General features: G+C 38.1%; 1 protein-coding gene across 5 annotated transcripts; it reads right to left on the reverse strand.

Annotated features, from left to right (window-relative positions):
* Positions 1 to 8,107: 8,107 nt before the first annotated feature.
* On the reverse strand, positions 8,108 to 106,689 carry scn8a (sodium channel, voltage gated, type VIII alpha subunit). 5 transcript variants are annotated; one of them, XM_031895985.1, is made up of 27 exons: positions 106,430 to 106,689; positions 82,712 to 83,041; positions 68,203 to 68,321; positions 66,502 to 66,591; positions 65,706 to 65,834; positions 61,228 to 61,319; positions 50,370 to 50,591; positions 49,619 to 49,682; positions 48,364 to 48,505; positions 47,285 to 47,491; positions 46,493 to 46,783; positions 45,480 to 45,866; positions 43,801 to 43,933; positions 42,772 to 43,010; positions 40,596 to 40,769; positions 39,732 to 40,088; positions 38,368 to 38,838; positions 37,687 to 37,804; positions 37,025 to 37,179; positions 36,009 to 36,182; positions 28,610 to 28,732; positions 20,194 to 20,478; positions 18,665 to 18,718; positions 17,695 to 17,832; positions 16,992 to 17,096; positions 15,010 to 15,280; positions 8,108 to 12,968 (listed from the first exon to the last, which is right to left on the reverse strand). In XM_031895985.1, exons 2-27 carry the CDS (start codon positions 82,985 to 82,987, stop codon positions 11,821 to 11,823), a joined length of 5,964 nt encoding a protein of 1,987 aa, XP_031751845.1. In that variant the 5' UTR covers positions 82,988 to 83,041; positions 106,430 to 106,689; the 3' UTR covers positions 8,108 to 11,820.
* Positions 106,690 to 144,179: the final 37,490 nt, after the last annotated feature.

The following is a 144,179-nucleotide window of genomic DNA, read 5'->3' on the forward strand; positions in this document are numbered from 1 at the left end:
AAAATGTAAACATTGTTAGTTTGTTAAAGGTGGCACAGAACAAGCCTCCATTTCAGATATATCAGTAAATACATAAAAAGCATAATTTGTATTATATTTATAGTAAGCTCTCAAATGTTGCAGTATAGGGGAAACCAAACAGCAGACTCCCTAGAAAGTAGCCACAGTCTAATGACTCATTTTGTCAGAGCCACTAATGTAGAACTTCATTTACTGCATGTATCTGTCCAACCCCAGCAATATGCAACCCTAGGGCCCCCGCCGCTCACACTTCCCACTCCGCTCACACATCTCACCAACCCACTGATCCAGCACAATCACTATCACCGGGGAATGGGTGGGCAGGTGATTAAACAGCTCTCAAAATCTCCCTCCCAGTCCCCAGTGGAGATGTGGCCAGCGAGTGGCCTGCCGTCCCCAGATCTTTGCCATTGTGGTCTGCCCTCAAATCCAGGTCTGCAAATGGGGATCATTTGTCTACAATGCTAAACATATACCTGACCCTTCATAAGCTACAAAATAATATCTTTCAATAAAATAGTATGGGTCATCTAGAGCCTGTATTCAAAAGGACCAGGCAAGGCACAATAATGATCTTTTTCTGTTCTGAGACTTTCTCCCAATCTCTCTGCCTTCAAGAGATCTCTAAAAACACATTTATTATTATTATTATTATTATTATTATTTAGAGAAGCTTACCCTAATCTAGTTTAGCAATACCCTGTGCCACACCTCTCCCAACTCTGGTCTTGCCCATTCCCACACCTTGCGGCCCATTTACTTACTCACGAACCGGCCGAATGCGTCCGGTTGCGTTTTTTTCGTAATGATCGGTATTTGGCGATTTTTTCGGAAAATTATCGTGACTTTTTCGTTGCCATTCCGAATGTTGCGCAAAATCTGGCAATTTTTTCGTAGCGTTAAAACTTGTGCGAAAAGTCGCGCCTTTTTCGTAGCCATTCCGAAAGTTGCGCAAAATGTTGCGATTTTTTCGTAGCGTTCGGATTCATTCAAGCTTCAGTATGGTGACTTTCCTTGGCCCAGGTTGGAGCTGCAGGGTGCCATTGAGTCCTATGGGAGGCTTCCAAAATCATGCTAAGTCTGAAAGTTTCGCCCGCCGCTTACGAGCGCTCAATACGGAAAAGTCGCGACAAGATACGAGCGAATCGTAATGGCTACGAAAAACTCGCGTTTTTTCGCGAAAATCGTATTGGTAACGAAAAAGTCGCGACAATTTCCGAAAAGTCGTAAAGGCGCCGAAAAAAATCGCAAAAAATACAAAAAAGTCACAAAATGTTTGTTTTCCAATCGGAATTTTTCCAATTCGGATTCGAATTTGTGTCTTAGTAAATCAGCCCCCTTGTGTCTCAACCCTTTCTCCTTGTAGATTGTAAGCTCATTTGGGCAGGGCCCTCTTCACCTCTTGTATCGGTTATTGATGGCTTTCTATACTTGTATTTCCACTGCATGGGAACCCAAGAGTTAACTGACCCCAGTCTTGTCCATGGAGACTATATCCACTGGAGTGAACTGAAACACTGATTGCAGATAGAACAGGCCATTCACAGTATTTGTGTTTAGCATTTCAGTGCAGAATTGCTTTATACTTTTATTAGGTTGAAATGTTTCAGACTACTCAAACCCTTCTTTATGCTTAGATAATGAGATTGTTTAGCCCAAAACATGTCAGCCTAATGTTTACAGTACCGATTGTCTGGGGTGTGCTTCTCCCAATAAATATATATGCCCCTACCCCATTGCCTTTGTTTTCCCAAGGAATTGCCACATTTTTGTCCATTTTCCTTTATGATTTATGATTGTAACTTACCTATATTACAGCAGGCTGATATAGACTTGAACTAATCAGGTTTGATCCAGTAGACATTAGCTAAAATGTCATTAAAGCCCCTCCTATAGTCCTGATATATATATATATATATATATATATATATACATATATATATATATAAAGAAAGGAGCACATTAAAAAAAAAAAAAAAAAAAAAGCTAGCCCGTAGAAAATATCTTGTAGTCTATACAAGTATTCAGATAAATTAGTAATCGTTTTTTGAAAATAGCCATGCTGAAGCTTCTTACTGGATGTAGTTAAACTATAAAACCGAGTACTTAGGTAGCCTTCTCTTTTTTTTCTTAAATTGTAAATATTGCTTGACCACAGGCACCAGAGCTGTCTTTAGGAGTTAAAATAGGAGTGAATAAATACTCTTGCAATTCAGAGCAGCCATTGGAGGCAGGAAGAGTTAAAGGTAGAGTAGATGGTGACAGTAATATGAACCAACAGTGTTGCCCAACTTGCAGCCCTTCGATTTTTACTGAGATGCAATTACTAGAATCCTATGGCAGGCAGCAGCTAGACTGTAACATAGGGTGCGAGTATTGTTCTTCAACAACGCCTAAAGGGTCATGGATTGCAAACTACAAGATATAGAGAATGACCTTGGTCGTACCTGAACCCATCTAAACCCGTTTTGAAAAACAATTTACAAGAAATATTCCTTTGGCCAAGGCATATGCAATACCCAAAGGAGATATATTATATAATGACCTTTTATTGAATATTAGCTCCTCAACAGTAAACAAAATGCCCCTCTATCCATGGAATGATATTGGTATATTCCACCCAGTTTATACAAAGTGGAAGAGATGTTGCAAAAGATGTTGGACTATGGTATTATGAAGAAAAGCAGTAGTCTGTTGGTCAAGAAGAATGGAAGCCTGAGATTTTGTGTGGATTATAAGAAACTTAATGCAAGTAGTTTAAAAGATACATATCTTCTGCCTCGGATGAACTGTTGGCCACTATGGGCAAAGCTAAATCATTTTTTCTTCTTTATGTAGGCAGTGGATATCAGATAAATGCCTATACATTCACCTGATAATCAAAAGAGTGTTTTTTTTCGCCAGGTAGGACTGTATGAATTTACCAGAAGGCCTTTGGGCTCACCAATGCCCTGAAAACATTTCAGAGACTGATGGAGCACTGTCTGGGGGGTCTTAACCTCAAGCTAACACTCATTTACCTGGACAACATCATAGTGTTCACACCATAGTGTCACAAGGGGGCCCAGGGGCTTAGAGAAGCAGACCCCATGGTTCAGTCCGAAGGGGAACTGGACTGTGGGGTCTGCTTCTCTAAAGCTACACTGAAAATGTGTGCACTCACGTGTCAGCATGGGCAGTCACTCACATGCACATAGGAAACCAGACAGGGGGGTGGGAAGCCAGAAAAGTGCTGAACATTCTTTAAGGGTGGGCCCGGTGCCACTGTTTACACCAAGCATCAAATCTCAACTACAGCAACTGGACACTGTTGGTATAATGTTCAAGCCATACTTGAAGATTAAAAAAATAAATGCAACAACGCAATTACAATCTCCAAAAAATGAGATGCAGTTTGCTCTTTTTCAGCACTTGTAGGCTACTATAGAAGATATGTAAAGAACTTTGCTCATATTGCCAAAGCGCTGCACAAAGTGTTGAGAGGACAAACAGTTCAGAGAAAGAATGAGATTGTAAGATTCTTTTGTGGTGAAAAGTTAAACATTTTTTTTTTTTTAGGAACTGATGGTGCAGTTGGTAAAGCCTCCATGTCCAAGGCCTATAGTAGAATTCTCGAACTCCACTCTCAGTCTTACCAATCATACTTCAGTTAATCTAAAAGCTTGAGGCAAGTAGCAACAGAAGCAACTTGATGATGCCAACATCCAACAGAGCCTAGATTTGATTTGGAACAATAGATACCCAATTACATTTGTTTGTGACCAAACTGACTTATTGGGGGAAAAGTTATATTTACGCTAGAAGAGACTTTGTCAGAGCAGCAAGCAATGTCATTAGGCCAAAGGGGAAGAACAACAGTCCCAGTTGCTGGCTATTACGACTAACTGATGGTGGATACAAATATGTGTAAGCCATAACTGATCATTTTGCTAAGTTTGCAGTTACTGTACCCAGCCAACAACCTAAGCTGTATGGAAATAGTCCATCCTTTAGTATGTATTCTCCTAGGCCAACCATATTGGTCAGGCTGCAGTCTAAGTCATAGACAAATCTATTAGATCCATAAATCCAGAACCCCACCATATCACCCACAAGGAAATGGGACCTGCAAAAGTTTTAATTAAACTTTACTTCATATGTTAAAGAATGAAAAAGAGGACTGGCCAATTTAGCTGTCTGCACGTGTTTGGCTATATAGTAATACCAAACACTCCAGTACAGGTTATTCACCATATTTTCTGATACTGAGACACAATGGAAGGTATCCTGTGAAGATGGTATTGCCTGATTCCCCTAGTGTGCCCTCCTAGTGCCCACACATTTGGACTAAAGGGCACCAAAGAAGACTCACAGAAGCTCACAAAGTATTGCAGCCAAAATGCAGCAGCACCCACACCCTGCAAAAACTGGTAAGCGGCCATCTCCCATTGTGGTGGGTGACAATGTGTGGGTCAAAAGAGAACCGATACACAGTTTGGTTGTAGGTGTATTGCCATGGTTGTATGTATGTACATGTTATGTTAACCATGCACCCAGGCAGTACCTGGAGTTTTCTGTGTGCACCATTCCTGGACTTTTGAGATATATATATATATATATATATATATATATATATATATATAAAATGTATTTTTATGTACAATAAATGTCTTATTAAAACTTCTTATTGTGAAAAACCAATAAAGGTTGTAGATAACACTCTTTTTGCTGAGCTTGTGGTTCATGGAGAATCTGAATTAGAAACGTTCTATTCAGTCAAAGAGGTTTGCTTTCTTCATCAGATGCAGAGATTATTATAGAGAGTATTTACTCTCAATTCAGAGGTATTTCCACAATATATTTCTCATGTTGCCAGCAGAAGGAGAGCCATGTTCCAAGACACAAAGAGACAAGGACCGAACATCCAGCAACCTGACTGGATCTTCAGTTTTAACTTAAAAAAAGTGTTTTGCAGAAGAGAATGCTCCGTGTAACGCTACACAAAAAAGTCCTGAAAAAATGAAACTTATAAAAGGTCTTACCAGATAAAATAATAGGCTCAGAAATAATTCTGAGGATAATGCATCTTCTTCCAACATGGTCGCTCAAAAGTAAGTAGTTCCAAGTTACAGTAAATGTCTGACTGAGGATTTATTGGAGATAAGTATCATAGGTGATGTTACCCATAGCAATCAGATTTTTGCTTTTGATTTTTAACTTGTAGGTGACTGTTCTAATCTAATTACTGATTGGTTGCTATAGGCAACATCACTAGTCATATTTATCTCCAAATTTAATAAACATGTATTTTTATATAACATTAGCAGGATCCAATCTGATACCCTAGAAAGAGACAATGTAATCCAGAGATTTTCATCAACATTGAAATTTAAACTTGATAAAAGCTCAGTTTTGACATACCCTGATTTTAAGTTTTCCCTCATTTGACACTGTTTTAGTGGTCCCAAATATATATAATGGATTTCCCTGATTTTACAGTCTCATGGATTTACACCATTTGTTTGGTCTCCTGAAAAATGTAAAATGGGGTTCTACTATACAGGTATCGGACCCCTTATCCAGAAACCCGTTATCCAGAAAGCTCCAAATTACGGAAAGCCAATCTCCCATAGACTCCATTTTAATCAAATAATTCAGAATTTTAAAACTGATTTCCTTTTTCTCTGTAGTAATAAAACAGTACCTTGTAATTGCTCCCAACTAAGATATAATTAATCCTTATTGGATGCAAAACAATCTTATTGGGGTTAATTTATGTTTTGTAGATTTTTTAGCAGACTTAAGGTATGGAGATCCAAATTACGGAAAGACCCCTTATCCGGAATACCCTTGGTCCCGAGCATTCTGGATAACGGGTCCTATACCTGTATAAGCTTTCAGCCAGACTTTCTCAGTTTTAATGTCAGTAGTAAATGAAATGGTTCTAGTTCTCAAGTGCAATCTAGAGTTTTAATCTGATAAACAAGGCAAACCTAGAAAGACAGGAAACTATTGAGAAGAGATAAGAAAAATATTGAAAGATTTCCTCATTATCAGATTCACTGGAAATCCACAAAGAAAGCTTGTCATAAGTCAGAGGTCCAAAAAGAAATACGACATTTGTCAACACAATAATCAGTGCACGTGGCACTAGAGAGAGAAAGAGAACATATTTGACATATTAAAAGTAACAGATTTCCTCTGGCTCCAAAATCAGTCATAGCCTGGCAAGAAATAGCTTAACAGTCAAAATCAGAGATCACCAAATAAGTAGGTTCAAAAGTAATGGCTGTTTTTTTCTTTTATTTTGTTTTTGACAGTGTTCATTTTATTCTTGAGAGAGAGCATGGCAATAAGAAAGTCAAACTGGAAGTAGAAGTCGGAGGCAGAGGGTTGCATTCTGGTTCTCTAGACCCTTCATGCCCTGACTTGGTAAAGTCTACTAAATCCTTGATGATCTCGACTTAAGCCTGTCGATCTTTGACTCTCTGCAAGTCCCTAGCACAAATGGACGCCCTGAGCAGACTGATTCCAATCAATTCCATTTACCCACTTTCAGAAATCAGCTGGGAACTGTCTCCTTGCCCTGCTTGAGATGATGGACTGTTTCAGCTGTGGCGCTCTAACTAGGTTGATTAAATAATAGTCCCACAGCATCTAACCTTTCCTGGAGGTTTTAAAGCATAGGGCTAATCTGCTCTAAATAAGGAGAGATTCAATGAAATTATTCCTCATGTAATAATTTAAATATAAATGCAACCTGTAAACTGTACATTTCTAGGAGTAAACTTGAAAATCTCTAAAAAAATAAATGTAGTTTTGCAACTTGTTGGGTAAAGCACAATTACCTTCCATAACAGGGCTTGATTATTATCTGAGAGAACTTCCCAAGTAACAGAGGCTCAAGGGAACTTGATTTTAATACTAAGTCAGTCGCTCTGCTTCTCTGTTGACAGGTGAAAAGATGAAGTGGGCAATAAAGGGAGAGTCTGACAGCTCAGTGGGGTACAGTATGACCAAAAGGAAAATAAAGAAGTTGTCCAGGTTGAGTCAAAATTGAAGTTTGTCTTCTACTGGGCTATCAGCAACCAGACGCTGGGTCAGGAAAGACTAAGGGGCACATTTACTAAACCATGAACGTCCGAATGCGTTTTTTTGTAATGATCGGTATTTTGCGATTTTTTCGAGTGCTCGATACGAAAAAGTCGCTACAATTCACGAAAGTCGTAATGGCTATAAAAAAGTTGCGACAATTCACGAAAGTCATAATGGATATGAAAAAGTCGTGACTATTCACGAAAGTCATAATGGCTATGAAAAAGTTGCGACAATTCACGAAATATGGAATGGCTATGAAAAAGTCGCGACAATTTGCGCAAGTCATAACGTTTACGAAAAAGTCGCGACGGCAACGAAAAAAATCGCAAAAAATACGAAAAAGTCGCAAAATGTTCGTTTTCCAATCTGAATTTTTCTCATTTGGATTCGTGGATTAGTAAATCAGCCCCTAAATCAGGAACCGCACATAGAAGTGTTAGCAGGCAGTAAGAAGAGACACAAACGGGGTAAAAAATAATTGTACAAAGTAATGTTACATTTGAGCTACATCCTATGTTTTGGCACAATAACTGAGGATGGACTACAGTATTACGGCTTACTGAGAATAACAAAACCTGTGCTAGGACCTAAAAGAACATTCAGCCGAATACAATTTTTAGTATCCAAAAAAGATAAGTTTTGTGCACCCAGCCTACTGGAACACTACTTACCAGCGCATATGCATACAAATTATACAAATTAACATTACAATATACTTTGGTAATAGCAATCAAAACATGAGAAAATGGCACAATATAAACCCTCTGATTCCTTCTATCCTTGAAGTGAACAGGAAGATAGAAAAATATTAACAATACAAAAAAAATAACATCCTTGAATGATAAACTTCAAAAGACTGATGTAGAAATATGTAAGTTTAACATTCTCAGGATATCTTGCCAGATAATATTATGCAGCTCTATTGTTGCCGGCAAACACCTGTGTTAAACAGAACTGTGTTATAGGAAAGAGACAAAGAACAGTGCACACAAACGACAACCTTTTCTCGTACAGTAAAAAGGCTAACTTTTATTTTCATTTTGGCCTATAGTAGTAGTAATGTCAGGTTTTTTTCCAGTTTGGGTACGATCAGCATGAATCACCATGCATTATTTTAACACATTATTCATTACTAGAGTTCCGTTACATAATTTAACACGGACACAAAAATTTGAAAATAAAGGAGAAAGTATAAAAATGCATGATAAAGAAAGGGAAAAAGATGTCACAAACGTAAAATACAAATGTGAGAATGAAAAAAGTTGGACACAAGAGTTGTCCCTTGAAATGAGAAAGTGTAAGAGAGAGAAAGACAGTTGTGAGAGGACGAAAGAAAAAGAACTAAGAAAAACTCAGAGTGTGGCCTTTATACATAGTCTTTCTTCCCGTTAGCGCAAAAGACAAATCTCTCGCATACATGCCTCAAAAAGCAAAAACGACTTCCAATCTTGTGCACAATCTCATCATTTCATTCACTGATTGGCTCCTCTGGGAGTAACAGTAACAATCAACCTACCAAAAATGTGGTCTTTTCATTTCCCTAACTAGTGGACTTTATAGAAACATTGCATCAAAGACTACAAAATGCATTGGTACTTTTTATTTAGTGAAGCTCAGTTTTTCCATCATCCCTCCCCTTGCCCGAATGAAGGTAATACAAAAACATGTAGACATTGATTTCTCAGTACCTGTTACCTGCCATTGTACTGCTGGTGATGAGGTCACTCTGCTACCTATACTTCAAAAAGAATCACGCTAGCAAACATTTAAACATTATGCGGCTGAATGTAAACAAATAAAACAAACGTGGGATTCCTAAAAGGTTTGAGATAAAACATCATACAGTAAAAAAATAAACTGAAAAATCAAAATCAGTTCAGACAGGTTGTAAAAAGTAGCATTGTGATATCACCAGCCTCAGCAATAAACTGTACCTAGCAGTGATTATGAATTAACTATTTGTTCCCCACCACCTAAAAATATGTATATGAAGGTCAGCCAAATTTTGCATAGAAGTGGTCAGATTTTATTGCACATTGGAACAATAGACCATTGGTGATAAGGTTCGCGTTTATCTCTAGGGATATACATTTGTTCTAAAATCTTACAAAATAAAAGATAAAAGAGGACGATGCCACGCGCCAGAAGCCATTCTATTTAATTTGTCTTCGTTTTCTTTGTATTTACAAAAAAAAGTCAATAAAATAAAATGGTTATATTACAGCATTTATAATATCCTCTTAAAAAGTAGAACCACACTTTCTCAGCTTTTTTTTTTGTTTTGTTTTGTGCTGTTTACAACATAGTCTGTACATACGTATGGAAGTTAATATAATACATTCTGTCGTAGCAGCAAATGGAAAAAAAAAACTATTCTACGGAGTTAGAAATCGCTTCTCGGCCGCAAATCAGTTTCCAATTTTATCAGCTTCACTGATGCCACTGCAATTGTCTAGTAATTGAGCTAAGAAGTCCCACTTGGCACAGAGATATGGTTCTAAGTGATGTACAGTAAAACTGAAAAACTTGGACCTGAAGGTCTGCTAATGACAATGTACAGTACAATGCCTCTTAATGCATCTTGTATTGATTTAATATGAAACAACGGTTTGGTCCACACACTCGGCATGTTGAATCCTCTTACACCACATACTCATTTAGCAAACGTTTCATCACTTGGAACACAGAAGAAGGCATGCTTTTTTTTTTTGCATAAAATTTCCGCAGCACCAGCAAGGTGTTCTCTTCAGACCTTGTGAAATGAGGATGTTTCCAGATGTAAAAGTTGCAAAAGATTGGACAGTAGTTTAAAGCTTTCTTAATTTCCAGGGTCTTAAACGCTACAGGCTAAATTACTACAAATGTGTTTCATCCAAAACATGATAATGATGCAAGATACAGGGAGTGCTATGCTGTTTATTTAAAAATGTAAATAAGCACATGTAAAGTAATGCATATTCCATGTTGGATAATGTCTAGCACAAGTAGACAGAGCTGGTTTTAGGGTAGGGCAGAGAGGGTATTAGCCCTGGGCCTCCAGCATCACAGGGGACCCTTTAGAGGGAGGGTGGGTCGTGGAGTTGGTAAAAGTAGAAAGGATATATTATATTTTATAACTAATGTTATTCAGCTCTTCATGATATAAATAAGGCAGGTCCAACCTACGCTGGAGGGCCACAACAACTACTGGAGGGCTGCAGGTTGTACATCCCTGATTTATGTTTTCCCCACATTCATATGAAGACCCCGGCATTTCCAGAGCCCCCCCCCCCCCCCCCATTTCTTTAACTTCATCCCTGTCACTAGAGAACAACTGGTGCCAGGCAACATGGTTGAAGATGATTGGATGAAGTATATTGATATTTTTGCTTTGCACCATGTTGTCCTTTGTTTTTTAAGTGGATGTGTGAAAATAACTTTTAAATATGGCTAGAAAAAGAGAAAACATGCAGTATTAAAGTGCCAAGATACAAATTACCCCAGTAGGGGGACAGAATGAACATAGTTTTTTTTTTCTTATCCAAACATTGTTTATACAAAGAACAGTGATTTGCATAAACATTTGCAACAAAACATAATGGCATTTCCCAATATCCACCACAGAAAAAAAAAAGTCTTTTTTCCAAATATCGTGGTTCTTCTGCCCTCTGTGTAATGGAGACTAAAAAGATTGCAAATACAAAAGCAGAATTCAATAAGCCCTAAGTTTTGGTTTACAGTGACATAGTAGTAGAAGCTAGTCTTATTTTTAGTATCCCATAACAACGAAAAAAAAAAAAATCTTGAGCAGCAACTAGTTATCTCATTTGTTGGTATTGTGTGCAGCGGTGATGGTATTTAAAGAACCTTTTAATAAACATACACAAATCTTTCGGTCTGCTTTAATTGCTAATCATGATGTGTAAAAGGTTTTGGTAAATATTGGTGAAGGGTATATATTAATTACCTCCAAATACAGTGTTCAGTATTCAGTGGAGTGCCTCAGACTTACAGCCTTCCCACTGCAGTGGACAGAGTACTGGTGTCCTGTGTTTTATGAGTCTTCATGCATGATTCCTGATCACAGCATGCCATCATGCAAGTCATTTCTATGCATTGAACGAGCACAAAATTTATTTATTTGGAATCGGCCTGAGCAAAATGCCCCTCAGCCCGAAGTTTAACCTGATTTCCCATCTCCCGAACCACATGAAGCCCATGTAGAAAAAATATGCAGATATATCAAATAAACTGTGACATTTATATGGCATGGGCTTAATGTTTTTTGATTTTTTTGTTGTTTTTTTTTTTTGCCAGATTTTTGTTTCCTTTTTTTTTTTTATTATGCTGCTTAACTAATGTAACATTGCAAATACAGTTTTGCATGGACAAACCCCCAAGTGGTGCTTTTTTTCATTTTCACAATAATATGAGAAAATAAACTCCATTTGGCCGCTCTGGGATTATACTGATCCCTGCAGCTCTGATTTCCCCTAAGTTGCATTGACTGATGTGGAACATGCAGTATTCACCTGTCCAAAAATATAAAATCCATATTGAAGGCTCTTGTTACAGTCTTTTAAACAGGTGTGCCACTGCTGTTGATGCAACAAAGTCACAATAAGCAGACTGTTTGGTATTGATCTTTAGGTAAGTGTCTAAATAGCTGATCTGCATTGATAAATTTATTAAATTTGTAAACAATCTTTTGCTTGCAAATATGAAATGTTTACATTTTTTTTTTCAACACTTTGATTCCCTGACAGATTTTTGTTTTTTAGCTCTCTCTCTAATTGCATCTTCTATTCTTTCTTGTTTTGCTTTGTCAGGTTTAGTTACACTGTCATATGATGGGAGTGATGCAGTAGATGGCGTTCCCTCTTTTTTATCCATGTTGGTTCCCCCATTCTCCATTTTGCCAGTTGAACGCTTTCTAGAAATAAACCCTCGTTTGACTAAATGGCGCCTGTAAGCTTGCTGGATAACAACCGCAGATACATCCTCTTGCTTTCGCCTGAGTGTGGTGGTAATGGGCTCATAAGACACTTTTGAAGGGTTTGAAGCCACAAATCTCTCTTCCATCTGCTGGCGCAATATATCCAGCTCTCCGCTCTCTCCAAGTACCCGTTTGGTGAAGGCAAATAGGATATCCAGACAATGAATTCTGTCACCACTCACCATCGGCAAATCCATTGCAATTAGTTCAATGGTGTTTGGCTTGGGGATTCGCAGTGGATGCTCCAAGGCATCTGCGAAATCTGGCAGTTTGCTGAACTGGATAAACTGTGTTGCATCTGGATCAAATTTCTCCCAAATTTCATAAAAGGTTTCAAAGTCATCCTCACTTAAAGGATCAGCACTCTCTTCAGTTGCCACGCTGAAATTTTCCAGAATGATAGCAATGTACATGTTCACTACAATCAGGAAAGAGATTATAATGTAGCTGACAAAGAAAAAGATGCCAACAGAAGGATTTCCGCAGTCACCTTTCACTTGACTACCTGGATTCTCTTTGTGCGCATCACAATCTGGCGGACGATTTAGGATAGGCAGCAACAAGCCATCCCAGCCAGCAGATGTAGTGATCTGAAATAAGCAGATCATACTATTGCCAAAGGTTTCAAAGTTGAACATGTCATCTATCCCTGCTTCCTTCTTCACATAAGCGAAGTTCGACATACCAAATATTGAAAATATAAACATCACTAGAAACAGAAGAAGGCCGATGTTGAACAAAGCCGGCAATGACATCATTAAGGCAAAAAGCAGGGTCCGTATCCCTTTGGCTCCCTTGATTAAGCGAAGTATGCGGCCAATACGAGCCAGACGAATGACTCTGAACAAAGTGGGTGACACAAAGTATTTTGTGATCAAATCAGCCAGGAACATTCCTAGAGAAAATAAGTAATAGTATTAAATTACAGAACATCCAGTAACATTCAAAAGTGCATAAAGTTCACTTCTTTTTTTTTTTTTCTTTTACACAAGTTCCTATATTTTCTCCTCCGATTATTTTTATGTGTGATGCCAGCAGAACATTGCTGCTGTAATGGTGGCATTATTATTCTAGACACACAATGTGAATTTAATGAAATAAGGCTCTGAGATAGGTTCTAATGGTGCTTCATATAGCCATTACTTCCATTCCTATCTTTTTGGTGCCGGGTAAAACAAACATTAATCAGTTCAGGACCACACTGGACTGTGATTGGAATCCACAGTCAACTGCTCTTACTGGCCCTTAACTGGGGTGGTGAAAAAACTTTTGAGAAGTAGAACATTAAGAAGTAGATGAGAATCCTGACTTGAGCCCAAAATCCCTACCCACCTAAGGGGACATTACAAGCATTTATAGGGAAACTGTCATTATTTTTATGGTGTACTTTTTATTTCTAAATTACACTGTTTACATAGCAAATAATTCAATCTACAATTTAAAATGTTATTCTTGAACTAACAAATGTATTTTTTTAGTTGTAATATTGTTGTGTAGGCGCCATCTCAGTGCATTGTGCCTGAGTCTGAGCTTTCAGAAAGAGCCAGCACTACACATTAGAACTGCTTTCAAGTAACCTATTGTTTCTCCTACTCCCATGTAACTGGAGGAGTCCCAAGCCGGACTTGGGTTTTCACTATTCTGATATCTACTGGGAGCTGCCATCTTGCTCCCTTCCCATTTTTCTGCTGATCGGCTGCTGGGAGTGGGGGGATATCACCCCAACTTGCAGCTCAGCAGTAAAGTGTGACTGAAGTTTATCAGAGCACAGGTCACATGGCTGTGGCACCATGGGAAATGAAGAATATGTCTATGCAAGATTCTGCTGGAGACATTCTATTAACTGATGTGTTTTGAAAAAAAACATATATTCCTTTAAGTTGTAGAACAATGAGTAAACGTATGGTCAAGGCCATCAAACTGACATTAATACAAAACAACTAAAAAACCTATGCATAATAAAAGACAGGTTATTACATTTGCTTACCACCTCAGTGTTTTCATGCAGAATAAAATATACAAACTAAAGTCTTGACATTATTCTTCGCATATTATTGGGATTTTTTTTTTGCATTGTGTAAGTCCCCCTTGAGAAAGATTATAGCCAGCGACTAGTTTGGTGTGTTGAAAAGACCTGTTGAGTGCTGTACTTTGTGGGACTATTGATTACATATATTACTGGCACCCAAGCATTAACAATATCTTAACGATATCTGAGTATATGTATGGATACTAGAGTATATGTATGGATACTAGAGTATTTGTATGGATAACAGAGTATATGGATGGATACTAGAGTATATGGATGGATACTAGAGTATATGTATGGATACTAGAGTATTTGTATGGATAACAGAGTATTTGTATGGATACTAGAGTATTTGTATGGATAACAGAGTATATGTATGGATACTAGAGTATATGTATGGATACTAGAGTATATGTATGGATACTAGAGTATATGTATGGATACTAGAGTATTTGTATGGATACTAGAGTATATGTATGGATACTAGAGTATTTGTATGGATACTAGAGTATTTGTATGGATACTAGAGTATTTGTATGGATACTAGAGTATTTGTATGGATAACAGAGTATATGTATGGATACTAGAGTATATGTATGGATACTAGAGTATTTATATGGATAACAGAGTATATGTATGGATACTAGAGTATATGTATGGATACTAGAGTATTTGTATGGATACCAGAGTATTTGTATGGATACTAGAGTATTTGTATGGATAACAGAGTACATGTATGGATACTAGAGTACATGTATGGATACTAGAGTACATGTATGGATACTTGTCTATCATGGTCTGTATCTAGTCCACAAGAAGCAATAATAATTGTGTGACTATGTGATGTGAGTGTGGCACCTTACACATGTACATATAAAACCAACACATCAGTTGGCATTTCACTTACCAACAATTGAAAGGATTACAACAACAAAGTCGAAAATATTCCATCCGATGGTAAAGTAATAATGCCGCAGTGCACACAGCTTTAGCACACACTCAGTGGTAAAAAATACAATGAAAACAACATTGATCCAGTAGAGAACATTATCTGTGTAATCACTCTGGTCATCGGTTTCTACCATCATTGTCACCATGTTAAGACAAATCAGAATCATAATCACAATATCAAATGCTTGTTGTGTGATTATATCAAAAATGGCTCCTTGGAATTTATTCTGTTAAAAAGCAGAGATCGCATTAGAAAATTACATTTTGTATTTCACCTTTTTTTTTTTTTTTTAACATTTTCTATAATTGACTAAAGACAGGTCAGCAAAAAGACATATATATATATGGGGTTGAGAGATCGGAACCTCAGCTCTATCCAGAACTCGGGTTGGATTTCCTTTTTTTTTGAATTTCTGATTCATCTGTTCTACCTGCTCTTAATTGAGAGTTTCTGTGGGTAACAGTGTTAACGTTTTTTTGCAATGTATTACTATTGTATGTGTGTATTATTAGCAGGGATGAAACCCTGTAGCAAGCTTATATGATAAATGATGTTGTCATTTGCCCTCCTTGGACTATAAATAGTTTCTGTTTGTTTTTATGTACATGGAGTCACTGCTCACATGCCTTGATGAAGAGCCCAGCCGGGCTCGAAACGTTGCTTTTTATGTGTACAGTAAGACTATGATGTAACTTTTTCATACAATATATTTTTGCACTTCAAACTCGTGTGCTGTCAGTTTTTGAAATATATGTTGTAAAGGAGAGTCTGAACTTGCTGGAGATGTTTACAACATACTACTCTTTAGCAGGGTGCTATACTGCTATATATATATATATATATATATATATATATATATATATATATATATATATATATAGCATCACCTCCAAATTTCAGGGCCAAAAGTTAAACCATAGAAACCTAAAAAGCAGGAGCAAATGTTAAATACCAATAACATTGGAGTGTACAAACCAGAGTACAAACCAGAGTACTAAAAATACTGCAGTGCAAGGGGTAAGAGTAACTCCATAGAAGTAGTATAGAGCATAAATAAAGGGGAGAAAGAAGAGACAAGAATATTTTTGTAAATAGTAGAAACTCATGACGTACTGAAGGGGACCATTCTCACTCACATACAACAACATTAGCTTATATTTGTGAAAAGTGCAACGCTAGGTCTAAAAGATCTGTTACTGTACTGTCTGTACTGTCTATTTTATAACTACGTATAGTCTCCAACGTAGAGATATAATTATCCTTAACAATTCTGCTGATAGATTCTAAAACTTATACAGCATCCTCCTAATTTAGTTTCTGCAATATTTATAGGAAGGAGGACAACAAAACCTACTTTGTTATCATATAAAGACATGAGGGGTAATTCTTGGTCACCCTTGGGGGCAAGCGCAGGAGCACTAAGGGGAGCAAGAGCGCTCATTCTGGAAGCATGCATCCTCCTTCTTACTGCACTCTGCACTGAGCGCCAGATAAACAAATCCAGGTGCTCAGTGACAAGCGCAACAGCAGGAGGCACAGGCTGCCTTTTTTGCACTTTGTACACTGTGCTTGGTTTCACAAATGAACCCTATGTTCTGTTGTGGAGGCACAAGAAGATATTGGTTAATATTTGACAATCTCTGCAGCCACTCAATGTCAAGTATGTTAGCAGAGCCTACATTTAAGGGGAACTCCACCCAAACACAAGCTTTTTGAAAAGTAAACATTTTTTTTTAAGCAGCTTATTTTTTTAAGCAGAAAATAAATCATTGGTTATGTTTCATAGGCAGATTCCTTCATTATGTCTAATATATATTCATCATTAAGTTTAATATAACTTTCCTGATTAATGGAAATGTACAGTACTACAATAAACTGCAATAAAACAAAGTGGCCTAAAATAATGGTATTATAAAAAAGTAATTGTTATCACTTACTAGTGGCCTGGGTATGGGTTTTTGTGGTTTCTTAGAGCCCAGTTTCTTCATAGCATTATAATACTTTTTTTGTTCTTCTGTCATGAAGATGTCTTGACCTCCAAAGTAAATAGAAGAAGACAAAACTGATTACAATACATCTTCGATGTATGTTCATCCCAATATATTGTACATGTTTTTCAAGAACTTCTTGAAATGTGCAAGAGATAGGTAATCCCTCCTTCTATACTAAATCATGGGGGAAAGACTTAACTGTACTGTATTTGTGGACCCGATACAGATCGAGAAACCTTGACTGTAATGCCAGCTTAGGCTAGCTATCTAAAATAACCTGAGGAATGGTGTCCACCCAAACCCTTCTGAAATGCTGTGTGTTCTACTCTTCTTCACAGATCTTGAGTCTGTGGGCAGTATATTCATTCCATAAAATAAGACTGGAGGTGATCAATGCTAACATCACATACATGCTCACAGAATCAGAAAATATTTGGAGTTAATGAGCTTGCATCCTTCCTAATAGCTGTCTAGAAGGCAGATTCTGCAGCTTCTACAATGTACAGCACCAAAGTACCCCTTTTCCACTCATGCAGTGGCAAAACTATTGCTGCTTCTCACCAAACTGTACTTGGGGCCATATGGAGGCAACAAAAGTTGCCAATTTACACTAAATATTTAGTATAACAGATATAGATATAAAACTTATCTTTTTCTTTTGTTGATTGAAGTTATCAATGATGACACCAATAAACAGATTTAGAGTGAAGAAAGAGCCAAAAATAATGAAGATTACAAAATAAATGTACATATAAATGTTGTCCTCATATTTTGGTTGCTGGTGAACCTATAATTTAAATACATCAGTAAATTAAAAAAACAAAGAGACAGGTACATACATTATAGATTGACTAGCTAAAAACTTTCATGCCTGCAGTGGTAAGTGCTACACACTACACAAGAGTCAATTTTCACTCTACATGAATGCACATAAAAAGGGGATGGCAATGTGGCAATTTATAAAGCCATTAGAAGAAAAAAAACATAGGGATAGATGGAATATATGACTGCAATGCCCTTTGGGGTTGAAAATTATGATCAATTTTTTTGCAATGTTGATATGGTTGGTTTCCAAGTAGACTTACAAGATATGTAATGGATCATTTTTAACCTCAACTGGTAGAGGAGCATATTTAATAAAAGAGCTGTTGTTGATCACATGGGCCAGTTTTGACCATTTAGCTATAGCTCCACCCAAGATTCTCTCCATTGTATCTAGCATCAACATGTACTGGCATAACGTGTTAACATTTATCCCAAATCAGTCATTCCCACAAGCATCTTGTTGGGATTAGTTCAAATTGTTTCTCATAACACATGACGCAAATGGATCTGCATTGCAATTTGCATGTCTCATCATTGCATAAACTCTTTACTAAAGGGAGCAGCTATTACAGGCACCCTTCTAAAACAACAGGGTGGATCCCCCAGAGACCAGTACGTGACCTGTTTGTTTGGCAGACCCCAAGAACTAATGTAACTTGTTTGACTTGGAACATTCTCTAAACTGGTAAATTTCTCTTGTATTTGTAGTTACAAAATCACGCAATAAAACACATAGTAATTTTGCAGAGCATAAGGATTAGTATAAGCTGCAAACTATAAATCATAATGCTCACCTTCCTGGAGTCTACTGCTGCATACATAATATCCATCCAGCCTTTAAAAGTAGCCTGAAATAAAAAAAAAACGGGCAGATGTAGAAATGTACCCTTTGTTTAATAAAATAAATAGCTCAAATAAATTGCATTCTTTATCAACAGTATTAGGCTAACACAGAGTGGCAGGTTTGGGTGTAATTCTCTTGAGGGGGCTAATATGGCAGTCTGCAGATCTGAAAAGTCATCTTAGTGGGGTGGGTTATAAATAGACAACAGACAGCAGTGTTGTAATAAAGACCTTATAATGTGAGGTTTTATACATATTTATGTATGTGTGTAAAGAATATGTGTACAAATTTCACTTTGAGCTCTGTACATTTATAGTTACAAAGAGAGTAAAACCAAGCTCTCAGGCAGTAATTAATTATTATGTTAGCAAGACGGTTTGGGCACCATTTATCAAGTTTACTTTGCTAAAATATATTGTAGGCAGTTTCTCACAAGCAGCTAAAAGCTATAAAAGTGTCTCTATAGATAGTACGGAAGTTATTTTGTGCTAAAACTTACAAACTCCAATTAAGGTTTTTGAAATTTGAATGTCCGAGATTTATTTAGAGCAAAAAACTTGAAAAACTCAAATGTAAAAATCTGCCATATTAAAGCGAGTTCATGTACAAGTCATTTACGATTGTCCTAGGCAAAATATAAGCTACTCAATGAAAATGATGAGTAGAATGCAAAATCGCTGTGTTTTTTTTCCCACATTTTCAATTGAGTTTTTGAGAATCAAGTTTTTTTAATAAATAAGTATACATTCAAGTTCGGCAAGTTTTGAGTTTTTTCAAATTATAAAATTCAAAAACTAAATTTTGATAAATATGCTTTTCCTTGTAAGGCAATATATTTGTATATTACACAACTAGATAACACCTATCTTTACAGGATTCCAAAATAAACCTGTTTAGGATGAGGTTTCACATCCATAAGAATATTATTACTATTATTTTCAAATTCATCCTTACTTCAGAGTTTGCAAAAAGATTTTTATGTAACAGAAATAAACACTTTGGCTAAAGGACATTGTTAAAGATAATACAGGTATGGGACCTGTTATCCAGAATGCTCGGGCAGGGGGTTTCCAGATAAGGAATCTATCTTATTTGTAACTTCTGTCTACAAAATAATATAATTTAAACGTTAAATAAACCCAATAGGATGGTTTTGCCTCCTTTAAGGATTCATTTTTATTTTAGTTGGGATCAAGTACAAGGTACTGTTTTATTATTACAGATAAAAGGGAATCATTTTTAAAATGTATATTTGATTAAAATGAAGTCTATGGGAGATGGTCTCCCCATAATTTGGAACTTTCTGGATAACAGGTTTCTAGATAATGGATTCTATACCTATAATAGGGTCCCTTAATTAGTGATTTCCTCCAAGGAACTTTAACCCCTTTAGCCTGCTTAAACGCACTACAGTTGTATCGACATGGTAAGTAACCATTATAGATGCCATATTAAACACAAATAAAAGAGCAAACTTACTACTTGAAGCAATGCAAGATATCCAGCTCCAACATTGTCAAAGTTGATTTTCACATTTTTCCATCTAACTTCGGTATAATTATTTCCAATAAGGTCAAAACATTGTGTTTCATTTTCCACGTCTTCAATTTCAAACATGCCTTCTGCCGTTTCGTTATAGCAGTAGTAGTACTTGCCCGCAAACAGGTTAACACCCATGATACTAAAAATCAGCCAAAATATAAGGCAGACCAGCAACACATTCATAATTGAAGGGATGGCACCAACCAAGGCATTAACTACCACCTGTATTGGAAGCAGAACAAATGCAGTGAATTCATGAGAGAAGAATCTAAAATAAGAGCTGGTTCTGACAAAGAAATGGTTAAGGCTAAAGGCCACTAACAGGTATGTACTGTGTGGAAAATAAAATCAGTAGAGTGAATCAGGGGTTTCCAAACTATGGCACATGTATAGTGTATGGTGCCCATGCTACAATGATATGGTACAATGCAAGTATATTCAATCAATTGTTTTTGTATATCATTGGGGGCAGAACTGCTTTAGTTTTACCTGGCTTTTGCTATGCCTATGTTGTCATTGTATGACTATATAAATAAAGGTTGGAAACAACCAACATCAATGATAAAAATGTCTTTCTATGCAAAAATGTCCACTTATGATATATTTTCAAAAGTTTTTTCTTTATAAATACTATTATATTATATTGATAAAGAAATTGTATCTTCATAAAAAATTTGTGTGGAAAAATAATGAAATCGGTCATAAAAGAGGCTTCTCCCATATTAAATAATAAACTAACCACAATATATTATAACAGTAAATATTTTTTAATCATGCTTTAGTGCCTTGTGTGGCAGAAAGCAGTAGTCATATCGGCAAGTGGCCTTTAAGTCAACATTCCCAACAATATTTGGTAAAATGTTGAAGATTACTTAACATAGACTGCATTGTGACTATGTATAACATATGCCTCGGGCAGGGCGCTGAGCATGCATGGTTTGCAAGCTCAAGTTGAAAAAAAAGCCATATTCCCTCCTCTGAGCCACAACAGGAAGATGAAAACTGCAGCCTGGCTCACAGTTTTAGAAAAGCATATAACTAGATATTATGAGGCTTTTAAGAATCTTTCTCCTTATATTATTTAATTTGCTTTGATGAGTTCACTAATAAAGATATATTCAATGTAAATCCTTGTATCGATATTATATTGTTTAATAAGTAATACTTAAAAGCAGAGTGGAATAAATGTTATACATTTTACATTTGCTTGCAATATCCTGATTTTTAAAGCTGTGATGGCCGGCATGTCGAGAGATGTGTGAAAAGTTGAAAAATCCATTTGAAAAATATGGGCCATAAACCCTATGCTTTAAACTAAAAAAAAATAAAATGTAAAGGAAATATAAGGCAGGAGTTAAGATCATTAGAAATGACCAAGGGATGGCTGCGGGGGGGGGCACAAGACCAAAATGGTAGGAGAGAAAAAGATTGAAAAATGATTGACTTATTAAGGGATGATTCCACCAACAAGATATTAGCAGGGCCACCTTTTAAAGTTGATTAAATTAATCTGTTGCTTTTCATGGGACTACAAGCTCTTATCACAGATTACTGTTGGTTAATATACTTACAGCAAGTAGACCTTAGTCAGGATATTTCTTTATATATATCATATACTATTAGTATCTTATCTCTAAAAAGGATAATCTTTTACAGCAAGTAAGGCTCTTCCACTAAAGATCATTTCTTGACAAAATGTATTGCGTGCCTGATAGGGAACTATTAAGAATGGTTACTTCAGCAAGATAACTAGCACTACTCCAAGATTTCTAGGTGCTCTGAGCTCTTATACATACTGCTTCCTTGTTGCTGTACCTTTACTATGAATCTACTACCTTGCAATTCTGTTGACATTTCTGCTTTGTCATCATGTAATCAAAGCACAACCTTGGCATTCAATTTATGGAAACAGGGCCAATAGTAAGGACCTGTCTTCAATGTGTGCCTTTTAAGTCTGTTGTTAACAGACAAATAACAGAAGAAGTGTGGCATAGTTTCTGGGAAAACAAAACACGAAAGGTACATATCTCCCTGAATGCTCTATGAGACCCAATATATAAGAATCATAGAGACTGTGTGTGTACAACTACTGTACGGGATGACTAACCACCCGGGGGAGAGGAGCTCTCTGCCTGGGGAAACAGGAAATAGAAAGCCTGTGGGATACTGGCTAAAGGTGTTTTGGTGTAGAAAAAAATCTCTGAGAAAACCAAGGCTGGTGAAAAAAATGGATATACAAGATTTAAAAACTGCCATAAGTGGAACTAGGACTTTGCTAATAGAAGCAAGACTTGTGTAGACAGTCTGCCAGTGAACCAAGCTGTTTTGGATAATGGACAAAAACTGTAAATTGCTGTTATGCTTTGTTACCACTCACTTCTCCATTGAAAACCTTTGTGAAAAAACAGATGGATTTATGTTTAAAGTTACCCTGGATATTGTTGTTTTTTACTTTGAGAAGTTATTGGCAAGGCTACCATTTGAGATAAATTTCCACACAAGGGATATGGTATAAAGTTAATCTACTGAATTATCCGCTTACTGTGATTCCTCTTCATTTTACAGCTGTTGAATGATGTGCACACTACAAAGGTTAGTATTATATACAGTAGCTTGTAAAATATCATTCATCGAGTTCCCTATATAGAGACAAAAAATGTTGGCTGCATAGTGATATGCAATAAAAGCACAAGAGTCAAGTTCCATAGGAGTGCTGGGCCTTTATCTTCAATTAATTTGAATTGATTGTGCACAGAGATCAAACCAGAAAGAGTGCATTGTTTATTAAATTGGGGATAGTGTCCCTACACTTACCGCCTGGTCACTTACAGGATTTGACCACTTTCTTTTTTATTCCACATCTATATGGATAACCTTTCAAAAGGCATACAATGCGGTCTAATTTTTGTAAAACAATTGATAAAAAGTATAGAATACAGTCCACAAATAGATGGAGCGACTGAATATTTATCAATTATTTAAGGTAATTCCTTAAGTAATAGAATTCCAAAATTTGTAACATTTGCCTATAAAAATGACAAATTTATAAACAGAAACCAAGGTTTAAAGCTACTTTACAGTTTGACCGTCAGTCAAGTAAATGATAACAGGTCACTCCTACTTCAAGTAAATGTTCTGTTTTTAAAAATGACTGATAAAAATTTTGCACTGTCAAATTAGTCTTACATTTTTGTAATTTTCTAAGATCATTAATCCTATCACAATCTATGCTGAGCTTCCATAAAAACATAATTGTGTCTAATCCTTTTCCCATGTGTCTATGTGTCTGCTGAAACTTCCCATGTGTCTGCTAACTGGAGACCATGATCAATAACATCGGATGTTAAGAGGACAGATTCATCTACTTGACAGTCAAGGGTTGGACCACTTAAGCATTCTACTGTAAAAAATTGCCTTACATAAACTGCAAGCTTAAGAGGCCCTAACTGAAAGGTAGGGGGGCAAGTTGTGGCTGCCACATAATAACTCACTTTTGCAGAATACTAGCATATAAAGGGAGGAGGGGTCCTGCTCATAAAGTGATGCAGACTGCTCCTAGTGAAAATGTTTTTATGAATAAGATGTCAAACCTGGGAACAACTGAGTTACGCATGGGTCACCTAGAGACCCACAGGGGTTTATTTGCGTGTCAGGTGGATACAAGCCAGCAAACCATCAGTAGCAGCAAGTCATGGCTGCTAATGTAATTAAGTCCTTCAATATACTGTAGTACTGTAGTGGTTAAAATCTGAAGTCTTAGAGCTGCAGGGGGGATTTTAAAAGTTAAAAAAAAAAATAATTTGAAAAAATAAAAAGCAAGACTAATTGCAAGTTGCCTTACAATTCTGCTGTCTACACTAGACCATAGCTAAAAGGTGAACTAGCCCAACACAAAGGGACCTCCAGCTGTTTTTTACTGCTTTAAATAAAGTAACCCCTGTTTTTGCCCAGTCATTTAGTTTATTTACTAGACTGAAAGAAACAGAACATTATTAGTATGCACACAGAATTCTGTGCCCTGTGCTAAATGTCATCTTATTCCACTCAGCATTTAAATGTTAACAAAGGCCTGCTCATTTTTGTATACAATGTAAACTTTAAATATCTAGACAGATGAAAGCAATGAGAACTGCTTCTGATAAAGGAAGACCCAGAAAAATAAACTACCGCCACAGTCCTTAGATGTTCGGCTACTCGTTTACTGAACATTTCATAGGTTTTGCTTTTCTAACTAGATCCACAATATGGAATAAACTTTTTTACTTTTAAAACATGATTCCCCCAAACTAACTGAGGGAACATGGCTTTTATGTGATTTGTGCAGTTATTATGTTGCATGCATGTTCAACAGCGGTACTGTCAGTTCCCATATTGATTGGAAACGGTATTTCTATTGTATTTGTGTCTGCGTAAATATGATGCGTCGATAACTAAAAAACTGAATTTAACTGTTTCCATACAATATACTTTCCATGGCCTATAGAAAGGCATAGATTCAAGTGCTTTTGTAGATAGACCCATTTTAAATAAGTATTTTGTTTACTTACTATTAGTCATAAAGGGAAATACGTATTTGGAGATATGTTTCTGAAAACATGTCCCTGAAAATTACAGTTTGACCACTTTCTTCTTCTTTCTTTATGGGTTCTGAATTGACTTTAAATAAAGCTGTCTACATCATAAAGTTACTTTTAAGGTAAATTACCCCTTTAGGTTTTCTTCCTATCTCTCACAAAGCAGCAGTCATTGAAACTGTTTACATTTTGAGCCTTTCGTGGGATTTATTAGAAGGGTAAATAACATGATCAAAAATATTAGGGATGCAAAGCAACCAGTTCGAGTTTTATATTTTTTTTACCAAAAAACTGACCTGCAATAATTAGAAGTACATCAAAACAAAACAGATATATCTAAAAAGTGGAATAACTTCCACTTTACTGCTTTTAAAGAGATAACATACCATCGACTGAAAATGAAAACCCAAACTGATGGTCATTCTATTTATAGTTATGTAACATTTAAGTTCCTTCCTCAACTATAGCATTTAAGTGTCCCTCTATTTCAACAGTAAAGGGTATATTGACAATACAGGTATGGGATCTGCTATCCAGAAAGCTCCAAATTATGGGAAGGCCATCTCCTATAAACTCCCTTTTAATCAAATAGATCACATTTTAAAATATATTTCTTATATCTATGTAATGATAAAAAAGGATCTTGTATTTGATAGTAACTAAGCTGCATTAATCTATGTTGGTGGCAAAACAATCCTGTTTGGGGTTATTTAATGTTTACTTTATAGATTTAAAGAATGGAATTCCAAATTACGGAATGACCCCTTATCTGGAAAACCGCAGGTCCCAAGCTTTCTAGATAACAGGTCTCATACCTGTATACTGAAATATAGCGAGAACATTGTATGAAATCAGCAATATTTAATAAATAATTAACTTTTATCAGTATTCGAGGTGGTCTAATAAGTCATTATCAGCACTACATGTAAATTCATGGTGTGATTTTCTGTTTATAAATTAGATATTGGACAATTACTACTATTACAAGTTTTAAGTGTAAGTTGTATAGCAGTATGGTTTTCTATTTGTTATTAAATTAAAACTGTTGTGTCTGAAAGTTAATACCCTTAGACTAGGGTCTGGTTTTATAATTATATTTTAAATAAGGGGAGAAGACCATGCAATGGTGTAAATTGTGTGGATAACAATATTATGCCAATGAATTTAACTTATCTAAATATTGAAGGAATGTGCTTTAAAAAGTAGTGCTTTGGGCTGATTTATTAAAAATTTCTCCAAAAACCCTACTAACCCTGCCCATATGTTCCACTTCCTGTGATTGGCTATCCCCTTACTACTGTGCTTCTGACAAGACCTGTTAGGACACGTCCACCACTCTTTTGAAAAACTGACAGGGACCATAGAAGATCTATAGGAAGCCCCAATAAAGGGGCCGTTTTAACAGATAGCATTAATCTTTTAGCCAAAAGTGAAACCAGCACCATATTATTATAGAGGTTTTTTTTAATTATCCTATACATCTCCTTTAAATATGCCAAAAAAAAGTTCTCTTATTTTGTGACTGTCAATATGAAGATAATTCAGCAATGCCACACCTTATGCTATTTAGGCTGCCACAATAGTTACCCATATAAGCATGGTCATACAGGTGAGACTTATGACTGTAGGTCAAAATCAGATAACAATGTAAATACTATGAATGTGGGAATGTGAATTTGGATTTTTTTTTCTCTATACAAGGAATTGAAAGGGTCTTCTGATTTGTTTAAAAAAACTCCAAACTTTTATGTCTCATGTAATTTTTAGATTAATTAAGGGTTTTAGATTAATTAAGGGGTTTGTTTGAAAAGTTAATATTGTTGGTTTTAACTGTGTCTGTTTTGTATATCAGTAAAGTTATCTGTGTTCTGAATAGACTTCACTGGGAGTACAAACATAGTGGGTGGGCTGCAAAAGAGGCTGCATTTTAATTCACTCTTATCTGATTGGCGTATTTTGTACCACATGTGTTTAATTGTGCTAATGAGGGATGTGATTAGTGGAGACCCCTTTAAATTACATCTTAGGGAAGATCACATTTAGTCTATGACTAAGGGGTATATTTATCATGCTGTGTAAAAAGTGGAGTGAAGCATTACCGGTGATGTTGCCCAGGGCAACCAATCAGCAATTAGATTTCAACAGTTAGAAAACCAAAACAAAGCAACTGATTGGCTGCTATGAGCAACATCACTGTTAATGTTTTACTCCACTTTTGCATGATAAATATACCTCTTAGTTTTGAAGAACAGAAAATATTAAGGTTGTCTCTGTTGTTGGTACCAATAAACCTGTTCTGGTTTTACTTTCTGCCTTTGATGGGTTGCATACGGTTTGAGTCTTACGACTCCCCGGATATTGAATATGCAAAAACATTAAAACTAGTTTTTTTAACAGCACAAAAATATGTTCTCAACTCAAGCTTTTATGACTTTGCCCACTGGTTTCTCGATCAAAATCTGGGCAGTTTAGAAACATTGAGAATCATTTAAACTAAAGGGCAACGGTCTTGCAATTTTGAATTAAATTCTAATAGTGGACCCACCAAAAAGACGTGACCATTTTTGAGTTGAATGTGATAAATGCTTCCAATAGGAGCCTATGGAAAACTCGAGCAAAGTCAAGAACAAACCTTCTTAGACAACATGAAGAAAAAGAGTACCTGACTATTCAAAGTTGTCATTTTAAAGTGTTACTTAAACCTCCATCATAACTAAATTTATCCCTCAAACACAAATACAGTAGAACAAGCGACATAGCTAAAGCAAATGTAATATTTATGCAGTGTTTCTTCTCAACTCATTGTACAATGGAGCTTTCAGTTGTTTAAAAATGTGTTTATAAATGAAACCTAGAGAGAAATATATTCTCAAATGCCATGCAAAAATTTTGGAATCATATATTTAAAAAAAATGCATACTGCAAAGGACAAAACTTTTTGCTCAATCATTTTTTTCTAAGGCAGGTAACATTTGAAAATACTGCTAACTATTTAAGGGTTAATTGAAAAAAATAAATGTCATTCATTCTCATGCAAAGCTGTGTGCTTCCATCATTTTGTCTTCAATTTCTATGAACATGAGCTAGGACAAAACAAAAATTGTACCATGTGTTTACTACAGGCTACTTGGAAGCATCAGACAGTATCATTTGATGGTTTGTGTTCCTTTAGCTGCAGTGATAGGGGCAGGGTACCGTAAAGCAAACAAATAAATAGGAGAAAGTGAAGCTGAATTGCTGTCAGACAAGCCTTCCAGTCTACAGAGGACTGGACTGAGAACAACAAGGTGCAACAAGATGAATTAAACCAAAGTGTAAAAAGAGTAATTTACTGTTTAGACTAATTCGTTCTCTCACCTACATTATTAAGATCAAACACTATGATTTCATTGCTGCTTTACATTCCCACCACCCATTTATATACAAAATTCCATTGTTGAATACAAAAGAAAAAAAGGGGGTTCAAATTCCTCTTCTTTGCACCTGGTGATTCTCCCTACAGAGATACAGCAGGGGTGCCCTCTGGGTGCTGGGGACAAGCCAGGCCAGATGAGAACAGCCAATGTTACGATGTACTACGAACGGTATGTAGTTTTGGGCCAGTATTAATGTGATGAGGCAGCTGAATGCATCTCCCTTGTTTGGAGGAGAGGGTGCAGGGATAAGGAAGTCAGCAGCTGCATCATGAATTTTGAATTTCAATCCAGTTTGATCAGTTCTAGCATGCTTTAAACTGCTCCGTATGCATGCAGAAGGATCAGCTGCTTTCAGCATCTTACCCTCATCCCTTCAAATCGTGACAAGGCTCTTAGGGGTCTCAATGCTCTTAAGGTCCTAAGGGACTTAATGGCACCTAGTTCCGAGTAGCCCAGGGCATTAGCTATAAGGCTTACTAAAGAGACCTACACAGAAACAGAAAAGCAAAGAGAGGTTCCAGACTGTTAGAATCAAAGCCTAACACTGATTGTACAGACTGGATTCAAGCTGGGACCCCAGCTGACTAAGTCATTCGATAGTATTGACCTGGAAGGAAACCTGGTTGAGAAAGGGATTAGAAAAAGAAGGGAAAAATATATGAGAGCAAAGCAGGACCACATACACAGATAGTGGGGTCTGTTCAAGGCAGATCTGACAAAGTTCTTACCCTGGCCCTTCACCGTCTCTCGGTTACAGCTGCTCCCATTAAATTAAGCCAGACAAAATAAACGTACCTGTGAGAAAGAATACAGATAAACATATACAGGACATGCCTGCTGTCACCAAGTTAACTGGAATTTAAATATTATACTGGGTTTCTAAACTGGTGCTATACTTTGCTTTTTCCTATGAGGTTCCACTAGGTTTAGAGTCTATTTCCCAAGTGCTTGCCCTCAGAAAGGAAGATAAATACTATTTGCAAATAAATGCCTTTTCCAGAAAATTATGCTGCAAGTGGTTGCCTCTTACTGTAAATGTTTAGTGTTGATTATATTATGAAACCTTAAAAGAGTACACCATTTATTAGCAATTTAAAAAAAGTATATATATATTTGTTTGTGTGTTAGAAACAGAGTATGTGGTACCTAGACCCTATTGCATTTACAGACATGCTTATCTACAGTAAGATATAACCAGGAGAGTCATTTGTCACTTCTATCACAGTCTCTATGGGACTTAGCAATAACGACTCCTTAGTCGAGGATATTAGAAAACAGCGAAAACCAGCTGGTTGCTGTAGAGAGCAACAAAGGACCCACATTTAGCACCTAGAACTTCTAGACTAAAAGCAATACTACTCTTCCTGTCTATATAAAAAAAAAACAAAACAGGAATTCCACTTCTGTACATGTAAAACAATACACGTCATAAAAGTAAGTATTGCTACATGATATAGATTTTAATGTTGGAATGTTATTTTTTACATGTCATGAATGCAGGGGGTGTCACAGTTTCATGTTCTTGTAAGCATGAGTTATTTAGGACAACCTTTATGTTAATTCTACGGATAAGGTTAAATCTTCCTTCATAACTATAGCAATTGCAGGTCTGTATAAAAACATATCACATAATATACTGATTCATATAAATAAAGCCTTTTCATGAAAAATACATTTTTCTAATAATACATGCCATTAGATAACCCCAAACGGAAACACTGACATGTTTAAGTAGTAAAGCCTATCCGTCTGGCTCGCATGAGGCATGCATGTGCTCACACACAAACCAAGGGCACACATACACGTTAGGGCACATCAGCCAGTAAATGTACAGAGTGGATTTTGCTTCCACACTACTTCCTGTTACAGTTAGAGCTGCATTGTTTCCTGTCAGGTGATCTCTGAGGGAGCACACAGACCCTCACAAAATGGTGATATTTCCAAGTCAATTTTATAAGATTCTTTATACAGTATACAGTAGAACTCTCATTTTCCAGTTTTTATGGGACCAGAAAATTTTTTGTAAAATCCAGAAAAATTAGGGAAATTAAAACAACTGATTCTTCAAGTAATCAAAGGATATGAGCACAAGAGTCAGTTTTGCTTTGAAATACACAATAACAAGAGTTAAGGGAAAACTTAATCAACAGATTCTACTATGTTAAGTGACCTATTAGAGAATCTCGCCAAACTGGAATATATATCAGTAAATATTGCCCTTTTACATCCTTTCCCTTGAGCCACCATTTAGTGATGGGCTGGGTGCTCCCTCAGAGATCAGCTGACAGGAAATAATGCAGCTCTAACTGTAACAGGAAGTAGTGTGGGAGTAAAAGACAGAACTCTGTCCATTCATTGGCTGATGGGGCCTAGCATGTATGTGTGCCTTGGCTTGTTTGTGTGCACTGTAAATCTGATGCTATGCACAACAATCTAGGTTGCGCAGGTAGGAAACTTGCAAAACTTTGCATGTAACTAAACAGACTAAGCAAGTAGCATATTTACATACTAAAGCATCTAGCGTAATCTCTGCTAATATTCCTATTCACAAAACAAAATCTAATTTAAAATGTTCGCACAATAGGTAAGAACCACATACAATGATTTTAACAGACAGGATTGATTAAAAAAAAATGTGTTATTGAAAACACACCAACAAGCAAGGTACAAACCTTTTATAAGATTTTAAAAGAGTGCTAAACCCCCCACGCAATTAAAAGCCCCCACCCACTGCCCTTAATTGGCCTCCCTACCAGCTCCCTCCCAGCAGAGTCTTTTACATGGAAAATCATCCCAATTTGTGAACCTGACATACAGAAGCAGAGTAGTGCAGCGGAGTTCACAGGCACCATCTTATTTATCTTTAGATCCTCTTCTTTTACTCTAGCTCCAATTGCAAATATGCCAGATAGCTCGGTGTCAGCGAATTAATAAAAGAAAATGCCAAGATACAGAAGATGGCTCTGTGAACTCCCCTGCACTACTTTGCATCTTTATGTCAGGTTTAAAAACAGGGATACTTTTCCATGTACAAAAGTCTGTGGGGAGGAAGTGGGGGACAATGGCAGGCAGTGGATGGGGGCTTTTGTCTGTGGGGGGGTTTAGTTCTCCTTTAAATTTTTATGTTTGCTAATAAATATTATACAGATGTAAAATCCCCAAAGAAAGGGGAGATTACTTTTTAGGTCACTCTTTTTCCCATTTATAGGTGCCATTATTAATAAAGACTCATTAATTGACTGTACAATAAGCTCAGTAACTGTTGAATACATGGTATACTATTCTGTGCATATTAACTTCCTGGGGCAAGATTGTGTCTTATAGGCATATCAGAACTAAGTTGGAGCGACCATACTACATTCCATTTACATATATGAACTTTTGTAAACACATTATTTAACATTTATGATGGAAACCCTAACTACTCCTTTCATATAATATATGTTCTGTGCCCATTTTACCACAGTGACAAATCAGTGTATTCCACACAAGTGAATTCAGTTATGTCACCTTTACATTCATATGAACTCGACACGGTTAGCACATTCCCTGAGGAATAAGACCTGGAGAAGAGTAATAAATAACATTTGTAGTCCTCTGAAACTGAAAGGTTAGTTGTTATCGCATTAGTTTGTACAGTGTTAGGATGTTGTAATATAAATGCATGCCAGATCAAATATGCAGCTTTACTTAATAATTGTTTTTAAATCACAGGAGAATAAGTGCTACCTATTCATTTTCTGACAACTCCAATGGGTGAATTTTATAAAAAAAATCTCTGCACCATCTCAGCAGTTATTTTTGCAGGAAAAGATGCCGCTTTCAGGTATTTCTTTAAAAATATTACAAATTGTATTGACAATACTAAAGAAATTATATCACAAAAGAGAATTTTTTTTTTATCCATGGGAATTTTTTCTGTTTGTGACTTATGATTGCATTTCTCCACATCAGACAAATGAGCTGCAATCCAACCCTTATCTCTTAAAGGACAAATTGTCAGAAAACTGGCTGCAATCTACAATTTCATACAGAATTTATATGACTGTGCAGCTGAGCTGGCATGCAACTTACTCTAAAATAACAAAAGGTGACTTTACCAAGGAAAACATTTACATAAAAAGGACATTTTCAAAATAATAATTTGCTTAATCATCTTATAATTTGTTATCAGTGAACCTTTAAAATGGCTTTTTAGAAATAACTATTTTCCATATTTTGAATTAATGTCACTCTGTAAAATTTGTTATTAGACTTTGAGGGGCAGATTTATTAAAGTTTGATATTACAGCTCACCCCAAATGCACCCATCATTCCTATAGGATTTTTAGAAACGCATTCATGGTGTACTCTAACTTTCACCCATTGGTAAATATACTTCTAAAAATCCCATAGGAATAAATAAAAAGTATGTGATGAGCTGTAATCTCATATTTTGATAAATCTGCCCCTAGGTAAACAGCACCACAAAATACAACATGCAGCATCTCAGGTATTGTACATTGTCATTGGTTAATTGTTAGGTTCACTTAAAAGAACTGCTCTTATTTCTGACAATATACATTTGCTTGATATAGTAGCTTTTATTTAAGTAAAGACAAATGTTCTCCATTATTATTTGTGTTATTTGTAGTCAATAGCATGATTCAACAGGAAAAAAATGACTATGATTATTTCATATCTGCTTAGATTCATGTAGAATGGGTTAGAGCAGGGTCATTTTTAACTGCATTTGCACTAGGATGCTGCCAAGTAGTGATGGGCAAAATGTTTCGCAAGGCATGGATTCGCGGCGAATTTCTGCGTTTCGCCATTGGCGGATTGTTTTGCGAAATGGATGAAAAAATTTGCCACGGAAAAATTCGCCGCACGTCCAAAAATTGTCGCCGGCGTCAAAAAAGAATAGTCGCGGGCATCAAAAGAATAGCCGCGCAACGAAATAATAGCCGGGCGACAAATTTTTTTGCCGCGCGACATTTTGCCCATTTCGCAGATCTTTTGAAAGATTCGAGAATTTTTCAGCGAAACGGAACAGATTCGCTCATCACTACTGCCAAGCAGTTGTACAGTGTGCAGATATCAAAAGCCGAACTTTCTTTTAAACACAGGTGAACCGCAGTCAGTACCGGAGCTGGTAAAAATTGAAATAAAATAGAATGTGGAGTCTGGGATGACGGTGTGAATCATCATTTGAAAAGGGGGTAGAATTACACATTTGTTTTGTATTGCACATTAGGGATAATGAAAAGTACCGTATTTTTCGGACCATAAGACGCACCGGACCATAAGACGCACCAATTTTTTGGGAAGGGAAATGAAGAAAAAAAGATTCTGAAACAAAGTGTCCTAAAATATTTTATGTGCATTAAAACCCAACCTGTACCAGCAGCACCCAACATATTGCCCCCCACCTGTACCAGCAGCACCCAACATATTTCACCCAACATATTGCCCCCATCTGTACCAGCATATAGCCTACCGATATACTTTAAAAAAATGTTTTTACTTGCCCATGTGGTCTCCGCAGGGCCCTCCTCTATTTACCGGCGCTTAGCTCTGGCGCATGCACAATGACGCGCATGCGTATGGGCATGCGCGTCATTGTGCATGCGCACAGCGCCATAGCTAAGCGCCGGCAAATAGAGGAGGGCCCTGCGGAGACCACATGGGCAAGTAAAAACATTTTTTTAAAGTATATCGGTAGGCTATATTCGGACCATAAGACGCAGGGACTTTTTCCCCCCACTTCTGGGGGAAAAAAAGTGCGTCTTATGGTCCGAAAAATACGGTAACTTTCTCTTAATTAATTTGAAAGAAAATTATAAAACCCAAGAAACCTTTGCTTCTTCAGCTGCCAGAGAAATTACTAAGCTAAACTAATATTGACTATAAAGCTTGCAAAACATACAACTGACAACACTGACAGAGAACACTAAAACCATCTAGACTTTTTCTGAAGAACAGGTATGGGATGTGTTATCCGGAAACTAGTTATCCAGAAAGCTCAGAATTATGCGAAGGCCATCTCCCATGGACTCCATTTTAAATAAATAATTTAAATTAAAAAAGAAATGATTCCCTTTTTCTCTGTAATGATAAAACTGAACCTTGTACTTGATTATACCAACTATAATATAATTAATCCTTTTTGGAAGTAGAACAATCATATTGGGTTTAATGAATGCTTAAATTATCTTATAGTAGACTTAAGGTATGGAGATCTAACAGAAAGACCACTTATCCAGAAAACCCCAAGGTCCTGAGCATTCTGGATAACAGGTCTCATATCTGTATTTTGAAGTAATGTGAATCTCTCCCAAGAGGACAAAAATAATTCATGTTTCATTAAATTATGCCCATATTAGGAACACATTGATATGTTACACTATGAAAATAAGTTATTTCCTGCCTCTACATTACGTCACCCATGTCTGGAAAGGGTTAAAAAAAAATGGGAAATTCAGTTAATTTTCTAGAGGTGATTTCTTTGCCACTCCTATTGAAATACAACCTGGTTCGTTTGAAGAAGGCTATTACCTGTCCTAAAAGAGCAGGCAAAACAATCCTCCCTAGGAGCTTCTTGACTTCTACATCTGACTCATACTGGTGTCTTATTCCATAGGCTTTATTGTGTAACTGCTCACATATTAGGACAATAATGCAATCATAATGACAGCAGGTGGCAGAATTAAAATGGTCAAACTAATTCATTTAACTTTATACACCTATAAACCAACATTAAGGGGCAGCGTTAGCTCACTTTCTCCTCATTTTATGGGATTTTTAGAAGTATATTTATCAAATGGTGAACTCTAACTTTCTCACATTGATAAATACTCTTCTTAAAATCCAATAGGTGAAGTGGGTGAATTTTTCTGTGGCAAGCTCTAATTTCACACTTTGATTAATCTGCCCCTTAATGTGTGTATTCTAGACACAATATAAATTGCTTTTGTTCAGTAGTTTGGAAGGCTTACACATATTTAATATAATTTTTGCATCACTGTAAATACTGCAGCAACAAAGGGTAAGCATTTTTTTTTCTACAAAAATGTTTGCAGCAATTTTCTTTCTGTTGAATCATATATGTTTAAAGAGATAACAAAGACCCTCTATAGTACTAGTCAAAAGCACAGAAGTATGTAATGTAGAAGAAATGAGTCTCAGATGCATTTTATTTCCACTATATATTACATCACACACTAGCACCATTCCAGCAGAAGGATAATACTGTGCCAGACATGGAGAAATTGTGTGATAGACTGACATTGTACGACCCCCAAGCGTAAGGTTCAGGAGCACTGCTACTTTGGCCATTGCGGGATTAAATCATTGCATTATATAAAAACATTTTAATCTACTGTATACTGTTATTCAACATATATATATATATATATATATATATATATATATATATATATATATATATATATATATATAAAACAGGAAAAAATTGTAAAACCAAGCACACATGCATAATCTTACTCAGCGAATTAAGATCTGCGGTAAGAGAACTACCACTTTTCATTTTGGAAGGAAAAAACAGATAACTACCCAATAAAGAGTTATTCTTCCACAATAGAAAAGTCATAGTTGATGACAAAAACCTAGACTAACTGTAACTGACATTAAAGTCTTACTTTACTAAGTGCTTCCTATTAGTTATCATGTCTGAAAAAGAATTCGATTTGCAGGGAAAACTTGTTTTGGTTACCAAATACCAAAATTGACAATTGAAAAAAAAAAATAAGCAGATACATACATCAACAATGAGGAAGTCTAGCCAACACCAGGCATTAGTGAAGAACTTCACAAATCCATATGCCAACCATTTCAGCAACATTTCCAATATGAAAATGTAAGTGAAAACTTTATCTGCATATTCAAGGATCGTTCGAATGGTTTTCCGCTGTTCTATGTAAACATCCTCAAAGGCCTGTCAAAAACACAAGGGAAATTACTTTTTAAAATGTATGAACAATTAATAATAGACCCATAAGCAGATTCACTTAGAGATATCCCTAAAAGAAAATCCCAGAGCTATGAAAGTTAAGGTGAAATAACTTGTTTACCAAAGAGCCCAAATCACTGCCAATATTTTCACTGTTTATGCAAGTTATGATCAGTGGGGGTGGAGTTTCAGATTATACAAGGGGCAGTCCTAATTATCTTATTCTTTTACACTAGGGAAACACTAACTGTATAAAATATCCTATCAATATTCTATATAAAGAAATAAAAATGGGGGTCTTCACTTTGTAAAGAAGGCAAGTTCATATCTTTCACATGGACAGAGACATTATTAACAATGGACATTTACAGCAACACCCCTTTACTCCAACAAAACACTCTTCTCACTCACTCACTCTCATCTGCCTTACATATTAATACATTATTGACTAGGTGACACAGAAGAAAGAGGTCAGTTTATTTAATTCAATAAACTGGTCCAAAAAAAGTATCACAAAAAAAATTATGAAAAAATAATCTTGGTGGTGCAGTTTTGCTCCATTGACATGTTGGTTTGTTAGTCTAAATAGAAGACCTGTAATGCCAGAAAGTGAAACATGTAGAACTGTAGATTATATGTATCTGTCACTACATCAGACAGGATAAAAGGATATTTGACCACTGTTTATGTAATTTTATTATTTCTATTACTAATCATTTAAAAAAAAAAAAAAATGTATGTGCACCAATATTGAGGCTATGCTAACTGAAAAGCTTTCTGCATATAAACAGAGACATATACAAACATATTTTGATAGCAAAACTTACCAGCGCTCCACTGCTTAACAATATCATGAAAATGATGAAGGTTTCAAACCAGTTGTGCTCCACTATGAGGAAACAGGTTTTCCGCAGTGTCCACCAACTTTTACCCAAACCTTCTTCCACACTGACTTGGCAACACTTAAAACGAGCCACACAGCCTTAAGGAAAACAGACAATGTGGCTACTAACACAACCAAAGGCTGTTGAACATAATACAGAATGAAACATCCTACTAAGAACCTACTTCACTAACTGAATGTGAGTGGAAACATTTACCTGACAAAGCTAAAAGTTTTCCAGTTGCAGATTCGGGTCTCAATTAACATGCTCCTCCCTATATCCCAGCTCTGGTCTCAAAATACACTCCTTCACATGAAGGAGTGCATTCTTCTCATCATTGTATCCCATTTCCAACTGCAAGACTTCTCTTGGGCTTCAGCTATTCTCTGGAACTCCCTGCCTTCATACTCTCCCCCCTTCCTTCCAAACCATCCCTATAGACTTGCCTGTTTAGACAAGCATATTCCATGCATCTTGATTGATCAGACATAAAATAACCCTTTGTTTTTAGAATTGTTAAGGTTCTTAACAGCCATGATTATTTGGATTTTTTATTATTTGAAAAGAGAATGGATGATTGACTTATGAGGAGTATGTTTACTTACCTTCAGTAAAGCAGTTATCCGGATCTAAATACTCTTCTGGTTGCTCTACAGGAACTTCCTCAGCTTCTGGTTTTATATCAATTGTACTTCCTTCTGAAGAACTGGTGTCATCCAGTTTCTGCAACCACATGAATAAAAATGCAGTTATAAAATGCATTTATTGTGACTATATAACTGTACAATTCTAGAAAGTTGATGTCTCTTCACTTTGGTTCTGCCAGGATTACAGAAACTGTACAGAGCTATTGCAACATACTTTTTTTGTAACTTTATTTTACCCTGGTTTAATACATTAATTGCCTAAGGGCAATGGAGCACTGAGCGAGTTCAGGCATTTTCCCAACTTTGCTCTTTACCATCAAGAGTTAACTCCACTGCCCTCAATGGCAATAACCTTTCAAAAACATGGTAGGTAGTTGTTTTTTGTTTGTTTTTTTTTTGAGTGAAAGAGAACAGCTCTGTTTGAAAAAGAACAACTCTCTATGGTTACTAAATAAAACATTTAGACCAGTACTGTCCAATCATTATAGTAAATGTGGTTCACTATAAATAAATATTCCTTGGAGGATAATATGTATTCCATGGCCCCCTGGAACATCCCTGTTTAAACGTACACACAATCCCCCTTTCTTTTAAACATCTAAACTGAAAGTGAGCATTGTCTTATACATAAATTCTCACATCTTTGCTGCCTTCTTCATCAGACGCACTGCTGAAATCCTCCGTGTTAAGATTTTCAAAATCTGACTCTCCAACTGCAATGGGCACTTTAACGGTGAGGTTAGGGTTATGTATGAAAGACATGTGATCCTCATCTATCATGTATTTTTCCACACTACTCCCAATGCCACTGGTAGTTCCATTTCCATTCTTTGGGTAATCCATATCTCTGTGGATATCAGCACCTGTATTGTTTGCCAAACAGTTCATCTTCTTCTCATACATTTCATCCAGAGGTTTAACTTCATCGGCGTCTTTCTTTTTAAAATGCTTTTGCATAAAATCATGCGCTTTGAGCTTAATCCAAGCAATCCCTTTTTTGATTCGAATGACAGATATCTGCAGGTTGTTCATCTCCCCATCATCATCTGTAGCTGCCAGGTTGTCTGCGCTAAATGAGCTCAGCAGTAAAGCCAGAAAAAGGTTCAGCACCTAAGGAGTGGTAAGTGAGAAATCAAGAAAAATATTAAATGATTTTATGAAAACTGCTATGAGCAGCCATTTTATGTAAATGTTATATGGATTCAATGGATGAGAACACTTCTGAAATATATCACGAATCGGAAATATGTGGTGATAAATTCTACGTAAACCTTGTTTAAATTCTAAAAGCTATAATTATAATAGCACTGTAAGACTTTTTGTTCAGTTAAATATGACACTGACTTTAAAAAAGAAAAAAGCCTTCTTAGATATAATTGTTTAGGCAGCCTGCACTCAATAGTAAGGTTAACATTGGCCCCTGTTTCAGGGGGACTGAATCCATTTTAGATTCCGTGTCCTGTGGGAAAATTGACCCCAGCAAGTGTCCTTGCTTCTGATTTGTATACCTGCACCCAACCCATCCATCTCTGATTTCATTGTGTATATTATTAAAAGTATTGAGGAGTTTTGGCATCAGAGAAGTGGGTTTGCACTTCATGCCACCTAAAATCTGGTGACTGTTTATTTATTTTAAATGGATCATGGATTATTATTCTCGTACTTGCATTTTTTACTTCAAATTGTCTGAACCTGAGACACAATCATTCATAAATCAGCCCCAATGTGCTGTAGAAAATGTAATCACACAAACTGAATCTTGTGCATTCTCATAGACAATACTTGGTGCACATGTTGCAAATGAGCAAAATATTTTACATCTGCTGCAGCACTTTATTCATAGTCTATAGCACAGTAGCTCATGGCAACCAATCAGTAATGAGTTTAGATTAGGCTAGTGCAAGTTGCCCAATAAAAGCTAACTGTTGATTGGTCTCAGTGTGTTACTGCACTGGTGCAAGTTCATACTGTTTTCAGAACAAAAGGAACAAATATATACTGACCACCAGATTACCAATGACCATCACCATCATGAAGACAATAATACACATGGCTTGTCCAGCAACCTCCATGCAGTCCCACATGGTTTCAATCCACTCTCCACATAATACCCGGAAAACAATAAGGAAGGAATGAAAAAAATCATTCATGTGCCAGCGTGGCAATACACATTCTGGGTTTATCTTGCAGACACAGTCCTTATAGCTTTTGCCAAACAGCTGCATGCCCACTACAGCAAAAATGAAAACGATAATGGCAAGCACCAAGGTCAAGTTCCCCAAGGCACCAACAGAATTCCCAATGATTTTTATCAGCATGTTTAATGTCGGCCATGATTTAGCTAGTTTGAAGACTCTCAGCTGTGGACGGAAAAAAAAAAAAAAGATATATTATTTGCACTGCTTTAAAAAAGCTAAACAAAAACATATAAAAGATCATATACAGGTATAGGATCTACGATCCAGGAACACATTATGTGGAAAATATAGGAATGGAAAAAAATAGGAATATAGGAATAAAACAGTACCTCGTTCTTGGTGGTAACCAAGCTGCATGTATCCTTATTGGAGGAAAAACAATCCTATTGGGTTTAGTTAATGGTTAAAAGTTTACTTAAGGTATGGTGAATTACCAAAAGATCCTTTACCCATAAATCCACAGGTCCCAAGCATTCCCGGTAACAGCTTCTTTACATTAAAGTAGTTATTAAATTACTATATTATTCAGTGTTTAATTGTTATACGTCTCATTTAAAACAGGTCATTTAACTTAATTGTCTAATTCTAAATATTCTGTGACATTACTCATAACATATTAACATAATTCCTTTTAAACATTCCCAAAAAGTGAATGGAACTTTGTCATACCAAGCGGAAGGAGCGCAGCACAGAAAGCCCCTCAACGTCCTGAAGTCCTAATTCCATTAAACTGAGCGAAACAATAAAACCATCAAATATGTTCCAGCCCTCCTGAAAATAGTAATATGGATCCATCGCTATCAACTTCAAGAACATTTCTGCTGTAAAAATGCCAGTGAAAACCTGGGGGGAAAAAAGAAATAACCATGTATTAATCATAGTATCACTTTTAGTTGACACACAGCAAATTGTATTGTAACCAAAGACATCATCAGCAGAATTCCAAGTAAACATAACTCAAGTGCAACAGAAGAACATGCATGCAATACACTATGTACATATTCATTGTAACTTCTATTAGAAATGACAAATACAAAGTATAAAGATATATTTTACAGGTATTTCATGCCACTTGAGGATTATAGTAACAAATTTACATGAATCTTTTTATAAAAGGCAGAAGTGAAGATATGCACTATTGTTAAGTACACTAGTCCTTGCACACTGCCAGAAACACTAAAGGGCCGACTAAAAGAACAATATCAGCTTTAACATGGGGCATGTTCCATTTACATATCTACAAAGCTGGTTTTGTGTTGTCCACACAAAGACAAAATCCATTAAATTCTATATACAGTAGGGGATGCAGCTATTGCATGGTTATGTGCTCAGCTTGCTAGCCACAGTTATTACCATTCCAAACAGGGAACAAGCTTTATAACTGGAATGCCAAAAATAAATGAGGTACAGCCATGCAGCAGCAATCATACTGCATTCTTTGAAAACGGTGTTAAAATGAAGGGTTTGGGGATTCTGTGGTTGGAGAAGACATTATCAGGTCTTTGTGATATAAATAAGACAGCAGTGTAAAATGCTGCTTAAAAGCAACCGTGACTTTAAAAATCACCTGTTTGAACTGACTACTGTATTGTCCACAACCAGCCCTAAACACTGTCTTCTTCTCGACTGCAATTGTGAATAAATGGCTCCTTGTCCTTGGAATAATGAGTAGTGATGAGCGAATCTGTCCTGTTTCGCTTCACTGGAAAATCTGCGAACCTTGCGAAAGATTTGCGAAGTGGCGAAAAATTTGCGAAATGGTGGAAATGTTGTGCATAAAAAACATTTAAAAATTTGCTACACAACTATTTATTTTGATGTAAGCGACAATTTTTAGTCTGCAAATTTTGTCGCCTTTTTCGCCAAAAAATCTGTCAATGGCGAAATGCGGAAATTTGGTGTGAGTCCATGCCTGGAAAATTGTTTCGCCCATCACTAATAATGAGTCCATTGTCAGAACAGCAACATAATGCTAGTTGCTTGGGTGTCAGCAATTCTGCCAGCTATTGTTTTAAGATCTGAAAGGATATCTTAGGTTTTTAGTGTAAAACCAAAGGACTGTGCTCTTCTCGGTGGAAGAAGCAATTGTGAAAACCTGATTTTGTTAAGCTTAAAAAGCACAAAGGTGCAATATGTCTATGAAGATTTTCATTCATCCAGGTCATGGTATATCTAGTATAAATAAATTTAAAGCAACTGGACTTGTTTGGTAATCATTGAAGACGTTTCACTACTCATCCGAGCAGCTTCTTCAGTTCAACTGACTGGTATGGGAAGTCCTCAGCATATATACTCTTCCACTAATCCAATCACAATGAGCAACATCTGTACCCAGGCAGTTTCAGAACTCTTCACACATCCATTCATGCAACTCTAACAAGTAACACCTGTTTTGAAGAGTTGCATGATACTTTCAAAGTAATCCTTTCAAAGTAGCTCCACAGCATTTACACCTCTGTGAGTTTCAGATGTCACCTTTCTGAAGAGTTACAAAGTGCCATTGTGATTGGATTAGTGGAAGAGTATATATGCTGAGGACTTCCCATACCAGTCAGTTGAACTGAAGAAGCTGCTCGGATGAGTAGTGAAACATCTTCAATGATTACCAAACAAGTCCAGTTGCTTTAAATTTATTTATACAAGAAAGGTGCAATATGTTTGGTCATGACCTTATATACCCACCTAGAAGCATTGGTTAAAAAATAAATAAATATCTCAAATTAGAATATGTCAATGCATGTATATGTCAACGCGAGCTTGTCAAACACTTTTTATTTTATTTAGAGTTGCAATTCTTATGCTACAAAAAACTGAGCACAGTAATATAAGTTAAAACAGTTCTTACCAGATTTCCCACAACCAAAACATTTTCAAAATGTGGTGTCATTGGATAGTGTTCCATAGCCATAAATAAAGTGTTAAGAACAATACAAATGGTGATGGTCAAGTCCACAAAGGGATCCATTACAATCATGTTCACAATGGTTTTAATGCGAATCCACAAAGGACAGCAAGTCCATATTAGATAGGTGTCTGCGAATTTGTACCAACAAGGGGGACACTTTCTTTGTGATTCCTCCAGCTCTTTGGATAGAAAAAAAGGAAAAACATTAGAAACATCTGTACTGATGAATATCTAAAGAAACTTGACATTCCTGCATTTATATAAGACATACATTAACACACACATATTCAGTCACACTCAGTCTAATTTTTTTTTCTTTCTGCAAATAATAAGCTTGCCAGGCTTATTTACTAAAATTCATTTTTGTAGAATTGTTGTATTTTTTTCCAACTTTAAATAACTTTGAATTAAGAAAAAATGAAAAAAATGTAAATGTAAATTCTTTATTACAAAATCCAAATAACAAAACGTGTACAAAAAAACCCCATAACAAAAATAACTCAAATTTGTAATTTTTGCATCATTTTTAATGGGTAACAAAGCTCAAAAAAATCTGACTAAACAATTTAACAAGAACAGTGCCCATGAACTTCTACATGGCTTTGCAAGTTTTTAGATGCAAGTTTTACATTCACTTTTTTTTTTTTGCTTAATATATTTTTTTTTTTAAACCATTATTCAAATGAATGATTTTTAACATAAAAAACTAGAATTGCTACATATAAATAATATATAGATATATATATAAATTTGCCCATATTCATTTTTTAAAAAAAGGTTCGGAAAAAATAAAGCCACTTGCTTGCCGAAAAGGCGAGTAACCACAGGAAGTCACATGCCTTTTCTACAACCACTATGCCTGACCAGGGACATTGATCAATGATCAGCCCCTCAATGTTAAAACATACAGGAGTTGCATACACTAAAACTGTGGCACAGGTATGATTAATAGTAGTATTAATATGTTACCTTCCACTAAAGTCTGAGTTACAACACTCAGAATACTATTGGCTCTCTTCCTTCCAAAAGATGCAGTCAACTGGTCCATGGACACACGAAGAGATCCTGAAGGCTTCCTTTTCACTTCTACTTCTGTTGTAGGCTGCAGAACACATACATTCATTTATACAGAGAACACACAAGTCTCTGCATTCTTAGGATCCGAATGCTGAGAAACCAAGTTGCTTTGTACATTTAAAGAGTGTATCTGCAAGAAACAGCTGGAGCATGGAGCCATACAACCATTCCCTAGTGATTTGATCAGCATGCTTTCATACCTTTCAGAATTTCTGTTCTTTCACTAAAATAAACTAAAGAATAACTTTACAATGTATTATCATACTGTACTGTACTGTATTACAATCTTCAGAAGATTATTAATGGAATTCCACAGTACAGAATTCTAAACAAACAGGCCTAATAGTTTCTACTATGTCTAGCTCAGGGCAATATTGTAAATGCCTAGTTACATTATACAAAATACTATTACTTGTAAATACTATATTCTTGTATCTAAAAAATATATTTTCTAGATACAGTAAAAGTGGTCTATGATTTTCCATTGATTTGCCACACTTTCTTTTAAAACTGAGCATTGCTCATTGGCATTAGAGTTCAGCCTGAAATTTTGGTTCTAGATGATTCTAAGGCCAGAGTCTAAAATTATTTGTAGTTCTACTGCAAACTGTTCTAAAATTGCCTACCCCTAGCTGGATTCTTAAGCCTACAAGAAACCAGGATGCATGTTTGGACACTCTTGGCATAATACAAAGAAGAAGCAACATTTTGTTATCATGTTTGGTGTATTTGATCTTAGGGCAGTTTATCCTTTTAGTGTAGTTACAAATGGTATAGTTAGGCAACCTGTGGTCCTCCAGCTGTGCTAAAACTAAAGTTCCAATGAACTGCAGCTGATGGGTTTTACTTCACAAAAGCTGGAGAGACCCAGGTCGTTCTGCTTTGATATAGGTGTAGTCAGATAGTAGCACAATAAAATATCAATCATCTTTAATCAGTGGGTATCTGAACATGCATCATGCTAAATGTATAATCTCCCATGCTAGGTTAGAAAGGTAAAAAATGATTAATAGAGAAAACTAACATGCTATCTAAACCAGGAAAGAACATTTAACTTAACTAACACAAAGAAGAAAAGATAAGAAAAGAGAAAGTTAAATTTGTCCATGAGCCAAAAGCGACCTGGAATTTATAGTTTCGATGTGTTAAGGCTGTTTATGGCTGTTTTATGGAAAACTATTTAGTAGCCTGGCATCTCGATTCATCTTTCCAAAAATGCTTACTTAGTGCAATTTTGGAATATTCAATAAATGTGAAAAAAGCCGTTTGCTCAATGAGCAACTGTATACTTAAATCAGTTCATGTACACAACCTTATAGCAAATATAAACAAACTGTGTACCAAATATACCATTTCAGACTGCTTTTGGCTACAGGTTAATTAAAATTTAGGAAAATAAAAAGAATAATCAGTCTCTTTACAAGTCTCCAGACAGGTTAGCATCTGAGGTTAGGATAAACCAATACTCATTCCATCAGGGAGGGATCCATTTCAGACTTTGTGGGTGGCATACAGGAAAGCAGAAGGGTAGACCACGATGCCTATACTAAACTACTTATTGACTTCCTTACGCTGTCATCAGTAGCTGCCTTATCTATTTTCACCTCAGGCAGAAGACGTCCACCAGGGATATTGGAGCCTGGACCACCAATCAGAGAGACCACGCCGTTACAATCCACCGTGCTATTCCTTTTCGGATTTCTCCGCAGGTTCTGGAGGATGCGAGACGATCGACTGCCCTGACTGTAACCACTATTGTAGCTGTTCCTTCTGTCATGTCCACGGACTGGGATGAAAAGGGAATCGCGTCGGCCTTCGCTCTCTTCTACTGTGCTGTGTTCGTCATCTGCAAACTCATTTTCAGAGACTGGATCCCTGAAACGTCCTCTAAAACTGAATATACTGCTCTTGCTGTTGTGTCTTGATAGGTATGGAGACCCTGGTATGCTCAGAAGAGACTGCAACAAACAATAAGGATAATCCTTTTTAAATGGAAAAAAACATAAGATAGTCACCAGTAATTGCACCAATTTTTAGTTATAATCTTCATTTCTTGCCCTCTCTTGGGGGTTGTGTTTGTCTTTACACGTCCTTCCCCATTCTATCCTGTTGTGACAGGATTAGCACACAAAATAAATTAACGGTACATCTTTTGGAAAAGGTATAGGCTATTATGTGACCTAAACACTCAATATACCTTAAGGTCAATGCAGAATCTACAAACAAAATAAAACATTTTTATAAATGTGGGGAACTTTTCAACAGGAATATCATAATAGTAATTTCATGTAATATTTTACACGTACATAAAACAGGTTTTTCCTCCTCAAAAAAATGGTTTGTACAGTTAAAAAAAATGAGACATTCACTAAGAGAGAGACCTGGACCTGGTAAATGATTACATGAAAAAAACCATCAGCCACTCATTAAGATCTGAATAATGGAGCTAATCTCCTAACACAACACTGGTTATTTAAAGTCTATTAAAATGAAATAAAACAACTTAAATGAATAAGCACATAAAAAGTTTGTTGTATATATTAACAGACCAAAAAAGCCTTCATTGCCTGAATATGGGCAATACCTGGTTCATGATTGAAAACCTTCTTCCCAGTCTATTATCAGGGTACCAGAAGCCTCTTCTTTTTACCCCATCTTCAGACTCAGACTTGTACACCTTTTCACTATCTCCTTTCTCTTCCCCTTCAGACAATTCTTTCTGTTTCCGCTTCTTTCTACGATTTCTCCTTTCCTTGGCACTCTTTGAACTTGGTTTGGAGAACTCAGAAGATGTGTGAGACATCCGGGCCTCTCCATCTTCATCTTCCACAGCATCCTCAGTCACTGTGCCAGCAGATGTAGCATTTGCTGCAGCCTAATACAAACACAAAGCACATAGACAAGTCCTGCACTCTAAAACAAATTTGTATTTTCTTGAAAGCATCCATATTAAAATAAAATAAAGACATCCAATACACTGCTTAGGATACAGTCTAAACTGTGGGAACATATTAAGCCACAGTGTGTACTTTTCTGAAATGCAGTCACTGATGTATCCACTTCCCATGTTAGGCAACAATTATTTAACTATATAATGTACATATACATTATAAATGTACATTCTATATAATATTAAAACATAAAATTAAAATATACAATTATTTTGCGACAAAGATTTAAACTTTGAATTAACTTTTCAACGGAGGGATTAAAAACAAAAAAGCTGGGTTATCTATGGCCTCCATTAAGAATGATATAAAGTAAGTAAGCTTGTTCACTTAATTATAGGTTAAATTTCTATTTTTTGCTGGTTTAAAATATTAGCAGTTTTATAGTGCAAGTCTCATTTTACTTAGTGCTTGGAACAACATCAGACCTGAGCTTCTTCCTGCATCCTTTTCATCTGTTCCAGCATTGCCTTAAATTCATTCTCCTTCCGCTCTGCTTCCTCCAAGGTGGCTTGGTTTTGTTCTTCATAAGCCATGGCCACTACAGCCAGAATTAAATTCACCAGGTAAAATGACCCCACAAAGATAACCAAGACAAAGAAGATCATATATGTTTTTCCAGAAGCACGCAATGTCTAAAATAAGAATAAATATATATCAAATGCAAGTAATCATTTGACCACATGACCATTTGACTGAAATATTCTATAAAAGAAAATGTGGTTAACAAACTCATATTTTTAGATTTTATTACTTAAATACATATTTTATAGCAGAAGTGTTATTAAGCAAAAAAAGAATGCATTTAGCTTTGATGAGCATGCTTATGCAAGACGACTATCAGTTTACAATATATATATAGCCACATGGTGGCTACCTTACCCGGCACCCAGGCATCTTTTGTTTTGGTGGTGAGTGCCCTCTCCTGATTATGTTAGCACAAAGGGTCTTATAGTTAAAATAATCTCAAGTGTATCACATGTATAACCATGTATATACATGCAAAACACTTGATATTGTTTGAGCTATAAGGCCCTATAAGTCCCTTGGTGCTGGTTGTGTGACTTTTTCGAAAAGTCCCAGCGACTAATCGCCCTGTGTGTCTTCGCCCTAAGAGAGGAGCTGTCTGTAGAGGTAAAAGGGCTGTGTTCTCACATCTATGGGCTCTTCCTTGAATGTCTGGAGGAGACGGGCCTCTCCTTTGTGTCTGAAGGAGAGACAGGGTCCTGGTTGTTCCTAGTGTGTGAGAGAAAGGCCTAATCCTGAGACACAGGGAGTGTCTGACAAAGGCAGGGGTGTATTTATAATAAGGCCTGTGCCTAATGCAGCAAATTTTTGGGGAGTGGCCCTCGGTTTCCTGTATTTTTTATTTTTTTAATTAAAAAAACACAAAAAATGCCCTCAGCCTCCACCGCGGATTTCCATAAGAAGTGATGCAATACCTGGTTGCTACAAAGGTATAAAGACAGGCATGCATGTATACCTCCAGGAAAGCATGCATACTTACTAACTGGTACAAGTTTTCCCAAAAATCCTGAGTCATAAGGCGAAATAAAGCCAAGAAGGCCCAGCTAAATGTATCAAAGCTAGTATAGCCATAATTTGGGTTCCTCCCTGCTTTCATACATGTGTATCCCTCTGGGCATTGCCTGAAATACAAAAATCAAATTTCATTCCCCATTAGACCATTGTACTCCTTATACAGATGACCCATACAAATGCAGATGGCATGGTACCCTGACCAAGAAAAATGCATTATTTGTATGACTACATGTATCACTGTATTTCAATGGGATCTGCCTCAGGTAGCAAGGTATACACATCATAAAATGTAAAGTATAATTAATAGCAGAACTTAAATAATTTCATATTTTAAACCTCCACAGCAAGAATCAAAGACTCATCTGAAGTGTATGGGGTGCATGAAACCCCATTATTTCATATAAATATGGTTTTGTTGAAAACTGCTCTTTTAGATGCGTATGCAGAATTATTCAGGCTTTTTCAGATCTAACTGGGGGGCTGACATTGCTTGCTCATTAGACCAATTACTGACCACTAGCGCCTTGCGCTCTATCATCCATTCGCAATGGTTGAGAAATATTTCATTATGATAAAAGTAACCACCTTTGAATGTATTTTATCCTTGACCTTCAGGCAAGACATGGCCTTGAAAAGTAATATGCCAGGTACTTGTTCCATATTTTACACTAATGACATCAGTTAAATATGGAACATGTCTGGGTATATTGTTCAGTATTTTCATATCGATAAACTCTCCTCAAACCCTGTCACCCACTGGTCCTAAAAGAGACCTGACTCCTGTGACATTGTTTTAAAGGGGCCTGTCATTCAGACATAAAAACCCGGTAGGGCAGGCAATTACTTTCACTTTCCATTCAGCACTTCCTAGATGTGATTGCACTCCTCTCATTCCCCCTACCTGCCTGCTGTGATTGTGAATTCCAAGACTGAAGGACACAAGATTTAAATAGTTTATATGGTGTAAGTAAAGTATATTTTGCTTGACTAACCTTTAAGAGTCACACCCACAGAACAAAAAGGGATGAACCAATACTGCCTTCTACATGTAACTTGTAAAATGTAACCATTGGAATCCTTTAATGAATGTATACTAGAAGGTTTACTTTTTTCCTTTCATTGTGAGGACTAATTAAATATGGCAAAAGAAATGGTTCAACAGCAACACACTGGTGTGTTGTTAATAGAAAAATGACAAAAACAAAAACTTGATATCTTACCCAGCGTCTGAGCCATTACCGCAGAGTAACGGATCGATTGCTCCATGGACTTTAAAAAAGTTTGCTGAAAGGGTTTTGAGAGAATAAAACAGCATTGTAATAACTTAAATTTAAAGCATGTAACACAATATTATAAAGCTCGGACATATTGTTTATGCCTAATTAATATAGAAAAATGGAGGCCAAACTCATGAAGATTTTGTCTGGGAAACTTACCCACTTATTCTGCCAGTGTACCACACAAACTCAACATTTCGGTGGGGGGGGCACTCCATCCCTTTTTTATGGGTGCCCCTCCCCAAACATTGAGTCTGTGTGGTACACTGGCAGAATAAGTAAGAATAAAGTAAGTTTTTCAACCTCCATTTTTCTATCTTACAGACATTTTAGGACGTCGCCATACACCTGGGCATCAGGCACCACCACAATTTGTATGCAGTGCTATGACTCATTAAGCTAAAGCACTTTTTATATTTAAAAAGCATCCTGTGTATCTGCCAAAAACAAAATGGCTTTGGATTTTCTAAATAAATCTACAGGGAATCAGTTTGTCAGCTTGTCTGCAGATGCTACACCATTTTTACTTTTTCCAGACAAAAACCCTCCACTGAAAAGTTCTTTGCTTATATATGGCTGATTAAATACAATATGCATTCATAACTATAATTTCTGTAATCTTTAAAGTGGCAATATAATTGGCTGCAACTAAAACAAGTACAGATATAAGTTCATGGGATGCTGTGTAACATACTGTCATTCATGATGTATTCGTCAAAATCGAATCCTTTGCTGCCATTGGCCAAGTACATCTGGTCCATGTCCACAGGCCAAGCAACACATTTGCGCCTTAGATGGCCCATGAAAAGCTGTAGACCGATTAAAGCAAAGACACTGAGGCAAAACACTGTCAAAATCATTACATCTGACAGCTTCTTCACAGACTGAATTAGGGCACCTACAATGGTCTTCAGGCCTGTGGTGCAAAAAGAGCAGGAAATTATTAATAAACTCCTTAATAAGTGATAGATCTGCCAATGGGATAACCATAAGCACTGTATGTATAAAACTCCCTTTACTATTATAGTACATGGAATATGTTTTACCAGTATTCCTAATTGTAAGCATCCTATTAAGTTCTCAGAGCTCACAGTGAAAGAAAAAATGAGACAGGCATCAAATTATTTTGCTTCTACATCAATGCAAGTGTATAATTAAGTTTTATTATCATATGTCTTAAAATTAAAAGCTACACTGACTACATAATTAAAAAAACACATAATATATAAAGAAGTGTCTTGGAGTTATCTCCTTGGTAAAACAGAATTACTGATACATTGTACTGAACGTCTCCTGTTCTTCTCCAGTTAGAGGCTCACAGGGAGAAGAAAGCTCAATGGCCCCAGCAAAAGGGTTAGGGAATGTGGGCCTGACTGCTTTTTATTCTAACTGTCTCTTCAGATCTATTTGTTTTGCTAAATAAAGTAATTTTCATTAAAGATACAAAAATAAGTGGAAAGTCTCACCTCATATTCCTGTCAAAGTATATAAAGAGTCTGCTGGGCAAATTTCAACCAGTAAAAATATACACAAGGAAAATGACCTAACAGTAAACAGTTGTTCTCTTTTGCCTTTTAAACTGTGTGACGTGTGTGGATAAACCAAAATAAAGTTTTGTTTGAAACCAAGGAAGCCTATGGTTTGAACCTCAATAAGTTTCTGACTGCACAGCGAGTTTGGGAGCTGCTAGCGAGTTTTGCATGTAATCTAAAGTGTTGCATGTAAATTTAAGTGTATAGCAGGCGTTTAAAACAAAAAAGGCGTTTGGGGTTTACTGTGCATGCTGGGAGTGCTGGTTGAAAGGAGAAAGTAAGTGCAATTAACTAACTGCTGTGTGACTTGTAAGTGCTACCTGGCTGATTGAGCATACTAATTAAGGGGGTGGAGTAAATCTGGTAAATTCTCAACAGACATTTGGCTGTTTGGTTTGAACCTCAATAAGTTTCTGACTGCACAGCGAGTTGGGAGCTGCTAGCGAGTTTTGCATGTAATCTAAAGTGTTGCATGTAAATTTAAGTGTATAGCAGGCGTTTAAAACAAAAAAGGCGTTTGGGGTTTACTGTGCATGCTGGGAGTGCTGGTTGAAAGGAGAAAGTAAGTGCAATTAACTAACTGCTGTGTGACTTGTAAGTGCTACCTGGCTGATTGAGCATACTAATTAAGGGGGTGGAGTAAATCTGGTAAATTCTCAACAGACATTTGGCTGTTTGGTTTGAACCTCAATAAGTTTCTGACTGCACAGCGAGTTTGGGAGCTGCTAGCGAGTTTTGCATGTAATCTAAAGTGTTGCATGTAAATTTAAGTGTATAGCAGGCGTTTAAAACAAAAAAGGCGTTTGGGGTTTACTGTGCATGCTGGGAGTGCTGGTTGAAAGGAGAAAGTAAGTGCAATTAACTAACTGCTGTGTGACTTGTAAGTGCTACCTGGCTGATTGAGCATACTAATTAAGGGGGTGGAGTAAATCTGGTAAATTCTCAACAGACATTTGGCTGTTTGGTTTGAACCTCAATAAGTTTCTGACTGCACAGCGAGTTTGGGAGCTGCTAGCGAGTTTTGCATGTAATCTAAAGTGTTGCATGTAAATTTAAGTGTATAGCAGGCGTTTAAAACAAAAAAGGCGTTTGAAACTTAAAAGGCACTATACAAGGGATTGCACTCGGGAGACTGTAAGTACCCAGTTGCAATATGAGTTGCAGTATGATTGCTGGTGTTACTCAGTGTGCATCTTGTCGCATGTATGTGGTCCTGGAGCAGCAGTTCCATGCAGCATTTACTTGTGAGAGATGCAGGTGGGTTTTCCTCTTGGAATCTGAGGTGCAGAATCTAAGGGGGGAACTGGCAGCACTGAGGGCAGCTGCAAACATGGGGGAGAACAGGAGGCTCACTGAGCAACCACTGGCAGGGGCCGGTGTAGTGGGGGGGGGAGAAGGGACAGTGGAGGTTAATGAGGGAGACAAATTTGTAACAGTTAAGAGGGGCAGTAGGGGACACAAGGGTAGGGGGGCTGGTTCAAAGCTTGTACAAACCAACAGATTTGCCGCGTTAGGTGAAGATGCTGGGGAAGGCAGCTCTGAGCTGGCGTGTATGGAGCAGGCTGACTCTCAGAGCACCCTGGGAGCCGGCACCTCTAATACAGGTGGGGGAGTAGTGCTAGGAAGGGAAGGCAGGTTATAGTTGTAGGGGATTCAATCATTAGAAAGGTGGATAGGGTAATTTGTCGCAAAGACCCTACATGCCGAACTGTGTGTTGCTTGCCTGGTGCTAGGGTTCGGCATGTGGTGGAACGAGTGGACAGATTGTTGGGAGGGGCTGGGGAAGACCCGGCGGTCTTGGTACACATAGGTACCAATGACAAAGTTAGAGGAGGGGGGGAAGTCCTCAAGAACGATTTTAAAAAGCTAGGTGCGAAGTTGAGGGCGAGGACTTCCAAGGTAATTTTCTCAGAGATATTACCTGTGCCACGAGCAACATTAAGAAGGCAGCGGGAGCTCAGGGAGATTAATGCGTGGCTGAGAGATTGGTGCAGGGAGGAGGGCTTTGGGTTTCTCCAGAACTGGGCTGATTTCTCAATCGGCTACAGGCTCTTTGCCAGGGATGGGCTGCACCTCAATGATGATGGGGCAGCTGCTTTGGGGGAAAAGATGGCTAGAGGGTTGGAGGAGATTTTAAACTAGGAGTGGGGGGGGAGGGTGCAGCGGGAAATTCTGTGGTAGACAGGATAGATGAGGTAGTGGGCATAGTAAGGAAAATTGGGGGAGGAGACTTGCTTCGGGATACTGATAATGGCAGGGAGGCCCATAAGTTGTTTACACGTCATTCTCACGCCGGAACCAGTATTAAATGTATGTTTACCAATGCAAGGAGTCTGACTGGTAAAATGGGAGAGCTGGAGGTACTGGCGTTGGAGCGGAAATATGATGTGATTGGTGTTGCTGAAACTTGGTTGAATGAGTCTCATGACTGGGCTGTTAATATTGGGGGGTATACATTGTTTCGGAGGGACAGGGGCAATAGGAAAGGAGGAGGAGTGTGTCTGTTCATTAAGCACGACTTAAAAGCAAATATTAAGGAGGAAGTGATGGGGGTAACAGAGGGAGCTGAATCCTTATGGGTTGAGCTTCTCACAGATAGTAAAGAATCTACCAAGCTAATTGTAGGGGTATGCTATAGACCCCCTAATGTAAGCGAAGAGGAGGAGGCCCAGCTCCTGTTGCAAATAGAAAAGGCTGCTAGTTTGGGGCAAGTGATAATAATGGGGGATTTTAATTACCCTGATATTGACTGGGGCAATAGTACTGCCAGGACAGTAAATGGGAACAAGTTTATAAACTTGCTGCACGACAACTTTATGTCACAGGTTGTTGAGGAGCCAACCAGGAACAATGCTATACTAGATCTAGTGATCTCTAATGACCCAGAACGTATAGCAAATGTGCAAGTGGTTGAACCCCTGGGTAATAGTGACCATAATGTTATTTCATTTGATGTTTGGTGCAGGAAACAAATTTACACGGGGGCAACAAAGACACTGAATTTTAGGAAGGCAAATTTTAGCTCCTTAAGGGCAGCGCTTCAGGGCATAGATTGGGGCATTATGTTTTCTGATAAAAACACAGAGCAGAAATGGTTGTCATTTAAAATGATATTAAATCATTACTGTTCTCAATTCATTCCATTAATAAGAAAAAGTAGAAGTGTTAAGAATCACCCTATGTGGCTTAACTCTGAGGTAAAGAAGTTAATAGGGAAAAAAAGGAAAGCTTTTAAGAAATATAAGTCAGAGGGGACAGTAGCTGCGTTTAATGAATATAAACACTATAACAAGTGTTGTAAAACAGCAATCCGGAAGGCAAAGATAGAAAATGAGGAGCGCATCGCGGCCGAGGCCAAGACTAACCCCAAAAAGTTTTTTAAGTATATTAATAGTAAAAAGATGCAGGTTGAGGGTGTGGCCCCATTGAGTTATAATAACAATATGGTTACAGCGGATACAGAAAAGGCAGATGTGCTTAACCAGTTCTTTTCTTCTGTGTATACAGTAGAGGAGCCAGTGGGCCAAGTCTCACCCAATAGCTTCACTGTTGCCTCAGCTCCAACTACACAGTGGTTGGCACAGGATATGGTGCTTAAAGGGTTACACACGATAAATGTAAACAAGGCACCTGGGCCAGATGGAATACACCCTCGGGTACTGAGAGAGCTAGGGGCAGAATTGCAGTGGCCCTTGTTTCTGATATTCTCAGACTCTCTTTCATCAGGTATGGTACCTAGTGATTGGAAGAAGGCGAATGTCACTCCCATATTTAAAAAGGGAATAAGATCTCAGCCTGGCAATTATAGGCCTGTAAGTTTGACATCCGTGGTGGGCAAGTTATTTGAAGGCTTGTTAAGGGATCACATTCAAAATTATGTAGTGGAGAATGCCATTATGAGCAGTAATCAGCATGGCTTTATGAAGGACAGGTCATGTCAGACCAATTTAATTGCTTTTTATGATGAGGTAAGTAAGAAGCTGGACAGTGGGGATGCAGTAGATATAATCTATTTGGATTTTGCCAAAGCATTTGATACCGTTCCCCACAAACGACTGCTTTCTAAGCTAAGGTCTATTGGTCTTAGTGAAGTCGTTTGCACATGGATAGAAAACTGGCTACAGGATCGGGTACAGAGGGTGGTTGTTAATGGCACATTCTCTACTTGGAGTAAGGTTCTCAGTGGGGTCCCTCAGGGTTCTGTACTGGGTCCACTTTTGTTTAATTTGTTCATAAATGACTTAGGGGAGGGTATTATGAGTAATGTATCAGTGTTTGCAGATGACACAAAACTCTGCAGACCAGTCAATTCTATCCAGGATGTGACATCCCTGCAGCAGGATCTTGACCAACTGGCAATCTGGGCAGCTAAGTGGCAGATGAGATTTAATGTGGATAAATGTAAGGTCATGCACCTGGGATGTAAAAATATGCAAGCCCCGTATAACCTTAATGGGACTGCACTAGGCAAATCCATAATGGAGAAGGATCTTGGAGTCCTTGTAGATAATAAACTTGGCTGTAGCAAGCAATGCCAGGCAGCAGCTGCAAGGGCAAACAAGGTTCTGAGCTGTATTAAAAGGGGTATAGATTCACGGGAGGAGGGGGTTATTCTTCCCCTTTACAGAGCACTGGTAAGGCCCCATCTAGAATATGCTGTTCAGTTTTGGTCTCCAGTGCTCAAACGGGACATTATTGAGCTAGAGAGGGTCCAGAGAAGGGCAACTAAGCTGGTAAAGGGTATGGAAAGTCTCGGTTATGAAGAAAGACTGGCCAAGTTGGGTCTGTTTACACTGGAGAAGAGGCGCTTAAGAGGTGACATGATAACTATGTATAAATATATAAGGGGATCATATAATAACCTCTCTAATGTTTTATTTACCAGTAGGTCCTTCCAACGGACACGAGGGCACCCACTCCGTTTAGAAGAAGGGAGGTTCCATTTAAATATTCGGAAAGGATTTTTTACAGTGAGAGCTGTGAAGTTGTGGAATTCCCTCCCCGAATCAGTCGTACTGGCTGATACATTATATAGCTTTAAGAAGGGGCTGGATGGATTCTTAGCAAGTGAGGGAATACACGGTTATGGGAGATAGCTCTTAGTACAAGTTGATACAGGGACTGGTCCGATTGCCATCTTGGAGTCAGGAAGGAATTTTTTCCCCTCTGAGGCAAATTAGAGAGGCTTCAGATGGGGTTTTTTGCCTTCCTCTGGATCAACTTGTAGTTAGGCAGGTTAGGTATAGGCATTAGGGTTGAACTTGATGGACGTATGTCTTTTTTCAACCCAACTTACTATGTTACTATGTTACATTACAGTTTGGGGAGTTGTTGTAGCAAAATTCAAGCAATTTTTTTCAATTTGCGTTCTTTGAGTTTTCAGTGTTTTTTAGAAAGTGACGTGTAGAATGCAACTCCATAGTGTTCAAGTTTCTTTTCACGTTTCTAAACGTCAAATTAAAAAAGAACTTGCAAATTCACAAATTTGAATTTTGATATTGTATACAGTGTTATACATCATGTGACTGATATAGTCATGTTAAAGGTAGAAGTATCAAGAATGATTAACAATATGTAAGGTGATGCACAGAGAGGACTATGCTAAGATAGATTTATGGTCTCTGTAGGGAGTATTTGTAAACTTGTACTAGCAGAACAATGTTAAACTATGAGAATTCCAGGTTAATCAATAGGGATGCCCCAAACCCACTTTTTTGGGTTCAGCTAAACCCCTGAACCCACCCAGACGGATTCTGCCGAATCCCGAACCGAATCCTAATTAGCATATGCTGCCTGTGTTCTCAAGGGAAGGAGTCTCTGAGCCTGGAGGCAAAGGAACTAGGCCCCCAGTAAAGCCATGTGACCCAGAGTGTCAGTCACTCTGGTGAAGTCGGGGACAGGGACCCCGTGAATGAGGACCAGTTAGATAGCAAGTTTTGTGGAGCACTTTCTAGGAAAGTGAGATAGTGAGGGAAGAGAGCACGAGCAGTTTGGCTCAGAGGAAAGTAGCTGTGGGAGTACCCTTCCAGACAGGCATTGTTGCCTTAGTGTAGGGCCAAGTTGCTTGTTGCTGAAAAATAAACCAGTTCTACTGTTCAACTGTTCAACTACAAGAACCTTCTGGCGCCCATTTGTTATTCTGCACTGCACACAGCTACAGTGGGTTGTAGTTGCACTACACCATAGCTCCGTTTGGTTACTTCCACATAGCGAAGGCCCATCCTGAAGGACTGAGTCACGTGTACCCCATGCTCTAGGTCTATCTAGCCGTGCTGTTGGCTTAGTTACAGCAAAGAAAGGGTTACAATTACTTAGGTTAGAAAGGCTAATAAAATACCACAACTTCTAGCAATTATAGGAAATGTGCGGACTAAGGTCCGACTCCTGAGAGGGTTACCTGCACAAGTGATTGGTGGGGAGGAGCAACTGCAGTCACGTGCATTCAAGCTGGGGGTTAGGGCAGCAGAGGGGCGATGTAAGGCCAAGATGCACACAAGATATAAATCAGTGGCTGATTTTGCATAGGGAATTACCAATTTCTAGCAAATTGGTGAATGTTTGTTAAACACTTAGCCAACGGTTAGGAAATGATTTAGTTAATGAGCCAAAATTCAAACAGAATCCCTAAGGAACCCCCATTTTAGTAAATATTCACCCAATGTCAATAATGTGTAAATGCATATGTCATTTTAATTTTCCAGTCAATAATAATGTCAATAATAATCAAAATAAGCAACATTTGAGATTTATTATTGCTGTTCTTTATGAGAACTGTATTTACTATGTAATGCTATTATAAGTAAAAAAAAACCTTCTATGGACAGAAATACAATAAAAATAATAAAGAAAATACAAAGATGCAGTATTACATATTCTGTAGAAAAATCACACAAAACAGTGGAACAAAATATAGAAGCAAAATAATTTGGTGGTCTATATATTTGTTGGGGAATGTAATAAAAAATTTGAATGAAAAAACATGGCAACGTAAACAATTATTTCATTGTGGAAACAATTTTTTAATTGCACCCAATGGTTTTGTAAACATGCAAACCTATTCAGCCGTCCGTACTTTTTTAAATGGATTTTTTTGAGGTTTGTGCCTATGTAACTTATTATATTAGTGGTATTAAAAATTATTGAGAAGATCTTTAAAAACACACTATACAATGTTTGTTTATGCAATTTTTATCAGTTTGCAACTTATTACATTCCCCTATAAACGCTTTTAAAAAATGTTGATTTTTTTTTTATTGGAATATACTGAGAATAACATAATTATGCTCATTCTTCCTCAGTGCACCTCAATACACATAAGTTAACTGCAAGAAATATACTAATCTTATTTTAAGCTAAAAATGCTGATTTCCTTTTAAAAAGTGATGTAAGTTTACTTGTCTCCATTAAGGATATTGTTATCAGACAACAACAGAACATTTTTGTTGAAAAAGGGACATTACAGCCAATTTCATGCATAGAATCCATTAACACAAAGTAAACAAACCCATTCATGGATGGAATTCAGGCAGGGTTTGGATCATTTCCATGCAAATCATTTAAACGCCAAGGCTGAGCAGTTTTTCAAATTTGAGATTTTGTGCAATCCAAAAAAATACGATATTTTATTGCTTCAGACAGAGACATGAAGATGCTTTATTGATTGGTTAAAAGAGGGGGTGGAAATGCTTTCAGGTGCTGATTCTGCCATGCAACAGAACATCTGGAAATAAAATAGTAATGCTAACATATTAATAACATGAGTAATAAAAGTTTGCATTTTACAATTCTCTTTTGTTCCAGCACACACTACTTGCCATGAAGCTGATTTAGGGTTACAACTATCCCATTTAAAGCTGAATATAAGTTGTCTTTTTTAAAGAAAAAAAAACATATATACATATATTTTATATATGCTTTGATTGGCTGCACAGTATACTGCAACTTTTAGGGGCTATAGGTAATTATTCTTTGCTGACTAAAAAGCGTAGAGTTCTAAAACAGCAGAGAGTATGAAGTACCAATATGGTGGCTCTGAATCAATGAATGCCCAAACAATAAGAAATGCTAATCATGCAGTCAAATCAAATTAGACAACAATTCACTCCTTGTAATAGACTAGTGCACCTAAATATAGTTTCTAAAACTGACTTTCACATCAATCTATCATTTAAACATCCAACATAATTGAATATAACCTACAGCCCTGCTAGCAAGGCATTGATCCAAACATTACACACAACATGACCTTTGCACTGCTGGAGTACAACAAACCTCATAAACTATATATATATTATATTCATGTTAGTTGTACCCTTGCATTGTAAAAGTAGATGGTATTGTGGTTGCCAAAACCCAGCCTTGAAGTTGACACCCTACACCATATATCCCACTAGTATCTCAGACATGTAGTGGGTATAAAGGGTTTGCTCATAGAAATGCCAGAATAATGGTGCCATGATATCAACCATAATTATGCAGTAGTGTGGTGATCAACTAGTATACTAAAAATCATTTATAATCTATTATTAAACAAATAAATGCAAAAGCAGAAAAATAATGTAATTGCTCAACATGTAGCTTTTATGGAAACAAGCTGTCCTGCGGAGTATTAAACGTGACAGACTTCCATCTCCTGGAATTAACATCTCTTGATCGCAAATTGAAGTAGTTACTTTTATTGTTCACTATAAAACAGACACAAATGGGGTAGCCATGTAGCCATTCTTGTAGAAGGATTCATGTTATCTTCAGCCATATTAGTTTCACGCATTGGAATAAACCTCTAAATAAATATATTGTATAGTTGAAAATGTCCGTTTGATACAACTCTTGCTCTATCTGTAAATTCTTTTAAGCTGGAAATATTTTAGAGTGGCGGGTGTGCTGGAAACTAGAGTTCTTGCAAGCAATGCAAGGTTTTTCTATGCATCATCAGCATTCTGCAGCTCTTCTAGGTCTTAGAACAGGGATTTGAAACACGTGGCTCTACTGCTGTTGCTAAACTATAACAACCAGTTAGAGAGGCTACATGTCAGACGTCTCTGTTTTAAGTAGAAGACAGTATTTATTTCAGAAGGTTTTCTTTAGTCGTCATATTGTAAATGCACTGAGCATCATGCAAAAAATTAGGCTTGGCAGTCTTGGCATGGAAACAGAGCTTTAAAGGGCATTCTGGAAATGTTTTTTTTCACGTTTAAGGGGGAGAAGTATGTTTGTATACACCTTTTTATCATTAGCAAATTAAATAGTCCTTGTGTTCAAAATGTGTTCTGCCTATTCCGTTAATCCATATTTTCCTTTTTTTCTGTTATAAAGCACTAACAGATGTTTTATTTTTACCCTTAGTCCCACCCCCTGTAATCAGAAACCTTGTGAGTGCTGTATAAATAAGCCCCTCCCTTCCCCCAGCTGCAGCCTGTGTCTTAGGCTTAGAGATAAGGAGGAGTTCATTATACAGAGGGCTCATGTGTGGGATGACAATTTGGTAAACTGCCTTCTCCCTCTGCCACAATGTATTTCAAGTCTTTCTATTGTCAGTGCACAAAACAACAAAAAATAGTTATTTCTTAATTAAAACAATAGGCAAAATGTATTTTCAGCACAAGCCTTATTCATTGAACTAATGTTGACCAAGGAGGAACACTGTCCCTTTAATATTTTGCAGACTTTACAAGCTATTTCAATATTTCTGAAGATATGTCATAAAGTGCCCTTAACAATGAAAACAGTGCTCTAATCAAATCTTGGAAAGGAATTACGGAATATGAACCAATGGGATCTGTGAAGAATTTAGTTTAGAGTTTAGGGTGCGATAGCAAGACCCACATCATGAAAAATTAACACAATAGTCCATTGCTGAGCATTAAGTCTACACATTTAAGTAGCACCTTTGACTTAGCCTCATCCCATCGTTAAGCAGACCGCAAAGCCTGTCAAAAATGTATTTTTTACCATTTTTGAAAGAATCAAATAAGTAGATTGAGGGGTGCATTCAGCCTTAGTGTTTAAACTGTTTCTCACCTGGAATGACAGAGATAGTTTTCAAAGCTCGGAGAACTCTGAATGTTCTCAGCGCTGAGACATTCCCAAGGTCCACAAACTCTGTCACATATCTGTAATAAGGGAGGTCACACACAAACACAATGACAAAACACAAAACAGCTACAACAGGAAGTACGTCACAGGGCCTACCCAACACCTAACATCAACTGCATACCACCTTACCTGGAATTACAGAAATAGTTTTCAAAGCTCTCAGAACTCTGAAAGTGCGCAGAGCTGAAACATTGCCTAGGTTTACAAACTCTGTTATATACCTGCAGAATCAAATCAGAGTTACTTGTAATGGTGCGGATGGTTTCAGAGGTGAAAGCAGCCCAACATTAACTACTTTTGTTATTGCAGGACTCTGGAAGTTAGTAGGGGATAGAGTATCTGTGAACAAAACTCCATGAAAAAGAAGGACAGGAGACGGGTATCTGGATTTCAGAATATGTTTTGCAAAAGCCTGTGGCTTTTTGGTCCTACTCTGTGCTTGAGATTCCATAAGGAAAACCTGCTAGAATCTATTACAAGCCCTCTATAAGTTTCCTTAGCACATTGTCTCTCAAACTGTGACATGAGCTTCACTGGTAAAGCTCACTTGAAATGGAGAAACAGATGTCTTCCTCACACATGAGGATAAAAAATTCAAACTTAAGATTTTGTCTCAGCATTTCTAAAATTGCTAGTTATGCTAATCTGGCAGATAAGCATTTGTCACTATTAGCTATTAAAATTTGTCACTATTAGCTATTAAAATCTACCCCTGATCATGCACTGTTACCTGTGCTATGAGTTTTAATTGAACACACCCTAAAAAAATTAAATTTTGTGTCACCCATAAGCGTAATGTTAATTTCAGCACTTATATTTCAAATCGGTGAGAACACAGTACAAACTATGGATAGTATATTTCTAATTAGGAGAACACAGTGACCCAAGCCTTACTTGTGGGAAAATAGAAGGATAAAAAAATTAAATCTCTTGGCTACTTAGATACCATAGAGCTCATTTACTAAAGATAGCCAAAGGGTATATGTATAACTAAAACAAATCTAAGTGGAAAGTATAACACTGTTATGTGTAATTTAAGAACTGATGGAATGGGAATCTATACGTGGTATATAATTCACAAGGCTCATAGGGAAATCCACTTTATGGATATATATTTAATATCTATATGTATGTAAGTATGTAGGGGACGGATAGTTTAGCCACCCTTTTATGTTAAAGGTAGTCCCCAGTTGTAGACAGCTGGGGACTGGGGTCTAGTTTGCAGTTGGGAGGGGAAACTGTTTCCTGATCCTGTGCAAAAGAGTTTCTGGTAGTTCCATAACCGACCAGGAGGGGTCATTGTTCTATTATATAAAAGGCAGAAGATGCCAGGGCTCCATATTTTTGTCTAGGATTCCACTTGGGCAGAAGAATGGAGCCTGTGCAGAGGTAGACCCAGTAGGAGAAGTTTTTCTTTTCTTTCATTTTTTTTTTTTTAGCTCACTCTGGGAGTGAGAGTTAGGTTCAGGGTATTTAGTGAGCAGCCTGGTGCTCCTATAAGGAAGGCAGAAGGATTAGAGTCCTGGGTATAATATCCTCAGGATAGGGACTTAAGTGTACAAAAACTTAGGGGTAGATTCCTGTCAATAAAAAAGTTATTGTTTTTAAGAACCACAGGTGTCCATTTTATTGTGTTCACCTGAGAAGTAAGTTCTGGAACAATAAATTTGCCCTCAGCTGTAGGAGAAGTGACAAGTGATTTAAAAACCATGAATTGGTTAGTTGGTTTTATTATTATTTTGTAATGCTCTCTGCCTTATATTTTTATGTGATACCCTTGTCCATTTCCAATTGCAATTATTTTTGTTTCCCATATCCTCCTCTTTTTTTACATTCTTTGTGCCTCTTTCTCACCTGATTTTTATCTTCCTTCTTTTTAACTGTGCTTTTCCTATTCCACCAGCCATTGTGTACTCTCTATTGTGTTTTTATTCTCTATTGGTATGTCTTTCCCTTTTCTTCATCTCTTTCCTTACCCTTTCCTTTGTTCTCTTCATTTTGGCTTCTTTATGTTCTTTGTAACTATCTATCTGTTTCCCTTTCACTATTACTGAGGGTCTTGTTTTTTCACACCTAGTTTTATAAATGGCCTTTTCACTATGTTCTAATTATTTTATATTGTGTCCTGGTTTTTCAGGAAAGGAGATTTTCATATAAATATTTCATTTGGCTTGTTTGTGTGCTCTGTGGATGAGAAGAGAATACTCCCATAGATTAAGTTTTGGAGAAGAAAGGTGTCCATGGCCACGTAATAAATCCATCAAAAAGCCACAGAATTACACTTTATCACAGATTATATAAATGATATATTTTTTTAAATGTCCATGTGGGCAAAACTCAAACCACATACTTAAGGTTAAATGAGCATCACAGTTGCATAAAGAACTGCAACATTTGGTAAATCAGGCATATCAGCTACCCAAAATTCATTCATTACTTTACAATATCATCAATATATATCATATTGCTATAACAAGGAACAAGGAAGAGATCAGTAGACTTTCCAGGTCTAAGATTCATTCAGTTTTTGTTATGAGGAGTCCATGACTCATAATTTGCTTTTGAAATTTGATTGAAAGTCCTACTCATATGAGAGTACAGTTTTAAAGGGCTTGTTTAGCTTAGAATTAACTTTTAAGTTGTTATAATATTAATTAATATTCCAACACAATTTCTTCATTTTTCACTTTGTGTATTTTGAATTATTTCGCTTTTTATTCAGCAGCTCTCCAGTTTGCAATTTCAGCAGTAGCAACCAGGCAGAGGTTTGAATGAGCGGTTGGAGGATGAATAGGAGAGGGGATTACCAGAAATAAAATTGTAGCCTCACAGAACAATAGTTTTTGGCTTTTGGGGTCAGTGACCCATATTTCAAAGCTAAAAAAAAAGACAAATAATTCAAAACAATAAGACATAAAAAATGACTAATTAAAAATGGGACCTTAAATAATCCAAAGTTGAGATTTGTTAACACTGGGAAAATTTGCCCATGGGCAGTAACCTATGGCAACTAATCAAATTGCTGCATTCAACTAATACTGCATGAGAACAAAGCTGTATCACTTATTTCCAAGTGATATAAATGGCACCACATGCAAAAAAGAATGGCTTGTCGTATATTATGTTTTAAGCTTCTATACCAGCCCAAGGCACCCCCAGCCCTTTAGCAGGGAAGATCTGTGCCCCCAAAAATACTCCAGTAGCCCCCCATATGCTTTCCTGCTGATTCCCTGCACATGCTCTGTGCTGCTGTCACTTACTGAGCTTAGGGACCCACTCACAATATACTAAATATATTGATTTTAAGTGTTACAATCTAAGACTGATTAGTAAATAATACAGATCATTAGTACCTGGTAGCTCAAAAAATAGTGCAATTAGCATCAGAATTTAAAAATCAGCTTCTGTGATAGAGGAATCTCATTTTCTGCTTCATGATTTGTGCTGACCCCCAAGCTTAGCTTCTCTACAGCTGCCCAGAGCCCACTGAGCATGTGCAGTGTCACTGACACTTCTAACAAAATCCAAGATGGGGAGCTTCTGTGACAACTTTAAAGGCCTGGATCATTACTATTATAGATATGCTCAACCTTTAGGCTGGTGCGATAAGTTCAGTATAAAAAAAATATGGTGTTTCTAGTCATATTCATTTTTAGGGTTTAGTTCTACTTTAAGTAACAGTGCATTAGAAACACCCAAGATGGAAGAGACGCATCCTGCAGTGCTCCTTCTCATTTGCAATGCTGTACAAGTAACAATATGTAATCTAATAGCATAATTCTTTATAAAAGGGTAACTATACAGACGATACATTAAGTCAGTCACTGATTTAACACTTCTCCGTTCTAATAAAATTCAAAAATTGCTTTCAGGAACAAATACAAAGATTATAACCTTCCTGTATTTTTCTGCAGCCTCTTTTATTGTGCAGTATGCAAATCCAGGTATCACAGAATTGGATACATAAACCTTACAAACATTTCTAAGCATTATATCTTTCTGTGTACCCCACTGACCACTCTGTAAAAAAATGTTGTGTCTAATAGTGGCCTATCCAGACAATAGTCATGTATCTCCTTGTAGTGTTTAAAATAATACCCAAACCCACCGGCCCAAGGATACCTAGTGCCGGTCCTTTAGCATTCATACTGTACAGATGCCAGAATAGTACATCCTTCATTCCCACTGTCAAAGGGGGTAGGACTATTTTTGGATAGGATGCCGTGTAACTGTAAGCAGTATTTCAGCAGCATGGCACTGCCCTTAAGGCTGGTATAGCAGATGGATGTGCAACGCTGGCACCAGGGTAACATGAGTTACCCCCCCCCCCATAGTACACAGAAAAAGACAAAATCCCAGTCCCCAATGAGCACCAATAAGTAATGTAAACTTTGACAACTTACGCCATCATTATCACGCTGAAATCTAGCCAGTTCCATGGGTCCCGCAAAAATGTAAAGCCGTCTATGCAAAAACCTCTCGCAATGATTTTCACAAGTGATTCAAATGTATAAATGCCAGTGAACGTATATCTGTGGGACAATGAATATTGAAGAATAACATTAAAGGTCTCTGGAATATTTAAGCCACTTAAACTTTAGCATGTTTGACTCTATAGGGCTGATTCTGGATTACGCTATTTATTAATAATCCTTATTTCACTATAAATGTTGGAGATATTTATACACACATACATTTACTTTACATAACACCTCACGCTAGCATCAACAAACTTATTCCAGGTTAAACTGCACCAAGACATTGTCCAGTAAGATAAAAACCTAAAATTCCAGATTCAAAAAACCTTCACATTCTAGTCTGTAAACCTCATCAACCCAAAGCATATTCAGAATCTGTATAGCCCCTATCCTTTAAAGTCCAAAATTGGTCACTGTCCTGTGTAAATATGGATAATAAGTGGTATGATATAAGGATTACCAGCAGGACCAATAACAGGATTGCTAAATAACACACCAATATTCAACTGCTCCAAATGATAAATTTATATACCAAAAGCAATGTGCTTCAGTTAAACTTTAATGTGACTTAGTTACTCCGATATCATGCAATTCATTTTAAATGAACAAGGTCTAAATAGTGGTGAAGAGGCAGTTAAGGCAAACAATGCTAATGGTTATTTTTTTATCTGTAACTTTAATTTCCTTTCTTTAATATAGCAGAAAAATGATATGTACTTACTCCACTTGTTTGGACCATTCAGGAGGATTACTAAAAGTCATGAATACGCAGTTGGTCAAAATAGTGCACATAATGATCATGCTAAATAATGTACAGTGAGGTTAAGGAGAAATGCAGTCATTGGTATACAGTGTGTGTCTATAAATGTCAAATAAAAGATGAATTATAAAGCCTGAATCTAGCATAACAGCTGCCGTAGGCTATAAACTGCTGAACAATCCTTGGCTATGACTTGACCTATAACTCCTCCATACAGAAGATACAGTTATGTATCACTACAGTTTATTTACAGATAAAGTTTACATACACCTATGCTACAGTTGTCCAAATCTTTACCATGTTACCATGAACCAGACCCCATCCTAGTTTTTTTACACCCTAGGGTTTTGTATTTAAAGGTTACATCTTTGCTTTCCTAATGAGCTTGGTTTCATTTTTATTTACTACAATATTTCTTCCAATTAACAATAACCATTTGCCTATTTCAGTCTTGTCATTTCTTACCAAAGTCACGTTGCTGCTTCTTACTTTAAATTCATATTTGTATAAGCAAAGGACCCAAAAGTGACTATTGCTGTGAATGGAGGTTATCGGTCTCTAACTGATCCTTTGTAGTGTACAATTTATCATAAGAAATACCTTTCTAAATATGCCCCTTTATGTAAGATACTATCAGTATAGGTTTGGGTTCTATTATCTGAAATCCTATTTTCAAAAAAGCTCAGAAATAGCATTTTCTATGGGGGTCCCATAGAGTTTATATAAACAATTCTTTTTACTTGATCCTTTTCTCTGTAATCCATCTCTAAATCTGTCTTGATGACTAAAAAATCCTATTGGGTTTTTAATATTCAAAAGGTTTTTAGGAGCCTTTACGCAATGGGATATGGGATCTGTTATTCAGAATGATCGGGACCTTTCTAGATAAGGGCCCTTTCTGTAATACAGATCTCTATACCTTAAAGGGATGGTTCACCTTTAAGTTAACTTTAGTATGTTATAGTATTACCTATTCTAAGCAGCTTTTCATTTGGTCTTCATTATTTATCTCTTATAGTTTTTGATCTATTTGCCTTTTTCTTGTAACTCTTTGTAGCTTTCAAATGGGGGTCACTGACCCCGGCAGCCAAAAAACTACTGCTCTGTGAGGCTACAGTTTTATTGTTATTGTTCCTTTTTATAACTTGTTTTTCTATTCAGGCCCTCTTCTAATCAATTATCATCCTCTCATTCAAACTGCTCCCTGTTTGATAAGGTAAGTTGGACCCTAGCAACCAGATAGCAGCTGAAACTCCAAACTGTGGAGCTGCTGAACCATAAGTGAAATAACTAAAAAAACTACAAATAATAAACAATGAAGACCAACTGCAAATTGTCGCAGAATATTACTCTGTACATCATACTAAAAATTAAATCAAACCCCTTTAAGCCTGTTAAAAAAAAAAATTAAACATTAAATAAACCCAATGGGATTGTTTTGCCACCAATACAGATTCATGCAGATTAGTTACCATCAGATACAAGGTTATTACAGAGAAAACTCATTTTCAAAAATTTAAATTATTTGATTCAAATGGAGCCTATGTGAGAGAGCTTTTTGGATAATGGGTTTCTGTACAATGGACCCTATACCTGTATTTGAAACTCAGCGGTTTCATCCCTCTAAATTAACACACAATTCTTCTATACAAAAAAGGATATGAATGTATCAAAATTTTAATAGCAAATTTTCTTAGTGGATTAAAAGGACTTAAAATATACAAGGCAGGCGCGGCACTAAATCTGAAGATTGTTTTTCCTCTGTTTAGTACTATAAAGGTCTGTGGAAAAAAGGAGAAATAAATTAGAAATGAAGGAATACAGTTAAAATGAGGAATCAAACAATTATAGTAATTATATAAGTTATACATTATACACTGTTATAAAACCTAGATACGTAGGGAAATACACAAAGAAAGGAAAAATTGCTTTGTGCCAGATAATTCGGTCAAAATAGAGTGTACTCCTTGTGTATGAGTTCTCTCATATGTGACTTAAGGCTTGAGTAGCAAATAATATACCTGAGGTTGCATTTTATGAAAAAAAGTCAGACAAAGTCTGAAAGTAAAAGTGTCTGGCATGAACAATAAACCAATACATTATTTATAGGCAAACCAGAAAGGAATACTGTCATCAGAAAACAATAATATTGCCTTAAAACAATGTCTAATATTAAGTAAATGAGTGTAATTATGTCGGTCGGGGGAGGATATTTCACTGCTGGAAAAGATATTGGCACTTTTTTGCATGAAAAAAAAAATCCATTCCCTGGTATTTATGTAACATTGCTATTTCCTTTCTGGCAAACAACAGAAGAAACTCTAGATACACTCTCAGGATCAGAGCCAGTGTCCCACAAGATAAAGAAGGATGAAGAATCCCTTTATGAGAATGGTCAGTGTCGGACTGAGATACCAGGGGCCCACCAAAAAACCCTGGACCATGGGCCCACTCTTTAAAACTTCCTCTCCTTCCTCAAACTCTCTGTAATCCTAGTCTCTTTTCTTTACGTACTATACTCTATTCTTCTATTTATCAAGCTTCCCTGTTCCCGTACAGAAATAGGGAATGACCATAAAATAGGCTAAATAGATAGAAGCAGGAGGGCCCACTGACACCTGGGCCCACCGGGAGTTTTCCTGGTATCCTGGTGGGCCAGTCCGACACTGAGAAGCATACACACAGCTATACACACACTCACTATATAATGCAACTGTGAATAACACATTTATTTTCCAGCCACAGAATATAACAAAACAAAATAACGGTAAGTGGCCTCCCTATGTCTGATGAACAGGGGCCAGCTCCCTGAAACGTTATATTGTTTGGTCACAAGGGTTTCCCCGTGTTGCATCCATGTTGGTTGGTCTTGTACCATTATCAGGATGGTGCATAAACATTTAAAGGACATGTAAACCCCACAAACAAAAATGTAATCAGTGAACAGCCTCTTTGAAATCTTTCATTACCTGTCACACTGGTTGCCCAGAGGTTAATAGTAAGGCTGCAACATCTCCTTAATCATTTAGATTTCCCTCTCCTCCTGTAACCCACTCGCCCCCCTCCCTCAGGAATTTGCTTTGGCTGTTGGCTTGTGGGCATGCTCAGTTGTTCTAAGCGCAGATTACTAAACACGCCCCCCCAGTCTGGCAGCCAGTAAAGAGATGGCATTGCTGGTTCCCATAGAAACTCAGCTCTAGCTGTCTGCTTCAGTTTTTTTCTCCTGAGTTCAGCTTTACCATTACAGTGCTCAAACAAAGCAGAACTTTTATCAGAGACAGTTGTGCCTGTGTCAGCCTGTATTCTTGATGAAATGTATGCTGAATAAGGGTCTGTGTGTGTATATACTGTTTGCAGATTTAAATGCATCTGATTATGTATTAGAGGAAAAATGGCCACCGGGTGAAAGCTGCTATTTACTTTAGGAACATGTGATGGTGCTGGCAAGTGGAGGGGATATATGCAGTACAAATGGTGCCATTTGGGTGGGGGAGACGTGCCCAACTGATATACATTGTAGGCAAATGTAAGCTTTACATGTCCTTTAAGTATAAGAGACAGGGGAAGGTAAGATGTTATAGAAGTTCATAACAGAAAAAAAAAAGTTTGCATTTTGCATACAGTTTTACCCATGAATATAGTTTTTGTAAACCTGGAATACATTTAGCAACTTCATCCACCAGTAGAAGAACGATTGAAAATGCTATCATTTGTACCAGTGCGCAGTGTTTGCATAGAATTTCTTAGTGAAAAAGTTATTTTTGTGTCAAAAGAGTGCGCTTTTTTTTTTTTTTTTAAATAAAAAAAAAACATTTTTTTCAATGTGCTATGCACAATTAAAATTTACATGTAATATTACCCTCTAATGTGAGATAAAATAACAGAGCACCACTGACAGGTAATATTAAATATAGGGTAGTTATGTGATGATGGCATCCTTTTCAGTTCTGGAACATTTAACAGAAGGTTCATGGGTAGGATACTGCTCTCCAGGGATGTTTACAGCCCTCCCAGTTTTTGCAAAGAGGCCTTTGTGTGACATCGGAACTTCAATTTTATCAGCAACATGTCGCTCACCACCACTTTAATGTTGCTCCCAGTGGCCTCAAAGAAGGTGCCCATTTTAAAATCTCTGGCTTAGAGGCAAGTTTTGGAAGCACAGAGACATAGTTTTACTCCAAGCAGAGCCTCCTGCAGGCCAGCAGTCCACATGGGGCTACCAAACAGTCACCGCATCTCCAAAGAACTTTTTTCATTCCTGTGTGCATCACCAGCTCTTTTTACATCTGAGTGTGGCTCACAAGTAAAAAAGGTTAGGGATGAACCTCATTAGCAGTGGGGATAAAATGTGCCCCCAATAAGGCAAAGATGATTCCTGTGATATCTGAAAAGGGGTAAAACATTTTGCAAACTATATTGAAAAAGGAAAAGCTTCTTCTAAGAACAAATGAAAACCTCCCAACCTTGTCATGTAATTACTGGGGACCATGTAAGGTTGCTGTTAATACAGTTCCTCTGAAATTGGAAAAAATGTGCATTTGTTAAAATTACATTTTTGTACTTGTACAAGGGAAACTTTTAACCAAATAATAACAAGCACTCCCTTAATTTAAGTGATTTCCACACTTCTGGGTGACATTGCCCCACTGCCTTATACATATCTTGTTCCATGCCAAAGGCTAGCAAATGTGAGTGGCACACAAAAAGCCTTTCACTTCACTGATAAACCACAGGTCATGAAACCTGCACAGCATTGCCCATCTTGTAACTCAACTTAAGAAGGCTGAAGTGGGACCAAACAGAGATGCTGGATTCATCTAAACCAAGGGTCCCCAAACTTTTTTTTACCCATGAGCCACTCAGATGTTATTGGCATTTTACTGCCAATAGATTCGCCACATCAGTGCCACCTAGAACAATATATTTATTCTGCAGAAAACTTTACCATACCAGAGTAAAGAGCCCTAGAAACTTTCTCTGTTGTTTAAGATTGCAGCTGCCATTTTAGCTTGGTCTTCACAGCTTCCTGCTTGCAGCTTAGCTGTTATAGCACAGATTGCACATTTCTAAGGGTGGGGGGAGTGAGTTTTATGAATTCTTATGGGATGGGGGAGCAGGAGAGGGGAGAGAGGAGAGAGATGTGCAGCCTCTAGCCTCTGGAATGAAGAGAGAGGAAGTCAGATACCCAAACATATTTACAACAAAGGAGACAAAAAAAACCCTGTGTCTCTTTTGATAGAGGACTAAGTGCAGCTTTTCTGTGAGTGCTTATGGCTGTATTTACATAGACCTTTCTGATAAAGCTTACTTAGTTTTTACCTTTCCTTCTCATTTTAAAGTGTTGGGGGGCAACACAAGCATGAGAAAGTTCCTGGGTGTTGCCAAATAAGAGCTGTGATTTGATGTTTGGTATCCACATGTAGACTGCTAGCCTGCAGGAAGCTCTGTTTAGAGTAAACTAGTGTCTTTATGCCTCTAAAATTTTCTCCAAACCTGGAATTTTAAAATTAGCACCTACTTTGAGGCCATGGAGACCAACATCAAAAGGGGTGGTGAGCAACATGTTGCTCCTGAGTCACAGGTTGGGGATCATTGATCTAAACCAAGGGATATATTTTTTTTGGCAATTCAGAAGACATGGGTGTAAAGTTTTGATAGACAGAAGATGGCTGGAAAACTTAACTTCTCCCTTGACTCTTTTTTTCTCCCTTGACTACTATTTGTATTTATATGACTGAACCATGGAAGAAAAAATTGTGGTTTAAAGATTAAATGTATAAAAATATTGCATGTACCTAAAACGTTTCGGAAAAGTGAATATACCTATGCCACTTTAAAATGTTATGTAGCAATGTAATAAAACAGTAATTCTTAACATTTGGGGTATACCCAAACACGGGTCCCCATGCTGCCTAGGGAGGGCCCCTCTTGTAAGACAATATTATCACTCCCTAAAAAAACTGTTAAAATAAGATACCTATTTGTTTCAAAACCAATTTTTGGTTCCCAGGCTGATTCACAAACTTAACCTTTTCTTTTTGGGGACCCAGATTAAGAGAACCAAACACCCCAAAGCAAAATAATATTAATTGGCCAAGGGGATTTTGTGAACAGTTTCCAATTTAAGGTTTTTTTTAATGATGAATTTGAACCAGCAGTACCCCCCACTGTCCTGTCCAGCCAACAGAAAAATAAGTTACTTAGCAGGGAGTTTCTGCTCAGTTCTAACGCTCAGCTCAATATACTGACAATGAGCAATAAAACCAGCAGTGTGGCACCAGGAAACACCTCTCTGCTCAGTAATGTCATTTTCCGATGGCTGGCCAACCAGTCCAACAGACCCACGGGGTGGTGGGGGCTTTTGTTTCAAGCTTATTATATTAGATGTGTCTGGGAGGGGGGGGGAACAATGTCAATTGTAAACGTGATCAGATGAGCACTCTGAGCAATGTAATTATTGATTTGTTTTGGGGTGTTAAGATTCTCTTTTAAACTAACCCTGTGATATAAGATGTGTTTGCTCTGAGGTCTAGTAATCCCCAGAAACTGGTTTAAAAAGTGCCATTACGGCACATTGACATCAGTTATGAAATAAGAATTTTAAAATATTTGTCAGTGTGTATTCTGCCTCTTTTTATTTAGCGATTTCAAGGTTATCTTATTGCCCATTAAATGGGTTAATCCAGAGCCTAAACTGTCTCTGGTTAATAACATTTTTTTGCTAATTTATCTGCCTATTCAGGCTGTCAGCAATGTATATTTTAGTCCATTCAAACCACTACCTGGTCCTACTTACCCTAGCAACCAGACACACTCTAAAACACAAATAAAGCCAAAATAAAACAAGAATAAAGACCAGTTGCAAATCTTAAAATTAAACGCTGTACCATATACTAAAGGATTTTTTCTAGGTGAACTGCCCCTTTAAAGGAACAAGCCAGCAAAGCAGGAACTAAAAATCAATAACGTTTTTGCTGACAGAATATCCCGTAAAGAAGCCTCTGTAATTCCCAAGGGCATAAATTTGCCAAAAGCTTGGCTTTAATACTACGCTGGGCAGCATACATATCTTATAAACAATGCAAACTCTAAAACATTTAAATCAAGCTACATGCACAGACTATTCTAGGCAACATTTGTTTTCTAGTCAGTTGCCTGATAGCACTTAACAATGACTCTTCTACCTGGGGAACAACAACTGAGGCAAGAATGTATATGTGCACCAGCAGCAGTATGATTTCTTTTAGGGAGACGAGTTTGGTTAGGGTAACGAAAATACACAATAACAACACAGGATGCAGTGAAACAAGCTGACTAATGGGACCATACCATATGGCTGACTAATGGGACCATATCAAAGTTTTAACCAGGGGATGCCACAACTAATTTACTAAACTCAAACATGAATTGTAAGATCTGCTTCTAGGACCACACAATGCTCCAAAAATTTTTTGACTTCTTAAAGGGCACCTATCACCCAAAAATTGTTTCCCCCATCAAAGGGGTGGGCTAAGACCTTATAGAACCACGTCTATAAGGGTTCAGGTTCAGTCCAGCTAAACACTTAGGATTTGGCCAAAATTTGAATACTTCTAGGATTTAACCCCAAAGAAATTCCTTGATTCTGTGCCTGCCCAATAAATATATAAGTGCTAGTAAAGAAAAAAAAAAACTATTTTTATGCACATTGAAAATAAAGATTAAGCGCTGTACCTTTATCACAATGACTCTGTTTGGGGCAGTGGGCAGGGAGGAGCTGCTTATTATACTGGACAGTATGAGGCATCCCAGAATCAAACGTGTAATTTTTCAACCACTTTAATTACTAGGGAATTCTCACGAGCTACTTTAAAACTCCAATTGCTTTACCATTAAAATCTAAATCTAAAAGTTCTTGGGCCTTTTAATGTTCAATAAAATTAAAGAGACATATATAAATACCAGAAAAATAAAAAGCTGAGAAATACTGCAACTTTTCCTCACACAGGGGATTCTGGGATCAAGAACTGTGACTTTTTCCCAGGTTGGAGCTGTAGAGTGCCATTGAGTCCTATGGAAGGCTTCCAAAATCATACATTGAAGTTTTCGCCAGAAAGGTTTTCGTGCCGTTTACGATCGTTCGAATCTGAAAATTTTGTGACTTTCGGATCGCAACTACGATATTTTCATACGACCAAGAAAATAATTTTTGTGACATTTGTGATGAAATTATCGTGGTTACGAATTTTTTCCAATCGTGCTTTTAACCACACAAAATTTGTGCTTTCATGAATGGGCCTCTAAGTGTCCATACTAGGGGAATAAATCTTGAATGATTCACCTTCATTAATTTATTTTTTTTTGGAGATGTAACCAAATATGTTATGTTTACAGAAAAGAAGATTAAGAAAATGTTTTCTCCAATCAGCAGCTGTGTCAGTAAAGGCTAGCATTCGGAGAGGAGTATGACGGAGAGGTGGCAGTAAAAAGGTAGAAGGTAACCTGGAACAAAAGGAATTCTGCTTTTATAAAAAAAAAAAAAAAGTTGTCAAATATTTTCAGAAAAGGATTCCTTCCTAAGTTGTATCTGAACCAGATCCACCAAATATACTAGGGGGGAGATTTACAAATCCACGAACGCTCTGTGCGACTTTTTCGTACTTTGCGACAAAATTTGGGCGATAAAATTGTATTGTCGTGCAGAGTACGAAAGTTTTGGATTCATTCAAGCTTCGTTATCGTGACTTTCCTTTGCCCAGGTTGGAGCTGCAGAGTGCCATTGAGCCCTATGGGAGACTTTCCTTGGGCCGGGTTGGAGCTGCAGAGTGCCATTGAGCCCTATGGGAGGCTTTCCTTGGGCCAGGTTGGAGCTGCAGAGTGCCATTGAGCCCTATGGGTGACTTTCCTTGGGCCAGGTTGGAGCTGCAGAGTGCCATTGAGCCCTATGGGAGACTTTCCTTGGGCTGGGTTGGAGCTGCAGAGTGCCATTGAGCCCTATGGGAGACTTTCCTTGGGCCGGGTTGGAGCTGCAGAGTGCCATTGAGTCCTATGGGAGACTTTCCTTGGGCCGGGTTGGAGCTGCAGAGTGCCATTGAGTCCTATGGGAGACTTTCCTTGGGCCAGGTTGGAGCTGCAGAGTGCCATTAAGCCCTATGGGAGGCTTTCCTTGGGCCAGGTTGGAGCTGCAGAGTGCCATTGAGCCCTATGGGAGACTTTCCTTGGGCCGGGTTGGAGCTGCAGAGTGCCATTGAGCCCTATGGGAGACTTTCCTTGGGCCAGGTTGGAGCTGCAGAGTGCCATTGAATCCTATGGGAGGCTTTCCTTGGGCCAGGTAGGAGCTGCAGAGTGCCATTGAGCCCTATGGGAGGCTTCCAAAATCATGCACAGAAGGATCAAAGTTGGAAAGGTTTTCCTGCATTTTACGATCGTTCAGATATGAAAATTTAGTGACTTTCGGATCGCCAATACAATATTATCGTGACTAATACAATTTTTTTGTAAGCATATTCGTGATATTTGCGATCTTAAGAAATTATTGCATCCAATCTGAATTTATCCCATTTGGGATTCGAACTCGCGTTTTCATGAATGTGCCCCTAGGTGTTAAAAGTGAAATTATGGGGCAGATTTATTTATATTTGCGGCTGAAATTTGAAAATTTGAACAAGATATAAAATGAAAATCTCTTTACATAAAACCTCCCTTGATGCCACAGAAGCCAGTGGGAAGTATTTCTTCAGCATTCCAACAAGCTGATTCCTAATTGCATTTTATTATCTGCTACTGCATTTTCCCACAAGTTATTGCAATTAATATTAAGCCATTAGAGCTTTGTTAAATATGAAAATTATGTAAAAAAAGTGATCACCAAAAAATACACATTTTCATAATAAAAACATAATCATGGTTAGTCGTGATTATTTGTGATTTTTTTTTTCTCTCAATAGCGCTGATGTCAGCTGAGAAAATGAATTTAGTATTATAGTTTGCAATTCCATCCCTGTGCAAATACAATATTTTCATGGGATGATGTGATTGCTGGCTGTCACTGACGATACGTAATACAAGTAGCTCAGCGGTTTGCTTTGTATTCATTCTTTTCTAACATTTTCAGGTTCTGCTTGCATTTTATTTATTCATAGCAGTGCAAAAGATAGGAAGGAGCTAGTTTGGGAGTCTGTAATGGGGCAGGGAAATTTATTGCCAAATTTATTGCCACAGGTGAGTAGGAGAATCCAGAGAGGCTGTTAATTACACAGAGCTCACAGAGGGGTGGGAAGGGGTACTCAAAACGAACTTGCACAATGTCAATGAGATAGCAAGAGCTAATAGATTGGTGAAGCAGCCATATTGTCTGAGCTGTAAACAGCACAGGAATGGAAATGTTCATCCTGCATACTGTATGTCTGTGCTATCCTCTGCAGTCTGTCTGTATTCACCTCCTCTGATGAAGCACCCAATGGTGCAAAACGCGTAAGGAGGGCAGAGTATGGGTACCATGAAGCACTGGGAAGCACTTGTTTGTCGTTTGTTATAGTATGATTTGCTTTTTGAATTTTTTGTTGAAAATTTGAGCCAATGGTTGTTTATTACACTGTTAAATTTGTTGATAATTTATGTCTGTATTCACTGCCTTGCTCTCTGCTATCACTTGTACAGCAGTAATGCAACAAGAAGAACACACAGGAGAGCACAACCACCCATACAGAATTTGTTCTGAATTTTTAGAAGCAGCTACTCAGGTTGCTGTGATATCTCTATAAATCCCTTAATATTCAGGGTAAAAAACATTGCCTTCTAGGCTATATTAATCAGTTACATTTGAAGATGAACTTCTCATACATGGGTATACCAGGGATTCTCTCAATAAGATGGCAGGCCCTTGGTGTCCCAGTCCAACACTGGTTGCAATGCTGGTGTCCTAGGGTTCTGCAGGTTTGTATGTTCTACCTGTCTGTGTGAGACTTCACTCACACCCCAAAAATATACAGGTAGGTTAATGGATTCCTGATATGATTAGTGTGTGGGAATGTGATTGGGTTCTAATATTATGAGCTTCATTAGGGCAAGAACAAATGTAAGGGGGCAAAGATTAATGTATATTCTGTGTAAAAAACTGCAGAATGTTGGAGATATGTAATTGAAGAATATTATGAGTGTTCATCCAATCCTCCTGGGAGGGCACAACCTATGCCAAATTGAAGTTGAACATTTTTAACTGCATGCGCAGCACGTGGTTCTCTTTGTCTGTGGCCTAATGTGCATATGCAAATATTCTGTTTGGTATTCGGCCGAATCCCAAAATAGTTTATCCGGTGCATCCCTAGCAAACACCAAAACTAAAATGTAATGTAATTCTAAGCAACTTGCCAATATACATTCTATAAACCTTTTCAATGGCTTTCAAGTTTTCACTAAATGTATTTTTCTTTTCTCTACCATTAAAACTGGTCCTGACTCTGCTCCAGGTCTGCTAAATAGCAGGGTTTAGCTACACTGTTTTAGGAGCCAGCATAGCAAAGACTACAAACAGCCAGACAGTTACTTAGAATCACTTTTCTTTTCATTATGAAGGGGGTAAGTGTGTTTTTGGTTGGACATCCCCTTTAAAGGAGAAGTAAAGGTACAATCACTGAGGGTGCCAAAATGTTAGGTACCCCCTTAGTGATTGTAATCGCTTACTTCATACCCTGGGAAGGTGCCCCTGTTAGGAGAAAAGCTCACTGGCCCGGGGCTGCTGCGGATGAGTGATCCTCTTCCTTCTCCTGCCTTTGAGCCGCTTGTGCATGGGCATAGTGAAAAGCTGAACCTTAACAAAAAAAAAAAAAAAAAAAAAAAGCTGGATTTTTCACTTTATTGCACATCTGCCGGCCCCAGCATCGGGAAGGAAGAAGACAGGAGGAAGAGGATCGTTACTTTGCAGCAACCCCGGACTAGTGCATTTCTCTCCTAACAGGAGCCCCAGCCCAGAGTATAAGGTAAGTGATAACAATCACTGGGGAAACCTAACATTTTGGACCTCCCCCAGCGATTTTATCTTTCCTTCTCCTTTAAGAACACATTACTCACCCTTAACGAAAAATACATCTTAATAAGTATGCAAAAAAAACTAAGTGTCCCATCTTAATAAAATGAAGGCTATCATGGATTTGATATTACAGATTATAAATATAAAAGACCTTCATTATTGGACATGGTTAAGAGCAATCAACTACAACAGTGTAATAAGTGCAAGTGTTTTTTTCACAAGCGTGTACATCAAAGTGTTTTAAAAAGTATATTTACATCTCAAACCTAGTATCTCTCCATGTCTAGATACTTGCAAATGATAATACTCCCAAAAGCATGCCTTCCCTAATATCAGCAGCTGATCCAAAGCAGCTTTTCTGGTTTAACTTGCTCATTAAACCAATAAGTGGATAATAAAGTAAAATTGTAGAAGAGTTCACGTACAGCTGCATAGTGTGTCTTTCCTTATAAACCTCAGCAACCTGAGCAGCAGTCGTCATCAGTGTAGAGCAGTGATGTTGCTCCCCAGCCCCTTTGAGGTTGCTCCCAGTCACCCATGTAGGTGCCCATTTTTAAATTTCTGGCTTGGAGGGAAGTTTTGGAAGCACAGAGAAGTAGTTTTACTCCAAGTTGTTTTTGTGGGTATTCAAAAAGAGGCAGTGAGAACATTATCAAGTGCATTGAAAAGAATCAGTTGGAGTGGTATAGAAGTCACAGCATTCAGACTCTGGAGCTAAGGAACAAGTCAACTGTAGTAATAAATTGCATTTTACCATCTGGCAGTCTGATTAAATGGTCTGGGTTTGGCGGATGCCAGGAGAACACTACTTGCCTGCATGCATAAAGCCAATAGTAACATTTGGAGGAAGATTGATGGTCTGGGGATGTTTTCTATGGTCTAAACTAGGGCCCCCAATTCCATTAAAAGCAAACCTTAATGCTACAAAATACATGAAACTGTTAACTTGGGTTGAAAGAATGACAACATGGAGCACAGAGTTTGGCAGCACTGTATTCATGAGGGGTGAGCAGAGTGGGGTGCATATGCTTTCCACCTCCCACTGCATTTCATTAAGACATGTTAGGCAGGCCACAACCAGACCTTGTATTATAGGGCAGGCAGTAAGAGCAGGGCTGACTTGTTTCCAAGGTGTGGCTGCACTCTGCAACTATGCTGTAATTTCAGTCCTGTGCCAGGTGCAGTATGCAGCCAGATCCCAGATACTATCAGGATAAGCAGTAAGGAGTCCCTTAGTGCTGCTACACTGTGTCCGGGTTTTTATAAATGTTTCCATGCAAACCTCTATACAATTCCCCAAAGGGTTTTAAAAAGGCCAACTGTGCACCAACACTCCAACCCTCTTTTTGTTGCCCTTCAGCTATAACCATTCCCTTACAAATGAAAAAAAAATATTTTCATACCATAGGTATAAAAACATTTTTGGGATATAATCTTTTTCTTTATTTGATGATGAATGAATGAATGAATGATGATTAAAGATGTCCGCACATAAATTACCAACACTTGGCCACCAAACCATATTTATAACATATAAGACCTTGGCAAAATTGAAGATTTTCATGAAGTGTTTTAAATCATAAGGGTGCATCCAGATGAGAACATACAATGATCTGGTCCACTTTAGCTTACAATTATTGATATCTGAAAGTATTCAATATATGACTAGCCTTCAGGTTAGGCTGCATTTTCCACCACATTAGGCTCTCTAGAGGGCAGATAGCATAGATGAGCATATCTCCAGGCAGATTTCTCCATAAAAAAGTCAGTTTTATAGTCAGTACCATAGTCAGACATTCACCTTAGTCAACAGGTGATTGTCTGACTATGGTACTTCAATAAAACTGAGCCTTTCCCTGCCTGTGGTGAGTTCTTTGGACACATTTTATTTGCTTTGGATATTGCTTTCTAGAGGGCAGCACAATAGTTTGGAAACTACTGCTCTATAGAATATCAAGAACAAATCAGGTGTCTATTGTGAGCCATAGAACACATGGGCTTTAGACTCCACTGTGATGCTTGGAAGCGCAGCCTAACTATGAGAATTTCTTCAGCTTCAACAGTGACATGAAGGGGTTCACCTAGAAGCACAACTCCTACATACTATCAAAATCTAAACACTGAACTTTCTAGTTAACTCCAATAGGGAACTCCCTAACAAACTAGGTGTTTGGTTTCTTCAGTAACAATGGAGCATTTACATCTTTAAAATACAGATACTCCATCAAACTGTGTTTGTCTCCATGTCTCTAGTGAGGTGCCAAATAAGCAGACTTTAGGTATGGAGATCCAAATTACGAAAAGATCCCATATCTGGAAAACCCCAGGCCCCAAGCATTCTGGATAATAGGTCCAATATCTGTACATTAAAAAAACAATATCAGAAATCACTTTGAAGTTCCATGACCTGTATACAACTATACAGGCCTTCAGCCTCATGCCTTTATATCAGCGGTTCTCAACCTGTGGGTCGGGACCCCTTTGGGGGTGGAACGACCCTTTCACACAGGTCACCTAAGACCATCGGGAAACACATATTTCCGATGATCTTAGGAATAATTTTATGGTTGGGGTCACCACAACATGAGGAACTGTATTAAAGGGTCGCGGCATTAGGAAGGTTGAGAACCACTGCTTTCTATGGTCATGGAATTGTAAGTGACTTACAATACCATAATGTCTTACAACAGGCTGTACATTACTCTAAGTTTTGTGACATGTTTCTGTTCATCCATAGGGGCAGATTTAACAAAATGTGAGTTTAGAGCTTAAAAACCCACATTCTATTCATTCCTATGGGATTTTTAAAAGCATATTTATCAATAGGTGAAAGTTATAACTCATCATTTGATAAAAATGCTTCTAAAAATCCCATAGGAATTATTAGAATGTGTGAGTTTTTATGTATTAAGCTCTAAACTCACATCTTCATCAAAGTATGAGTTTGAATCCCTAAATGGGTAACATTCGGAATAGAAACGATAATTTTGATGTTCGGAAATGTCACAAAAATGCTTATGAAAAAATCGTAATAGTCACAATAATATTGTATTGGTGATCCGAAAGTCACAAAATTTTTGTATCCGAACGAACGTAAACGGTAGGAAAACCTTTTTGACTTTGATCCTTCAGTGCATGTTTTTGGAAGCCTCCCATAGGGCTCAATGGCACTCTGCAGCTCCAACTTGGCTTTAATGAATCGAAGACTTTTCGAACTCATTGCGACAAATACGATTTTGTCACGTAAAATTTGTCGCAAAGTATGAAAAAGTCACGCAAATTACCGAAAAAGAAAATACACACAGTTCTATAAATTAGAAAAAATACAAATATTTTGTATTTGGAAGCAATCGTACTTTGATAAATGTGCCCCTTAGTGTTTTAGTTATTTGAGTAACATTATTCACAAATAAGTATTCCGTACATAGCAATTCTAAAGTGTTCTGGTAAAAGAGTTTATGAACAAAGTGGCAGTCAATGTGTACACTATAACTTGCCATGTAAAGTTATACAGTGTCCACATATTTTATATGGAGTACTGTAACACAGTATTGTAACGATTATATGTAGAATGGTTTCAAATAAACGTTCTATTATTTGGATCACTTCCTTAGGAAACACTTAGGGATAAGGTGATGCCCAGGTCTGTGTAACTGTGTAAGATATGATATTAGTAGGGGGTGGCAAAATAATGGACTGATACGATGTTCCAGTCTATAGAATCAAGGGGTGATGAAAAAAAGGTGATGGAAAAAGCAAAATTAATACATTTTTTGTGCCCTAAATATATGATGATTCCTTTATAAGAATCAAAATGAACCAGTAGCCCAACCGCATATATGCACACAATTTAAGCAGAATGATCTGTGGCACCTCATTACAGTAGCACAACTTACACAAAGCACACTATAAAAAAAAAAAGGTTATAAATTCATATTAGACTTAACAAACTGAGGGTTCCAATATCTTGAGGAATTCTCTCATTCTCGTAAGAATCCCCAACAAGCAGACTACTGAAATTCCTTTGACACTGCTTCAGTGCTCTGGTGCAAGATGCAAGCCTAATACCATTCCCATTCATTTGATTTATTCCCAAGTGAAACCATCAACCAAGGGCATCAACCTGTAATCCCACAGAAATATTTGTGTGAGACACAGACTCACTTTTGTGTGTAAATAAAAAGGGTCTAAGTCTTCGATTGGCTCAGCAATCAGGCGTGAAGGACAATCGCCATAAATAAACGGCACGCCTTTGCCCGCTTCCAGATCACTGTTTGGACGGGGTTTATTCTCATCATCATCGTCTCTGTGGCTACTGTCTTGCTTTGGTGGCTTTTTATTCTTCTCCTCGGCTATGCGCTTTTCAATGGCAGCCAAAGATTCACGAGTAAAAGCTTTGAAGCTATCAGGGCCAGGTGGTGCCATAAGCGGAGCTGCCATCTTTTCATCCTGCAGCAACTTCTCCCATTAAGTAGCACCTAGGACAGGTCAACTCTGCAAGGAATAAGAAAAAGCTATGTTAATAATCAATTGATTGGTTCTTATAGTTATACAAATGCCTAGCCATGTAAAGCTGTACATTCATGATACTGTAGGACCTCAAATTACGTTTGTAGTATGTACAAAATGCTACAGTAACAGAATAGTTAGTGGGGGGTATACTCAGCATTTATCTATACCAGGGATCCCCAACCTTTTATACCCGTGAGCCACATTTAAATGGAAAAAGTGTTGGGGAGCAACACAAGCATGAAAAAGGTTCCCGGGGGTGCCTATAATTGGCTATTTAATACGTCCCTATGTGGACTGGCAGCCTACAGAAGGCTCTGTTTGGCTTTACACTGGGTTTTTATGCAACCAAATCTTGCCCCCAAAGCCAGAAATTCAAAAATGACCACCTGCTTTGAGGCCACAGGGAGGAACATCCAAGGGATTGGGGAGCAACATGTTGCTCATAAGCCACTGGTTGGGGAATACTGATCTACATCATACGTGAACTGGACAACTGAAAGCAATAGTATTTTCTGGATGATGCATTTTTTTCCTCTATTTGGATTTTGCTAAACATATACAAATTAGGAATGGGATTTGGCAAATATTTACATGGAGGATTATAGCAAAACCACATTTTTTTTTTCAAACACCCCATAATGCTACTAGTTTGCCAAATATTATAGAATGGCCAAATCTAAGCAATTATTCAGTGGGTCATTATTCATTATTTTTCTTGGTTTCTAAATTGCCTTCTTCTAGCAGCTTTCAAATGGGGTTCACTGATCCCAGCAGTTAAAAACCTGCTCTGCGAGGCTGCAATTTCATTTCTTCAGGCCTTCTTCTATTCATATGCCAATCTCTCATTCAAACCACTCCCTAGTTGTTATAGTAATTTGGACTCTAGCAACCACATAGCTGCTGATACTCCAGACTGAAGAGCTGCTGAACAAACAATTTCAATAAATAAATAAAATCTGCAAATAATACAAAATGAGGACCAACTGCAAATGAACTTAGAATATCACTCTCACTATAACATACATATATAACAGTTAACCCAGAAGCTATAGTAGTTATCCCAAAAAATCTTGTCCAAAATACTAATTATCGTTACTATTTATGATAGTAAGGAGGTCTGTGTACTTTAAGGTTGCCAGTTATATTTTTTTGCAATAAAGAGAGCTATTATTGTTCTTAGTTTTACTTATTATTATTGTAATAATAGAACAGTAACTTAATTACAGCTAAGCTGCATGGATCCATACTGGTGACAAAACACTCTTGTTGGGTTCGTTTACATCATGCTTACATGATTTTTAGCAGACTTAAGGGTCGATCACAATGCAGTATATTGTGAGTGGGTCCCTAAGCTCAGTAAGTGACAGCAGCACAGAGCATGTGCAGGGAATCAGCAGAAAAGAAGATGGGGGCTACTGGGGCATCTTCGGAGGCACAGATCTTCCCTGCTAAAGGGCTGGGGTTGCCTTGGGCTGGTACAGAAGCCCAAAACATAATGTACAACATTTCTACCCTACTTTTTTAGTTAAGATTTAGTTGTCCTTTAAGACTTAAAGAATAAGTAAACCTTTTTTTTCCCAGCATTGAGAGTGACCTGGATCCTTAGTTAGAAGTTGAATTCTCCTGCTCGTTTCCTTTGCTTCCTTGTACAGAGTGAAGCCCCGCCCCCACTTCCTGTTCAGGTCAAATTAAAAAAAAACAACAAAAAACCTGCTCATGCAGACTGGCTCCTGTTGCCTCCAGGCATGCGCAGAAAGCACTCCACTTCGACTACAGCAGTCGAAGTGATGAGAGAACCAAACAGGAAGTGAGGGCGGGGCTTCACTCTGCACAAGGAAGCAAAAGAAACTATCAACTTTTAACTGAGGAACCAGGTCAGACAGAATGCTGGGACAGGTAGGTAATTCTGGAGGCTGTTTAGAGTAATTTTACTGAAAAAAAAGGTTTACTTAGTCTTTAACACTATACACTATCCTTCTAGCTTATTAAAGAAAAAAGTATACCCCCAGAATTAATACTTAACCAACATATAGTTTTTATCATAAAGTTGCCTATTAAAGATTCTAACTAAACTGGAATATATATATCAGTAAATATTGCCCTTTTACATCTTTTCCCTAGAGCCACCATTTAGTGATGGGCTGTGTGCTCCCTCAGAGATCAGCTGACAGGAAGTAATGCAGCTCTAACTGTAACAGGAAGTAGTGTGGGAGTAAAAGGCAGAATTCTGTCCATTTTTTAGCTGATGTGCCCTGTATGTGTCCCCTTGGTTTGTTTGTGTGCACTGTAAATCGTATGGACCTTAGTACAGGTATAAGACCTGTTATCCAGAATGCCAAGGACCAAGGGTATTCCGGATAAGGGGTCTTTCCGTAATTTGGATCTCCATACCTTAAGTCTACTAAGAAATCAATAAAACATTAATTAAACCCAATAGCATTATTTTACATCCAGTAAGGATTAATTATATCTTAGTTGGTATCAAATACAAATCGCTGTTTTACTTTTACAGAGAAAAAGGAAATACATTTTCAAAATCTGAATTATTTGATTAAAATGGGGTCTATGGAAGACAGACTTTCCGTAATTCAGAGCTTTCTGGATATCGGGTTTCCGTATAAGGGATCCCATACCTGTACTTAAAACGCCCATTTTCTTTTAGTAGTATGGCATGTACTACTAATATAAAATACATTTTTTTTATAAAAATGGTTTATTTAGATAAAGTAGGGTTTTACATGAGACCTGTTTTATGCAATATATTTTTTATAAAGCCCTACATTGTTTGTGGGCATAGTTTTACTTTAAGCAGAGAGTGATTTTACACAAAAACATACATACACCATTGGAGAATGCCGATAATTCAACAGACTTTGCTCAAGCTACAAGTATGTATATATTTTTTTCTCAGCCTAGCTTGATACCTAGCATGATATTACAACCTCATACAGTGGCAAAATATAATGCCATTACTACCAACAGCCTGAGCATTACAAAGTTAAATTCATATAAATCAGCAATTGGTGGAAATGTATGGATGCTTTTTATGCTTAACGAAATTTGAGAATAGTAATATGGTTTAGCCACTAATCTTAACAGGAAATAATCTTAAATTGCAAAGCCATTTTACGAATTGACAATATCCTGCCAAGAATTCTCTCCATTATGACATCAGCTTCCTTGTGCTTTTACTTAGATCGCATTTACTGCTCACCACTGTTCCAATCCATTTCCAAAATCTTTGGTTCGTTCTATAATCATTTACACAATATGCTGGATTTGCCTATAGTGAAAGTGGCAAAAATGTCTTTGATCAAACTGCTTTCATAGAGATTCATCTTCTGTAACATGCAGAGATGACTTGGTCTCCCGTTATTATAATTTGCTGTAGAACCTCCACTCAATTCTAGTATTTTTGGACCCAGAAAAGAAAATGTATATTAAAAAAAAAAAAAGCAAGAAAGCATTCAAGTAAATTCAGGAATCCCTCCTAATGACTGTCTTACAAGTAGCAAGTCTAGCAGCCCAGGGGGTGTGGCATAACATAATTAGGGGTGGGGTCTATGACAGCATGCTGTTGGTATATCTTAATACTGAGCACCATTCAACAGTGCAATGGAAGGATTTCAGATTAATTCCATCATCCATCTTTTGGCTGCAGCAGTATAAGTGCATGAATAAGAGACAAGCCAAACTACCTTCTACCCTGAAATATCCTCTAGTGCTTGGCAGACTTCTGTTGGTAAGGATAAGTCATCATGACAATGAAAGCATAAGCAAATGGTTTCAATAGAAGTCAAAATTAGCCCATAACATGGCACTCAATCAAAAATACAAAATGGAGTAGGACCTAGGCTCCTCAAGTCCCTGACAACTTTAGGTCTCTAATCTTATTCAAAAAGCTCTTACAATGGACAATAAAAAAATCTATTTAATGCAGGGTTCCTTTCATTTACAATACCAGAAAAAGAAAATTTTAAGTTTGTATGATCACTATGACATTGACTGATCTACATTTATGGACTTATTGAATTGTTAGCATATGACATGAAAATTGTGTCATAAAACTACAATGAGAGTCAAAATCATGCTGACCCTCACATCCTATTAAAATTGTTTTATTTAAGCCACAGCTATTATGCCACATCCCAGTTGTTCTGTCACTTAGGGAATGGGTTCATTTTACTGCGCTACTTGATTGTTTCAGTATGCTTTGCCATTACTAAAAGTCTAGTTTGTTAGCTCTGATGGACTTTTGTGCTCATGACTTCCATTTACCCTGAGTGGTTTAACCAAGCATCAAACTAGTGGATGCCATTAATGTACCAGAGTGTGCATACTCCAGAGGTCTCTAGATTATTTTAACTAATGCACAAACAGAACACAAGAGATATGTATTTACGATAGGTTCTTATTTTGAAGTTATAAAAATAAATACATACAGGGATTCTATTGGACCAATTTCATCATAAGCCAACAGGGCCACCATCAGGGAGGTAACAGATCTGAGTCCCCATGCCAATAAGGGTTTCTGAAAAAATGCAAGATCCCATTCCAGAAGTCATGGGCTTCAGCAGAAAGTTCGGGTGACAGGTGGATTTCATGAAAGGACATGGTGACGCTTCCACAATAGGCAAGCATTTTTGTTACCAAGACCCAGGCTGCCCTAGCAAGCCATGGGTTAATAACGTGGGTCTCCTGGGGGGATGGAGCCCTGCTATTTCGGTAGTATGGGCCCTGGTTGCTGAGTTATCTTGAAAAGCAGTAGACTACTTGCATGCCCTTACCAAGCAGTAACTTTAAATAAAGCATTACTCAGACATGGGTGTACCAAACATCTACTCAAAAACTAAATAAATTCAATAATTTTTTCTGTTATGTCACTGATTATTGGGAGGCATTTTGGGGTATACAAAGCAATAGCACCATTCAAATAAGAATTTAAGGGCAATAGACTCTGGAAAGTACCTGCAGTGTTCTCCCTATTTGTAGCAAGTGCTTTACCAGGTGTAAATACAAACAGGAGTACAGTTATTATAAATGAGAGTATAAATAAGTGCTAGGAGTGCTAGGTTTCAATACCCAGTTGGAATGAGGTTTCTGTCCTTGAGACAATATGACACCAGCCTCGAGATGCTTAGTGACTGTAGTGTTTTCTAACCGGCTGGCAGCACTGAACATCTCACACAGCTGCTTAACAGTGTTAAATTTGGTGGAACAGCCAATAGCCAGTGGGTATTTATACCTGCAACGTGTCAGGCATGAATTAGTGCTGCAAAGGTTACGTACATTTTTATTTGCTATCGACGCAATAGAAAGTCCAGTGACTGAACTAGCAGAACACACCAAGTGCTTACTACAGCAACATTCAGAAACATTCAGAGTGGAGCCAGTCTTACTGGGCTATGGTAATAATCAATCATATCACAATGAGTAAATGATCTTCCTGAAAGTATCTTCGGTTGTGTTTCGGAAACACTTTACTGTCTAAGGCAATTCTATTTTAAGATACATTTTTGGAGAATATGAGGTATACGGATCAAGCAATTATCCTACATTGAGCTCTGAAGGTTGCAGCACACATAGCAACAATATGTCAAGGAGCTATGGCACTGTAACCCTCATTTACTGTTTAGTGCAAAACCTCATCCCATAAAGACTAATCAGAACATTTGCGCTCAACAGTGTAGTGCAGTTAGAACAGCTGCCCAAGTTACAATAAATTGCTAAAATAAAAACTAAAGTCACTTATTTTAAGTTAAGAAACATCAAAAAGTTGTCTGAATAAGTAAGCTGAAATTATATACTATTGTTAGGAAAAAGTAATTTCCAGGTATGTCTGATTGCCAACACAGTATACCATGCCAAATTGTGTTATGCATGGGGAGTTATTTTCTAGATAAGTGGTCCTTCCGTAACTTGGATCTCCATCCCTTCTACACAAAAAAAACAAACATTATTTAAACCCAATAGGATTGTTTTGCTTCCACTGATTCTTAATTGTAGCTTAGCTGGGATCAAGTACAAGGTACTGTTTTATCAATACAAAGAAAAAGGAAATCATTTTTAAAATTAGAATTATTTGCTTAAAATGGAGTCTATTGGAGATGGCCTTCCTGTAATTTGGAACTTTCTGGATAATGTGTTTTTTGCATAAGGGGTCCAATTAATTCTAAAATATGTCTCAAGGATGTTCAACAACTAGCACTGGATTTATGGCTATTGGTGGAATGATACATTCAATTTTGTATAGTATTTTTAATGCCATGTGTTATGGGCATATTAGATACCTGGCACAGAATTTACTCTGTATGTTCTACAGCACATGGAATTTGACACCATATTTAAGCTACCATCTCTAGGGGGCATTATGCATAGAAATAACACTGCATTTATTCTGCTCCGAGTCCTGGGTATATGTGGTAGTGGCTCTGTATTTTATTGTTAGTGTTATTGTACATGTAAGTGCCAACAGAAGACAACTACTTATCACTATTAATGCCTAAATGAACCTTGGAAAAACAGTGTTTATCAAGTTGAAGGGTGTACACAAGCCACAATTGCTATTATGTTTTAAGGCAGGGGAAATAAAATGTAACTCTGCTCTAAAATTTTTTACATTTTGTTTATTAGAACTCTGATTCCTGCAGTAGTTGTTTAATACTTTTAATTGAATCAAACAAATATGTGCAACAAACGGTCAACTGTATGTGTGTGTGTATGTATAAAGGCACAAACTGTGTATGTGTGTGTATATATAAAGGCACAAACAATCAGGCACTCACGTCTCTCTGATGGGTCACAGATGCCTGGGTGCAGAATGTCAAACGCAGGTCCTATATATATATATATATATATATATATATATATATATATATATATATATATATATATATATATATATATATATATATATATATATATATATATATATATATATATATATATATATATATATATATATATATATATATATACACATACCTATAAGCACACAGTCATAAAATACCATTTATGAGTGCAAACAAACATTAAAAAGTATTGCTTTAAGAAGCCTTCCCCAATAAAAATCTCCTTTGCCTATGACAAGTATTAATATAATAACCCTGTAATACTGTTTGATAATAAGAATACCAAAACACCTTGCTGGAATATCTGTAAGACCTAGTGCCCCACCTGTACCAGCAGCACCATCTGCAACAGCAGAAGTTCAGGGTGCAAAATGCAGGTCAAATTCTTGGTTTAAAGAACTTCAGGCTTTCAAATGGGATAATTATAAGGTGAACCAGAAAATGAGCATTTATAGAAAAGAAATGTTAGAAAGCATAATTGTAACCAGACTGGGTGTATATATTAAGCCCTGGCAAGCAATTAGGCTCTCTAAGCAATTTTGCTGTTGGTCCCATTTGTTGTGTTTTTTTTTTTTTAATTATTTGCTTATTTTGTCTTCAGGTTTGTACTCCAAAAAAAAAAAAAAAATAGCAAGTCTACATTTTTATTGTTATTATGTCACTTATGATTCTGATTCATAATTTGTTGTGCTATACAGGACCAATATTGTCTACTAGGAGCAATGCAGGAGTTTTCTGCCATTTTGTGATCTGCACATTTTTTCCAGGAAAAAATACCTGCATATACAAGGCAGAAATTCCCTCTGAGACAAAGTGTAGGTGGTTTTGAGGTCATAATTGCCTGTGTGCTGAGGCTTGCTTTATTATAACACAGCGATAGGCTACGGTTCTACTGGATAGCTACACCATTTTGAGCTTTTTTTTTTACAAATGGAAAATGAGCCCATTTACCCAGACCTATAAAAATGCCAAAATAAATTGATCTCCTATTGCTAGTAATGCTGGGAACGAGCACACTGGTACCTCACAGCTATGTTAAAATAATTAAGCATACTAAATGGTAAGGATAATGTCTATATTTGCGAGTTCATACCCTTGAATGGTTGCAGAAAGCAAAATGATATTAAGCTCACAACTGTGCATTTAATTTAGGGATGCTCCAAATCCAATTCTTTTGCATTTAGCAAAAAAAAAAACTGGAGAACAAAACTTGTCATATTTAGATGATGTGTCACATGACTAATGGGGCATTTCATGTTTTTTGATGCTGAAAACCTGAATTTGTTGTGGAAAAAATAGATTTTTTTTTTACTATTTATTTTGTGACAAAACCAAATGCCAAAATACGCCAGCTAAAACCTGTCGGGTTCATGTAGAAGTCGATAACAGATGTCTTTCTTTGCTTCATGGTTTTAGAGGTTTCAGAGTTTTTTTTATGCTGGCTTTTTGTTTGTGCTTTTTCAATTTGCAATTGTTGATTAATTCCTGCCATTTGTGGAAATGAGTTTAGTCGTTGTTTTAAAGAAAGATAAAACCTCAAAACACCGAATTTTTATATATACCCCTCTCAAGTATTTTGCCAAACCAAATTAGAATTTTGAAAGAATGAGTGGAATTCAACAGAATCCTCGATTTGGCACATTCCGAAATTATATACCATACTTTAGAGACGAGGAGAGTATATGCTCTGATCTGTGAGCTGAGTGTGGCATAATTAGAATGCAAATTAAAGAATATAGGTCTGGGACCAACTATTTATAATTGGACAGAAAACTGGTTGAAAGACTGAATGCAGAGTAGTGATTAATTGGACATTTCCTACTGGGAAGTCTGCTGTAAGTGGAGTTCCTGAGGGATAAGCCAATGGGCCACTTCTATATAATTTATTCATAAATGACCTTGAATATGACATTGAAAGAAACATCTCTGTATATTTCAATGGTTTAAAACGATGTAAGATAAGATCTATGTAGGACGTCTCCTATTTTTCAGTGGCTTGGTTAAAATTCTGAGACTACACAACCCAATTCCAGATGAGGTTCCGTGTAGACAAGTGTACTAATATGCATTTAGGCAACAACAACATTTATTCCAATAAAGCATTAAAATTGGAATATATTAGCAATTCCTTAATGGAAATTGATTTAGCGGTAAGAGACTCTACAACCATTAATGGTATTCAGCTTATGCACTAGCCAGAGGCAAATTATCATGTTTAAAATAGACATTTTCTCAAGGGTAGATCATATAGATTTGTAGGTACCAATACATGTAACCGTTACAAAGACCATCCAAGTTGAGGTTGCCCTCTTTGGAAACAAGGTGCTTGTTTGGTAAGATGATATATCTGTTCAAATACTGTATGTTGGAGGTCAAAACAAAGAAATCTGAGAGGATCTTAAAGAGGCAGCAAACCCCCTGAATTAAATAGGGGTTGTGCAGAACATAGATTTTTCATCATTAAAATAATATGTAAAAAAGTACTTTTTTAAAAAAACAATTCTTGATCTTAACAGATAGATAACTAGATTTTAAGTGCATTAATCCCCTGGTATAAGAGATTACATAACCGTCACAACAAAGGGTGAGATGTGCCTACATGATATACATTAAAATTTTTATAAGGCTTAGATATCTTTACAGATAAGGGACATACTGACTAATAGGATATGCCACATAACGGGTTAGAATCATCTCTACTAACTGAAGCTAAAATAAATAAGATTTTTTATCCATAAGTGTCTTGATCAACAGCCTAAAATACAAAGTTTAAAATCTTAAATTAATGACTGTTTACTTTAAAATGAGTTAAACAGCAACAATCTTGTCCATTCAGTTACAAAAGCCAGGCACACATGATGCTTGTTTAGAACTTGCAATCTCCAGGGGAACAGAAATCAAAGCATGGTCCCCTCTGAGATATCTTCCAAAAGACAAAATTACAGAGGCCCATGAAAGGCTGAAAAATTCTGTCATTCTAACTCTAAAACAAGAGCATTACTGAATTGCATAAAGGGCTAAAATAAACACAAGATAAAGAACATCAACGTAAATAATAGCTACACGCTGCAGAACAAACTACTATACGCAAAAATGCCACTGAAACATATAAAAACCGCCGTGGCCTAGTAGAAAGCCAACCACAAAATGGGTAGAAATAAGCAGATATTCATTACTTATGACAAAACAAAGTTGTTTTATTTAATGATTACCCGGAAAGGAAAGAACACACAATCAAGTCAGCTATAAAATAAAGAGCTCAATGCCAAGACTACAAGACCACAAAAATGTTTTTAAATATTCAGCAAAACAATGAAACAGAAAAAGCTTAGTGGGTTGGTGGTAGCAGGCTGAATTATAAAAAAAAATCTTTAATTCTGTATGCAAAGAAGATCCCCAACAGCCTAACTCACCAGTAAAAAAGATAAAGAAATAGGACCTAAATGCAGTTGCTTAACCCAACAAGACATTCCTACAAAAAAGATGCAGTAAAAGCAAATAAATCACCGGGTCTGTAAAATGAGTACAGTTAACTACTAGGCAGTCCACTAGCTTTACCTAAATGGTTTCTTTAAAGGGTCTTTAAATATTCAATAATAAATGAATGGTATTCTCATGGCTAGAAGATTGCAGAATTCAACTACCCTGTTTCAACGGTACATGCACTGACAACAAGCAAAGGACTGATACCGCTTTCATTTTACAAACTACATTAAAATAATTAAAAATATTTTGGTTAGCTTTGTAGAATTACATTTTTTCTCTTTATGCAAAATTAGGTTTTTAAAGAACAGCAAGATCATTTTGCCTATGTAGAAACTGTTGGCAAAACGTGACCTTGAATAATTAATGTTGTTTTGAGGATAAGTTCTCAGAAAGGTACAATATTAAACTGGACAAGCTAGAAACATATGCAACAAAATCAAAAGTGGTAATTAATACACCCCACCCCCTCCTCAACATCTTTCTCCGGATAGGTTGGCTCTTTCTAGGCAGCTGTAAAAGGATTTTCCAAATCTAAAATGTAATTCAAGGTCAATGCAAAGAACACACTTGGGGACTTCTCTCCTCACATAGAAGAGCAAAGTAAAGGATCTCATATCTGATGATCGGAGGAGGAATGTTTCACCTTCAACACAGGAATATCATTTTTGATACTGAGAGCAATAGTAGTATGAAATTATTTTGCCAGGGAGGGAGGTCTGCGTCAATCAATTCATTTACTACATTTCAAGCCTTTGGCTACTTTTCGTGGGTATTCTTGGCGCTTGCGACTAAAACAGAAATATTAGGAGCACTTTCACATGGATTCTTTCTTGCACATTTAAAAAGAAGGTTTGAGTGCACATAAGAACATGAGCTTATGGAGTATCTTTATTCTTCCTGGTTGCCCCACTAACCTTTAGAGCTAAATTGCTGCATTATAGTATTGTCACATTCTATTTCTTCTTTTTTTTTTTTAAAGCAACATGCAGCACTTTTATGCCTTTTGCATCTTAAAAATATATAAAATGAACAGTGAGGCACATTCAAACAGACATATTCCAAAGGTTAGAAGAACAGCAGAAAAAAAATCTTTTATGAACCTTATAACTTAAAAAAGGCTAATATTTAATAGCCAAATTTTTCATTTTGTATAAAAATATTTTTATGTATCACCATGACACAATAAAGTTCCTTTCCTGCACAGCAGCTCTGGTGTGTCTGGCATCATATGATGTGATTCACTGCATGAGAATATGGGATGCCCCCACTGTGAAAACTTGTTTTATCCCTTTCTGTTTTCTGATACAGACTCACTTCCTCTTCACTTTAATGGCATTCCCCTTAACCCCTGTTATACCCTTATTGGTCAGAAATGCAGTGGGCAGCCCTTCTGAGGAACATTCGCTGGTCCCACCTATGTGCCAAGCGAATCCAGCATATTGCCAATTCTTTTTCCCCTTTCTGTGCTTGAATCATTTTTGACTCTGGCCAGTGAAGCTACTAAATTGCTCAGACTACAAAACGCCCATCTGAGACAAAAAACGCGGCTTGCCAGCACCGTCTCCTGTAAGAGCTAAAGTAGTAATTATACATATTAACCTTTTTTTTTTTTTTTTTTTAAGATTTTTCCAAAACTACAAACTACTTTACAAAATGTTAAACATCACTTTCAACTCTTTTATACTTCTGTCCTTTCTGCAACCCAATCACCCTTAGGTCAAGCAGACACCAGTGTTTGTGATAGCTGGTATGTTTTATTAGTAGTAGTGGTAGTAAAATGTGATAACGTGTATCAGTTTATACTACGGTATAGGACCCATTATCCAGAATGCTCGGGACCAAGGGTATTCCGGATAAGGGGTCTTTCCGTAATTTGGATCTCCATACCATAAGCCTACTAAAAAATCAATAAACCATTAATTAAACCCAATAGGATTATTTTCCATCCAATAAGGATTATTTATATCTTAGTTGGGATCAAGTACAAGGTACTGTTTTATTATTACAGAGAAAAAGGAAATCCGTTTTAAAATTCTGAATTATTTGATTAAAATGGAGTCTATCGGAGACAGGCTTTCCGTAATTCGGAGCTTTCTGGATAATGGGTTTCCGGATAAGGGATCCCATACCTGTACTATTTCGCTATGCCACATCCTTTAACCCATATGCTTTTGTCAGACAATCTTACTGGCTTGAAAACAGAAATAGCTCCCTATATCTAAATGTTTTATAACAATGTCCACATAAAATGTAAATGTGATTTCATATTCTGGAATTTCTCCCAGATATTTCTAGACCTTTGGAAACATGCTGATGAAAGTTTTTAATCAATCTTGACTAGGGTGTGAGCATTACATAGAAATAAATCTATAAGAAACCAGGAATTACTGTCTGACCTCTATGGCATCCTCTACAAGTAACGGCACGTTTAAAATAAACTGTATAAATATTTTCAAAAAGTACAAATTATTTTCTTTTTTCAATAGCAGTTTTCTGTAAAATGTTGGTTGATATAATTGATTGAATTTGGTCGATTTATTAATACTAGGGTTTTAAATGCTACCATAGCTTGTTTGTTATATTAGTTTAGTGCTCTTGTATTTGGCTGTATCTAGCTTTTTTATTATATGAGTTTGTTCTATAATGATACATATTTTATTACCTTGTGTGTATTTCACTGTAATTAACCATGGTTCCTCAATGCTGAAGCACTTCCTTCCAATCTATTTGAAATCAAAACTATATTCATTCATACAGTCAACCGACTACAAATACTCACCCCTCCTCCTCTGCTCTCCAAGTCTTGTGGCTACAATATCAATTGCTGTGACTACTGACCAGCATTACAGAGGTAGTATACCTTCAAGTTAAATTTTAGTATGTTATAAAATGGTTAAATCTAAGCAACGTTTCAATTGGTCTGCATTATTTATTATTTTGTTAAAGTGCCTGAATTATTTGCTTTCTTCTGACTCCTTCCAGTTTTTAAATGGGGGCCACTGACCCTAAGCAGCCAAAAACTACTGCTTTGTGAGGCTACAATGTTATTGTTACTTGTTCTTATTGCTATTATTTGCTATTTTTCTTATTGCTTATTGCTATACCCTAGCGACCAAACAGCTGCTAAAATTCAAAACTAGAAAGTTGCTGAACAAAAATTTAAATAATTAAAAAAACCACAATGAATAAAAAGACCAAATGCAAATTGTCTCAGAATATTACCCTCTACATAATACTAAAAGTTAACCCAAAGGTGAACAACCCCTTTAATCAATCATTTGTAACAAAAAGCCACTACAGGTATTGGAACTATTATCCAGAACGTTTGGGATCTAGAGCTTTCCAGATAAGGGATCTTTCCATAATTTGGATCACCAATCCTTATGTCTACTTAAGTGGTTAGGATCAATTTCAATGACATTTTGGAATTGGGAGCAATCCCTGTGCATGTAATTAGCTTCACCTCTAATGGTGGGACTCCCTGACTTATGGCCATGTCAATCAATGTAGTTCAAGTAGATAAAGGAGGCCCACACTTAGGGGCCCATTTACTTACTCACGAACGGGCCGAATGCGTCCGATTGCGTTTTTTTCGTAATGATCGGTATTTTGCGATTTTTTCGGAAAATTATCACGACTTTTTCGTTACCAATACGATTTTTGCGGAAAAACGCGAGTTTTTCGTAGCCATTCCGAAAGTTGCGATTTTTTCGTAGCGTTAAAACTTGTGCAAAAAGTTGCGATTTTTTCGTAGTGTTAAAACTTGCGCAAAACATCGCGCCTTTTAAGTTTTAACGCTACGAAAAAAGCGCAACTTTTCGCGCAAGTTTTAATGCTACGAAAAAATCGCAACTTTCGGAATGGCTACGAAAAACTCGCGTTTTTTCGCGCAAATCGTATTGGTAACGAAAAAGTCGCGATAATTTCCGAAAAGACGTAAAGGCGCCGAAAAAATCGCAAAAAATACGAAAAAGTCGCAAAATGTTCGTTTTCCAATCGGAATTTTTCCAATTCGGTCGGAATTCGTGTCTTAGTAAATCAGCCCCTTAGCTTTATTGTACCATACCAAACAGAAACACCATTTCAGGGGGTACATACCTCCCTTTTTCAGGTACAACATACTGCTTTATTATTACAGGAAAAAAATAGTTTACCCTAAAATGGACTCCATGGGAGATGGCCTTCCCATAATTTCCAGAAAAGGGATGCCATACAGGCTCTTACCTTAACTCTACAGGTCTGTCTTTCTATAAGAGTGCCACCTTTTTGCAACCAGTTTTTCATTTTTGTTACATAAGCATTCATAAATCATTAAATATTAAGCTCATTGCCAAGCATCTTGTAAGCACACAACCCATAAAGTACCCCAGGATCAGAATGTATTAATGTGTGTTAAATATTGTTAATAAAAAAAACACATTTTAAGAAATGCAACTTTTGGACAGTCAAACAAATTCCTGCATCTACATAAAATGTCAAATAAAGAGACAATTTACGTAAGCTGGGTGCTGATTAACTGCAGATGAAGAACATACAGTACACATACAAATACATAAGTTAAGAACATCATAAAAACTACATAAACATGTGTACCACAGAGTTAATTATAAAACTGGCTAGGGAGTTCTTTCTTGACATTGGGTTCAATTCAATTTCCAAATAACATTGGTTAATTAATTATTCAGAAGTTGCCAATACATAAAAATACATTTAGAAATGGCTGAGGTTGGCAAGGAATGTGTGGCAGTGGCATTATCTACAAGAGGTCACAAGCGAAGCACTAAACATAGCACTAAAGAACAGAACACTGGGATGTAATTCCAGGGTTCCCCTACACATGCAGCTAACTTGCACCTAGTGGCCTTCTGGTTAATCTAAATGTTTTAAACATGCTATATACACTATAATTCAGCCCTCTTTGTGCAAAATTGGACAGCACTGGTTTTGTCAAACCCTACCCTTCTTTCTCCTGCAACTGAGGCAGGAGACTAGAAATTTATCTTGAACTGGCCAAGACACATTACTGAACAAGGAAGCATCTCCATAAAATGCTATGGGGAAGACTTAAATTTGTTCCCAACTGCTGGACTGATTGAGGTATGTTGTCTTAATGATTGCTGACCAACCTACTGCAGATATAGTAGTGGGGGGGAAACATTTACTGACCCAAGCACTTGGGCAATTATTTAAAGAAGTACAGGTATTGGACCCATTATCCAGAATGCTCGGGACCAAGGGTATTCTGGATAAGGGGTCTTTCCATAATTTGGATCTTCATACCTTAAGTCTACTAAAAAATCAATAAAACATTAAACCCAACAGGATTGTTTTGCATCTAATAAGGATTATATATATATCTTAGTTGGGATAAAGTACAAGGTACTGTTTTATTATTACAGAGAAAAAGAAAATCAGTTTTAAAATTCTGAATTATTTGATTAAAATGGAGTCTATGGGAGACGGGCTTTCCGTAATTCGGAGCTTTCTGGATAACGGGTTTCCGGATAAGGGATCCCATACCTGTACAGCCATGTGCCGGGTTTAAGGGTCGCTTCATTTTACTGTTAACTTAAGGGCCATATAGTATAATTCCAGGTCTGATCTCTAACATAGAACCAGCACATCACCATTCACCGTTACTCTGCTACTCTTGAATTATTTCATCTTGCATTTTACAATCGTTGAGATCTGGCACTTTTGTCTGCGTTGTCTGAAATACTGCCATATTATTATCATCTCTATTTCTTTACTCAAAAAGTGGTCCACAGCTGAATTTACCCATAATGTGTGGGGTGAATTCAAAGATTTTGTAGTCATGTTGCTACACAATGGGCCTTCAAAAGGTAACTGTTTCACTTCCCATGAAATTAATTGCAGTCCTACATACAATGGAACAACTTTTTGCTACTGCATTCTGCATATAAAATTGCATTGTAGGCCTACAAGATTGTAAAATCAATAAATATTTATTTTTTCTTGTCTCACCTTTAAGTATCCCCCCAGCCTAATTAAGTGAAGACAAAGTCCTTACACGAATTCTGTACCCTCCGCCAGCACAGCAGTACATTATATCTACACATATATATTTATTTAAGGTGCAGTAATAGCATAAACGAGGAGTCATTCATAGAAAGGAAATGTATTTCCAAGTGGAAATAAGATTCCGTTTGAAACTTCAGGTTATTTCTTTGCAATTACTCTTTACAGGGATAGGTGCAGGGTGGGAAGGTCACTAGCAACCACCGCATTTATTCTTTTCAAGTCCTGTTACCAGACAGCAATGGGAAAATTAGGTATGGTTATATCATGTTAAAAGCTATTTATTAAGGTAAAGCTGCCATGGACCATTTTAATGCATTTTCAGAAACTAAATAGGGCAACTGGATCTTGGGTTCTGAGCAGCAAACCATAAACCTACATTTATAGATTTGGTCTTGCCATTTAAAATATTCCTGGTGTTTCAGAACTGGAAGAGCAGGGATAGTCTTCTTTTGCACAGATGTCTATGTTGGTTATCATTGTAATGCTCTGCTGTTTTCTCTAATTACCTTACAACAGGAGTAATATTATGTTCTGCAGAACAAGTCATAGGAGTAGGTACAAAGACAACTGTATTCCATAAGAACAATCAATTAAATATCTAATGTTCCATTAATTTCTAAAAAAAAAAAAAAAAAGTATAGGGAAAAAAGTGAGAGAAAACCATCCAACAGTATTTGCCAGGCAGACAGTGGCTGTTGTGAAGTTGTGTCAACTTAGGTCATACACGTCTACTGTTGAAAAAAGGATTTCTCAAACTATACAGTTGTCACACAGTACAGGTGACTTGTAATAGCCTTTTGTTTTTTATTAAGGGCAGTTGGTAAACTCTCTTAGTACTGTGCACTGGTTAAAGAGACTGGAGGAGCAGGAGACCGGCGCTGCCCCATGTCCAACAGTTGTGCTCCAATCAATCAATGGCATGCTTTGTGTTAGCGAGCATGTCACACACATCAGTGACTAGCTGGTCTATTGTAAGGTGGGTGGATTCTAAGAACTGTCCAACAAAAATAATAAAGAGAGAATACAGGTATGGGACCTGCTATCCTGAATGCTTGAGACCTGGGTTTTTCTGGCTAAGGGATCTTTCCATAATTTGGATCACCATACCTTAAGTTTACTTAAAATCATTTAAATATTCCAATAGGATTATTTTGCCTCAAATAAGGATTAACATGCCTTAAATGGAATCAAACGCAAGATACTGTTTTATAATTACAGAGAAAAAGGAAATCTTTTTTTAAAAACTGGAATTATTTGATTAGCATTGTAGACAGACCTTTCTGTAATTTGAATCTTTATGGATAGTGGGTTTTTGGATAATGGATCCTATACCTGTATGACAAAAATACAGGCTTGTGACATATAAACAGAGGGGGCTAGGAAATATATGGATGTTACTTCATGATTGTCTGTGGAAGACAAGATACAAATGATCTTAAAATTAGGAAGGCAGACAAAAGCATATTGAAGGAAGCAACATAGTCTGAAATATAAAGAGTCAGAGGCTTTTCTGCATGGAAACATAAAATGTTGTTGTACTATTATTAAATATTACAAAATACATTCTTATGGAGCAGCTTGTTTTTACCTACATTTTCCCTTTATGCAGATACAACAGACCAACAAATTCTGCTTACATAAAATTAAAAGGAATTTACACCTGCTTTTTTTTGCAAGGTCAGAAAAGAAAACAAATCATAATATAGTAGCAGGAAGAACAGACCTGAGAACAGAGCTGGGAGAAACAATATGTAGTGACACACAGCTGCAAGACAGTCAGCTGGGTGCTGCCCCTAAACCTGCGACAATTTGCTGGTGTGAGACTAAAATATGTTTAGCAAGAACACCTGAAACTACATTTTCAGCTTCAATATCAAAAAATAAATAAAAAATAAAAGTGACCCTCCAGATGATGAGGAGCAACTCAAAGGCCATCAAATGGGAGTTGCAATTCACCAACATATGGAGGGACACAGGCAGGCCAAGATTAACACTGGTCTAAAGTTACATCAAATTAGAGCTTTCAGGCTTCTGACCTAAATGTTGTTCTATCAAAATGGGCGCACAATGCAAGATAGGGGCAACCATTACACATTGTTTATTCATATCATAATAAAGACCTCGGTGTATACCAACAATAATGTTTTTCTAGTGGCAAATTACAAAACCTGTATCCAAACCGCCACCATAGCACACCCTTTATTTTATGTTTCAAGGGCAAGTCCAATAAGACTGATAGGAACTTTGTTTTAATTTTATATACTGTATAACAACATGTATACAGTACTACAGTAGGACACAGTCGCACAGTATAGCCTCAAAAGTGCTTGTGTCAGATGTTATGCCAGTGCACCAAGTCAAACTCTGAAAAAAAAATAGTGGAGGATTTCAGAGGTGAGATTAAGGTTTACACACATAGGTATGAGACCCATTATTTGGAATGTTTAGGGCCTGTTTAAAACTATTTAAACATTAAATAAACCCATTAGGATTGTTTTGTAGCCAATATGGAGCTTAATTACCATCAAGTACAAGGTACTGTTTTATCATTACAGAGAAAAATGAAATCATTAAAAAAAAAAGGATTAGAGATGGCCTGTCTGTAATTCACAGCTTTCTGGATAATGGATTGAATCCCAATTTGGCACTAAGGGTGATATCTTAACCTTAAACTTATACCCTTAGTGTCAAGGTGTAGGGCTCTCCATGAAATGTAAAATAAGTCCCACTGTGACTTTAAATACATTTAATTTCACTTAAATACCAGAAAGAATAAAAATTGTTGAGGACAAGCTCTAGACCTTTTTCAAAGAACTTTAAATTCTTATTTAAGCCATTGGCTTGTTTTTAAGCACTGGCCTATCACTTTATTGCACAAAACTACAAGACACGCCATACTGAAATTCTAATTGCTCAACCTGTATCACCTGAAATGCACTGAAAGGTGTGCGTCTGTACTACCTTTATATAAACCATTCTCATATGAAGGCACACGTTTGCAAAAAGCAATAGTGGGAGAACCATGGATTTACGTGGGAATGCAATTAATTGTCATGTAATGGAACTAAATAGATTGACTCAGGATTACTACTGATGGCTACTGCATGGCTAATGTAGTTGCTTAGCCATTCTGGAAAACTACGCATTATATAGGAATTGTAAAATACCTTTCTCTAAAATATACCTCTCAAACATAAATCAGTACTGAAAAGTAAAGTAATTATTATGGATCATTTTATTTTTACTTGATTTTGCTACCATATCTCTTGATAAGATTTAGAAGGCTGGAATATAGTACATAACAGTGGCAGTACCATGAATTTAGGCAGGTGGCTATCACTAATTGAATTTACAGTATGAGGCAAGAAAACATCTGGAGCTCTACACCCCTATCTGAACCTGGCAATACACATTATAAATCCATAATCCATGGCAAATAAACAGAAATAATCTATTCACTACAATTTGAGATTAGGCTAAACTATTTGACAGGATTTATCTATCCTGCACTCTGGGATATGTTTACTCAGCAGTAAATCATAAATCATCTATTATGTCCATCTATGATCTTAACCCGTATCGGACTGGTCTACTAAGAACCAAAAATTTGAGGTCAGCAAACTAAAGGAACTGTACTCTCAAACCCATTCATCTGAGGCAAGGATTAGCATAATATATCTCACTCTACAGTGTGGCCCGAGCAATCACCAAAAGAGGTCTGATTCATAAAGTATACAAAGAATAGGTAAAAGAACTGAATGAAATGTATGTGTTTTGTTATTTTTATAAGAGAGGTATATTGCTAGATAAACAAATAGCCACTGTGTGAACATAGTATAAGCCTCAGGAGATGCCCATTCAGCACTATGCTCTAAAGTCAGCATCAGGATTGATCTATGGCCATTCACCATGATTAAGTCAAGCAGTCATTATGAGCAGCCCTTTTAGCACTACAAAAAAGGCAAGTAAATAGCAATTATCTATTCACTAATGCAATCTGGGGTAAGCAATGTGCACAAGCTGCTTATTCAGGACTGTGAGCTAAGGCACACTAAAGAAAAAGCACTCATCAGGAGATCTTCATACAGAACTGTGATCTGAATCAGGTATCAGATATTGTTAATTATTTTAACAACTCAGGTACCTCCATACTACCCCTCTGCCAACCAGGGCAGGAAAAAAATTACATTTGAGGCCTTGGGCTAGATATGGCCCTACATTGCATTGATATGTAACCAATTTGGCGGAATTCTATATTCTGATCCATAATTTGTAGTCAGCACCAAGGATGCACATAAGTCACATGGATCTTAAAAGCAAAGACAGGAACCAATTATCAAAACATTTTGAGTACCCCATTTATTAAGACCTGTCCATGTTTATGTTTTCATAAAGAAAACATAAAACCAACAACCTACGACTTGTTAATGCAGCATCTTGATCTAAAGCAGGAATAAGGACAGATCTGTCCAGCCCACAACCTGCGCCCAGCAAGCCTCATAAGCTGCACATTCAACATTGTGCTCTAGAAAGGATCAAGATTTAAAAAAAAAAAAAAAAACATTATAAATCCAACGAGTAGTCCAACAAATAGAACATTTTGTATTAGTAACTCAAAGGAAGCTGTAAAACATATTCAGATCCTCCAAATGGGCCTAACCATCATCAAGAAGTGTCAATTCAGCACTGTAGCCCCAAGGAAGGCAGAATGACTGATCTATTTGGACAAAATGAGGCCAGCATCCCAGCACCATAATGCAAGGCGGGTTTAAGGACTAATCTTACTGCACAGTGCGGAGCGAACAGCAGCAATGAGGAGCTGCCCATTCAGCACCATGATCTCTCCCAAACGGATCTGAGCCAGTAACCCTATGGAGCTGTCCATTCAGCACCATGATCTCTCCCAAACAGATCTGAGGCCAGAAACCCAATGGAGCTGTCCATTCAGCCCCATGATCTCTGCCACATAGATCTGATGCCAGTAACATGATTGCTGCCACATAGATCTGATGCCAATAACCCTATTGAGCTTTCCATTCAGCACCATGATCGCTCCCAAACAGATCTGATGCCAGTAACCCTATGGAGCTGTACATTCAGCACCATGATCGCTCCCAAACAGATCTGATGCCAGTCCTATGGAGTTGTCCATTCAGCACCATGATCGCTGCCACATAGATCTGATGCCAGTAACCCTATTGAGCTGTCCATTCAGCACCATGATCGCTACCAAACAGATCTGATGCCAGAAACCCTATGGAGCTGTACATTCAGCACCACGATCGTTCCAAAACAGATCTGAGGCCAGAAACCCTATGGAGCTGTCCATTCAGCACCATGATCGCTGCCACATAGATCTGATGCCAGTAACCCTATGGAGCTGTCCATTCAGCACCATGAACCGAGGCCGGCATGCGTTACAGTAGCTATCTAGGCAGGAACGCACTTTCTGCACTAAAATAAAGGTGAGAGTTTAATAAATATAGAACCCCTGCAATAGTACGAGCCGCAAAAAGCCGGCTCCAAGTCCATGTTTCAATGAGCTTTGTATAGTAAACTACCAACACAGGTGATCAGGCTTGAACTCTGCGCCAGGGATCCTTTGCCCCTTAACCATCTGTAGAGCAACATTAAAAATAAATAAAAAAAGACTCCCCACATTGGAGGTTTCTGGGAGTCATAGCTGAGCGGGACAGCCCCAGTTAAGCACTAGCACACATGCAGAGAAATAACTGGGATATTTAACATTACAAGCAGCAAGATGTTAGCGCAGTGATATCAATAGTCCAATTCTGAATACTGCAAGATGACCAACCAGCGGCCCTCCAAGTCTACATGCCCCAGCATCCCCCCTTTATAACAAGTGTAGGGTCGCATACAGGACGTCCCTGCAATCATATACTGCATACGGCAAGGCAGAGGGGCTTCCTCAGTGCATTTTCATTGCGGGGCGTAAGGGCCATAGGATTCATTTGAAGAGGAAAAAATTGCTGCAGTGTAGCGGAGCCGGCTCAATCCAACATGCCGAATCAGAATGGAGCCCTACACTGTACAAGCAGCCTCCCGGCACAGTAATCCTTCCATATCATGAATAAATCCCCTTTGCAGAGCAATACGGACTGCAGAGCATGCAGAAATACCCACCTACCACACCCGCATTCCTCCAAACTCAGATACAGCTTTAAGAACATGACTGGGGAGGGGGTGCAAGGGTCCTCATTCCCTAAAGTGGGACACGGTAGGCAGGGGGCACCCCCAGTCAGGACGGTATATAGAGCCGATCGCAGCCCCATAACCCTTGGCCATACGTTTCAATGTAGAGCTGGCAGCAGCCAAGGGAGGGGCTGGGACGGAAAGTGATGACACCTTGGGATTGTGTAGAACCGCACTGTGCTGCTGGGGGAGAGAAGTGCGTGCAGATTGGCCCCAGGAGTAAGTTAGAGGGTGAGGAGGGGGTCACTGTTACTGTACATACAGCAAAGGTCGGCCATACACCGTGCGCAGGTAAGGCAATGAGGCACTCACAACCTGCGGCCCTCCTGCTCAAACTACACATAATAGCATCTGTGCCTCGCAGAGGAGCCTGGGAGCTGTAGTGTAAGCATTAATGAAAGGTCGAAAGTTGGTGTCCCCTAACCCAATTCATCTCTTCCCGGGGCCCCTGCACCACTCAGGCATCAACCAACTAGCAAAGAGTTATAGGGGGACCGGGCACATGCTCTGCCTTTGCCTCACTGTGGGGCTAGTGACACGGCTCCCCCTAGCCCACTGCACCCGGGAGCGGAGGGACAAACATGCCTCTGCGGCAAACACCCGTTGGAGCAGCCGGATCTCCAGAACCCTACCCCCCCCCCCATCCCGGGCCCACGGCACCAGCATTCACTCCATCTCTCAAATCTGTGCAATAATCCTGGCAGCAAATGCTATCCCGGACACACGTTCGGCGTCAGACTGCGTCTTTGTAGCCGCTTTCTGTCACCCGCGCACTTACTTGGCCGCAGCTCTAGAGCGAGTCCCCGCAGGCGCCGCCGGACTGCAGAGGTGGGGAGGCTGCAGCAGGAGGAACTGCGCCCGTCGCCATGCTGCCTGCTGCTGCTGCTGCTACATTCTACAGGGAGAGAAGGACCTCTGATGACATCACTCGGTCACGTGAGCGCACTGTGAGTGGGAGGAGCCGCGGAGATGCGGGAAGGCAGGGAAGGAAGCGGGCGGTGGGACGGTGGGACGGTGTGGCGGTGGGGAGACAAGTTTATGAGTGCGGCGGGGGGCGCATGCGTGCCTCCTAATTGCCTCGGTTACTCACGGCCGGGGTGCTGTGCGTGTGAGGAGCTGGGAAGTCCCGACCCTCATTCCTGAGGAGACTCAATTGTCTTACTATCTTCCCGGGGGAATTTGTGTCCTTGGCAATGTCCCAGGTGCGCAAAAATGGCCAACAAACAGCGTTGTAACTGCAAGTTATTGGGTCCTGCAGCAGAGTAACGGAAGGGATGGCATTGGCATGGCGACCTGCTTCACTGGCAGCTATTGCTACCGGGCTGAGCCTCACTGGGCTCCATACTCGGTCCTCATACACTCACCAGTCAGGGCAATAACAAACATAGTCACTTGGCAGGGGAAAGGGGAAATCGTGTTTCAGGCAGCAAAATGTCCCCAAGGAAAACTTGCCTGGGTTCATAGGGGTGTGTGTAATGTTGGGGGCTGCACAGTGTCTGGCAGGGCTGCCTAATACAATGGAGACAAAGGGTGACATGCAGTTCAGGTAGCACAATGCTGCTGTTTGTGCTGTATTGGCTCACCATTGGTACCTTACATGGCACACTTTGCCCCTTGAGCCACTCACCAGCCAAGCATCAATGTACTTCAAGATACTGTTAAGTTCATCTCAACTATATCACTGGGCTACAAACCCACATGTATACAAGGCCTGTCTTCAAATAAATAGTGCCCCTGAAAATTGTTATAGTTAACATTCCTTGACAGTAAGCCAAGCCATTGGATATAACTTGTTTTTCTCGAATACCAACACACTGATACATGGTAAGGTTTTCTAAAAAGTAATTAGATGGAAAGTCTGGCACCTCTCTCCCTTGTGGCTCCTATTGTTTACACATAGGCCTGGAACATACCATTATCACTGAAAGGCTTTCCTGTATATATGGACTAGTCCTGGGACTGAGGGCACAGTTATTGACTTTAGAATTCAAAAGAAGAAATTAATAAATGGACATTCTCTGGCCCCCTGTTTTTCTAGTAATTTAGCATACATTTAAAAAAGTGGGGGTTTTAGTTACAAAGTGATGATCAAACAATTACCAAGTCACCACACCATACCAAGGTAAACTCCATATGGTAGTCCCTCCAGTCATATTTTTTATAGGCTGGAACCTTCTTGCAGAGTTACATTTCTTAGGAAAAGTGTCTCTTGTTGAAAAGTATTGGTGTTACAAGCTGTTCCTTACTGAGAAATATCCAAGACAAAAGCCCTTTTTTAAATCACAAAACAACCAATAAAGGATTGGGTGGGGGGTGCTACAACCAAATGGCTGTAATAAAATTGGCCTGATCAATCACACTTCCTTTATACTCGACTTTTATTTTACTTAGCCTTGGAATGCTCCCACTACTCTCCTTTGTGACACCTTAGAATTCTACAGACTGGACTATATTACTGATGTTAGATCCTGTTATAACAGTGCAGTCAAATTTAATATAATGGGATGATGTAATACTACATGCTGGGGACAAATTATAATAAAATGATGGCACCCAAAGGATTTAGGAGCTCCTAAGGCCATACAAAATATTCTGGATGGCCACATCTGGGCTGGGACCAGTTAGATAGCCCTAACCCAGGATTAAGGTTAGTAAGGTGTTAGCATCAGCAGGTAGGTAGTGTGGACAAAAAAAAAAAAAAGGTTAGCTCCCTGTGACTGGAGAAAGTGCCACAGCACTTGGGTTGATCAGGAATCCCAAGGAGATAACAGAGGAAACACTTTGCATTTGCAATACCATGTAAGAATATCTGCATGAATGTTTTCTTTAAAGCTCTTTATTTATTTAAAATAAAAACTGGAAGAGAGAGGGAGTGAAAGAAATGTAAATGGGTAGAAGCCTAAGCCAGGAGTGGACACAGTAATAATACGGGAACCAAGCTCATTTAGGATACAACACAAAAACAACAGAACATTAAGTTTGGAGCCACCATATCTTTCTTTACAAACCAAGTCCCTTGGACTTCTGTGTAACCTATTTGAACAGCCTCTGTATTTTTAGCAATTATGGGATTTTGGTAAATCATGTTCCCCTTCATTTCATGTATTAAGAGGTAGCTGCATAATGTATTCATGTAGAACCCTTTCCTCCTCAGTCTAGGATTCACATAAATAAAGACAAGGTTCAGACTGCGGATTTCACTACAAAGTCATCTATGTTCTTATTCAAGGGCAGCTGTGCTTTGTCTAATGGAAATATTAAGGGGCAACTGTAAAATTGTATTTATTTGTTTTCTTTTTAGTTACTGACCCAGCATCTAACTTCATCTAAGTAACCACTTTCCTTATACTATAGCTACATCCTTTCTTAGGGTAATGGAATACAGGACTATTATAGGCCCCTTTGGCACTGCAATCTTTGGTAGCCCAGAAATGCAGCTTAATGCAGAATTGCTACTAACACCTGTCAGACAATTTTCATTAAAGTTTATGTCGGACGGCCACTAAAAAAAACACAGCACCCAAATTAGCCCCTTGTGCCAATTTAGTTGCATGTTTCTGTACTATCTCCAGTTAATATCCTTCTTCTGGACTGAAGCCCAAAACTGCATGGCATACTCAAGTTAAGGCCTTACCAGAGACCTTTAAAGGAACAGTAACACCAAAAAATAAAAGTGTATCAAAGTAATTAATATATTATATACTATTGCCCTGTACAGGTAAAAGCTGTGTGTTTTCATCAAAAAGACTGCTATTATTTATAATGTAGCCATGGGGGTAGCTATTCAAATAAAGAAAAGGAGAAAAGGCACAGGTTACATGGCAGGTAACAAACAAGCTCTGCAGAGCGTATTTGTTATCTGCTATTTAACCTGTGCCTTTTCTCCCTTTTTCCATCTTAAATGACTGCCCTGTGGCTACACAGCAGCTTATTTATACAAACTACAGAAATCTTGTTGAAGCAAACACAAAACATTTACAATTGCAGGGCAATAGTACATTATATTTGAATTACTTTAAAAAAAAAATGTTTTTTTTATGTTACTGTTCCTTTAAAAAGGCAAAAATGATGTTTCCATCTTTTAAGTTAATGCCCTTTTTTAAGCAAGACAGAACTCTATTTGCTTTAAATGCCACTGAGTGACTATGACTACAGTTACAAAGTTTGCTTTCTACAAAAATTCTTTTTTTAATTAAGGAGGCCCCTCAACACAGTACCGTTGTGTAACTAGCATGTATGTTATTTCTACTAAAGTTTACTGCCCCGTTCTTCCATTTAGTCAAATCTCTTTGCAACGTGGCAGCATCCTGCATGGAACTTATAGTTTTGCACAATGTAGTACCATCAGCAAAAATTCAGTACTTACAGTTCTTACAATGCCCACCTCAAAGTCATTAATAAACAAGTTAAAAAGCAAAGGGCCAAGGAGAGAGCCCTGTGGTATTCCACTAACAACACTGGTCTAATTAGAAAATGCTCTTTTTAGCCTACAGTCAGATCTCTATCCAAGTATAAGTATTATTTCCAGACCAGTATTCCTTAATTTAATTAGTTACCTGTGTGGCATTGTATCAAATGCTTTACCAAAATCTAAGTAGATCACACGCACTCCAATCCCAGAGTCTATGTTCCTGCTTTCCTCCTTATAAAAGGCAATTAAATTAGTCTGGCAAGATCCATTACACATAAAACAATGCTGGCACAAACTCATAGTATTGTGATTTGCAATGTATTCAAGCATCCTGTCCCTTATTACCCCTTCAAAAAGCTTTCCTACAAATGATGTCAGACTAACAGGCCAGTTGTTTTCAGGATGAGTGCAGGAACCTATTTTGAAAAATAGCACCACATTAACAATTTGCCAATTTCTCGGCACCATGCCAGACTATTGGTTTACTTTTGGTTTAGTAACATATAGCAGCCAATCAGAAGGTACCACTTAGTGGTTAGTTGTTTGAAATCCAGAACCTGATTATTTGTAATGGTTATGTTATTTTTATTACAATACATTAATAAATAGGAACAGTTTGATAAATGCGGTTATTTGATCATAGGTGATATTGTCCCTTTAGACATGGCACTGTACTGTGCAACTACTCCAATATTTTTATTGGCAGGTACAAGTAAATAGTAAAAAAAAATTAATATTATTAATATTTATTAAGAAAGAATGGGTGGAACCATTATTATCAGAGGGAGGTTAGTTGGTTGATGAGCACAGGGAAAATAAATATTTTTTATCTGTCTATTCAAATGGAGAACCAGCTAATAAAGACTGCCCTCTTATTAGACCCAGTTCTAGTCATATAGCTACTGACACATTGGTCAGTAGAAAATTCAAAATAGACTTGAACATATAAAGGTAAACAAAGGTCCAGATGGTAAATGAAACATTTTCTAAAAGGACCAATGTTGTTAGTGGAGTACCACAGGGATCTGTCCTTGGTGCTTTGCTTTTAACTTGTTAATTAATGACCTGGAGAAAGTACTGTTTCTAGTTTTGCTGATGATACTAAATTGTACAAAACTATAAGTTCCATGCAGGATGCTGCCGCTTTGAATACAGATTTGTCTATATTGGAAAATTGGGCAGCAAACTGGCAACTGAGGTTCAGTGTTGATAAGTGGAAGGTTATGGACTTTGGTAGAAAGCAATAAAAAAATATATATATCTCTGCACGGACTCACCACTTCCTATATGCTTTCACGGTATCCAGGGAAGAAACTAGAGATAGGTGCTGGCCATATTCATGCAGTGCTCCACTACTATAGCACCAAAAAAGGGGAAAAGTCTTTTATTCAATTAAATATAAAAACATGAATTGCTTCTGCTTCTGAGAAGCAGACAACCTAATGCATTTTGGGAAGAACCCTTAATCACATAGGCTTATGAATGTGGCTTTTTTTTCTATGGTTATACTCTAAATGGTAGTGTGTTGGGGATATCTTTAACTGAGTAGGATCTGGGGATTTTGGTAGATAACAAGTTGTCTGTGGCTACAAAGGCATATAAAGTGCTGTCTTATATAAAAAAGGGCATTGACTCAAGGGAAGAAAACATCATTTTGCCCTTTTATAGGTCTCTGGTAAGGCCTCACCTTGAGTATGCAGTGCAGTTTTGGGCTCCAGTCCTTAAGAAGGATATTAATGAGCTGGAGAGAGTGGATGGAAGATTTAAACTATGTTAGACTGTCAGGGTTGGGTTGTTTTCTCTGGAAAAAAGGTGCTTGTGAGGGGACATGATTACTCCGTAAAACTACATTAAAGGTGATTATAGACAGATAGCAGGGGATGTTTTTTCCCATAAAAACTTCAGCAGCATAGGTGGTTCTTCACACTGAGCTTGTGAAATGTCCTGCTGGATAACGTAGTAATGGCAGATTCTGTTAATGCCTTTAAGAGGGGCTTGGATAATTTCTTGAACAAGTATAATATCCATTGTGATACTAAAATCTACAGTTAGTACAGATATTGGTATATATAGTTTATATATGTGAGTGTATATATAGGCCTGTATAAGTAGGTGTATATATGTGCACCAAGGGAATAAAGTTTGTTTTTCAACCCAACTTAACTATGTAACTACATGTCACTATCATGTCTATGTTGGGGCAGTTGAATGTGGGAGGGGATGTGGCGATAACAGGACTGTGCACATGCAGAAGCTTATTAACAAAATTGGTGCTAAATTGCCCTAATGTAGTTACTCATAGCAATTCTGCCAGCTGTGGTTTCTTGATGGCGATTGCCTCTGCAAAGTAGATAGCCATGTTATTGCCTGGTTTATTCTGCTAAGCTGTATGCATTTATCCAAATCATTCAGTGTTATGTGGCCGATGTTTGTTTAGACTGTCTATGCTAATAACATTGTGTATTCTATTGTCCAATTATTTAAAGAGAGGCAGCAGGTTTCATACACCTAGCCCAAAATATATGCAGAGCCTGTATCATTTGCCAACAATTTAATCTAGGAAAACTAGAACCAATACCTATGAAACACTTCACAGAAACACCTTTCTAGATTGTCCAAACCAATTATATTGAAATGCCATGATGCTAACAATACTATTAAAGAGATACTGACACCAAAAATGAAACCCTTTTTAAATCTATTATAACATTGTCTTTGTATGAACTTTATAATTTTGCCATAAAAGAATTTCCTGATGCTTTTACATTCCCTATCTGAACCCCCATGTTCCTCTATGAGGGGGCTGCCATATTTGTGCAGCAGGAGCCCGTTAGCATTAGAAGCTATAACTGACAGGCTGAGAAGGGACAGTCAGGTTGCTAAAACAGTCAGGTTTAAGAACTTCAAGTAACAGTTACTTACAAATGCAGCCCTATCAGCGAAAAATGATCAACATGACCTATAGGTAATTTTTATGTAGATTCATAATTTATAAAGTAGTTTTTTCGTGTTAGTATCACTTTAATAGTGCAATTCTGAGATGGAGAAAACAGCTTTTGGTGCAACAGCAGTTAACAGGAAATTCCTACCCGGTACTGAATGGTTAATAAAAGGCACTGGTCAGCAGCAAAGTGACCACTTGGCAGTGAGAAGGGGGATGGCCTTTTGCAACTGAGATACTGAGACAAGGAAAAGCATGTCTCTTGGTATGTGATACCCTTCTTATGTACTGCTTTATGAATCTATCTTCATCACACATATGTTCTCCACAAGGCTGAGATGGGTCTTTGTTCCTGGACAGGAAAACGGATATGATGTAAGGCGGACATTGGGGGAGCAATATGCTTTATAAGGACTTTCTCTTGGAATCAGGACAGTGAAGGACACACTACTTCTCTGGTAGTATATTGGAACACAGGTAACACAAAGGGATAGTTTAGAAAAAGTTACTTTTTATTTTACACAAAATCCATTTTTGTATTGAACATTGGCTATTTATCAGTTACTTCTGCAGATAACACAGGTGAAGAAAAGCAATTGTTCACATTTTTCTAAAATTAATTCAAACCTCAATTCACCTATGCAGATTTTAGAGTTCTATCTCAGAAAAATATATAGAAGACTAGTTTACAGCATGTTTTGATAAATATGCCCTTGTGTGAGCTGCCCTACAGCTGGCTTCCCAGGGCTCTACGCCTGTAAGCAGTCCACCAGAAGATAGAGTGCAACTGATTCAGCATAAATACAACTGGAGGACTCTGAACGGTTGGAGTGGTAAAACCCAGCAAGCACTTTGGTAATGATTAATGGTATCAAATTCACACACCCTGTCATAAAAAGATAAATGGAGGGCTTGATTACCTTAGAAAAATGATTTCACTTCCCACTGGTTTTTTTTTTTAATTCCATGGCTGTATGCTTCCATGCACTTCTTTACATCTTGGTGTAATTTTTCCTAAAATTAAGTTATCTGCTTGCACCCAGTTGTAGTGTCATAACTGTAGTGGAAGCAGACCCCTCAGTTGCAGGGAAGACCAGACCCGGGGTCTGCTTCCTTTATAATTGTAGAAATTCCCCCTCCCCAGCCGCTCTTACCTACACCTGTGTGAGCGAGCGGGGAACGGGGGGTGCGATTGATTGGGAAGGCGAGTGGAGGAAGGGAGGTATGTGCAGGAAATTCTGTATGCACCAGGCCCCCCAAAGATTTTTTGTGGGTGGACCTGGTGGGTAGATGTTACCCCACAGCTCATAAGCCTATGTAACATGCTCTCTCTCTCTATCTCTCTGTGACACTGCAAAAGGGTGCTTTGGAGGCTGCATGCAGTGCTCTCCCTTTTTACTTTGTGGCTCAGATACAAGGTGGCCTATTCATCAAAATTCAAATTTGTAAATGTATATTTATGTATTTATGTTCATTTGGTTAAACTACAAAAGAAAAATGACTCTAAAATTCAAGGTGTAAGGGTGTTGTTTACCACTTTTATTTCAGATAACAGATTCCACACCTGTACTACAATCTTTATTTTCTGTTATATATATATATATGGCCCCTATGTGCATTACTGTGACTCTCACTAGGATTAGGATTTACCCAGTCAGTTCACTCTCTATAATTTAGATTAGCTATGCCTGCTGTACTTGTTTCATAAGCTGTCAATAAAGCTATTTTAATGCCTATATATTCATAACTCTCTAACTCTTGTTGAATACCACAATGAGATATCACAATGGGAATATTCAAAGTGTTATTAATGTAACAGAATGTGGTTATAGCTATGTTGCAATAAGTGCAAACCTCTAGATATATCTCGGATGAGGAGCCCTGGAGATATGGACCATCACACCCATAAACTATATATATATATGACTTGAGTAGGAACTGGAAATCTGTGCAGAAATTGGCAGTTGCTCAATGTTTCCATGACTGAGTTGGTATTCTTAAAAAATGATAACGTATTAGTTAGTTTTCTATACATATAAAAGTAGAGAGGGGTTACCTATTATTGTATCTACCGATGTACTGCATGTGGTTTGTGATTTACTTCCAGCAAAGAATAAGCATTGCTGAATAATGATATGTACTTATCACTTCCCAATCCTATACAGCTATACTGTAATGCTGAATGGTCCAACTGAAAGCACTGGAACTATATGTAGCCCTACATGCGAAGGGCCCCAGGATGTCCAAGAATGCCACATCATTTTTTGTATATTTATGAGATCTGTAATACAGAAACCCCTTATCCAAAAAGCTATGAATTGCAAGAAGGGGGTCTACAACAGATTCCAATTTAATCAAATTTTTAAAAAAGATTTCCTTTTTCTCTGTAACAATAAGACCATACCCCTTATACTTGATCCCAACTAAGATATAATTAATCCCTATTGGAGGTAAAACAGTCCTATTGGGTTATCTAATGTTTAAATAATTTTTTAGTAGATGAAGTATGATCATCAAAACTACAGGAAGATCCCTTATCCAAAAAAACCCAGATTCAGACAGGGGCACTGGCAAGTTACCAGGGGCGGCAAAAATCTGCTCCTGATAACGTGAAGGGCTGAAATTAAGATTTTTAAATGAGAATTTTGGCTGTTCTAGTGCAGAGAGCAAAATAGTGATGCAGCCCCCCCCCCCCCTCTAATGTGAAAAAGCTAAGCGGGGGAGGAGCAAGGGGAGTGGCATCTGAGGCGGCGCAGGGTCCAGAGCATTCTGGTTAACAGATCCCATACCTGTATGATATGATTTTGACAAGATCAGGTTGTGAATAGAAGAACTGGGCAGCTCTGCTTTGTTTGCATTCATTGTTTTAGGTTTGGTCTGTCGTGTCTTTAATTATTTTAGACTGTTACATGAGGGCAAGTCATGAAGGAGAAATGGTTAAATTAAAATATCTTATTCTGTAGACTGTAGTCCTCTTTTATTTAGTCCCACAGCCTTGGGTGTGCTTTGCCAAACATGACCTATTGCTGTGACTCACTCCTTCTGGTGCTCCATATCTTCACCATTAACAATGTTGAATTTAAATTGTATCATTCTGTATGAATATTTCAGATGTTACAGACAGATAAATACACTGTGATCTGTACCGAGCACAATCTGTGCATTTTGAGATGATCAACCTGTTTACAGGGCAATTTGAGGTCATAATCTTGTTTGTAATAGACAGGGTCTTACAGTCCCAAAACATTTGTTATATTATCACCCCATTCTTTCTGAGCACTTTTTTCGTTAACATAAACCTAGAAGCATCTTGCATTTTGCTTATTACTTGTCTCAAAAATGGTGGTACCTTTATATAATTTACTCAATAGTATGGCATATTTATTCTTTATTTCGAGAGGCAACATACTGGGAGCAGGCCTAGTTATCACCATACCAGGCTTTTGTGATTAAGTGTAATTTTCAGTAAGTGGAAGGTATGTGGTCCTCTTAGTGATCTTTTACACAGGTGCTTATGAAGGACTTATTATTCTATTGAACCCCATTTATTCAGAAACAGGATCATTTCTGTTCTGTGTCACAACCATCAGTTGTGACCCATTAATACTTATTTTTTATTAGACTACAGTCAGTATTCTCAAAGGATTTGGTCTTTTAGCCCATGAGGATGTCGCCATTTTTGAGCGCTCAGCAGTACTGTGCATAACTGATGATTCTCAGCATAGTGCCTTGGAATGTGATGAAAGAGCAAACGCATTGCTTTCTGCTTGTACACAGGGGAGAGAGACTGGGATTTGAAAAGCATCTAACAAAAGCTGCTCTTTGGAGCCAGAGTAAGGAAAGTGGTTTAAATAAATGCTATTTTACTGCACTTGCTTCCTTGTTAATAAGGGAAGTCCTAACCGACATTTAGTGTGTAACTTGTGTTTATGTTATTTCTACCAAAGTGCATAACTTTGCAATTATTAACATTGAAACTCATTTGCCAGTTTGCTGCCCAGTTTTTCAATTTAGTCAATTCTCTGCAAAGTGGCAGCATCCTGAATGGAACTTATAGGTTTGAAGAATTTTGTATCCTCAGCAAAAAAAGGAGACACCTCAAGGTCATTAATCCCAACCAATGTAGGTCTCTATAAAAATATATTGTATAAACAAGCTCATATGTAAAACCCTACTTCAGCTAAATAAACCATTTTCATAAAAATATAATAATTAAGTAGTATGTGCTATTGGGTAATCCTAAATAGAAAATTGCCATTTAAAGAATTAAGGGCCGTCTCCAGGTATCATAGGATTCACAGTGCACACAAACAAGCCAAGGCACACATACATGCTAAGCCCCATCAGCCAATGAATGGACAGAGTTCTGTCTTTTGCTCCCACACTACTTCCTGTTACAGTCAAAACTGCATTATTTCCTGTTAGGTAATCTCTGAAGGAGCACACAGCCCATCACTAAATGGTGATGTAAGGATGTAAAAGGGCAATATTTAGATATATATATATATGTAGGGACCTTTAAACCCTGCAGTTTTTAACATGGAGACCACTCCCTTGGCACTCTGATATAGTACTTAGCAGTGGGGTTGGGTCTTCCTCTTTGGCTGCATCTGCTAACCCAGGTGGAAGTCCACTAAGCCTGGGATCAACAGGGCCCCAGTAAAGTGAGTACCCTAGAGGCTGCATCCAGCTCTAGTGAAGTTGGGGAAAAGGAATCCTGTTTGCAAGCAGTTGAGACTAAAATCAAGTGAACAGTGGCTGTAACGGCTGTTCCAGCTTTAAAGAGAGATCTGCTATGCTGTGGTTAGATGCCTGAATCCTGGGATCTCAAAGTGATTGATTGATCCATCTGAGGAATGGTATTGACAGTCTCCTGTGTGTGTCCCCTGGGTGAGGACAGGTGTTTCTCGTGTGCCTGTTATGTGGGAGCAACTGTCTATCCAAAGGGAGAGGTACTTTGTGGCAGGTAGCGCTACCTGGGGAAACTGAGAGAGCTCTGGGGAAGGGACTTTGCCAGGACTGAACTGGGAAAGGGTATTTCCTCTAGGAATGGAGTGTGGGACTGTATTCTGGAAGAGTCGGAGCCAGTAGTGACTAAAACCCCACAGGTTTCCAAAGCAGGGTTATTACTGTTTGCATGTTAATGCTATTTCATTTTCACTTTATTATATATAGTTGATATTTGCTGCAAACTGTGTGTGATTATTTCCTAGTGGAAATCCCCCTGAGGTGTGCTCCTCAGTGTCCACTAGGTGGAGGCACTGCGCTAAAATCCCAGTCCCAGTACCTTTCATCTGCAAAGGGAACCCAAATCTTCTGTTCTAAGCCTATATACAGCCCAAAAAATAAGTGAGTGTACCAAGAAAGGGTTACATATATAAAAAAAGCTTATTAATCCAACGTTTTGAACACTAAGGGGGAGATTTATTAAGACACGAACACTCGGAGCGTATTTTCCTAGATTTTTTCGTGCTTGCACGACTTTTTCGTACGCCCGCGTGACTTTTTTGTACGCTTGCACTACTTTTTTTTAAAAATTTTGTGACTTTTGTTACGCCAATACGATATTATCGTGACTAATACGTTTTTTTCGTAAGCATTTTCGTGATATTTGTGATCTTCAGAAATTATCGTATCCAATCCGAATTTTTTCCACTCGGGATTTGAACTCGTATTTTAATGAATCGGCCCCTAAATGTGCTCTTCTTCAGGGACAAATCATGTTGTCAGTTGGTTGTTTGTGGGGTGTGCTCCTTCTGTTCTTTACCACCACTTTTTTCTAATCTATCTTTCAGCCAGTTCTCTGTACAAGTACAAATATTGTGTTCCAGCCCAATATTTCTTAATTAAGTGAGTAACCTGTGTGGTACTGAATTAAATGTTTTAGAGAAGCCTAAGTAGATCACGTACCCTGCCATCTCAACCCATCAAACTCAAACATGAAAAAATGGAGAAAGTACTTGGCATATGGTAAACTTTATATTCCCACCAGTGTAACCCACAGATTAGTGTGTATTGAGTTAAAGGAACAGTAACACTAAAAAATGAAAGAGCTTTAAAGTAATAAAAATATAATACACTGTTGCCCTGCACTGGTAAAACTGGTGTGTTTGCTACAGTAACACTACTATAATTTATATAATAAGCTGCTGTGTAGCCACGGGGGCAGCCATTCAAGCTGGAAAAAAGGAGAAAAGGCACAGGTTACATAGCAGATAACAGATAAGTTCTGTAGAATACAATAGTGTTTTATCTGTTATCTGCTATGTGCCTGTGCCTTTTCTCCTATGAATGGCTGCCCCCATGGCTACATAGCAGCTTATTTATATAAATTATAGTAGACTTTCTGAAGTAAACATACAACTTTTACCAGTGCAGGGCAGCAGCACATTACATTTTAGTTACTTTTATACACTTTCATTTTTTGGTGTTACTGTTCCTTTAAAGGGCCTGTCACCCACACCACAAAGCTGTATAATAAAAGCTTTGCAAATCAAACATGAAACCCATTTTTTTTTGTTAAAACATTCATACAGTACCTGTTATAAAGGTAATTACAAATTCTAATTGTCAACCATATATTGCTTGCCCCACCTCTATGCCTTAGGCATAAAGGCGGGTCAGTCTATTACTTTACACATTCCCCCTCCCTCCTCACGGTCTATAATTGTGTAGCCTGTGCATAGGCAAGATTTTGGGGTCATACACAACTTCATTTATAGTGTAAGTAACATTTTTTTTTTGCTCAACTAACATAATAGAAAACGATTTGGAATTATTGTATAGGGTGACAGGTTCCCCTTAAGTAGATGAGAAAAGAGCTTTTTACTTTCCTTAATACTCCTGGGAGCTCAGCCTAAAGGTCAATTAATGTCAGGTTTAGCATGAAATATTATTTGCTTTCCTAGACATTCTTGTACTTATGGCTGAATTACTGCTACACTAATGTTTTCATATGTCTGAAACCTAGATATTAGCTAAGTGGGGCCCTAACAAGGTTACACCTCAAGGGTTAGTCATAGGAGGCAACCTCACACATTTTCATTGCAGGAGATTAATATATATGTATAACAATATACATATCATTAGGTTAAAATTTTAGTAATTCATAGATTAACAATTGAATAAACAGGGCCAGGTTCTAATGCTTATAGGTAATGTGCATGAACCCAGCAAATAATCACATAAATCCACATACTCACTTACACACCTACCCCACATACGCAACAAGAAAAAAAATGTATCCACTGAAGATTTTAATTAAAATATCTATTAGAGCATTCATTCCATTTGAAAGTTAACATGAAAAACAAAAGCTCTACCAACTAATTAAAATATAAAGGCTGCCATTTCTTGGGGAAGCTTCCATCAACATTTATAGCAGATAAAGAGGGTTATGCAATAAAAGGTACAATGTTTACTTGTAGTCAATGTAGTCACATAGAGAAATCAGCTGGTAGCATCTGCTGGTCTCCCATTTAGAAGCAAATACCCTATTGGTTGCTTGAGGTTACTGCAGCTGGCCAAACTTTGGGCCTTTTATTACACAAGGGGGAGGGATGTTACTAACTGTTAGTTACCATCAAGTACAAGGCACTGTTTTATTATTACTATGATTAAGTAACAAATGATGTTGCTAAAATACTAAGGGATCTTATAGTTCAAAAGAACTGAGAAAATAATTTGCTATTATGCCATGTGATAACATTGTGACTGGATGGATTGCAGCTGTGCTGTAGTATGTGGTTGCTCTTGCTATTCTCCACATGAAACTGCCCAAGGTTTCCTTTGTTCAGCCACCCCAGGTGCATAGTCCCAATGATTTATATGTCTTCTAGGCTTCTTGTGTGGTGAAGGCAAAATCCCAGCAATGCAACGTCTGCAGGAACACCTAGTCACAAGTCACCAAGAGCAGCTATAAGAAGTCTTTTATCAGCTAGGTGTTATTGGAAATATTTTATTTTTTAGAGTATTATAGTTAGCTTTTAATTTGTATCTTTTCTACTTGGATCAAACATTTCATTTTATGCTCAATATCAATATTAGGTACCAATAATATGCACATCATTTTTTATGGTGAAAAAAGACATGTCCATAGAATTCAACCTTTTTTATATAAAACCTGCCTAACTGCTAGTTGATCCAAAAGGAAGGCAAAACCCCCTTTGGAAGCTTTTCCAATTTGCTGCAGATGGGGGAAAAATTCCTTCCTGACTCCAAGATGGCAATCGGACTAGTCCCTGGATCGACTAAGAGTTTTCAGTAGACCTCTATTTCCCCACTTGCTAAAAAGCCATCCAACCCCTTCTTGAAGCTATATAATGTATCAGCCAGCACGACTGATTCAGGGAGGGAATTCCACAACTTCACAGCTCTCATTGTAAAAAAAACCCTTTCAGAATATTTTGATTGAACTTCCTTTTTTCTAATCATAATAGATGCCCTTGTGTCTGCTGGAAGGACCTATTGGTAAATAAAGCATTAGAGAGGCTATTTTATGATCCCCTCATATATTTATACATAGTTATCATATCCCCCTTAAGCGCCTCTTCACCAGCATAAGCAGTCCCAACTCGGCCAGTCTTTCTTCATAACAGACTTTCCATCTTTGTTGTCCTTATTTAGATGCTCTTTAATGCAATAATATCCCATTTGAGCACTGGAAAAGAAAACTGCACGGCATATTCTAGATGGGGCCTAACCACCTCTCTGTAAAGGGGAAGAATAACCCCCTCCTCCCATGAATCTATACCCCTTTTAATACAGCTCAAAACCTTGTTTGCCCTTGCAGCTGCTGCCTGGCATTGCTTGCTACAGCCAAGTTTATTATCTACAAGGACTCCAAGGTCCTTCTCCATTATGGATTTTCCTGGTGCAGTCCCATGAATGGCTGCATATTTTTAAAGCCTAGATGCATGACCTTACATGTATCAATATCATGGGGGGGATCTATTAACATTTGGATTTTTGTGGTTTTATATTTTTTTAGTAACCATGACCGAATTAATTCCCATGAATGTCAGTCATTTATCAAAAGATTTAAATTGAAAAAGCACCAACGAAAAAAAAGTTGTGGAAAAAAATGCAAAGACTGCAACTTTTCTCGCATGATAACCATGACTTTTTCATATTGTCATACAAAATCCAGCATCAATAAAAAATGGAAAACCTTAAAAACCACAAAGCAAAGAAAGGGACATTGTAAAAGGGCCATTTGCCAATAACTTCTACATGATTTCGACATTTTTAGCTGGCTATTTTTTCATTCGGATTTATTGCAGTTTTGTCGCATGATAAATTGCAAAAAAAATGTTTTATTTTCTTCTAGAAAATCAGTGTTTTCGCATCAAGGGTTTTGGCATCAACTGTATATGCCCCCCATATCTTATCTGCCACTTAGGTGCCCAGATTGCCAGTTTGTCATAATCCTGCTGCAAGGATGCCATATCCTGGATAGAATTTATTGGGACTGTAGAGTTTTGTATCATCTGCAAACACTGATACATTACTTATAATACTCTCCCCTAATCATTAAGGAACAAGTTAAACAAAATTGGACCCAGTACAGAACCCCGAGGGACACCTCTAAGGACCTTACTCCAAGAAGAGAATGGACCTGACCCTGTAGCCTGGGGAACAGTATCAAAGACTTTGGCAAACTCCAAATAGATTACATCTACTGCATCCCCACTGTCCAGCTTCTTACTAACCTCATTATAAAAAACATGTGATCCCTTAACAAGCCTTCAAATAACTTGACCACCACAGATGTCAAACTTTCTGGCCTATAACTGCCAGGCTGATTGTAATTCCTTTTTAAATATTGAAATTTATTGAAATCAGTATCCCACCAATCCTTAAATCATAAACAGATTTTGCTGGATAGATGCGGATTAGCTATACTGTACTTACACCTTTGAACAAACAGCAGAATATGTGGCGGTTGAACAAGACTAAAGGTGGCCATACACGAGGCGATTTCGCTCGTTGTGCGATGAACGATTATATCGACAAACGATCGTATGGCGATCGAGTTCCCATACGATATGCCATCCACGGGCAACGATAATTCGGGAAAGATTTTGTCGCATCATTATCGTAAAATACCTACGATCGTACATCTACGTACGATCGATGTCGTTGCTGGCAATCGTGACATGCGCAGAGAACAATCGTTGAAAGACAAATGTCTGACACTCACACCAACTGGCAGATTTTATCGTTAAACGACCAAAATTTTTAAACCTGGCCGATCGATTTTGGGGACGATAATGTCGGCTCGTTTAGTGGGCCGACGATCGTTCGTACACCACCAACTATACGATAACTTAACGATAGCATCGGATCGTTCGGGAATCGGTCGTTTGTAAGTAAAAAATCGGTCCGTGTATGGCCACCTTAAGGGGTAGATTTATCAAGGTTCATATTTTCATTTTTACAGCAATTCAAGTTTTTTGCACTAAAACAAAAATAAAACTCACAAACTTTTAATTATAATTTTAAATAAAGTGTTTATTAAGGTAAAAATACTTGAAAAACTCCAATATAAAACTTTGACATCTAAAAGCTTTGTAGAAGTCAATGGGAACTTATCCAAGGCAAAATGTAAACAATTTATTTAATTCAAGTTTTTTTGAGCCTGTAAACTCACAAATTCAAGGTATTTCAGTTTTTTTTTTTATGAATTTAATTGTTCATGGTTTCATTGATTTTGATATATATAGGCCTCTAAGAAATGTGACTGACAGGCAAAGGTTCATAAACAGAGACAATTCCAGGTGAAAGGAGGAGCCCAGAGAGGCCCTAATGTGGATACATGGTGGAACAAGCTGAAAGAAGAACACTTGGATGTAAAGACAACAACAAGAGATCCTCTGCACTCACCCATTATCAATATATAGGACACTAAGGGGCACATTTACTAATCCACGAACGTTCCGAGCGTTCGTTCGGCGTATTTTCGGATTCATTCAAGCTTCGGTATCGTGCCTTTCCTTGGGCCAGGTTGGAGCTGCAGAGTGCCATTGAGTCCTATGGGAGACTTTCCTTGGGCCGGGTTGGAGCTGCAGAGTGCCATTGAGTCCTATGGGAGACTTTCCTTGGGCCGGGTTGGAGCTGCAGAGTGCCATTGAGCCCTATGGGAGACTTTCCTTGGGCCAGGTTGGAGCTGCAGAGTGCCATTGAGCCCTATGGGAGACTTTCCTTGGGCCAGGTTGGAGCTGCAGAGTGCCATTGAGCCCTATGGGAGACTTTCCTTGGGCCAGGTTGGAGCTGCAGAGTGCCATTGAGCCCTATGGGAGACTTTCCTTGGGCCGGGTTGGAGCTGCAGAGTGCCATTGAGCCCTATGGGAGACTTTCCTTGGGCCAGGTTGGAGCTGCAGAGTGCCATTGAGCCCTATGGGAGACTTTCCTTGGGCCGGGTTGGAGCTGCAGAGTGCCATTGAGCCCTATGGGAGACTTTCCTTGGGCCAGGTTGGAGCTGCAGAGTGCCATTGAGCCCTATGGGAGACTTTCCTTGGGCCGGGTTGGAGCTGCAGAGTGCCATTGAGCCCTATGGGAGACTTTCCTTGGGCCGGGTTGGAGCTGCAGAGTGCCATTGAGCCCTATGGGAGACTTTCCTTGGGCCGGGTTGGAGCTGCAGAGTGCCATTGAGTCCTATAGGAGGCTTCCAAAAACAGAAGGATCAAAGTCAGAAAGGTTTTCTTGCATTTTACAATCGTTCGGATACATAAATTTCTAGACATTCTGCGCATTAAGCTACCAAGATCCCAGTGGAGCCAAGAAAAGTGCAACTATTTGGGGGTTTTAACCTTGAAAGCAAGTAGTTGCCCAGCTTGAAGTATTTTGCAATATATGGACAAACAGTCTCTGTTTTGCTTAAAGGGAAGGGTATTTCTTGGTAGCTTAATGCACAGAATGTCTTAATGTCCTATATGTATTGATAATGGGTGAGTGCAGAGGATTTCTTGTTGTGGTCTATATGTATTTTGTGGTCACAACCTCATTGCACCCCTGCCTAATGGTTTAAAATTTAGTGGTTGAGCACAACTTTCCTTTTTTAACTTGGGTGTAAAGGCTATGAAGTGAAATGGGCCCATTCCTTCTACTGAAAATCTATCTTGCACCCTTCAGATACGCAGAACATTTCTGTATGAAGTGGGAGGCCTTTTCCAAACCTGTGTTCCTTTAAACCCTTCCCCAAACCAGATTTATTTTTTATAAAAGGAGATCATTTACCCCAACTCCAAAATATGACAATATCTGCCTTTATGTGGATTAGGAACTCTACATATATATTATATGCTGATCTGGTCAAAGCTTGGGGCTATCTATAACTGGACAGCAGGGCTCTCTATTATCTATTTCATCACTTTATTCTCTAGTTTTGTGCATATAAATTTATCTTATTACAGTTTTCTGAATGCAAAACTGTGGTTTTGAATAAAATTATTTTAGGCACCCACTGTTAATAAACAATTAGAGAAACATTAGTGAAATGTATTATTGCACATAATTATTATTATCATGTCAGGTCCTGCTCTATTTACAGGGTGAACAAGTACGTTAGAATGATTCTTTAATTTCTCCACTTTCTCCAGGGTTATACTGACTGCTATATGTGGCAAGCAGGGATATTTTACCTGCAGATGCAACAGATCCTTTAAGATTTTATTTCTTCCTGTGGATCAACTTAATTTAGTCAAGATCAGCCTGGGTGAAACAGTTGTTATTAGACAACCAAAGCCCTACGTGTCTGTACATATGGGACACAAAAAAGCATGCATGCCACTTCCCCCTGCTTGTTATAATCCATGATATTTGTGCATAAGGAGCAGTGGCACTGCAGCTGTTTATCTGGTAGAAAGGTAACATTGTGCAGGCCTACTCAGAAGGTCAGATTGCTTATGGGCCCAGATGCCGGTTGGTTTGGAACCAAGGGCAAAGTTGGTATCATTGTTATAGGGCAGAAACTGTTCTTAATGGTGCAGTCATTTTGGAACCTATCTCTGCCCAAAGTATCTCGAGTCGGCAGTAAGTGCCCCTTTTCTTTCTCTCTCTGTCTCTCTCTCTCTCTTGGTAGGAGCCACAGCTAGGGCCAGGAAATTAATTACTTTTTTTTTTTTTACATTTTTGTTGTTAATTGGTTTAATAAAATCAGTGACCCTCACAGAATTTAAGCCCTTAGTGCAACTTCTCTGCTCTGTATCAGGCTGTAAATCAAGTTGAAGAGGCTGGGTCCAGCATTTGATTATTTTCTATACTTCCCATCTCTTCCAATCCCTGTAATGTCTCAGGCTGGCAACACTTTTATAGAGCTGCAGTACAGAGCTATCAGATTTGTCCATCATTTTAACAGATTGTATTTAGAAGAAGGGTTCTTTAAACATTATGAACATAATAAATTAATTCATTACATTGGCTATGCCACCTATAGAAGGGATAAAAAAGCAAGCTATTAGGTATGATAAACATGTGTACGGGTAAATGCCTTGAACTGCTTCTTAGCATGTTTACATGTATAACTGTGCTTTAATTCATCAATAGCATAACTTTACTATGTTGTAAGCACAGTCATTGTTATTACAGGTATGGGATCCCTTATGTGGAAACCCCTTATCCAGAAAGTTCCGAATTACAGAAAGGCCATCTCCCATAGACTCCATTATAAGCAAATAATTCTACAAACCGGATTCCAAAAAAGTTGGGACACTAAACAAATTGTGAATAAAAACTGAACGCAATGATGTGGAAGTGCCAACTTCTAATATTTTATTCAGAATAGAACATAAATCACGGAACAAAAGTTTAAACTGAGAAAATGTACCATTTTAAGGGAAAAATATGTTGATTCAGAATTTCATGGTGTCAACAAATCCCAAAAAAGTTGGGACAAGTAGCAATAAGAGGCTGGAAAAAGTAAATTTGAGCATAACGAAGAGCTGGAATACCAAATAACACTAATTAGGTCAATTGGCAACATAATTGGGTATAAAAAGAGCTTCTCGGAGTGGCAGTGTCTCTCAGAAGCCAAGATGGGTAGAGGATCACCAACTCCCACAATGTTGCGCAGAAAGATAGTGGAGCAATATCAGAAAGGTGTTACCCAGCGAAAAATTGCAAAGATTTTGCATCTATCAACATCATCCGAAGGTTCAGAGAATCTGGAACAATCTCTGTGCGTAAGGGTCAAGGTCGTAAAACCATACTGGATGCCCGTCATCTCCGGGCCCTTAAACGACACTGCACCACAAACAGGAATGCTACTGTAAAGGAAATCACAGAATGGGCTCAGGAATACTTCCAGAAACCAATGTCAGTGAACACAATCCACCGTGCCATCCGCCGTTGCCAGCTGAAACTCTACAGTGCAAAGAAGAAGCCATTTCTAAGCAAGAACCACAAGCTCAGGCGTTTTCACTGGGCCAGGGATCATTTAAAATGGAGTGTGGCAAAATTTAAGACTGTTCTGTGGTCAGACGAGTCACGATTCGAAGTTCTTTTTGGAAATCTGGGACGCCATGTCATCCGGACCAAAGAGGACTAGGACAACCCAAGTTGTTATCAACGCTCAGTTCAGAAGCCTGCATCTCTGATGGTATGGGGTTGCATGAGTGCGTGTGGCATGGGCAGCTTGCATGTCTGGAAAGGCAGCATCAATGCAGAAAAATATATCCAGGTTCTAGGACAACATATGCTCCCATCCAGACGTCATCTCTTTCAGGGAAGACCCTGTATTTTTCAACAAGATAATGCCAGACCACATTCTGCATCAATCACAACATACTGGCTGCGTAGGAGAAGGATTCGGGTACTGAAATGGCCAGTCTGCAGTCCAGATCTTTCACCTATAGAGACCATTTGGCGCATCATAAAGAGGAAGGTGCGACAAAGAAGGCCCAAGACGATTGAACAGTTAGAGGCCTGTATTAGACAAGAATGGGAGAGCATTCCTATTCCTAAACTTGAGAAACTGGTTTCTGTTGAGCGTTGTAAGAAGAAGGGGAGATGCCACACAGTGGTGAAAATGGCCTTGTCCCAACTTTTTTGGGATTTGTTGACACCATGAAATTCTGAATCAACATATTTTTCCCTTAAAATGGTACATTTTCTCAGTTTAAACTTTTGTTCCGTGATTTATGTTCTATTCTGAATAAAATATTAGAAGTTGGCACCTCCACATCATTGCGTTCAGTTTTTATTCACAGTTTGTTTAGTGTCCCAACTTTTTTGGAATCCGGTTTGTATTTTTTCAAAGTGGTTTCCTTTTTCTCTGTAATTACTGTATAGAAACAGTACCTTGTACTTGATCACAAACAAGATATAAATGATTCTTATTGGAGGCAAACCAAGCCTATATTTAAATGATTTTTAGCAGACTTAAGTTATGGAGATCCAAATTATGGAAAGATCCCGTATCCGGAACACCCCAGGTCCCGAGCATTCAGGATAACACAGGCCCCATACCTGTATAAATGCTAGGATTCCCCAACTCAGTCATAATGTTCTCCTTAGAATCTTATTACTTTCTATAAAACCATATAATCATATCAATAAAAGATAATCATGTATTTTGAATAAAATGGAGTTATTCTAATATATTCAATATACACGGGGGCTTAATTCTAACTAGCGATGAGCAAATCTCACTTTGCTGAACACAGCCAAAATTTTGCAAAATGTGGCTACCATGCAACCCTTCTGACGTGACCAGCACTTATTTGATGAAAAAAAATCGGCAATGACGAAATGTGGAATTTTGCTGCAATCCATACCTGGCGAAAGATTTTGTTAATAACTAATGCTAACCTTCAGTTGCCAGATATATATATAAGGCTGTATAGCTGGAGAAAACCTATTTTAATATAGTAAATATCAGTTGCTATAGTAGACTATACCTATAAGGATCAAACTGAATTATAAAAATAAGAGCCAAACCTAATGCCCAGGAATAAAATATATTGGTTAGTAAAATACAGTAACACTACAGTACTTAGACTACTACACATCCCTCGCAGCCTTCCGCTTTTATTCCTTACGGTCTCTCATGACACCAGTAGTGTCAGTGATTGAGCACATTTAACAGGCGGAAATGCATTAGGAAGGTCTTGGCTTTTATTGCTTTTTTTTTTTAGCTAATGCTGAATGAAGTGATGGGAGTTTTACAACATGATTATTGCTGCATTCCAATACTGTTATGTTACTTTTTTATATGCCACAAACTGAAGGGACTATGGACCTTCCATTCATATCAATTACAATGCCTGGCTACATATACAGGTCCTTTTCAAAAAATTAGCATATTGTGATAAAGTTCATTATTTTCTGTAATGTACTGATAAACATTAGACTTTCATATATTTTAGATTCATTACACACAACTGAAGTAGTTCAAGCCTTTTCTTGTTTTAATATTGATGATTGTGGCATACAGCTCATGAAAACCCAAAATTCCTATCTCAAAAAATTAGCATATTTCATCCGCCCAATAAAAGAAAAGTGTTTTTAATAAAAAAAAAGTCAACCTTCAAATAATTATGTTCAGTTATGCACTCCAATACTTGGTCGGGAATCCTTTTGCAGAAATGACTGCTTCAATGTGGCGTGGCATGGAGGCAATCAGCCTGTGGCACTGCTCAGGTGTTATGGAGGCCCAAGATGCTTCAATAGCGGCCTTAAGCTCATCCAGAGTGTTGGGTCTTGTGTCTCTCAACTTTCTCTTCACAATATCCCACAGATTCTCTATGGGGTTCAGGTCAGGAGAGTTGGCAGGCCAATTGAGCACAGTAATACCATGGTCAGTAAACCATTTACCAGTGGTTTTGGCACTGTGAGCAGGTGCCAGGTCATGCTGAAAAATGAAATCTTCATCTCCATAAAGCTTTTCAGCAGATGGAAGCATGAAGTGCTCCAAAATCTCCTGATAGCTAGCTGCATTGACCCTGCCCTTGATAAAACACAGTGGACCAACACCAGCAGCTGACATGGCACCCCAGACCATCACTGACTGTGGGTACTTGACACTGGACTTCAGGCATTTTGGCATTTCCCTCTCCCCAGTCTTCCTCCAGACTCTGGCACCTTGATTTCCGAATGACATACTTTGGACCACTGAGCAACAGTCCAGTGCTGCTTCTCTGTAGCCCAGGTCAGGCGCTTCTGCCGCTGTTTCTGGTTCAAAAGTGGCTTGACCTGGGGAATGCGGCACCTGTAGCCCATTTCCTGCACGCGCCTGTACACGGTGGCTCTGGATGTTTCTACTCCAGACTCAGTCCACTGCTTCCGCAGGTCCCCCAAGGTCAGGAATCGGTCCTTCTCCACAATCTTCCTCAGGGCCCGGTCACCTCTTCTTGTTGTGCAGCGTTTTCTGCCACACTTTTTCCTTCCCACAGACTTCCCACTGAGGTGCCTTGATACAGCACTCTGGGAACAGCCTATTTGTTCAGAAATTTCTTTTTGTGTCTTACCCTCTTGCTTGAGGGTGTCAATGATGGCCTTCTGGACAGCAGTCAGGTCGGCAGTCTTACCCATGATTGCGGTTTTGAGTAATGAACCAGGCTGGGAGTTTTTAAAAGCCTCAGGAATCTTTTGCAGGTTTTTAGAGTTAATTTGTTGATTCAGATGATTAGGTTAATAGCTTGTTTAGAGAACCTTTTCATGATATGCTAATTTTTTGAGATAGGAATTTTGGGTTTTCATGAGCTGTATGCCACAATCATCAATATTAAAACAAGAAAAGGCTTGAACTACTTCAGTTGTGTGTAATGAATCTAAAATATATGAAAGTCTAATGTTTATCAGTACATTACAGAAAATAATGAACTTTATCACAATATGCTAATTTTTTGAAAAGGACCTGTACATACACTATGTCAGACAAGCTGGTACAGTTTCATGTAAAATATGACAAGTCAGGAATTTTCTTGTGGTATAGAAAGAAAACACTTCAAGGTGCTGAGGGTTGATCTGTCTTCTTGTTCTTCTTCATACAGCATTTACTCTTTTTTTCCTAAAGTACATTTCCATGAAGGCAGCCATTCAATATACAATTAAAATCCCTTTGGGAGCTAAGAAGCTGACTCAGTTAGGCAGACCATTGAAAACAGTCCAGCCTTGGATACATTAGAAGCATAAATATTGCATGCTGTGAAAAATCTGGTTTTTGAATTGTAACAAGACGTCTTTTGGACTTCCAGGGGTTTCCACTAAACAACTAAATCCAAGTTAGCATTAAACCTGACTACATCCTAGGCCTTCCATCTGCACATATTCCAGTAACTCAAGCTCTCCTCTCTGTTCGCTGCATTAGACATGTTCTGGGTTTAAGCAACACCAATATCTTTGCTGCTTGTATACATAATTTAAGGGTTTATTGTCAACAGACTTGGTAGTCGTACAGTGTAGGGAGGAAGAAATCCATTAATACCTGACATAAACATACCACAATGAGAGATGTGAAGGCTGGAATGTAGGAAGGGAAATCACAAAGCCATCTATGTACACCCTGCTACTCACTACGCTTAAAATGGAACTCCAGCTTTGGAACCAAAATTTGTTAAGAGCCCAGCACAACACAGAAATCCCTAATATACCTATCACTGTAATCCGTTCTTTCAAAAAGTATGAATAGATACTATACTTCTATATGTTGAATTTCCACCTGCAAAACAGTTCTTCTCTTTCTGCATCATTTGAAATCCTGGCAGGGGAGGAGGGACTAAAACATTGATGTTACAATTGATAACAACTTCTCCACAGCTTACAGGCAGCATACAGGAACTACATAACCCACAATGCATTGCACTACAATGGTGACTCAAGGGAAAGGATGGGAAAGGGCAATATTTACTCATATACTGTATATACTCATATATATTCCAGTTTCGTAAGTTTCATAAGATTCTTTATTAGGCCACTTAATATAATATAAACTATCTGTTTGTTAAGTATTTATTCCAGGGGTATAATTAAGGGAGAAAATGCTAAATAAAAAATGTAAGAAAACTGATCATTTTAATCTGCAGGTAAGCAGTTTTAGTTTTAGATCTTAACATTATATAACTCTGATAAATATGCTAAATGTATGCACTAGGATAGGTTCAGAAAGTTCAGAACAATACCTGCTCTGTCAATATCACCTGTCAACTGTTTTCTTGCCTCTGTATAGTATAGGGATGTGGCAAGATCCTGTGTAATTCATTTAACATCATTTTCATAAATAAACAGACAAAAGATTTCTTGTGTATGTAATTTATGTGCCAGAGACACGCAGCTCTCAGCTTTCTCCTCTCTCCTGCTCCCCCCCCCCTTAGGAATGTGGATCTGAGCCAATCAGCAGGAAGCTGACCCATAGTCTAACTAACTGATCATGTACACTGGTCTGGGTGTCTGTGCAGGAGCGAGGCATTATGGGAACTTTCTTTACACAAATCAGAGTTTTTTCTTCCTGTTTGGCTTCTGATCATCTGAACAGGTGAAATATGGGGAGACTTAAGGGCACTATTGAGAGAACTGAAGGTATGCCTGCAGTTTGGGATTAACTCTTTATTAGCCTTTCCTTCTCATTTAAATGATTTTTTAGTAGACATAAGTTATGGAGATCCAAAATTACAGAAAACCCCAGGTCCCAAGCATTCTGGATAACAGGTCCCATACCTTTATTAATAACTGTGTTAAAAATTAAATCCTTCACATTACCTGCATTGCATTGATCAATAGTATTGGGGGGGTGGTATTTGTTGCATGAAAAAATTCCAATTCAGTGGAGGGGAGTCAAAGTGCTCACAATCTTGCCTAGTTAATTTTAATGGTAATTCTCTGGACTCACACTGAGGCTCATTTAACACTGTGCAAACCTGCACCTGGGCAGTAACCCATAGCATAAAACTTCACACATTGGCAGTGCACTCCGGGTCAGCATAAAAAGCCGCAACAGTTGGTATTAAAATCGATCAACCTTTATTTGCACATCTAAAAAACACAGCTTTTATGAGCGGGATTATGGGTATATATTTCCTATGTGTAAGAAATGGAGAGAGGTCTCTGAGGAAGTGCGCTGTCATGAAACGTGTAAGACCTCAAGCTGTGTTTTTTAGATGTGCAAATAAAGGTTGATCGATTTTAATACCAACTGTTGCGGCTTTTTATGCTGACCCGGAGTGCACTGCCAAGTTTTGTGACGAGATTTGTCCCCTGGCTACGGACTTGGGACGGGAGCACCCGGGTCAACAGGACCGTTTAATAATGCATAATGCTTTCTTTTTTGGAAGTGGGTTCTCCCTGGCCGTGAGTTTTTTCACCTGAGTGCAGGGTCCGGGGCAGGTTGCACCTGGACCAGAGGATTTGAGCGGTGAGCAGTTTTTATGTGGGGGAACCTGTTTTGCTTTTTCCAGACAGGTACCTGTATTTTTAAACTAATTTCCATGTTTGAACTAGCCCTTAACCCTTTCCCTGCCATCAACGTAGGTACTACGTTTTTGGAAAATGCCATAAAAATCGTCAAACTTTGGAAAGCTTTGTGGCTTGGTACTTTGGAGTAGAAAGACATGGGTACCCATTTTATATTCGGGGGAATGTGTACGTTCCAAAAATATATGACTTTCTGGGGTGAATTTACTTTTTACTAGCTTTATCCCACATATAATGATGTAAATGTGTTGATTTTGCAGGAGCTGAAATGACAGAAATGACAGTACATATGGGGGTATGTTCACATTGGGGCCCCTACATGCCACATACTTAGGTAAACCTATACATATTGGGCTTCAAACTGTTCAGTGGACCCCTGGTGTTCAAATTCAGGGTGTTTTATCCTGGTACCTAATGATACGTGGGAGATAAGATGCTGCAAACTGGAAACTTTGATTGGATTTTTGGAAATGTTATCAAAATTGTCAAATTTAGGAAAGCTTTGCGGCTTGGTACTTTGGAGTAGAAAGACATGGGTACCCATTTTAGATATGAGGGAATGTGTACTTTCCAAAAATATATGACTTTCTGGGGTGAATGTACTTTTTACTAGCGTTATCCCACATATAATGATGTAAATGTTGATTTTGCAGGAGCTGAAATGACAGAAATGACAGTACATATGGGGTATGTTCATATTGGGGCCCCTACATGCCACATATTAGGTAAACCTATACATATTGGGCATCAAACTGTTCAGGGGACCCCTGGTGTTCATATTTAGGGTGTTTTATTTGGTTACTTTATGACCTGTAGGAGATAAGATACTATAGACTGAAAGCTTTGAAGCGATTTTTAAAAAATGTCACAAATTTTGATAAAAACCAATAACTTTAGGAAAGCATTGCAACTTGGTAGTTTGGAGTAGACAGACAGTTCTACCTATTCTGGATTCCCCAGAATCTGTTCATTCTAAAAATGTATAATTTTCTGGGATAAACCTTCTGGAACCTTAGTGGAATTTTTGGCCTTAAAATAATTTTTGTTTCTGGTATATGTGTTTATATTATGGCAAATATAATTTTTTTTTCATTTTTTAGACATTTAGAAGCCTATATCTTGTTACAGAATTGGAATTACACAAAAATTCTACCATATTTTAAAAGCTTAGGTTGTCCTGAAAAAAACAATATATAGTTTTCCTGGGTAAACTAAAAATCCCCCCGAGGAAAGGCCCCTAAAGTGAAACAGTGCAAAATGTTCAAAAACTGCCTAGAAGTTCTGCTTTGGTCAAAACGGCTGGCAGTGAAAGGGTTAAACTGTGTGCTGTGGCTATATAATTTTTTTCGTGTGGTAACCCATAGCAACCAATCAGTGCTTAACTATTAACTTGCCAGGTGCAAGTAGAACCATGAACATAAATATCTGATTGGTTGCCATAGGTTAATGAACAGCTGCACATTTGCCCAGTGTTTATAAATGACCCCATCTGAGTTTCTACTTCTCTACTGACAGTCACATGACCCACAAGGGTAGCTATGGGTCTAGGCCAGTGCTATCCATCTGGCGACCCCTCCCCCTTGTGTTGCCCCCATCTGTCTGCCTGCTGTGACTGCTTACCTTTATGTAAGATTTAAATGGTATTAGTTTTGAGATTAACTGGTTCCCCTGTATTGTTCACACCTCCGATTCAGGCTGTAATCCCCTGTATTGTTCACACCTGTAAGACCTCAGACTTTAGGCTCCCACATTGTTTACCTATTTACAACTCAGACTGTAGGAACAGTGCTGGTATTGTGTCACTCTATGTACTGCAGTACAAACTATTTTGGATCAGTGGTCAGTTACTTACATAGACATGATGGGATTCCATGTCTCCTTCCCTAATCTGCCTGCCATGCTCTGCCCTGCCTGTGTGTGGCATACTCTGTCTGCCCTATGCTGCCAGCGTGTGTCATACTCTGCCTGCACTACACTGCTTGTGTGTGCCATACTCTGCCTGCCTATTTTGCCTGTGTGTGCCATACTCTGTCTGCCCTATGCTGCCTGTGTGTGCCATACTCCGCCTGCACCAATGCTGCCTGTGTGTGCCATACTCTGCCTGCCCTATGCTGCCTGTGTGTGCCATACTGTGCCTGCCCTATTCTGCCTCTGTGTCCCATACTTTGCCTGCCCTATGCTGCCTGTGTGTGCCATACTCTGCCTGCCCTACCCTGCTTGTGTGTGCCATACTCTGCCTCCCCTATGCTGCCCATGTGTGCCATACTCTGTCTGCACTATGCTGCCTGTGTGTGCCATACTCTGCCTGTGTGCCATACTCTGCCTGCCCTACCCTGCCTGTGTGTGCCATTCTCTGCCTGCCCTATGCTGCCTGTGTGTGCCATTTTCTGTCTGCCCTATGCTGCGTGTGTGTGCCATACTCTGCCTGCCCTATGCTGACTGTGTGTGCAATACTCTGCCTGCCCTATGCTGCCTATGTTTGCCATACTCTGCCTGCCCTATGCTGCCTGCGTGTGCCATACTCTGCCTGCCCTGTGCTGCCTGCGTGTGCCATACTCTGCCTGCCCTGTGCTGCCTGTGTGTGCCATACTCTGCCTGCCCTATGCTGCCTATGTGTGCCATACTCTGCCTGCCCTATGCTGCCTGTGTGTGCCATACTCTGCCTGCCCTATGCTGCCTGCGTGTGCCATACTCTGCCTGCCCTGTGCTGCCTGTGTGTGCCATACTCTACCTGAACTATGCTGCCTATGGGAAGTGAACCTGGCATGGGTTTTTTCTAGGAGTTTGTTAGCAGTTGGAAATAGTCCCTAAGGTGTGTAATTATGTGCTGGGGGTTGCAGTGGTATCCACAGGGGAGGGGGCACCATATTGTATTAAGGGTGTGGCTTAATATGGCATAATATAATTCTTTCACATATGAGTGGAAGATGATATCCCTGCAAAGAGCAACAGTTATTTGTTTTTTGGTGTACTACCACCTTTAATGTGGGTATGGTGTTAAGGGCTCGTACTTAGAAGCATTTGCTTCTGCACTTCCCTGCGTTGCGTTTCTCTGCATTCCACAGCAAGGAAGCACAACAAAAAAAAGCACCATATTCTTTCTTATGTGCACGTACTCACACAGGCACATGTAAGCGCCAAACACAGGTGGAATGCAGTATGGTGAATTGGTTTCTGCGCTTCTCTGTGGTGGAACACAGAGAAATGCACCACAGGAAAGCACAGAAACAAACGTTTGTGAGTACAGGCCCTGTTGTGATAACATGGGTGTGGTTCGAAGTGGGTGTTGTTATATATTTAAAAAGGGGGTGGTCAAAGTTGGCTTCCATTATCGGCCCTTCATCATGCAGGCCAGAAAAATTCCAGCCCTCTGCACCACAGAAGTTGGACAGCATTGGTCCATGAAATTATCATTGATGATTAGTGAATAAGGGGAGATCCCGAAACTTTAGTTTGCCACCCAGTTTGTGCTTGTGCGTGAAATGCCCTGAATTACCTCAAGGTTCTTTACTCCTATTTTTTATTTTTTTGATGTTCATTTTTGTATCTGCGTGAGTCCAAATTAACAAGAAAATCTCCTACATTTTGCTCATCTTTTGTAAACTAAATGTGTCACAATTTTTTGCCCCTATTAAAGAACAAGAAATGGGTCAATCACTGGGGAGGTCCTCATAAGTTATGCACCCCCCCATTGACGAAAATGTCTAGCTTCAGACCCCAAGCCTGCTCTCCTCTTCACTGACAAAGGCACCTGGCGCCAGGGTATTATTCTACTGAGCACTGTGCCGCCATTATGAGCCTTGTCCCAGGGATTCCTTGTGGCTGCCCTGGGCATTGCGCGTATGGAGTAGAGTAATATCTGTGCAGCACCATCTCGGGGATTGAGGTTAGAGGATATAATTACTGCGGAATGCCTAACAAATTGGCACCCCCCAAGGGATTAATCCTTTTTGTGGCCCTACACTTTCCTACCTTTGCTAACATGCCTGCTACAGTGCACACATATCTGTAAGACACCCCCCCCCCCTGCTATTGCATACAGATCTGTATTACAGGCAAAAGCTGAATTACAAATAAACTCTTAAAAGTTGTAAGTGGAAAAAAAAATCACAAAATGAATGACAAATATTTGCATTTCACAATGTAACATTCTCCATACCTACCCCTTATGTACATTACACTGTGTAGTGGCAACATTTGTTTCCATGGTTAAATGAGATGTTGGGAGTTAAAAATCCATATTAAATACACACAAAGGAAAATTTGTTCATATAAAATAAGAGTTGTTAGCAGAAAAATATGTGAAATGAAAACAATTCTTCCTTTATATGAACAAATTTTCCTTTCCACTAATTTTTTTTTTCATTCCACATAAGAGAGCGGTATAAGATAATTATTCTGTGTCAGAATTAAAAAAAAAAATTGAGTGGGGCTCATTTATAAACACTGGGCAAATTTGCATTGGGCCATTTACCCATGGCAGCCAATGAAATGTTTGCTTTCACTGATCAACCTGCAGCTGATTAGTTGCTATGGGTAACTGCCCAGGTGCAAATGTGGGCAGTGTTTATAAATGAGCCCCATGACACCCAAACTGTCTGCATTGCTCCACTCCAGTAATCCAATCAGATGTTTGCTTTTATTAAACTAACCCCAATAACCAATTATATTAGCTGTTGGCTGGGGCAGATATTGCCCTTATTACTAAATACCACCTAAGACTCTGAAGTTAAATGCTGGCCTTTCATCAATCCATGTTCACTCCCAATATCCCTTGTGGCAGTTATTCCAATCATCTACAGCTTTTCCAAGGGCATGAGAAAAGGATTACTCATCACATTTTATCTGCAGGCTTTTATCTAGCTGGAGAGTACCAATAATATTATGCAGTAGCTACAGCCTCCACTAGCATCATATCCCGTCCCTAGACTGACTATCCTTTTACAGATGGAAAAACCCTTTCAACCGAGTAAATGTTCGATCCATCTTCTAAGTGACATTCAAAGCTCTTTATATCTGAATTGCTTTCCCAAACTGTTCCATTAATTTCTGTGTAGCTCTCTAGCCCCACCACCTGGCCTGGTGAAAAAATGCATTTAATGTAAGCTTCAGGGCTCATTTTATTGCTGGGCGCAGTGCTAGACCATTGAAATCGATACCAGTTTTAAGGCTGCACTTGCTTTCATGCCTAAGGTGTAATGTGCGCTGGAGAAAGGCAGACATCTGGCAATAATACAGGCGTACGTTAATTAGCTGCCTTTCTCACTAGCTCCTGAATAAATAGCATAACATGGCCTTACTACTCACATTACTGCTGAGGGATTCATGATTTTGAATCAACATAGATTTATTGCACCATTAGGCAGCATAGGACTCATGTACAATGTGGGGTTGTGACACGTGAGCTTACATATTTTGGCCAGATTGTGGCACTACAACATTTTTGTATTAGTGTACTTTAGACCAAGTGCTGGCATATAAATGCTTCTAGTCATAAAGCGTGGCTTACACCAAGAGTTGGTGATTTATTTTTCTGTTCCATTTACTTCAGGGCTATAGTGGTGGCACCTATAAGGGTCCCAGTTAAAGGGATTCTGTCATAATTTGTTAAGGAATACTTTTTATTTCTAAATTACACTGTTTACATAGCAAATAAGTTGTAATATTGGTGTGTAGGTGCCATATCAGTGCATTGTGTCTGAGTCTGAGCTTTCAGAAGGAGCCAGCGCTACACATTAGAACTGCTTTCAGGTAATCTATTGTTTCTCCTACTCCCGTGTAACTGGAGGAGTCCCAAGCCAGACTTGGATTTCTTCTATTGAGTGCTATTCTGATACCTACTGGGAGCTGCTATCTTGCTCTCTTCCCATTGTTCTGCTGGGGGGGGGGTGAAATCACTCCAACTTGCAGCGCAGCAGTAAAGTGTGACTGGAGAAGCCCTGTTAACTGATGTGTTTTGAAAAAAACATGTTCACCCATGATAGTATAACTTTAAGCAGTTGAAGTTTCTTGGTCACACACATCAGTGACAAGTACTGGGAAGGGCATTTTCTCTTGGATTGATACAAAGAAGCAAAAGTGGTGCCTGTGCTAATCTGAGTGACTCATACCAAACATTGAACAAAATAGTTTTTGGGTATTTACTGCCTCAATATGAATTACAATTATTCTATAACATATATAACATATTGTATTTACAGTTGGTGTAGTCATCGGTTAGAAGTGAAAGTGCTGTTTGTGTCCCATTTTTCAGATGGAGGGTTTGAGAGTGTGGAGGCAGTGGGAGCTGCTTTCTGCACCTTACAGAGATTATACATCATTCATGTTAGTCCCTGACCCAGTGGAGCTTACAATCTAAAATCTTCCCTTCTTCAGTTACTGAACCCCCAAAATGTTGTTATGGTCACTGTTGCAAAACTGTCTGAATAAATTGCTTTAAGCAGCATTAGGTGAGTGCTTGTTAGGAATCCAGTCCAACTCGGCCCAGCGCAGAGCATGTATTCAGCCTTTCCCCTGTTTATAGACTTGGTAGGTTCCTAGTTTGGTGTCCTGAGTCTCTTGATCATGTTTCTGACCCTTGAATCCTGCTCTGTCTGCCCTTTCTGTGCTAATTATTTATTATTTGACTTCTGTGTATGACCCGGTCTGGCCCTGATATGATGCTCTCTGATGCAGTCAGTATTCGCAGCACCTTTGCTCCTGCAGGGCAAAGTAAGAGAATCTGCACATTACCTAACAGCCTGCACTGAATTAAACAGGTTGTTTACCTTTAAGTATGATGCAAACAATAAAATTCTGAGACAATTTGCAAGTGGATTTCATTTGTTATTATTTGTGGTTTTTCAATTATTTAGCTTTTTGTTAAGCTAAATTTTGGCAGCTATCTGGTTGCTAGGGTCTTATTTATCTTAGCAACAAGGCAGTGGTTTGAATTAGAGATTGGAATATGAATAGGATGGGGCCTGAGTAGAAATATAAAACGTAACAATAATAATAAAATTGTAGCCTCACAGATCAATAGTTTTTTTGCTGCTGGGGTCAGTGACCCCCTTTTGAAAGCTAGAAAGAAGTAGAAGATGGAGGGAAAAAATTCAAAAACTAAAAAAAAAATAATAAAGACCAATTACAAAGTAAATGTAAATTTAAACAAATGAAATGTATTCAACGATGACGCTGATAATCGTTTAAACAGGAAGCAACCATTATAGTCTAAATACATTTTCACAATAAACACTCATTTCTATTTATCAAATTTAAAATTGCAGGAATCAGTGCAGTATCCGCAATGAGAAAACAACAATACCCGTAACACCTTAATGTGTTTCATTCCCTCCTGGCGACTTCATTAGAGACCTTCATCAGAGAAGTTTAGCTGTTCTGGCCGGGGCCCTGGGGTTCTGGCATTCATTACCCAGAAAGTTCCTGACTGTGAGAGCCTGGATATGAAAAGGGGCCTATAGGGAACCACAGCACAGGAAGGGGGAGCAAGGAGTTCATGCTAACTGGAGAAGAGGGCTTATATATATGTGCCAGTTAGTAATGAGCAAAACTGTCCCATTTTGCTTTGCTGAAAAGTTTTCAAAACCGCTGAAACATTTGCACAACGGCAAAAAAAAAATCACAAAACGCAGATTCGGCTCATCATTTTTCGATGTGACTGCGACTTTTAACGCAGTCGTAACTTTTTTGATGCGACTGCAACTTTTTTCTCACTTGGTAATTTTTTTGTCACAGCAAATTTTCATGGCAGTTCACAAAAAAAAAAATACACCAATAGTGAAATGTGGAATTTGCAGCGATTCCATGGCTGGTGGAAAAAATTTGCTCATCACTAGTGCCAGTAATTGTATAGAACATACTTATATATAATGTATATTTCACTAAAAGGGTATGATTTGGAACATACTAGTCTGCTCTTTAATCACATTATCCCACAGAGTCTGCTTTCCGAGCCGGACCTTTCCTGTGCTAAGTAGGCTATCTGATTATTAGGCAGTTTGATATTGTGCCTTGAGGGGGTCTTGAAGGGCACAGAGCAATGCAGTTCTCTCACACACATATATTCCCTTTAACATTCTGTGCATTCCTGTCCCACTTTGCTGTATTTTCTTTACCTTCTCTTACTCCCTGCTGCAGCCTGTCATGCATTCCTGTCTGTCATGCATTCCTGCCCTTTAGACACAATGTTACTTGTTCCTTTTATTATCTTCCCCACCTATTAATCTGCAGCTGAACAACCATGTAAGTGTGACTCAGCAGAAACGAAATATTCAGCTTCCCCAAGTCTGTCCATTCCATCAGACAGACAGTCCATCAGACAGAGTGTGTTGGAAGGACACACCAGAGCCAGTCAGCTGGGCATAAGGAGAGCTACTAAGTGTATAGAAGGGAGTGTTGGCACTGGTTTATGTACCAAACAGGGCAGTTCATGAACCCTTCTCCAAACGTTGGTGCAGGTCCTCCTGCTCATTAGCTTCATACACCCATATCCCCATGGCCAGAAATGTCTTATATTCTGATCCCTCTATCCATCCTTATCCCTAGAATGTAGGGTTTTTGAATTGCCTCTTAGCTATGCAGATTTATTCCTGCAGGGAATTATCTTTACTAATGATGCCCACTTAGGTGCCAGGGCTTGAGTGTACGGACAAACCCTGTAGCTTTACCACAAATGTACAGCCAATAGAAATTCATAGAAAATTAATGTTTTGATGTAATCCTCAAATGGAAAACCTGAGCATTCACTGTTGAGCTCAGTGTTGTGTCTGACCACTAGTGATGAGCTTCTCTGTTTTGCCGAAAATTTCGGCAAAAAAATGGCAATGGCGAAATGCAGAATTTTGCAGCAAATCCATAAAGGCCAAAAATTTCCCACTATAACCACTATAATCCTGTTTGTTAAATAGTGTTGTTATTGTATTTAAGAACATATTTGGCCAAACTTTCCCATAATTAAGATAGTTTTTCAGATAGCTTCCATAATAAAACAAAATTGGTTTTACCCATGAAAACACTGACATCTAGTGGTATCAATGCAGCCTTTGCTGTGAATTATAACTAACTTTATAAACTTGGTGAGTGTGACGGATAATAAACACGACTACAAAGGGGAACGAATATATCAATTAGACATGTTCCTTCTTGAGTGACGGCGCTTAATGAAATCCTGTAACCACCAACCAAGTGTATTAATACACACAATACAGCAGTAAATCACACCAGGCATGGTGACAATAGTTAAAAGGAACAAAGTACACTACAGCCCAACCAATAGAACTTGTGCTGAAAGTCCATTTTCAGTTTTATATTAATTGGCTGCTCCACCAAAAAAACTATTTTTTGTATAAGAACTTTCCAACATACAGTAAATAAAATGTTTCAATGTTTTTAAAGTTATTTTTAAGTGTAATTACTATGGAAAGTGCTGCTTGTTTGTATGCCTGTTTCGGGCTGTTGAAACCAAGTAACAGCAGCAGTCAGTTCTCTGGATCTCGTGAGCAAGTGATCTCAGTCTCCTGGTTTTGTGCTGGGAATTCCAGTATGGGAGCAGGACTATAAGGGCAGTGACACAAGGGGAGATTAGTAGCAGGACTATAAGGGCAGTGACACAAGGGGAGATTAGTAGCAGGACTATAAGGGCAGTGACACAAGGGGAGATTAGTTGGCGCGCGACAAATCTTTGTTGTCTCAGGTGACTAATCTCCCCCTGCAATGCCATCCCACTGGCAAGAATGTAAATCGCCGGTGGGATGGCATACACAGCGCCGCAATTTGCCAAAGTGGCCGATGAGGGGAAACTTCAGGCGACTTCAGCAAATCACAGCACCGCGTATGCCATCCCACCGGCAATTTATACTCTAGCCTGTGGGATGGCATTGTCACTGCCCTTATAGTCCTGCTCCTATAATGGATCATCAAGGATGATATGCCCTAAATCCTGGGTAGAAATTCCAGTAGAGATTTTTAAATCTTTCTGTTGCAAAATATGGCAGTGTTGCAATCACTCTCTGCTCTGCAGCTACAGATTGCCTAATGCACGTGTCTTATTTAGCAATCAGTGGTGCTACTGTTTGCTGTCAGACATCCATAGGTAGTTTTTGAAATCATTATGATTTCTTTCTCTCATGTTTCATAAGCCATTGTTGTCTCCACAAAGATCTCTTCTTTTTTTGTACTGATGTGAGTAAAACTATAGCAATGGGCATAGGCAAAGTCGGTCCGGGGACCGCATCACCAAGCCGATGCAGTCCCCGATCCGACTAGATTTTCTAACCTGCCCGATTTCAGGCCAGATATCGGTCGGGCAGGCCCGTCGGGAGTGCCCATACACGGGCCGATTAGCTGCCGAATCGGTCCAAGGGACCGATAGCGGCAGCTACTATCGGCCTGTGTATGGGGACCTTTAGTCTTTAAATCAGATTTAAAGAAGATCTAATTATCTCTACACCAGTGATCCCCAACCAGTGGCTCAGGGGCAACATGTTGCTCACCAACCATTTGGATGTTGCTCCCAGTGGCCTCAAAGCATGTGCTTACTTTAGAATTTCTGGTTAGGAGGCAAGTTTTGGTTGCATAAAAACCCAGTGTAATTGCCAAACAGAGCCTCCTGTAGGCAGCCAGTCAACATAGGGGCTATCAGAGAGTCAATTATAGCTCTCATTGGCACCTCCAGAAACTTTGTTTCATGCTTGTGTTGCTCTCCAAAACGTTTTCCATTTGAATGTGGCTTATGGGTATAAAAGGTTGGGAATGCCTGCTCTACGCCATATG

Source organism: Xenopus tropicalis, chromosome 2, assembly GCF_000004195.4.
Source record: "Xenopus tropicalis strain Nigerian chromosome 2, UCB_Xtro_10.0, whole genome shotgun sequence".
NCBI lineage: Eukaryota > Metazoa > Chordata > Amphibia > Anura > Pipidae > Xenopus > Xenopus tropicalis.

Excerpts from the sequence above, each read along its gene's own strand:
- scn8a (XM_031895985.1), bottom strand. The coding sequence starts at position 82,987 with ATGGCAGCTCCGCTTATGGCACCACCTGGCCCTGATAGCTTCAAAGCT. Across the intron at positions 65,835-66,501 it reads GAATGGTCCAAACAAGTGGA|ATATACGTTCACTGGCATTT; the intron begins GTAAGTACATAT and ends ATTGTCCCACAG. Across the intron at positions 48,506-49,618 it reads GGTAATGGCTCAGACGCTGG|GCAATGCCCAGAGGGATACA; the intron begins GTAAGATATCAA and ends TTTGTATTTCAG.